This window comes from Pan paniscus, chromosome 1 (genome assembly GCF_029289425.2).
Source record: "Pan paniscus chromosome 1, NHGRI_mPanPan1-v2.0_pri, whole genome shotgun sequence".
Lineage (NCBI taxonomy): Eukaryota > Metazoa > Chordata > Mammalia > Primates > Hominidae > Pan > Pan paniscus.
The window spans coordinates 194,372,680-194,487,064 of NC_073249.2; the positions used below are offsets into that span (position 1 = coordinate 194,372,680).

The 114,385-nt window shown below is 48.6% G+C and overlaps 3 protein-coding genes and 1 long non-coding RNA gene across 10 annotated transcripts; 3 read left to right on the top strand and 1 right to left on the bottom strand.

Annotated features, from left to right (window-relative positions):
* The first annotated feature begins 13,735 nt into the window (after positions 1–13,735).
* On the top strand, positions 13,736–54,556 carry LOC129394678 (uncharacterized). Its single transcript, XR_008622009.2, has 3 exons — positions 13,736–13,868; positions 42,670–42,751; positions 49,172–54,556. It is a non-coding gene; the product is annotated as an uncharacterized LOC129394678 (long non-coding RNA).
* Positions 54,557–59,731: 5,175 nt separating this feature from the next.
* On the top strand, positions 59,732–89,065 carry BSDC1 (BSD domain containing 1). 7 transcript variants are annotated; one of them, XM_003828155.4, is made up of 11 exons: positions 59,732–59,809; positions 60,073–60,133; positions 67,302–67,418; positions 70,195–70,362; positions 72,927–72,981; positions 75,348–75,463; positions 75,904–75,972; positions 76,139–76,217; positions 77,444–77,923; positions 85,636–85,739; positions 87,527–89,065. In XM_003828155.4, the coding sequence occupies exons 1-11, from the start codon at positions 59,799–59,801 to the stop codon at positions 87,557–87,559; spliced, it is 1,293 nt and encodes a 430-aa protein (XP_003828203.1). In that variant the 5' UTR covers positions 59,732–59,798; the 3' UTR covers positions 87,560–89,065. The 7 variants fall into 7 exon arrangements, with proteins under 7 accessions (XP_003828203.1, XP_024785433.1, XP_003828205.1 ...); XM_003828157.4 differs by having other exon boundaries at positions 59,762–59,809; positions 70,144–70,362; XM_055103043.1 differs by having other exon boundaries at positions 59,762–59,809; positions 77,444–77,737.
* Positions 88,906–92,709, bottom strand: TSSK3 (testis specific serine kinase 3). Its single transcript, XM_003828159.5, has 2 exons — positions 91,391–92,709; positions 88,906–90,581 (listed from the first exon to the last, which is right to left on the bottom strand). Exons 1-2 carry the CDS (start codon positions 91,533–91,535, stop codon positions 89,920–89,922), a joined length of 807 nt encoding a protein of 268 aa, XP_003828207.4. The 5' UTR covers positions 91,536–92,709; the 3' UTR covers positions 88,906–89,919.
* FAM229A (family with sequence similarity 229 member A) lies at positions 92,043–92,966 on the top strand. The gene is given in 4 exon segments (XM_014344204.4): positions 92,043–92,170; positions 92,173–92,278; positions 92,360–92,506; positions 92,701–92,966. Coding segments are annotated over 4 exon segments (381 nt in total). The 5' UTR covers positions 92,043–92,145; the 3' UTR covers positions 92,804–92,966.
* Positions 92,967–114,385: the final 21,419 nt, after the last annotated feature.

The following is a 114,385-nucleotide window of genomic DNA, read 5'->3' on the forward strand; positions in this document are numbered from 1 at the left end:
AAAAGAAAATTTTATATTTGAGTGCTATATCTTTTGCGGCACCAAAACTTTATTTACAAGAATTTGGGGGCTCATCCGGGATTACATTCCCCTCCAGGGATTGTCTCTGGTTCTCTCTCCTGAGGAGGCGTGCCCCACCCCCTAGTGGTGGCCTCAGGGGTGAGAAATCAAGACCCACTCAGTGCAAGGAATAACCCGAGCTCTCAGCAAGATGGAAAAAAAAAATGGCCAGCAACCTAGCTTAAAGGAGCCTCGCAAACTGCAGCAATGACTCTGTAGGGTCCAGCCCTGGAGGGCCTTTGGGTTTTCTCTTCGTGTGCAGAGACAAGAGATCATAGAAATAAAGACACAAGACAAAAGAGAGAGAAAGACAGCTGGGCCTGGGGGCCACTACCACCAAGATGCAGAGACTGGTAGTGGCCTTGAATGCCTGGCCGCACTGCTATTTATTGTATACAAGGCAAGGGGGCAGGGTTAGGAGTGTGAGTCATCTCCAAAGATAGGTAAGGTCATGCAAGTCACATGTCCACCGGACAGGGGGCCCTTCCCTATTTGGTAGCTGAGGCGGAGAGAGAGAGGGGACAGCTTATGTCATCATTTCTTCTATGCATTTCTCAGAAAGATCAAAGACTTTAATACTTTCACTAATTCTGCTACTGCTATCTAGAAGGCGAGTCAGGTGTACAGAGTGGAACATGAAAGTGGACCAGGAGAGTGACCGCTGAAGCACAGCATCACAGGGAGACGTTTAGGCCTCCGGATGGCTGCAGGTAGGCTTAACTGATGTCAGGCTTTCCACAAGAGGTGGTGGAGAAGAGTGTTCTCTAACTCCCCCAGAGAAAGGGAGACTCCCTTTCCCAGTCTGCTAAGTAACGGGTGCCTTCCCAGGCTTTGGTGCTACCGCTAGACCAAGGTCTGCTAAGTAACGGGTGCCTTCTCAGGCACTGGCGTTACCACTAGACCAAGGAGCCCTCTAGTGGCCCTGTCCAGGCATGACAGAGGGCTCACACTCCTGCCTTCCGGTCACTTCTCACGGTGTCCCTTCAGCTCCTAACTCTGTATGGCCTGGTTTTCCTAAATTATAATTGTAGAACAGAAGTTATTAATAAAAGAGTAATGCTACAAACTAATGATTAATAATATTCATATATAATCATGTCTATATTCTATTTCTAATATAACTATTCTTATTCTGATTATTTATTATACTGGAACAGTTCGTGCCTTCGGTCTCTTGCCTTGGCACCTGGGTGACTTGCCGCCCACACAGACCGAGGAAGGAGAAGCCGCAGGAGCCAGTAAAGTATTTCCTTGGTGGTCGGGACTAAGGAAAAAGCCGCGGGGCGGTAAAGCATTCCTTGGTTAGGACATACCAAGGAGAGAGAAAGTGCAGGGGCGGTAAAGCATTCCTTAGTCAGGACTAGGGAAAGAAAGCCGTGGGGGGCGGTGAAGTATTCCTTAGTCGGGATGTCTTGGAGGTTAAAAAGAGGTTAGAAATCCCCATGAGTGGACTGCACTCCAGCCTGAGCGACAGAGTGAGACTCTGTCTCAAAAAAAAAAAAAAAAAAAAAAAGCTCCCCCTCTCCCCCTCCCCCCCGGTTTCCCCCTCTCTCCCTCTCCCTCTCCCCACGGTCTCCCTCTCCCTCTCTTTCCACGGTCTCCCTCTGATGCCGAGCTGAAGCTGGACTGTACTGCTGCCATCTCAGCTCACTGCAACCTCCCCGCCTGACTCTCCTGCCTCAGCCTGCCGAGTGCCTGCGATTGCAGGCACGCGCCACCACGCCTGACTGGTTTTCGTATTTTTTTGGTGGAGACGGGGTTTCGCTGTGTTGGCCGGGCTGGTCTCCAGCTCCTAACCGCGAGTGATCCGCCAGCCTCGGCCTCCGGAGGTGCCGGGATTGCAGACGGTGTCTGGTTCACTCAGTGCTCAATGGTGCCCAGGCTGGAGTGCAGTGGCGTGATCTCAGCTCGCTACAACCTCCACCTCCCAGCCGCCTGCCTTGGCCTCCCAAAGTGCCCAGAGTGCAGCCTCTGCCCGGCCGCCACCCCGTCTGGGAAGTGAGGGGCGTCTCTGCCTGGCCGCCCATCGTCTGGGATGTGAGGAGCCCCTCTGCCTGGCTGCCCAGTCTGGAAAGTGAGGAGCGTCTCTGCCTGGCCGCCATCCCATCTAGGAAGTGAGGAGCGTCTCTGCCCGGCCGCTCATCGTCTGAGATGTGGGGAGCGCCTTTGCCCCGCCGCCCCATCTGGGATGTGAGGAGCGCCTCTGCCCGGCCGCGACCCTGTCTGGGAGGTGAGGAGCGTCTCTGCCCAGCCGCCCCGTCTGAGAAGGGAGGAGACCCTCCGCCCGGCAGCCGCCCCATCTGAGAAGTGAGGAGCCCCTCTGCCCGGCAGCCACCCCGTCTGGGAAGTGAGGAGCGTCTACGCCCGGCAGCCGCCCCGTCCGGGAGGGAGGTTGGGGGGTCAGCCCCCCGCCCGGCCAGCCACCCCGTCCGGGAGGTGAGGGGCGCCTCTGCCCAGCCGCCCCTACTGGGAAGTGAGGAGCCCCTCTGCCCGGCCAGCCGCCCTGCCCGGGAGGGAGGTGGGGGGGTCAGCCCCACACCCGGCCAGCTGCCGCATCCGGGAGGGAGGTGGGGGGTCAGCCCCCTGCCCGGCCAGCCACCCCGTCCGGGAGGTGAGGGGCGCCTCTGCCCGGCCGCCCCTACTGGGAAGTGAGGAGCCCCTCTGCCCGGCCAGCCGCCCCGTCTGGGAGGGAGGTGGGGGGGTCAGCCCCCCACCCGGCCAGCCGCCCCGTCCGGGAGGGAGGTGGGGGGGTCAGCCCCCCGCCCGGCCAGCCGCCTCGTCCGGGAGGTGAGGGGCGCCTCTGCCCGGCCGCCCCTACTGGGAAGTGAGGAGCCCCTCTGCCCGGCCACCACCCCATCTGGGAGGTGTGCCCAACAGCTCATTGAGAACAGGCCATGATGACAATGGTGGTTTTGTGGAATAGAAAGCGGGGAAAGGTGGGGAAAAGTTTGAGAAATCGGATGGTTGCCGTGTCTGTGTGGAAAGGAGTAGACATGGGAGACTTTTCATTTTGTTCTGTACTAAGAAAAATTCTTCTGCCTTGGGATCCTGTTGATCTGTGACCTTACCCCCCAACCCTGTGCTCTCTGAAACATGTGCTGTGTCCACTCAGGGTTAAATGGATTAAGGACAGTGCAAGATGTGCTTTGTTAAACAGATGCTTGAAGGCAGCATGCTCATTAAGAGTCATCACCAGTCCCTAATCTCAAGTACCCAGGGACACAAACACTGCGGAAGGCCTCAGGGTCCTCTGCCTAGGAAAACCAGAGACCTTTGCTCACTTGTTTATCTGCTGACCTTCCCTCCACTATTGTCCTATGACCCTGCCAAATCCCCCTCTGTGAGAAACACCCAAGAATGATCAATTAAAAAAAAAAAAAGTAAAAAAAAAAAACAAAAAATTTTTAAATAAAAAAGTTTATAGAATAAGGAAAAAAAAATGTCTTCAGCACTGATCTTTTTTTTTTTTTTTTTTTTTTTTTTTTTTTAAGGTGGAGTCTCGCTCTGTCACCCAGGCTGGAGTGCGGTGGCGCCATCTCGGCTCACTGCAAGCTCTACCTCCCGGGTTCACGCCATTCTCCTACCTCAGCCTCCCGAGTAGCTGGGACTACAGGCGCCCTCCACCACGCCCAGCTAATTTTTTTGTTTGTTTGTATTTTTAGTAGAGATGGGGTTTCACCATGTTAGCCAGGATGGTCTTGATCTCCTGACCTCATGATCTGCCCGCCTCATCCTCCCAAAGTGCCGGGATTACAGGTGTGAGCCACCGCACCCAGCCAGCACTGATCTTGAGAGCAGTTTAGGGAGAGTCAAAATCTTGTAGGCTCCAGCTGTGTGACTTCTAGGCCATGGTTTTTAATCTTGTGGCTAGTTTCCTGGTCTGGTACTCAGGCAAGAAGGAAGTAAATCTTAAGAAGGGGCTGTCATCATCTTTATTTTAGACTATAAACTCTAAACCAGGCTCCTCCTAAAGTTGGTTTAGTCTACACCCAGGGATAAGCAAGGAAAGCTTGGGGGCTGGAAACAAAATGGAGTTGGTTGGGTTGGATCTCTTTCACTATCTTGGTCACAATTTTGAAATGACAGTTTCAAAAACCGCCTATCACCCCTTTAAAAATACCTTGTACACATGCACTCATGGTTAAGTCATAACCTAATTAAGGCTTGTCGATTTCACCTGTGAGGTTACTTTTTGTAAATTTCAAAAGCCAAAAATCTTAAATGCTTGAGGTGGCTAATGTCAAGTTACAAGGGATTTAAAAGGATTTTCTTAAAGAGTACTCAGGTTAATTAAAAGTGGATATTCAAGTTATAGGTATATTTTAATGGCCTTTATGTTTTTCTCTTTTTGGATCTTGTTTTTCTGGAAAAAGGTTTTTTCCTTCTCAGTTGACTGAATTATTAGTCTACATTTTTTATCTTGCCACTCGTAATGCACAATGAGAGGCTCTAAGATAACTTCTGGTAGCATGGGATTCCTTGGGAAAACCAGAGGAGGCACCACAGACCCTGTTTTGGGAGAAAAACCTCTGTTTTCCCCATGAAACCCCAGGAACTAGAAGCAGATATTTCTCTCTCAAAATCAAAGGCTCTGGTCTGTTTTGCATTATGTTATCTGACAGTTTTGAATTTTGGGGGTATCAAATTACATTAGGAGAGAGGTTTGGTGTGTAATAACTAGGTAAGAAATACACTTTAAGGGATGGCTAATAGTAGTTATAAATCAGAGAAGCATGCTCTTGGTCACCTGAAAGATATAGAAACATTCCCCCTATCCCCACAATGAGATGAGACTCCCATGGGAGATGGGCTAATTACAAAATAAGTTGATTGGCCTTGGGTTGCCTTGCAATGAAATGCACAGTAGAAGCACTGCACTGTCTTCTCCCATAGTATCTCTCCTATTTGGGGGATCCAATATCAAATGGCACCCTTAATTTTGAGGATCTGTCTTTGCCTTCAGCCGTGCCTGCTTATTATGCCCTAGAAATGCATGCCTTCCTGGCCCTGTTCCTCCAAGGGCTCCACCCTGAAGCCAATAATTTAATTAAGAAACCGGCAAATAAAAAATCTTACAAGTGCTGAATCTTCTGTGTGTGTTGCTATATATGTTTTGTGTGTAATGTCTATAAAAAGAGCTCTAATTGATTGGCTGAAAGAAAAATAAGGGCTTAAATCAAATATTTTTTAGTTCACGTGACTTTAGTCTTTAAGAAATTAGTCATAAGGATTATTGGTAAAATGCAAATAGGTGGTCTAATACATACAACTTAGATACTAGGTTTGCTAAATGTTCCAAGGTTGTATACTGCCTGCTTTGCAGATGGGTGAGGCCTGGGACATGTGGAGTTAGATGCTGGAAAGAGTCAGCCCTTATCTGCACTTCTGTCTGGGTCCTAGGCTCCACACTTGGTACATAATTAAAATTGCTTACTTACCAGGTTTTTCACCAAAAGTAAAAGTTGCTAAGAGTTAACAGAGCAGCATGTATTTGAGATCACTAAACAGTTTTACATGCAAGGTGTATAAAAACAGTAAAATGTGTTTTTTAGTAAAGATTATAAGAAAGCATGGAAATGTAAATTTTGCCCTGGTATGAGGGATTATGTTAAATTTGATAAGAGAGCTAGAGGTTTAAGCAAATTATAGAAAGATTGTAAAAAGTAATCTTGCAAAAAATGTGTAAAAATTAACTGAATTCAAAAGGATATTATATGGTTTTTTCATAAATTGAACATTGAAATAAAAGCACAGCAAGGTTGTCTTAAGACACTAATCTACCCTTTAGCAAAAGGGGTTATAAAGGGTTTGTAAAGATTTCACCTCATGGTCAAATTGACCACCTCATGGTCAATAGATAGAATTGTCTATAAGGTTTCATTCAAACACATTGGGGTTAACATTAACAAACTAATGCAAGGTTAAAATTTGTCTTTAAGCAGAATTTTTATATAATAGTAAAGGCTAATGAATGGTTTTTGCCTTCTGAGTCATCATTTTGGCAAAATAAATAATTTATGGCATTCTAGAATTCTATTTCATAACATCAAGTGTTTTAAACCTCTAACATTTAACAGGCATCCCAAAATCAAACTTCAAGTTTCAAAATTGTCTTTCCTGATACCTGGCTTTCTGGATGGTTCACAGGGCCCCTGAATAATCCAGAGAAGAGGTAAACAGGATTATTTGACATGTTTAGTCACATGAGATTGCCAAAATGATGTCTAAGCTTTTTTTTTTTTTTTTTTTTTTTTTGAGATGGTGTCTCACTCTGTCACCCAGGCTGGAGTGCAGTGGTGCAATCTCTGCTCACTGCAAGCTCTGCCTCCCGGGTTCACACCATTCTGCTGCCTCAGCCTCCCAAGTAGCTGGGACTACAGGTGCCCGCCACCATACCTGGCTAATTTTTTGTATTTTTAGTAGAGACAGGGTTTCACCGTGTTAGCCAGGATGGTCTCAATCTCCTGACCTCATGATCCACCCACCTCGGCCTCCCAAAGTGCTGGGATTACAGGCGTGATCCCCTGCACCTGGCATTTTTTTTTTTTTTGAGATGGAGTTTTGCTTTTGTTGCCCAGGCTGGAGTGCAATGGCATGATCTCGGCTCACTGCAACCTCCGCCTCCCGGGTTCAAGCCTTTCTCCTACCTCAGCCTCCCGAGTAGCTGAGATTACAGGCATGTGCCACTGCACCTGGCTAATTTTTTGTATTTTTAATAGAGATGAGGTTTCTCCATGTTGGTCAGGCTGGTCTCAAACTCCCAACCTCAGGTTATCTGCCCACCTTGGCCTCCCAAAATGCTGGGGTTACAGGCCTGAGCCACCATGCCCAGCTGATGTCCAATCTTCTTTAAGTTATATTTTGGTGAATTATACTAATACATGTTCCAAAATCATATGGGATTTCTAAAATTCTAATGTGTGAGTATATGCTATCAATCATAATTAAGGTTGTTATGTTAAGTTATTGTAAACCACAAATATAACTAAACTTCTTTGTCAGTCATGTTTTTAACTGTAACTACCCTGGAAATTTTGTCATTCACAGATAATTGTTGTCTTGCTTTGTTCCTTCTCAAAAGATGGGTTATAATCAAGCTATAAGACTTTAACAGGTGTTCTCAAAGGCAGGTTTTTAATAGCTTTGAAGATTGTAACATTGGAATAGAGAAAGAATGTATGGGACACATGAATAACTGAAATGTTCACGAATATCAAGCAAAACAAGAGCTAACTAAATGGACTGCACTCAGAAAGTTAAAGCAACCTTTTTTCTTTTGCTTGAAATATTGCTGATCCTTGTTTGGTTTTTCAGAGTCAAGGAAATGTATTTTGAATGACTTATGGCCTTATATAATTGAGTAAGGCATACTCTTGTGAACAAAATTTGGACGATGTTTCTCTCTGCCTGGTTCCTCTAGAATTTGGAAACTATCTGCGAGTATTCTTAACTTATGACAATATAGTTGTTTGCATCGGTGCAATAAGAATCCATTTTTCTTTTGCAACAGGACACAATTGGAAAAACTGGTTATTTTACCAAGGCTTTGACTGGAAAGGTATGCTTTCCTTTAAGGAGTCAATCTTGACTTGCTGAGCTGATAAAAGTCCCATGGGGAGAACAAGGCTTCATACCTTGTCTGCACAGTTCCCACACAGGGTTCTTAACCTGTGGTCAGTAAAGAATGTCACTTTCTAACAGGTCCAGGAGCTCCAAGTTTATCTTGGGACCTTATGAGAAGAGGATCACCCAACTCACAGGTATTTGAGGATACAAACCCATGGCTGGGCTCAGCTTTAAAAGGTCTTATCTGAGATTCCTTGTGGAACAAAGTTCCATCAAAACCAGTCCAAAAGGCTTATGTTGAAATAACTATTCTTGCTGCACTTTATGCAAATAACCAGGCCAAGTATAAAACTAAAGTTTATTCTATGAATAACACAGTCCTATCATAATTTGTTTTTACCAAAAATGAGGACTAGAGAGAGAAATTATGCGCCCAAGCTTATCACATATTTGTCATTAAATCCTAGTCTAATTGTTTTTAAGCTTTTTGCCTACATTTTAGACTAACCCTGCTTATTCCTGTGGATCAAGTGGTGATCTTCTGCAGCTTGGAAGAAGCAAAAAGGGATGGGTAATGTGAATATCTGGATCAATATGCTGGTTCTGGGCAATTATCCTGCAAATTCTGTCAGGTAATGAAATTGAGTAGGGTGCCCATAACCCAGAGGTTTCTTTGTTTGGGAAAATAAAACCAAGGAACTTCATAGACCCCCAAAGTAAAATTCTGTATCTTGGTAAGTAAAATTTTAGATGGAAATAATCTAGTACATCACCTTTGCAGAAATTGCTATAGTCATTCTACTAATTGCGGTAGAGCTATACACAGTAGCACCTTCTAACTGAAATATTGGACAGAGAGTTTCCATCGTTATAGTATTTTGTTTAATTATTATCCTTATAACAGGGATAATAGTTACCAACAAAAAGGAAGCATGAAAGTTTTACTATCACCAAGTCTGCTAGGACTTTGTATTGGGTTTAGTGATACATCACACCCTTTAGCTCCTACAATATCAGCCATGGCCCATTTGTACAAAAAGACTAATTCTTGGATCTGTCCTGAGCAATTTGCTCAGTTCAATAACGCTAAAGAAACTGCACTATAGTAGCAATGGTCCCCAACCTACTATTTTTAAATTGCACTGACATGGAATTGCACTGACATGAGAATATCCTCATGATGACTCTTGAATTGGAAAAACTGGCTATCAGCTTCCCAGTTTGCACAACTAATCAAGAAATAATGTGGGGTCACTGGCACAAATGATGAGGCATCTCCGGGAAGTTTAACTTCCCATATGTCCAATCTCTTGCCCCACATCATCTGGGTACATCCCTGACCTAGGTCCTTTTTAGAAAGTGCACTATCTTGGAAGCCAGAGCTGCAGCCAGGTCAAGCTGGACTGGTGACATGGAGCCCCCGTACCAGTAAACCCACAAGCAGGTCCATGAGATCCAGTCTCGCATGGGATGCCTGGAGATGGCAGACAAGCAGTTTGCACACTTAGTAGAAAATGAAATCCAAGCAAGCACAGACCAGATATGCAGGGGTCTAGAACATCTGGAGATTTTGTCTAGCAAGGAGCCCCCTAACAAAAGGCAGAATGCCAAACTTCAGGTTGACCGGTTAAAGTATGATGTTCAGCACCTGCAGACTGCTCTCAGAAACTTCCAGCATTGACACTATACAAGGGAGCAGCAGGAGAGACAGCAAGAAGAGCTTTTCGAAACTTCACCACTAACAATTCTCAATCGCAATCCTCTGACAATGTTGAAGATTCGTATCTGTTTAAATTGCCGGCATTGACGGGTGCGGTGGCTCACGCTTGTAATCCCAGCACTTTGGGAGGCCGAGGCAGGCAGATCACCTGAGGTCAGGAGTTCGAGACCAGCCTGACCAACATGGAGAAACCCCATCTCTACTAAAAATACAAAATTAGCTGGGCATGGTGATGCATGCCTGTAATCCCAGCTACTCGGGAGGCTGAGGCAGGAGAATTGCTTGAACCTGGGAGGCAGAGGTTGCGGTGAGCTGAGATCACGCCATTGCACTCCAGCCTGGGCAACAAGAGCATAACTCCATCTCAGAAAAAAAAAAAAATTGCCAGGATTAAAATATCTAGACATTGGAACAACACAAATCCCATTACAACAATTGAAAATATCCTCATGATGACTCTTAAATTGGAAAAACTAGCTATCAGCTTCCCAGTTTGCACAATTAATCAAGAAATAATGTGGGGTCACTGGCACAAATGATGAGGCATCTCCAGGAAGTTTAACTTCCTATCTGTCCAATCTCTTGAACAGATAATGCCAGTTAGTTACTTTGTTTTGTTTGTTTGTTTTTTGAGACAGAGTCTCATTCTGCTGCCCAGGCTGGAGTGCAGTGGCGCGATCTCGGCTCACGGCAACCTCTGCCTCCCAGGTTCCAGCAATTCACCTGCCTCAGCCTCCCGAGTAGCTGGGATTACAGGTGCCCACGTCTACACCCGGCTAATTTTTGTAGTATTAGTAGAGACGGGGTTTCACCATGTTGGCCAGGCTAGTCTTGAACTCCTGACCTCAGGTGATCTACCTGCCTTGGCCTCCCAACATACTGGGATTACTGTCATGAGCCAGTGTGCCCAGCCAGTTAATTACTTTGAATGTGTCTCTAAAACCTGAGTTGGGGCCTTCTGTAGGACTGGAGATGGTTCAACCTTCTCAGGTGGCTCTGATGGCTGAGCTGGTATCTCCCGTTGCAGTAGAGGACTGACCTCTTCAGTGGACTTTGGAGGACCACCTGAGGCTTCCTGCTGGGTTGTAGATGGTTCAACCTCCTTAGGGGGCTCTGGTGGCTCAGCTGGGAACTCTTGCGGGACTGGAGAAGGTTCTACTTCCTTAGGGGGATCTGGGGTCTGAGCTGTGGCCTCTTGCTGGGCTGGAGATTCAATCCGTTCAAGAGAATCCAGAGGTGGGGAAGGGGTATAAGGCTGGGTTAGAGAAAAGTCACCCTGCTCAGTGGGAATTGGAGGGTTGTCCTGCTGGAATGGAGAAAGTTCAACCTCGATAGTGACTGATGTAGGTATGGTAAGCTCCATACCCACATTTTTAACTGTGGTATTAGTTGTGAGGTCAGCCGAGGAAAAGGACAAGGAGACCCAAAGTCAGGCAGGCAAGTTTTTATTGTCCTGCTGGGCTGCTCCTTGACTAGCAGAGGAGACAGCTCTGCTTACAGGCTGCAACAGGGCTTTACAGGGCAAGGAACTGGGTCGGGGTATGTGAACTGAGTTGGGAGCAGGTGTTCTGCCTGCTTCCTGGAGATGTTTTTGCCAGCTTTGTTAAGCAAGGTTAGCAGACATGTTAACCGCGTCCTGTAACTGTTTGCCAGTTTAGCTGAAATCTTCTGGACAAACAGTTACTGGAGGGATCAGTGAAAGGGGGTTTGTCTTTTGCCCTGAGGTGGCTGTGTGGAGAGCGCAAGGGACTGTATTGTAAGGCCTGTGGGAAGGAAAGAGAACAGTCTGGTCGGGGTGACCCTAGCATTAGTCAAAGTTGAATTACTTCTGAATATTGAAGACAGATCTAGAGTTGAAGATACCATCTCATCATTCAATTAACTTAAAGTCTGAGGAGAGCTGAGCTGGAGGCTGAGTTGTGGGCTTTTGACGGACTGGAGGAAGTTCATCATTTTCAGGGGTATTTAGCTGCTGAATTATAATCTCTTGCTGGTCTTTCAAATGTTGAAACTGCTCAGGGGACATTAAGGACTGAGCTGGGACCCCCTATTGTGTTAAAATTTCAACCTGATTAGTGAACTCTGGAGTCATGGAAACCATGTGATCCGCAGGTTTAACAGTGACATTTGCAATGTTGGAGGCTGAACTTGATCATGACTTAGAGGAGAAACTATCACCTCATGATGCTCTGGACATTGAGCTACAACTTCATTAGGGGGCTCTGAAGGCTGGGTTGGGGCTTCTTGATGGGTTAGAGAAGACTCAACCTCCTCAGGGATCTGTGGATGCTCAGCTGCAGCCTCCTGCTGGGTTGGAAAGGGGTTCTCATCCTTAATAGTTTCTGGAGATTGAAGTCTACTGTTTAACTGGTAAAGGTCCAGCCTCTTCTGATGACTCTGGAGGCAGAGATGGGCCCCCATGCTGGGTGGCGGAAGGTTCTGCATCATTAACTGGCCCTGAGAGCTGAGCTGTAGCCTCCTGGTGGATTAGAGAAGTTTCCCCCTCTTCAGTAGGCTATGTTGCTATGGTAAGCTGCATATCTGGAGACTTAACAGTGACATTGGGCAAATCTGAATGCTCAGCTTGAGGTAAAACTGTTAATTCATGATGTCTGGAGGCTGAGCTGGGATCTCCTCCTGGGCGGGAGAAGGTTCAACCTCTCCAGAAGACTCAGAAGGCTGAGCTGGCTGCTCCTGCTCTCTGGAGAAGGTTCAGGCTCCACAGGAGGACCTGGAGGCTCAGCTGGGGCCTCCTTTTGGGTTGCAGAAGGTTCTACCTCCTCTGGAGACTGGGTTGGGGCCTGCTGCTGGGCTGGAGAAGATTCAGTCTCCTTGGTAGGCTCTGAGGTTATAATAAGCTCTGCATCCACAGGTTTAACTGTAACAGTGGGCAAGTTATAATGAGCTTGATCCTCACCAAGAGGGTGAAGTGTCACCCATGATTCGGTGGAGTTTGAGCTGCACTCTCCACAGAGGACTCTGGAGGCTGAGCTGGGGCCTCCTGCTGGGTCTGAGAAGGTTCACCTCCCCAGGAAATTCAGAATGCTGAGCTGGCTTCTCCTGCTCACTGGGGGAAAGTTCAGCCTCCACAGAAGGACCTGGAGGCTCAGCTGGGGTCCTGTGGTGGGTTGCAGAAGGTTTCGTCTCCTCAGGGTGCTCTGGTGTCTGAGCTGGGTCCTCTAATTGGGTTGAGGAAGAGTCCACCTCCTCAGGGTGCTCTGGAGGCTGAGCTGCAGCTGTTCCTGGCTTGACGTAAGTTCCTTACCTGGCTCTGGAGTTACTGTAAGCTCCACATCCACAGGTTTGACTGTGACACTGGGCAAGTGTGAGTGCTGAGCTTCACTCCAACTTTTTTTTTTTTTTCTTTTTGAGACGGAGTCTTGCTCTGTTGCCCAGGCTGGAGTGCAGTGGCGTGATCTCAGCTCACTGCAACCTCTGCCTCCCGTGTTCAAGCAATTCTCCTGCCTCAGACTCCCAAGTAGCTGGGATTACAGGCACCGGCCGCCACACCTGGCTAATTTTGTATTTTTAGTAGAGATGGGGTTTCACCATATTGGCCAGGCTGGTCTCTTGGCCAGGCTGGTTTCAAACTCCTGACCTTGTGATCTGCCCACCTCAGCCTCCCATGCTGGGATTACGGGCAGGAGCCATCGCGCCTGGCTGCTTCACTCCAACTTTTAAATAGAACATTTACCTCATGATGTATTGATGGCTGAGCTACAATCTCTTCAGAGGCAGGTAGCTGCTATGCTGGGGCCTCCTGCTCTGTTGAAGTAGAATGGACCCTCTCAAGGGACTGTGAAGGCAGAGCTGGGGCCTCCTGCTGGGTTGAAGAAGGTTCTACCTCCCCAGGGAGCTGTGGAAGCTGCTCTGGGGCTTCTTGCTGGAGTGAAGAGGACTGGATCTCTTCAAGGTCTCTGGATTTTGAGTTTCGGGCTCTAGATGAAATTGAAAGAGTCCAACTTGCTCAGGGGGCCCTGGAGGCTCGTCTGAGTTCACCTGGAGTTCTGGGGACAGGGTGCCTGGATACAGTATATCCATACTTCCATCTAAATATCCTGCAAAGTTTGTTTCTGACGCTGAGGTTTTTATACAAATCGGTGTGGAGTTCCAGCCACAACCTTAGCAAGCCTCCGATGCTGAGCTAGACCTTTCTTCAGGTTCTTGGGCCAAACAATAAGCTTCGTTGCTTTTGAATTCTATCTAGAGGTAGAACAAGTATTTCATATGCCTGATGATCTGCAGCCTGATCTAGATTTGCAGTTTTAACCTTACTTTTGAGGCAAAGAGGCCGAGCTAGGGCCTGGTTCTGATCCCAGTCCAGCATTGGGACCACCTCTGGGAGCCTTTCTTGCCGAGTCAGCTTGTCATTCAGATCCCGGTGTGCAACAACGAACTGCTCTGGCCACGGGGGCAGCTCTCCAGCTGTATCCGTGTCCAGGAATGGAACCAAAGTCTTGGTGAAAGTCTCAGTCGATTCCTGAGGCAGAGCTGACATCTGGGAGGAAGCAGAGGACCCCAGGTATTCAAAGCCCCCGGGTCTGCGTGGTGGGGGGAGGGTAAGCGCATGGGGCGATTCGGGTGGGAGATCGGAGGAGCGGGAAAACAAGGGCTCATCGGCCACAGGGCGTCGGAGATCAGCTGCAGCGGGTCCTGGACCCACTCCAGAGGATGAGCCGCCTGGACGAGTAGCCACAATAGTTGCTACGTGAGGAGGGGGCCGTGGGAGCCAGAGACACAGCCGGGACGTGACATGCGCTGGCGCCGCGCACAGAGCTGGAGCCATTCTGGCAGCCCCAAGACGCTAGCGCCCCTAGCAACCGTGGGCACCGCCCCCTCCTTTATAAGCAACCTTTATTAGGTGAGGTCTAGATCCGCTCCGCGTCACCAGGGCGATCTCATCCCACAATCCTGCCCAAGCCTCCCTTCTCGCCCCGCCCCGCAGGAACACTCCTCCCCTCCCCTAAGCGAGGAAGGATTTGGGCAGCAGACCTTGGTGGTCCCAAGACTCCAGCAGCCTGTGGTGGTGGTGGTGGTGGTGGCGGTGGCGGTGGCGGTGGCGGTGGCGGTGGCGGTGGCGGCGGCGGCGGCGGCGGCGGCGGAGGGGTAGGGTGGGGTGGGGTGCAGGCGCCGCAGAGCTTCCCAAGGAAGTCACGGGACCTCACCTCGGGATATTCAGAAGTGCTAGTCCACTTCTGGCAGCCTGAATTCTTTCTCTTCCAAGCTGAAATCCGAGAGATAATCTTCCTCCTCTTGGCCAATACGGCTTCCAGGGAAAACAACTGACCTGCAAAATCTGCGCCAGTTAGGGTGGCAGGCAGAACACACATTATGGTCATTTATTCCAAAATGTTGCCATTTTCGCTAAACTTTCGATATCCTTTGTTGCATGTTTGATAATTAACTCACCGCCCTATTAGGTACGGGCTGCCAGGCAACAAGCGAGGACTACAAATTTTCTGTAGGACAGGTTTTGGGGGGTGGGCAATTCAGCCTGAGAGAGAAGGCCTTAATGCGAGTGAACAGCCCTTTGCACTAGCCTGGGAGGAGGCCAAACTGTCATCCTGCCTTGACTTAACACAGCCTCTACCCTAGAAGCTACAGCGCCACTCTCAGAGGTCTACTCTATGTGCACAAATGGAGAAGACGCTTAGGTTGTTAAAGTCAGCATGTTAAATAATTTCCTGAAATGCGACTATAACTAGAACCCAGCTGGCTTCACCCACAGCCATTCTTACCTGTTTTATTACTCATTGTCTGGCACAATCACAAAGTGAGGGTGATACTGATACCTACTTTTTAGGGTTTTTTGATGATTTAATTTGATAATGAATGTACACTGCTTTGCAAACAGTGAGCTTTCAATAAAAGGTACCTATTGTAATTCTCAAAAAAAAAAGTGCACTATCTTGAATACGCTGAGCAAAGAAACCTATCATTTCCATGCCCTCATGTGGAGGTTTAACTGAAAGAGAAGATTGGGAGGGCACGCACATGACAATCTCATCTTAGAAAGACCACGGATGGGGAATTCCATAACCAGAGGCCTCTTCCGGTTTGCTGGTATTCCTCTCCTTGAAAGGTCAGCATTTAATATTTCCATTATGATGCAACGAAGATGGAAGGCAACATTAGGAGCTGTGGAAGCACAACAATCCATAGACTCTTTAGCCATCGACTGGCCCTCGATGTCCTTACAGCAAAGGTGGGGTACCTGTGCAGTCTTAAATGAAACATGCTGCTTCTGGATAAACACCTCTAGTCAAGTAGAAGAAAACTTACAGATGCTTAAAGATCAAGTAAAAATCATTGACAGGTTAAGAGAAAATGCAGGCTCCAGCTCTGGATGGCTACAATCCCTCTTTAATGAATTCCAGTCTTCTTTGTGGAACTGGTTAGCTCCATTATTAAGCCCTCTCTTGCTCATGTGACCTTGTCTGCTCAATATTATAACTCAAATTGTTTCCTCTTGCCTAGAAGCAATCAAACTCCAAATGCTGCTGCAGACTGAACTATGCATGAGCACTCCTTTCTTCCAAGGACCCTTAGATAGACCTCAGGAGGAGTCCTAGCTACTGTTCCCCACACGACGCCCCTTTTCAGAAGGAAGTAGCCAGAAAGAGTCATTGCCCAACACTCCCTAACAGCAGTTAGGGTTACCACTCCAGAGCGGGGAATGATACAGGAGTTAAGAAGAAATTACTTAGGCAGATAGTAAGGGTATGGGAGTCCTCGGTAAGGCTTTTCTTTTTAATGAAAAGCAGCCCCAAATCATTAAATCACTTTCTTTCTTTCTTTCTTTTTTTTGATACAGAGTCTTGCTCTGTGGCCCAGGTAGAGTGCAGTGGTGCAATCTCAGCTCACTGCAACCTCCGCCTCCCAGGTTCAAGTGATTCTCATGCCTCAGCCTCCTGAGTAGCTGGGACTACAGGTGTGTGCCACCATGCCCGGCTAATTTTTGTAATTTTAGTAGAGTCGGGGTTTCACCATGTTGGCCAGGCTGGTCTCGAACTCCTGACCTCAAGTGATCTGCTGGCCTCAGCCTCCCAAAGTGCTGGGATTACAGGTGTAAGCCACTGTGCCCGGCCCTCCAAATCATTTTCTAACAAAGAGCAGCCTGCAAGCTGGGAGCTTGCATGGGTGAATGCTGGCAGGAAGGAACCAAGGACTAGACATGTTTAAGATGGCAGCTCCATCTTCCCTTCTCTGCCAGCCACGTGTATTGTAAAGGAGCAGACATGATGGTGCCAATCAACTGGAAAGCCCATTTGCATAATAAGACTAAGATGAGGCAACCAGTCTTCCCTGTACACTATGTAAATGTCATACCTGATTGAACCAATTAAGCACTACATAAATCAGACACCACCTCCTCAAACTGGACTATAAAACTCAGTGCATTCACTGACAGCCAGTCCTTTTCCACTCGGTCCTTTCCGCTTGGAGACCCCTTCCTCCATGGAGGAAGCTGTTTCTCTTTCTCTTCTCTTCTACCTATTAAACCTCCACTCCTAAACTTGTGTGTGTCCGTGTCCTAAATTTTCCTGGCACACAACAATGAACCCCAGCATATATACACCAGATGATGTAGCTGCTTCACTGTCACCACATGGCCTCTAACAACCCAGAATCCTCCCATCCTCCTTGAGGTCAGAGCCATTTCAATGGTGAACCCATCCACAACTATTCTGGGCTTAGAGAGGATGGTCAGGAAAGTGCTTTTTAATGATTTTGGCACTTCCTTCATCAATTGTCCTCTAGCTTTGGTAATGAAGGTGAATTCTGGGCCTTTTCAAGGAATATAATTATTGGGTTGCTCAGCAAGATACATATATAGATTCAGTAAATCATTCTTGCCTCCTGAGGTCTTTAAATTTCTTCCTCTAATTTATGTCAAGAGACTTCCACTGTTGTACAAATTAATGATGGGCCAGAATCATATCCAGGTTTGCATAAACTAACACTTCGAATTTCTGCAATAATGGTTGGCAGCTGTCAGTGGGAGAGCATCAGATGCAGAATCGGCCAGTAAGTACACTCGAATCGATAAATTCATTTTGATCTAAAATTATATTCAGATTTGCCTTAGTTGAGAACCTTCCAAATCCACCTCCATAAACAGTCCCCTGCCCTCTCATTAAATAAAGTAGTAAATTCCTGTAATTTTTTTATTTGGGAAGACCTATTCTGCCCTATATTTGTCTACTTTTCAACCCCTAGGACATGCTAGGTGTGGACTTTAGTTCTGGCTAAGGGGCAAAAAGAGACCTGTTTTCTCCAGCAATTAGGATAATTTTCCCAATTAAAGGAGGATCAAATTCTTCAGCAAATTCTTCAGGCAAAGGAGAAGGGAACACTTTCTTTCTTTCTTTCTTCTATTTTTTATTTTTGAGATGGAGTCTTTCTCTGTTGCCCAGGCTGGAGTGCAGTGGCACCATCTCAGCTCACTGCAAGCTCTGCCTCCCAGGTTCATGCCATTCTCCTGCCTCAGCCTCCCAAGTAGCTGGGACTATAGGTGCCTGCCACCACACCCTACTAATTTTTTGTATTTTTAGTAGAGACGGGGTTTCACTGTGTTAGCCAGGATGGTCTCGATCTCATGACCTCAGGTGATCCACCCACCTCGGCCTCCCAAAGTGCTGGGATTACAGGCATGAACCACCACACCCGGCTGGGAACACTTTCTTAGGGCTCAGTAGACAACTCTCAGTAGACAACTCTCTCGTTGCATCTCTACTCTCAGTAGAAAATTCTCACTAAGAAATCTAACCTAGTCTTGGCTGGGCACAGTGGCTCACATCTGTAATCCCAGGACTTTGAGAGGCTGAGGTGGGTAGATTGCTTGAGCTCAGGAGTACAAGACAAGCCTGGGCAACATGGCAAAACCTTGTCTCTACAAGAAATATAAAAATTAGCCAGATGTGGTGGTACACACCTGAAGCCCCAGCTACTGGGGAGGCTGAAGTAGGAGAATCGCTTGAGCCCAGGAGGTCCAGGCTGCACCGAGCCATGATTGGGCCACTGCACTCCAGCCTGGGCAACAGAGTAAGACCCTGTCTAAATAAATAAAAATAAAATAAAATAAATAAATAAACAAATTCCATGTGCCAGAACATTGTGGCTGAGGGCAATCTTCAGAGCCTCTTGTAAAGCAATATTGATGTCCACAACTCCTGCAGCAATGCCTTCCTCGGCCGTGGTGGTGGGTTACAGGTGAAGCCAAATCTTGAATGCACGCAAGCCTCTGCCTCTGCGTCACTACACAGCAGCAGAGAAAGAGTTTTCTATGCTTTTTTAAAAAATTGAAGTAAAAGTCATGCAACATACAATTAACTATTTTAAAGTGTATAATTCAGTGGCATTTAGTGTATTCACAATGTTGTACACCAGCAACTCTCCTTAGTTTCAACTTTTTTTTTTTTTTTTTTTTTTTGAGACAGAGTCTTGCTCTGTCACCCAGGCTGGAGTGCAGTGGTGAAATCTCAGCTTACTCCAACATCCACTTCCCAGGTTCAAGCAATTCTCCTGCCTTGGCCTCCCAGGTAATGGGGATTACAGGTGCCTGCCACCATGCCCAGCTAATTTTTTGTATTTTTAGTAGAGATGGGGTTTTACCATGTTATTCAGGCTGATCTCAAACTCTTGACCTCAGGTGATCTGCCCTCCTCAGTCCCCCTAAGGGCTGGCATTACAGGCGTCAGCCACTGTGCCTGGCCCATTTCAACATTTTTTACTACTCTAGAAAAACATCCCATCCCCATTAAGTAATTATTGCTCATTTCCCCATCCCCCATGCCTTGTTAACTGCTAATTTGCCTGTTCGGGATATATCATGTGTGACGTTAATTTTATGTGTCAACTTGACTGGATCAGGGGATTCCCAGACATCTGGTTAGACATTATTTCTGGGTGTGTCTTTAAGGGTATTTCCATATGAGATTAGCATTTGAATCTCTGGACTCAGTCAAGCAGCTTGCCTTCCCCAGTGTGGGTAGGCATAATCTAATTTGTTGAGGGCCTAAATAGAACAAAACTCAGAGCATGGAAGAAGTCAGTGTCAGGCCTCTGAGCCCAAGCTAAGCCATCATATCCCCTGTGACCTGCACGTACATATCCAGATGGCTGGTTCCTTGCCTTAACTGGTGATATTCCACCACAAAAGAAGTGAAAATGGCCAGTCCTTGCCTTAAGTGATGACATTACCTTGTGAAAGTCCTTTTCCTGGCTCATCCTGGCTCAAAAAGCTCCCCCACTGAGCACCTTGCGACCCCCACTCCTGCCTGCCAGAGAACAAACCCCCTTTGACTGTAATTTTCCTTTATCTACCCAAATCCTATAAAATGGCCCCACCCTTGTCTCCCTTCACTGACTCTCTTTTCGGACTCAGCCCACCTGCACCCAGGTGAAATAAACAGCCATGTTGCTCACACAAAGCCTGTTTGGTTGTCTCTTCACACGGACGCACATGAAATTTGGTGCCATGACTCGGATCGGGGGACCTCCCTTGGGAGATCAATCCCCTGTCCTCCTGCTCTTTGCTCCATGAGAAAGGTCCACTTACGACCTCAAGTCCTCAGACCAACCAGCCCAAGAAACATCTCACCAATTTCAAATCCGGTAAGCAGCCTCTTTTTACTCTCTTCTCCAACCTCCCTCACTATCCCTCAACCTCTTTCTCCTTTCAAACTTGGCGCCACACTTCAATCTCTCCCTTCTCTTAATTTCAATTCCTTTCATTTTCTGGTAGAGACAAAGGACACATGTTTTATCCGTGGACCTAAAACTCTGGTGCCAGTCACAGACTAGGTAAGGCAGCCTTCCCTTGGTGTATAATCATTGCAGGGATGCTCTCTGATTATTCACCCAGGTTTCAGAGGTGTCAGACCACAGAGGGATGCCTGCCTTGGTCCTTCACCCTTAGCTGCAAGTCCCGCTTTTCTGGGGGAGGGGCAAGTACCCCAACCCCTTCTCTCCGTGTCTCTACCCCTTCTCTGCCTTTCTGGGGGGCAAGAAACCCCCAACACCTTCTCCTTCACCCTTAGCAGCAAATCCCACTTTTCTAGGGGAGGGGCAAGTACCCCAACCTCGTATCTCTGCGCCCTGATCCCTTATTTCCGCACTCCAACCTCTTACATCTCTGTGCCCTGATCCCTTATTTCCATGCCCCGACCTCCTATCTCTGCACCCCAACCCCTTTCCCACTTTTCTGGAAGGTAAGAACCCCCAAACCGCTTCCCTCCATGTCTCTACTCTCCCTTTTCTTTAAACTTGCCTCCTTCACTATAGGCAACCTTCCACCCTCCATTCCTCCTTCTCCCTTAGAGCCTGTGTTCTTAAGAACATAAAACCTCTTCAACTCTCACCTGACCTAAAACCTAAATGCCTTATTTTCTTCTACAATGCTGCTTGACCCCAATACAAATTCGACAGTGGTTCCAAATAGCCAGAAAATGGCACTTTCAATTTTTCCATACTGCAAGATCTAAATAATTCTTGTTGTAAAATGGGCAAACGGTCTGAGGTGCCTGATGTCCAGGCATTCTTTTACACATCCGTTCCTCCCTAGTCTCTGTGTCCAGTGCAACTCGTCCCAAATCTTCCTTCTTTCCCTCCCACCTGTCCCCTCAGTCCCAACCCCAAGCGTCGCTAAGTCTTTCTAATCTTCCTTTTCTACAGACCCATCTGACCTCTCCCCGCCTCCCCAGGCTGCTTCTCGCCAGGCCGAGCTAGGTCCCAATTCTTCCTCAGCCTCTGCTCCTCCACCCTATAATCTTTTTATCACCTCCCCTCTTCACACCTGGTCCAGTTTACAGTTTCATTCCATGAGTAGCCCTCCCCCACCTGCCCAGCAATTTCCTCTTAAAAAGGTGCCTGAAGCTAAAGGCATAGTCAAGGTTAATGCTCCCTTTTCTTTATCAGACCTCTCCCAAATCAGTGAGCATTTAGGCTCTTTCATCAAATATGAAAAACCCAGCCCAGCTCATGGCTCGTTCAGCAGCAACCCTGAGACGCTTTACAGCCCTAGACCCTAAAAGGTCAAAAGGCCGTCTTGTTCTCAATATACATTTTATTACCCAATCCACTCCTGACATTAAATAAAACTCCAAAAATTAAATTTCAGCCCTCAAACCCCACAACAGGACTTAATTAACCTCGCCTTCAAGGTGTACAATAATAGAGTAGAGGCAGCCAAGTAGCAATGTATTTCTGAGTTGCAATTACTTGCCTCCACTGTGAGACAAACCCCAGCCACATCTCCAGCACACAAGAACTTCCAAACACCTGAACTGCAGCAGCCAGGCATTCCTCCAGAACCTCCTCCCCCAGGAGCTTGCTACATGTGCTGGAAATCTGGCCTCTGGGCCAAGGAATGCCCGCAACCTGGGATTCCTCCTAAGCCATGTCCCATCTCTGTGGGACCCCACTGAAAATCGGACTGTTCAACTCACCTGGCAGCCACTCTCAGAGCCCCTGGAACTCTGGCCCAAGGCTCTCTGACTCCTTCCCAGATCTTCTTGGCTTAGCAGCTGAAGACTGACACTGCCCGATCGCCTCAGAAGCCTACAGGACCATCACAGATGCTCTAGGTAACTCTCACAGTGGAAGGTAAGTCCATCCCCTTCTTAATACGGAGGCTACTCACTCCACATTACCTTCTTTTCAAGGGCCTGTTTCCCTTGCTTCCATAACTGTTGTGCATATTGACAGCCAGGCTTCTAAACCTCTTAAAACTCCCCAACTCTGGTGCCAACTTAGACAATACTCTTTTAAGCACTCCTTTTTAGTTATCCCCACCTGCCCAGTTCCCTTATTAGGCCGAGACACTTTAACTAAATTATCTGCTTCCCTGACTGTTCCTAGGCTACAGCCACACCTCACTGCTACCTTTTCCCCCAGTTCAAAGCCTCCTTCACATCCTCCCCTTGTATCTCCCCACCTTAACCCACAAGTATAAGACACCTCTGCTCCCTCCTTAGCGACCGCTCATGCACCCCTTACCATCCCATTAAAACCTAATCACTCTTACCCCTCTCAATGCCAATATCTCATCCCACAGCATGCTTTGAAAGGATTAAAGCCTGTTATCACTTGCCTGTTACAGCATGGCCTTTTAAACCCTATAAACTCTTCTTACCATCCCCCCATTTTACCTGTCCTAAAACCAGACAAGGCTTACAGGTTAGTTCAGAATCTGCCCCTTATCAACCAAATTGTTTTGCCTATCCACCCCGTGGTGCCAAACCCATATACTCTCCTATCCTCAATACCTCCCTCTACAACCCACTATTCTGTTCTGGATCTCAAACATGCCTTCTTTACTATTCCTTTGCACCTTCATCCCAGCCTCTCTTCCCTTTCAGTTAGACTAACCCTGACACCCATTAGGCTCAGCAAATTACCTGGGCTGTACTGCTGCAAGCCTTCACAGATAGCCCCCATTACTTCAGTCAAGCCCAAATTTCATCCTCATCTGTTACCTATCTCGGCATAATTCTCATAAAAACACACGTGCTCTCCCTGCTGATTGTGCCTGATTCATCTCCCAAATCTCAATCCCTTACAAAACAACAACTCCTTTCCTTCCTAGGCGTGGTTAGTGGGGTCAGAATTCTTACACAAGAGCCATGACCTCACCCTGTAGCCTTTCTGTCCAAACAACTTGACCTTACTATTTTAGCCTAGCCCTCATGTCTGTGCGCAGCGGCTGCCGCTGCTTTAATACTTTTAGAGGCCCTAAAAATCACAAACTATGCTCAACTCACTCTCTACATTTCTCATAACTTCCAAAATCTATTTCCTTCCTCATACCTGACGCATATACTTTCTGCTCCCCGGCTCCTTCAGCTGTACTCACTCTTTGTTAAGTCCCACAATTACCATTGTTCCTGGCCCGGACTTCAATTCGGCCTCCCACATTATTCTGGATACCACACCTGACCTTCATGACTGTATCTCTCTGATCCACCTGACATTCACCCCATTTCCCCATATTTCCTTCTTTCCTGTTCCTCACCCTGATCATGCTTGATTTATTGATGGCGGTTCCACCAGGCCTAATCGCCACACACCAGCAAAGGCAGGCTATGCTATAGTATAAGCCACTAGCCCGCCTCTTAGAACCTCTCATTTTCTTTCCATCGTGGAAATCTATCCTCAAGAAAATAACTTCTCAGTGTTCCATCTGCTGTTCTACTACTCCTCAGGGATTATTCAGGCCCCCTCCCTTCCCTACACATCAAGCGTGAGGATTTGCCCCCAGCCAGGACTGGCAAATTAGCTTTACTCAACATGCCCCGAGTCAGATAACTAAAATACCTCTTAGTCTAGGTAGACACTTTCACTGGATAGGTACAGGCCTTTCCTACAGGGTTTGAGAAGGCCATGCAGTCATTTCTTCCCTTCTGTCAGACATAATTCCTCAGTTTAGCCTTCCCACCTCTATACAGTCTGACAACAGACCAGCCTTTATTAGTCAAATCAGCCAAGCAGTTTTTCATGCTCTTAGTATTCAGTGAAACCTTTATATCCCTTACGGTCCTCCATCTTCAGAAAAAGTAGAACAGACTAAAGGTCTTTTAAAAACACACCTCACCAAGCTCAGCCACCAACTTAAAAAGGACTGGACAATACTTTTACCACTTTCCCTTCTCAGAAGTCAGACCTGTCCTCAGAATGCTACAGGGTACAGCCCATTTGAGCTCCTGTATAGACGCTCCTTTTTATTAGGCCCCAGTCTCATTCCAGACACCACACCTACTTAGACTGTGCCCCCCAAAAAAACTTGTCATCCCTACTATCTTCTGTCTAGTCATACTCCTATTCTCCATTCTCAACTACTTATAAATGCCCTACTCTTGTTTACATTGCTGGTTTACACTGTTTCATCAAGCCATCACAGCTGATATCTCCTGGTGCTATCCTCAAACTGCCACTCTTAACTCTTGAAGTAAATAAATAATCTTTGCTGGCAGGACTATGCTGAATCTCCTTAGGCACTCTAATTAGATGTCCTGGGTCCTCCCAATTCTTAGACCTTTAATACCTGTTTTTCTTCTTCTCTTATTCCGTTTAGTTTTTCAATTCATACAAAACCGTATCCAAGCCATCACCAATAATTCTAAATGACAAATGTTTCTTCTAACAGTCTCACAATATCACCCTTTACCACAAAATCTTCCTTCAGCTTAATCTCTCCCACTCTAGGTTCCCACGCCGCCCCTAATCCCGCTCGAAGCAGCCCTGAGAAACATCGCCCATTATCTCTCCATACCACCCCCAAAAATTTTCACCGTCCCAACACTTTACCACTATTTCATTTTATTTTTCTTATTAATATAAGAAGACAGGAATGTCAGGCCTTTGAGCCCAAGCTAAGCCATCATATCCCCTGTGACCTGCACGTACACATCCAGATGGCTGGTTCGTGATATTCCACCACAAAAGAAGTAAAAATGACCAGTCCTTGCCTTAAGTGATGACATTACCTTGTGAAAGTCCTTTTCCTGGCTCATCCTGGCTCAAAAAGCTCCCCCACTGAGCACCTTGCGACCCCCACTCCTGCCTGCCAGAGAACAAACCCCCTTTGACTGTAATTTTCCTTTATCTACCCAAATCCTATAAAACGGCCCCACCCTTATCTCCCTTCACTGACTCTCTTTTCGGACTCAGCCCACCTGCACCCAGGTGAAATAAACAGCCATGTTGCTCACAGAAAGCTTGGTTGGCGGTCTCTTCACACAGACATGCATGAAAGTCAGGGCTTCTTTTCTTTCTTTTTTTCTTTTCTTTTGTTTTTTTTGAGACAGACAGGGTCTTGCTCTGTTACCCATGCTGGAGTGCAGCAGCACAATGATAGTGTAAACCAAAAATAAAATTCTAAACCCACAACCAACAGGTGAGCCCTCTTCTCGGCCAGGGGCATTCCAAAGTTAACCTGAAAAACTAGTTCAGGCCATGATGAGAAGTGGGGGTCCGATATGCTTCAGTATATCCTCCTCCCTTTTGGAATTCAGGCACAGCTGGCCAGATTAACATCAATGCAGAGACCTTAAGACTGGCAGAACAGGCTAGTTAAATCTGATGAGAAACATTCACAATCTATTCTCTCTGAAGCCTGCTACCTGGAGGCTTCATCTGCATGATAAATCTCTGGTCTTCACAACCGCTTATCTTAACCCAGACATTCCTTTCCATTGATTCCAGGTCTTTAGGTAAACTCTTTCAACCAATTGCTAATTCGAATATTTTTGGAGCCTCAGGACCAACAGAATAGGATTAAAAAAAAAAGAAAATTTTTGAATCCACCTATGACCTAGAAGTCCTTTTACCACCCCACCTCCAGTTGTCCCATCTTTCTGGACCAAACCGGAAAGTTTACATCTTACATGTATTGATTGGTGTCTTACGTCTTCCTAAGATGTATAAAACCAAGCTGTAGCCCAACCACCTTGGGCACATGTTTTCAGGATCTCCTGGGGGTGTCTCATGGGCACGGGCCATTAGTCACTCATATTTGGCTCAGAATAAATCTCTTCAAATATTTTACAGAGTTCAACTCTTTTCATTGACAAGAGTTCACTGCAACCTTGAACTCACTGCCTGAGCCTTCCAAGTAGCTGGGACTACAGGTGTGCACCACCTTGCTGAGCTAATTTTTAAATTTTTTGTAGAGAAGGGGTCTTGCTATATTGCCCAGGCTAGTCTCCAACTCTTGGCCTCAAACAATCCTTCCACCTTGGCCCCCTGAAGTCCTGGTACTACAGGCATGAACCACTGTTCGCAGCCCACAGCTTCTTTTCTGTCTTACTGCTTGAGCTGGGACATCTTTTTTTTCTTTTTTTGAGACAGAGTTTCACTCTTGTTGCCCAGGCTGGAGTGCAATGGCGCTATCTCGGCTCAACACAACCCTCGCCTCCTAGGTTCAAGCAATTCTCCTGCCTCAGCCTCCCAAGTAGCTGGGATTACAGGCATGCACCACCACTCCTGGCTAATTTTGTATTTTTAGGAGAGATGGGATTTCTCCATGTTGATCAGGCTAGTCTCGAACTCCCGACCTCAGGTGATCTGCCTGCCTCAGCCTCCCAAAGTGCTGGGATTACAGGCGTGTGCCACCATGCCCGGTGAGCTGGGACATCTTATTTTATGCTACACTTAAATTGGGATTTATACCTTCATCTCCTCTGGTTCTACTGCCTTTGACTTGAATTACACCACTGATTTTCTGTGTCTCCAGCTTACAGATGGCAGATCATGGATTTCTAAGCCTTTATGATTCCATTATAACAACCTGACGGGTTCTTCCTGCCTGCTGCACAAATGAAGACTACACCATTGCAGTAGAGAAAGAGTTTAATTAATGCCCGGCTGGTCATGTTGTGCAAGAGATGGAGTTATTACTCAAATCAATATCATCTAAAACTCATAGGTTAGGGATTTTTCAAAGGCAGTTTGGGGGAAGGGGTAGGGGTGGCTAGGAAATGGGTGCTTGCTGCTGATTGCTTGGTGGTGTAATTATAGGGGTATGGGAAATCATCCTCCTGCATGCCAAATTGCTTCTGGGTAGGGCTACAGGAGCCATCAGCAGATGGGTCCAGGTGGAACTAGGTGTCAGACATGCAAAAAACCTGAAAAGATATATCACAATGCCAATCTTGGGTTCTATAATAGTGATGTTATTTATAGGAGTAACTGGGAAAGTTGTATATCTTGTGACTCCTGAAATAATGGCTAGCAATCATTTATGTCTACACCTTAGCAGAATTCAGGCTCCTCTCTTCCCCCTAACCTGGTGGTCTCTCATTATATTTACAAAGGTGGCTGAGTTTTGGGGAAAGGCTATTATCATTTACATTATAACCTAAATGTCTCCCAAAGCAAGGCTAAAGTTAAGAGGGGGATTGGCTAGGCTAAATCAGGTCTTCCCCACTATCATCATTTTCTCACTGACATAATTTTTGCAAAGGTGGTTTCACCATGAGGAATTTCTCATAATAAATCAATTTCTCTCTCTCCTTTAGTTCTGTTTTTTGGAGAATCTCAACTAATAAATTACATAAAAGAAATCATACAAAATGTGACCTTTTGGCTGGGCATGGTGGCTTACACCTATAATACCAGCACTTTCAGAGGCTGAGGCAGGAGGCTCACTTGAGCTCAAGAGTTTGAGACAAGCCTGGGCAATACAGTGAGACCTCAACACTAATTAATTAATTAATTAATTATTTTTGAGACAAGGTCTCACTCTGTCACCCAGGCTTGAGTGCAGTGGTGTGATCATGGCTCACTGCAGTCTTGACCTCCCAGGCTCAAATGATCTTTCCACCTCTGTCTCCCAAGTAACTGGGACTACAGGTGCATGCTACTGCACCTGGCTACTTTTTGTATTTCTTATAGAGACAGGGTTTTACCATGTTGCCCATGCTGGTCTTGAACTCCTGAGCTCAAGCAATCCAACCACCTTGGCCTCCTAAAGTGGTGGGATTACAGGCATGAGCCACTGTACCCAGCCTATTTTAATTTTTTCTTTGAAGACAAAAAATACGGGCTGGGCATGGTAGCTCACGCCTGTAATCCCAGCACTTTGGGAGGCTGAGATGGGTGGATCACCTGAGGTCAAGAGTTCGAGACCAGCCTGGCCAACATGGTGAAACCCCGTCTCTACTAAAAATACAAAAATTAGCTGGACATGGTGGTAGGTGCCTGTAATCTCGGTTACTCGGGAGGCTGAGACAGGAGAATCGCTTGAACCCGGGAGGCAGAGGTTGCAGTGAGTCGAGATGGCACCACTGCACTCCAGCTGGGGCAACAGAATGAAACTCCATCTCAAAAAAAAAAAAAAAAAGACATTTAATAGGGACTTACGAACAGAAGCCACGTCTGTGTCTTGGGCAGCAGTGAGATGAGATAATGGTTACCTGTGCCATTACCCCCCAAACCCAGGGCTTATTTACCATAGGGAAAGGGCATATGTGATTCAGAAGGGATGTGTAGGACAATTGCTTACAGGCAGGTCTCATGGAAAGTACAAGAACATGAAGGTTATTTTGACCTAAGGGCAGGATTTATGGGAAGAATGTAATCTTACACAAGGAATGAGAAACTAAAAATCTTAGAGGCTTTCCTGGAACTGAGGTTAATCAGAAGTCAACATGGTAGACTAACATCCAGAATAGAATTGCTTTGTCCTCTTCCCTTGTCAATACTTGTTATTATCTGTTTGTTTTTGTTTTTGTTTTTGTTTGAGACAGACTCTCACTGTCACCCAGGATGGAGTGTACTGGAGCGATCTCGGTTCTCTGCAACCTCCGCCTCCTAGGCTCAAGTGATCCTCCCACCTCAGCCTCTTGAGTAGCTGGGATCACAGGCACGTGCCACCACACTCGGCTAATTTTTGTATTTTTTGTAGAGACAGGGTTTCACCATGTTGCCCAGGCTGGTCTTGAACTGCGCTCAAGCAATCCGCCTGCCTCGGCCTCCCAAAGTGTTGGGATTACAGGCGTGAATCATCACGCCCGATCTGTTTTTCTGATGAAGGTCATCCTGTTGGGTGTGAAGGTGTGAAGTGGTATCTCATTATGGTTTTGATTTACATTTTCTTTCTTTCTTTTTTTTTTTTTTTGAGACGGAGTCTTGCTCTGTCACCAGGCTGAAGTGCAGTGGCACAATCTCGGCTCACTGCAACCTCTGCCTCCTGGATTCAAGCGATTCTCCTGCCTCAGCTTCCTGAGTAGCTGGGACCACAGGCATGCGCCACCATGCCCAGCTAATGTTTGTATTTTTAGTGGAGGCAGGGTTTTACTATGTTGGTCAGTATGGTCTCGATCTCTTGACCTCATGATCTGCCCACCTTGTCCTCCCAAAGTGCTGGGATTACAGACATGAGCCACCATGCCCAGCCTACATTTTCTCAGTTACCAATGATGTTGAGCATCGTTTCATGTGTGTATTGGACGTTTATGCTTCTTCTTTTGAGAAATGTCTATCAAGTCTTTTGCCCATTTTAAAACGAGATTTTTCATCTTTTTGTTTGTTATAAATAAAGTTTCAGTGCCACAAAATAAAGTGTCACTTGAGTATAAAATGTTCTTTTTAATTCTCAGCAAGGCAAGTTACTTCTGTAGAAGGGTGCACCCTTACAGATAAAGCAATGGTGAGCACACTCTTGGACAAGGGAGGGGAAGTTTTTATCCCTGACGCACATGGCCCCTGCTGCTGTGTCGTTCCCCTATTGGCTAGGGTTAGACTGCACAGGCTAAATTAATTCCGATTGGCTAATTTAAAGTGAGTGACCAGTGAGTGGCTTGGTGGGAAAATGGTTTTGCAGGGTGGCTAATGAGTCAGGGTGGAGCAGGTAGCAGGTAATCGGAATGAGTCAGGGTGGAGCAGGTAATCGAAAAAGGTTGCTCTATGAGGAAATTAAGTTTAAAAGTAGAAGGTGGCTGGGCGCGGTGGCTCGCACCTGTAATCCCAGCCTTTTGGGAGGCCCAGGCGGGCAGATCACGAGGTCAGGAGATCGAGACCATCCTGGCTAACACGGTGAAACCCTGTCTCTACTAAAAATACAAAAAAGTTAGTTAGGCATGGTGGCGGGCACCTGCAGTCCTAGCTACTTGGGAGGCTCAGGCAGGAGAATCGCTTGATCCCGGGAGGCGGAGGTTGCAATGAGCCGAGATCCGCCACTGCACTCCAGCCTGGGTGACAGAGCGAGACTCTGTCTCAAAAAAAAAAAAAAAAAAAAAAAAAAGTAGAAGGCAAAGAATTGAACATACTGACATATTGATTCTTTGAAAAGAAATTTAGAACTCATATCTAACAACCCCTTCTTTTGCATTTCCTTACAGCTCTTTCTTTTAGAACTCTTTTTACCATGTCTTGGTTTAGTTGTTTTGCTTGATTTTCCAAAAGAAGAAGCTTCTCTGGATAAGGTGGAGGATAGTTAAGGGAGGTTTTAGTAAGTGCCATTTTTATGAACTCTGCACCAACCCACGGATGCATGGTGTGACACAGCACCCGACAAGAATAAGTACACCCATTACGGCTGTGAGGGAAGTAAGAATTGAGGCTATTATTCTTTTCCATTTACTGAGCCACTTTTCTAGCCATCCTGTAAAGGGGTCATTTACCCCTGAGTTGTTGGCTAACTCATTGGATAGAGCAGTCAGATCTTGCAATGCCTTTGTTATGCTTCCGTCAGGGGTGGTGGTGTTTGGGATGAAGGTACAACACTGAGTTTTAATCATGACACAAACTCCTCCTCTTTCTGTTAATATCATGTCTAAGGCTATCCTATTTTCCCAAGCCATCTGGCTAGTAGCCCCTAATTGCTCAGCTATTCCTTTAACAGCATCTCCACTGTAGTTAATAAATTGCTATTGGTTGTAGTAGATGTAGTTTCTCCAATCTACATTTTTATTCATTGCCGCCCACCAAAATATTGACTCAAATCCTGCAGCTATTTGATTTCAGGCTTTAAACTGATTTGGTATTCCCTGTTGGACTCCAGTTGCGTTTAAATAGATGTGAGAGTCGAAAGACCCATAAGGGGCTTCTCTCGCTTTATGATGTCTTATTTTTCCTTCCTCTGGTTGATGAAATGTCAGGGTGAAAGAGATAGCCAATTGGACTAAAGCACTCCAGTTATGTGGCAGAGTGTCCAGTAAAGGTCCCCCACAATACCACCACACATCTGCTTGGGGATGAACAAGGGCTGACTGATAAGCTCTTGAAAATTCTTAACTTCACTGCATCCCTTCAGGTCTCCAAGGAATGCTAAGTTTCCTTCCTGTTGTGAGAGACACGAAGTGAACTTAGTGTTGGGAGATGAAAGCTGGATGGCACTCGGGGGCTGACCTGCAAGGTGCTGGACTTTGGGATATAGCAGAGAGAGAGTGTGGCACAACTTATTACTCCAAGCTGTAGAATCCTGGAAAAGAGCCACCATGAAGCCCACGCCCAGTCGACTGGAGGACCTAGTGGAAAGGGGACAATCTGGGCCTCTGGCCTGCTGTGCACACAAGCATAACAATTGCTTTTCTTTAACATATGGATGGAATATTTGATCCATTCCAACCAGGCATTTGCATCTTGGTATCCTGTCTTAATTGCCAAAGTTTAAGTCTTTAACTTCTACAATAGTTATCTTGGTCTTGTCATTAGATGGAGGAGGAGCAATTGTTCCATTTGTGAGAGGTTTTGGAAGAAGGCTTAGAGGAAGGTGCAGGTGATGGAGGATCAAAGAAATGCATTTCAAAGAATCCAATAGGGTCTGTCCCTGAAACCTTAGCTCCCATATACCATAAAACCGGCTTAAAGAAGAGTACTGGCTTATAAAAGGGGAAGAACTTTGAGGGTTTGAGATAATAACCTGTATAGGATTGCACTGGTTTAGCTGACATTTGGGGGTGGGGGGTGGGTGCTATCCCTCTAGTAAAATGAAGGTATGGTTTTAGGAAATTACAAAAACCAGTTGGAGCAGTCCATCCTTGCTCTTTAGTGGTCCACAGAATGTTTGACCAATTATGGCATAAAAGCTCTACATCGAGGAGCAAGACTCATGATTGACACTGGGGTCTTTATTGAAATCTCCCCAGATTAAATGGTCCCAATTCACTAATGCCCAGTCTGAGCAGAGTCAGGAGGGACAGAGGTACTTTTCTGAAGTAGAGAGCTGTCTTTGACTTGGCAAGTCCCCAAAGGGTATGACAAGGCAAGCATTAAATGCAATAGTTTGAGGTGAAATTGACTTGGTTATGTTAATAACTAGACGGTCAGCAATAGAGCGAGGAAAGAAGAAAGAGTAATAGAATAGATGAAAAGAGTTAAATTTTTCTTAGCTTTAGTTTGGTAGGGTTTTCCCTTGGGACTATGGCCCATGACTCTGGAGGGGGCAGCGCTTTCTTGACTTGGGTGTGATGAGTCCATCCCCTTTTCACTGAAGGAACAGCAGTCTGGGTGGTTAGCAGCATAAGGTAGAGTCCTTCCCAGGCTGGCTTGAGTTTTCCTTCTTTTCACCCTTTGATGAGAACATGATTCTCAGGCTGGTGCTGGTTTACCAGAAATTTTAGGGGCGGTACGTGTGCTAAAAGACTTTTAGTTTTGAGGGAAAGGAAAATGGAAGATAAACCAAGTATATAATTTCTAAGAAATTGATCTTTTGTTTTAAATGTGGGGACATAAGCAGTGGACTTTATCGTCCTTGGTGCCTTCTTACTGAGAAATTTCTTTTAGCACCTATTTTTATTAGTTTTTAGACCAAAGAAAGCCAAACACCATTTTATATTTGACAGTGCTTCCTGTATGATTTTTATACTAGATAAGCTAAATTTCACCTTTATATTAGTGTGTTATTTATGTTAAACTCAATGTTAATAAAACCTTATAGACATATTTATTCAATTTTAATGTCTGACCATAAGGTAAGATTTTTATAGGCTCTTTTAAACCTTTTATAATTTTTGTTAAAGAACAGGTTAGTGCTTTAAGAAAAACCTGTTGTGCTTTTATTTTAATGTCCAGTTCACAGAAAAACTGGATGACACTCCCTTAACTTTAGCCAATATATTTACACACAGAATTTCCTTTACAATTAACATTTTAAAACTTGCTTAAACCTGTAAAACAATTTTTTAACCTTTTAAAGTAGGTAAAAATTCACATTTTTGTGCCTCCTTATAATCCTTTTACCAAAAGTATATTTTAGTTTACTTGTACACCTTGCACATAAGCTGTTTCTTCGATAGTTTTACATTCAGGAGGCCTGATTACTTCTAAATTATACAACATTTCTTGCATAAATTCCCTTTTATAACTTTTTTCTTTTACAACTTTCACAATCTTCGACATGCCTCAACCTTCTGACTTGTTGCAAACATTCCTTCTTTTAAAACAACCAATTAATTTATTTTAGGATAAGAATTTACCATATAACATTCTTTTTATATAAATTCTTCCCCTCCTTTTTTTTTTTTTTTTTAATTTTCTCCAAAGCAAACTTCCTTCATGTCTGTGGACTAGACTGCCTAAGGCCACAAGATTAGAAGTTAGGATAATAAATGTTATACTGTTAACTTTTAGCAAATTTTACTTTTGTTGAAAACCTTGTAAGTTTGGGATTTCAATTATCCTTTGCTATTAATAAGAACTTATTTAGTCTAAATTAACTTAGAATTGGTATAGACGGTTCCTTCCTTGGTTCTGTAAGTACTTTAAGGCTTGGCTGAGTGCAAACAGCTCCCAGGTTTGAGCAGACCAACTATTAGGCAATTTTCCCAACTCTGCTTCTACAAGAGTTTCCCTATCAATTACTGAATACCCATTGTGGTTTTTTTCCCTCAATCACCTGGGAGGAACCATCTATCATCCTGTCCTGACGGGAGTTCCTCCTAGGTCTGGTAGGGCCTTTGTATGGTAATTAATTAAGATTTAGATCCCCGGTTAGGAAACCTGCTGGGTTAAGGGAATTATCAGTGGTTAATGTTAAATCATCTTTTTCTAACAGAATAGCCCCATACTTTAAGATTTTTGAGTTAGTAAGCTACCTTTTTGCTATATATATATATTTTTTTACTTAGGTTAGTTCTGAACTGGTGAGGTGTGCTCACAATGAGGTTTCCTCTAAAAGTTATTTTTGTACTTTCTTCTGCTAGCAAAGCAGTTGCCTCTACAGATTGAATGCACTGGGTTAAGGATTTTTATTTTTATTTATTTATTATTAGTTTTTGAGACAGAGTCTTGCTCTGTTGCCCAGGCTGGAGTGCAGTGGCGTGATCTTGGCTCACTGCAAACTCTGCCTCCCGGGTTCATGCCATTCTCCTGCCTCAGCCTCCCAAGTAGCTGGGACTACAGGCGCCCGTCACCATGCCCAGCTAATTTTTTGTATATATTTTTTGAGACAGAGTCTCGCTCTGTTGCCAGGCTGTGGTGCAGTGGCACGACCTTGGCTCACTGCAACTTCCGCCTCCTGGGTTCAAGCGATTCTCCTGCCTCAGCCTCCCAAGCAGCTGGGACTACAGGCGCCCGCCACCATGCCCAGATAATTTTAGTAGATATGGGGTTTCACCGTGTTAGCCAGGATCTAATGATCTCTTGACCTGGTGATCCGCCCGCCTCAGCCTCCCAAAGTGCTGGGATTACAGGCTTGAGCCACCAAGCCCAGCCAAGGATTTTTGATAGGAAGGCTAAAGGTTGTCAGTGGCCTTAGTGCTTTCCCGCTACACCTTTGTTATCACTGAAAACAAGGTTATATTGGAGTGTTATAGGGTCATGGAGAAGACCTTTGATTATCAATTATAGGTTTTAAACTTAGCCTGGCTTTTAAAGGAATAGGGTACACTGTTTTCTCTTTACTACTTTTATGTCTTTTTTTCTCTCTTTCTCTCTTTGGCCTTCTGTCTCTTTCTCTCTCTTTGACTCCCTCTTTGTCTCTTTATCTCTCCCTCTCTCTGCCCCTCTCTTTTTCTCTCTTTCCTCTCTGCTGGTCTTTCCCTGCCTCTGCCAGCCACTTATGCTGCTGTTCTCCCCCCTCCTTCCCCTTCCCCTAGGGGAGGGACCAGTGGGAGTGGAGCTACTTTTTCTTCCCCCAGAAGAAAGAAAAGGGGGGGGGGTTGTGTGAGGTTCAACCCCACCCCCCCACCATAGGGATTTCTCACCTCTTTTTTGAGGTTCAACCCCCCCCCATGGGGATTTCTCACCTCTTTCTGGGGTTCAATCCCCACTCATGGGGATTTCTTTTTTTTTTTTTTTTTAATAATTCTTGGGTGTTTCTCACAGAGGGGGATTTGGCAGGGTCATAGGACAATAGTGGAGGGAAGGTCAGCAGATAAACAAGTGAACCAAGGTCTCTGGTTTTCCTAGGCAGAGGATCCTGCGGCCTTCCGCAGTGTTTGTGTCCCTGGGTACTTGAGATTAGGGACTGGTGATGACTCTTAACGAGCATGCTGCCTTCAAGCATCTGTTTAACAAAGCACATCTTGCACCGCCCTTAATCCATTTAACCCTGAGTGGACACAGCACATGTTTCAAAGAGCACAGGGTTGGGGGTAAGGTCACAGATCAACAGGATCCCAAGGCAGAAGAATTTTTCTTAGTACAGAACAAAATGAAAAGTCTCCCATGTCTACCTCTTTCCACATCCGATTTCTCAATCTTTTCCCCACCTTTTCCCGCTTTCTATTCCACAAAACCACCATTGTCATCATGGCCCGTTCTCAATGAGCTGTTGGGCACACCTCCCAGACGGGGTGGTGGCCGGGCAGAGGGGCTCCTCACTTCCCAGTAGGGGCGGCTGGGCAGAGGCGCCCCTCACCTCCCGGACGGGGTGGCTGGCCAGGCAGGGGGCTGACCACCCCACCTCCCTCCCGGATGGGGCGGCTGGCCGGGGTGGGGGCTGACCCCCCCACCTCCCTCCCGGACGGGGCCACTGGCCGGGCAGAGGGGCTCCTCGCTTCCCAGTAGGGGTGGCCGGGCAGAGGCGCCCCTCACCTCCCAGACGGGGTGGCTGGCCGGGCGGGGGGCTGACCCCCCCACCTCCCTCCCGGACGGGGCGGCTGGCCGGGGGGGGGGCTGACCCCCCCCACCTCCCTCCCGGACGGGGTGGCTGGCCGGGGGGGGCTGACCCCCCACCTCCCTCCCAGATGGGGCAGCTGGCCGGGCGGGGGGCTGACCCCCCCACCTCCCTCCCGGACGGGGCGGCTGGCCGGGCAGAGGGGCTCCTCACTTCCCAGTAGGGGCGGCCGGGCAGAGGTGCCCCTCACCTCCTGGACGAGGCGGCTGGCCGGGCGGGGGGCTGACCCCCCCACCTCCCTCCCAGACGGGGCGGCTGGCCGGGCGGGGGACTGACCCCCCACCTCCCTCCCGGACGGGGCGGCTGGCCGGGCGGGGGGCTGAGCCCCCCACCTCCCTCCCAGATGGGGCGGCTGGCCGGGCAGAGGGGCTCCTCACTTCCCAGTAGGGGCGGCCGGGCAGAGGCGCCCCTCACCTCCCGGACGGGGCGGCTGGCCGGGCGGGGGGCTGACCCCCCACCTCCCTCCCGGACGGGGCGGCTGGCCAGGTGTGGGGCTGACCCCCCCACCTCCCTCCCGGACGGGGTGGCTGGCCGGGCGGGGGGCTGACCCCCCACCTCCCTCCCGGACGGGGCGGCTGGCTGGGTGGGGTCTGACCCCCCCACCTCCCTCCCGGATGGGGCGGATGGCTGGGCAGAGGGGCTCCTCACTTCCCAGTAGGGGCGTCTGGGCAGAGGCGCCCCTCACCTCCCGGACGGGGTGGCTGGCCGGGCGGGGGGCTGACCCCCCCACCTCCCTCCCGGACGGGGCGGCTGCCGGGCGTAGACGCTCCTCACTTCCCAGACGGGGTGGCTGCCGGGCGGAGGGGCTCCTCACTTCTCAGACAGGGCGGCTGCCGGGCGGAGGGTCTCCTCCCTTCTCAGACGGGGTGGCTGGGCAGAGACGCTCCTTACCTCCCAGACAGGGTCGCGGCCGGGCAAAGGCGCTCCCCACATCTCAGACGATGAGTGGCTGGGCAGAGACGCTCCTCACTTCCTAGATGGGATGGCGGCCGGGCAGAGGGGCTCCTCACTTCCCAGTAGGGGCGGCCGGGCAGAGGCGCCCCTCACCTCCCGGACAGGGCGGCTGGCCGGGCGGGGGGCTGATCCCCACCTCCCTCCTGGACGGGGTGGCTGGCCTGGCGGGGGCTGACCCCCACCTCCCTCCTGGACAGGGCGGCTGCCGGACGGAGACGCTCCTCACTTCCCAGACGGGGTGGCTGCCAGGTGGAGGGGCTCCTCACTTCTCAGACGGGGCAGCTGCCGGGCGGAGGGGCTCCTCACTTCTCAGATGGGGCGGCTGCCAGGCGGAGGGGCTCCTCACTTCCCAGATGGGGCGGTTGCCAGGCGGAGGGTCTCCTCCCTTCTCAGACGGGGCAGCTGGGCAGAGACGCTCCTCACCTCCCAGACGGGGTCATGGCCGGGCAGAGGCGCTCCTCACATCCCAGACAGGGCGGTGGGGCAAAGGCGCTCCCCACATCTCAGACGATGGGTGGCCGGGCAGAGACGCTTCTCACTTCCTAGATGGGATGGCGGCCAGGAAGAGGCGCTCCTCACTTCCTAGACGGGGTGGCGGCCGGGCAGAGGCTGCACTCTGGGCACTTTGGGAGGCCAAGGCAGGCGGCTGGGAGGTGGAGGTTGTAGTGAGCCGAGATCATGCCACTGCACTCCAGCCTGGGCACCATTGAGCACTGAGTGAACCAGACACCGTCTGCAATCCCGGCACCTCCGGAGGCTGAGGCTGGCGGATCACTCGCGGTTAGGAGCTGGAGACCAGCCTGGCCAACACAGTGAAACCCCGTCTCCACCAAAAAAATACGAAAACCAGTCAGGCGTGGCGGCACGCGCCTGCAATCGCAGGCACTCGGCAGGCTGAGGCAGGAGAATCAGGCAGGGAGGTTGCAGTGAGCCGAGATGGCAGCAGTACAGTCCAGCTTCGGCTCGGCATCAGAGGGAGACCGTGGAAAGAGAGGGAGAGGGAGACCATAGGGAGAGGGGAGAGGGGAGAGGGGAGAGGGAGAGCCTGAAGACATTTTTAAACCCTCCCCTGGATGGATCAGCTGGCACCATCCAGGTTGACAAACTGGCTTATCTGATTTTGTGGCCCTCACTCAGGAACTGATTTAGCATAAGAAGACAGCCATCATGTAAAATGGTGGCAACTAAAACAAAGTATTGTCATGTGGTTACGGGTCATGATCCCAAGGACATGAAACAAGATAAGAGACCTGTAGCCAAGTTTATTACTGACCATTCTGTTGGGCTGCCTTGAACAGCAGGCTTATGAGGTCCACGGTCTGCATCCGAACCTAAGGTACCCTTTCTCTTAACAGAACCATATGGAAAGACACACAAAGCACATCAGAATGGCTACAGCTTAAGACCAACCTCACGATTTTTTTTCATTAATTAAAACTTTACAGAGAATATAAACAATGATCCTTATTATCCCTTTCGCTGGTTTGCATAGGGAGAGAAAAGCCAAAAGCTTGACTGTTAGAAAAAACTTCTACCCTTTTGCCAGCGTGTCAGGCTTCTGGGTTCCCTTCCCCTAGCTCAACTCTAAGCCAAGCATTTTAAGGTTTGGAGAAATTAACTTTTCCCAGTTTGGAAGAACATTATGAAAGAGCCATTTTAAACTGTGAAAGTAGGCCAGGTACAGTGGCTCATGCCTGTAATCCCAGTACTTTGGCGGGTCGAAGTGGGCGGATCACCTGAGGTCAGGAGTTTGAGACCAGCCTGGCCAACATGGTGAAACCCCATCTCTACTAAAAATACAAAATATCAGCTGGACGTGGTGGTGCATGCCTGTAATCCTAGCCACTCAGGAGGTTGAGACAGAAGAATCGCTTGAACCCAGGAGGCAGAGGTTGCAGTGAGCTGAGATCACGCCACTTCACTCCAGCCTGGGCAACAAGAGTGAAACTCAATCTCAAAAAAAAAAATAACAAATAATAAAAATAAATAAACTGTGAAAGAAGGAAAAACACTGTAGAAAAGTCTGGGTGTTCCAGTTAGGGTTGTCAAGAGGTATTTCCTCTCTTCCTATTGGGAATGGTGTTTCCCCTGTTTTTTTTTTTTTTTTTTTTTTTTTGCCTTTCCTATTTTCTCTTTTCCTTTTAGGCCTACTATGGGAGGCATATTCCTCATCTCCAAATTTCTCTGCTGCCTACAGAGCTGGCTGGCTCTCAGCTGTGGTTAGGGTTTGGCTTAGGAGCAGCATAACACCCCTCCATGAGAGGTCAAATACCTAAGTTACATTTTGGAAAGCTTCTATATACCTATTGGGGTTGTCAGAAAATTGGCCTAAGTCTCTCTTTATTTGCCTAAGGTCCTGTAATGAGAAGGGAACTTGAAAGGTCCCCAAATAAGGGAGATCCTCAGATGGATCCCCCGGAAGTTGCTTCTCTAATTTGGGGGCATTATTCTCTTTGGTCATGCCAGATGTGATTGCTAAAAGGGCTGGGTTAATTTTGTAACACTTGCAAAGGTCTAATAAAAAGGCCACGCCCTTGTGCAAAAGAAAATGAGCCACTTTTTCTTTAAAGTTTCAGGGTGAAAAGAGTCCCAGTGCTTCAGAATGCATTCCAGGGGAGTGCAGGCTGAAGATGGTACCCATCTAGAAAGAGAAGTGAGAAAAAGGCATCCTTTTAGTCTCCTTCCTTTTGGTGTGACCTAGGGTGGAGACGAAGACAGTGGGGGTGTCCCCCTGATGTTTTCCCTCCGTGGTTCCTTGGTCCCAGCACCTTGTTGAACATGCCGCCCATGGTTGCAGGTGTGACCTCCAGGCATGGAACCAGAGGAACTAAGCGATTGGGGCTAGTCACGCTCACCCAAGTGACTCTAGTCCTCTGCCTGTGATTTCCCTTTGACTTCCTGGATTTGTGTGATCTACCTGGCTCCCCAAAAATTGGATCCCAAGAAAAGCTATGTAATAGTTGGGCAAGGACCCTTTAATGGAGTGGGAGTGCTAAATTGAACTCTATATCCTGCTATTATGGCCCATACTGAAGCGTTTACCCTTAGAGAATGGTTCTCGTTAACTTCTGAACTTAAAATCCCCTTACCAATTAAGTACCACTCTAATTGGAGGCAGAATAGGTGCCTTAAAAGAATGTAGGGATTGAATGGCCCTTTTACTGTTGATGGGACAGTATTGACACTAAAATTTAGTTTTGGAGGATATTTTACCCCTAATTGTTGAAGGCAGAGTTTTCCCATTTACAGAAGTAGCGTGAAGCCTGGTTTTTAGTAGAGAGGCACAAAAAGGGGAGAGAATTGGGAGGCTAGGGTGTTTCAGTGAAGGACAAACAATGTGCCTCATGGAGAGGATCCCTATTCCACTAGGTGGCGCTGTTTACCTTGAAACGCCATGTGTTCTCTAGACCAAGGGCAGAGTGACATTGACATGCCATGTGTTCTCCAGACCAAGGACAGAGAGAGACCTGGAAATGCTGTGCTCGCCAGACCAAGCGCAGAGACACATGCTCACTGTTGGGGGGGAACCTTCTGTTCCTAGAAAATCACAAAGACACCTTCCCCTGAGCTATATCCCCAGTTACTATGACATTCCCTGATCTTGCCAAACGAGATTACTTCCCTGAAGTGTAAAACTTCCTGCACACTGCATACACAGAGAGGATAAGAGATATGACAAATGTGGTCAAGGAAGGAGGAAATTATGAAGGAAAGTTGGAGATCCTGGTGCCGACACCCCACTGGGGCAGTTGGAAGCAGGGGTCAGTCCAGAAGCCTTTGGATAACACCAGGGGGTAGCCCCAGCCAGAAGCCCTCAGTTGCCTCAGGACTTCTTCCAGCCCCACACCATGGCTGTCCTTCATGAAAGGTCTAAAATGGAGACTGAGAGCCTCAGAATGAAAAGACAGAGTTGGAGTCCACTCCTTTACTCACTGTTTCGATGAATGTTGTACTTTGGTATCCCAGACAGGCCCCCATTATGAAGCAGCTTCATTTTCTGGGGTATATACCCTTGGGTTCTTTGTTGTGGGCCAAAAAATTTAGGACACAGACAAACACAAGGAGTTTAGGAGCAGAAGTTTAATAGGTAGAAGAAAAGAGAAAGAGAAACAGCTTCCTGCACAGAGGAAGGGGTCTCCAAGCAGAAAGAACCTAGCAGAAAATGACCAAGTGGAAAAGGACTGGCTGGTGGCAAATAAGCCGAGTTTTATATACAGTTTGAGGTCGTGGTGTCTGATTTATGTAGGGCTCACAGATTGGTTCGATCAGGTATGGGTTTACATAGGGCACAGGGAAGACTGGTCACCTCACCTTAATCTTCTTATGCAAATGGACTTTCCAGTTGATCAGTGCTATCTTATCCACTCCTTTACAGTACCCATGGCTGGCAGAAAAGGGAGGATGGAGCCATCATCTTGAACATGTCTAGTCCTTAGTTCCTGCCTGCATTCACCTGTGCAAGCGCCCAGCTTTCAGGCTGCTCTTTGTTAGAAAATGATTTGGGGCTGCTTTTCATTAAAAAGAGAAGACTTACCAAGGACTCCCATGCCCTTACTATCTGCCTAAGTAATTTCTTCTTAACTCCTGTATCAACAGTTACCCATCAAATACAAAGGAGGAAGGGTTACCAGTAAGCAACAGGGTTGACATGAAAACAGAGTGGTGAGACCTACAGAAATCTTTGGAAACAACTGCTTATGAACGGCCTACCAAGTTCCCACTTTTTTATTTTTTTTGAGACAGGGTCTCACTCTGTCACCTAGGCGGGAATGCAGTGGTGCAATCACGGCTCACTCATTACAGCCTCAACCTCCCGAGCTCAAGTGATCCTCCCATATCAGCCTCCCAAGTAGTTGGGACTACAGGCATGCACCATCATCCCTGGCAAATTTTTGTACTTTTTGTAGAGATGGGATTTCACTGTGTTGCCCAGGCTGGTCTCGAGCTCCTGGGCTCAAGCAATCCACTCAACTCAGCCTCCCAAAGTGCTGAGATTACAGGCATAAGCCACTGTGCCCAACTCCCACTTAATGTTTTCTTTTGTTTTTTGAGTCAGAGTCTTGCTCTGTCACCCAGGCTTGAGTGCAGTGGTGCAATCTTGGCTCACTGCAACCTCCATCTCCTGGGATCAGGCAATTCTCCTGCCTCAGCCTCCCGAGTAACTGGCATTACAGTCATGTGCCAACACACCTGGCTAATTTTTTGTATTTTTGGTAGAGATGGGGTTTCACCTTGTTGGCCAGGCTGGTCTTGAACTCCTGACCTCAAGCGATCCACCTGCCTTGGCTTCCCAAAGTGCTAGGATTACAGGCATGAGCCACCACACATGGCCTCCCACTTAGTTTTTATATCAAGACAAACAACAAAAATACCTCCTTGTCCAGTAAACAGAGGTCTATTTTGATACAATAGACAGTTTTCATCTTTCACGCAATTCCCATACATGAATCAATTCACAGGTGCACAGACCATTGATTAAAGGAAGAGTATAGGATGCTTAAGGAAAGATCCAGCAACAGCAACACAAGTTCATACTATGAACATTTTTTCCTGTTCTTTCCCAATGGATAAATACACAAACCTCTTGGGGACAATCAGACAACTAACCACACTGATTCCTGGAGACCCACAATGCCTCTGGGCTTCAGCAGTCAGAGTATGGGCTTATGGAAATGTATGATTAAGTGTCGATAAGAAAAACAGAGAACATTCAACATATTTCAAGCAGAAATGTATATAATGCAGGGACTTGCTTACAAAGATGTTGGAAATGCCAAAGGAGCTAAGAGTAAAATGTGACATTTTCCAGAGCCCAGGAAACCACGCTGGGGGTGAAGCCAACAACCCCACTCTCACTACTGACAGTGCTGGAAGAGCCACCACTGCTAAAGGTAAGTCACCTCCTAAAGCCTTACCTCCTAAAGCCTAAGAATTTCTCCCTTCTTCTCACCTTCAAATATAACCAAGCACCTCCCATTGGCACAACGTAACTGGGACCCAGCTAGCAGTGGAGTCTGGGAAGTGTTGTTGGCTGGTGTCTAGCTCTGGCAGTACAGGGCAGATGGCAGATGGTCAACTGACAGGCTAAGTACCAAGAGACAACAGGAGGCATGGGGATTTAGGTGACAAATGGAGTTTTGACCAAAGTCCACTTTAGGGTGGATCTAGTCCCCAAAACTGATAGTTTTGTCCTTGTTTGTATAACTGTAAGGAATTTCCTAAAATACTGGCAGAAACCTGCATTAGCCTACTGACCATAGGTTAATAGCTTTTATTATAAGAATAGGTTATTATATAACTTAACATAGGTTAAATAGAATAGGTTTATTATAAGAATAGGTTAATAGCTTTTATTATAAGAAGAACAGGCTGGGCGTGGTGGCTCATGCCTGTAATCTTAGCACTTTGGGAGGCTGAAGCAGGCAGATCACCTGAGGTCAGGAGTTCGAGACCAGCCTGGCCAACATGGGGCAACCCCATCTCTACTAAAAATACAAATATTAGCCAAGTGGCAGGTGCCCATAATCCAAGCTGCTCGGGAGGCTGAGGCAGGAGAATTGCTTGAACCCAGGGGCAGAGATTGCAGTGAGCTGAGATCACACCACTGTACTTCAGCCTGAGTGAGAGAGTGAAACTCTGCCTCTAAATAAATAAATAAATAAATAAATAAATAAATAAATAAAACAAGCTGGATGTAGTGGCTCATGCCTGTAAACTCTCAACACTTTAAGAGGCTGAGGCTGGCAGATCACTTGAGGCCAGGAATTTGAAACCAGCATGGGCAGCATGGTAAAACCCTGTCTCTACTAAAAATACAAAAATTAGCTGGGCATGGTGGTACACGCCTGTAATCCCAGCTACTCAGGAGGCCGAAGCAGGAGAATCGCTTGAACCTGGGAGGCAGAGGTTGCAGTTAAGCTGAGATCATGCCACTGCACTCCAGCCTGGGCGACAGAGTGAGACTCTATCTCAAAAAAGAAAAACAAAGTAGAACTCATCAAAGTTTTTCATTCCCACCAAAATGTAAATTAAAATAAAAAATTCTGGTATGCTGAGAGCAACTAAAAGAATTTTTTAAATAAAAATAAAATAAAAAATCCTGAAAGCATTGCAAAGTTTAATGCCACCATCAAAGACCTCAGATATGCAGAGGCGGTGACTTCTGTCACATCCATATCCATGTCTTCAGTTTAGATAAAGAGACAGATGGTCTTCAAGAAGGTGGAGGAATATTGAAAACTGAATCAAATGGCAGCCTCAGTTGCCACTGCTATTTCAGATGTGGCTTTTGGGGGAGTATATCAGTACGACTCCCAGAATTTGATCAAGCAAATGCATTTTTCTCCAATATAACAGAGGATATAAGAAGCAATTTGTGGCCAGGCATGGTGCCTCATGCTTGTAATCCCAGCACTTTGGGAGGCTAAGGCAGGTGGATCATTTCAGGCCAGTAGTTCGAGACCAGCCTGGCCAACATGGTGAAATCTTGTTTCTACTAAAAATACAAAAAATTAGCCAGGCATGGTGGCGGGTGCCTGTAATCCCATCTACTTGGGAGGCTGAGGCAGGGGAATTGCTTGAACCCTGGAGGTGGAGGTTGCAGTGATCCAAGATCGCGCCATTGCACTCCAGCCTGAATGACAGACCGAAACTCCATCTCAATGGAAAAAAAAAAAAAAAGAAGCAGCAGCAATTTGCTTTATGGCCAGGCATGGTGGCTCACACCTGTAATCCTAGCACTTTGGGAGGCTGAGGCTGGCAGAAGTTGCAGTGAGCCAAGATCATGCGTGCCACTCCACTCCAGCTTGGGTGACAGAGTGAGACTCCCTCTCAAAAAAAAAAAAAAAAAAGCAGTTTGCTTTATAATCTTTACTAGAAGAAAATCCAACCCTTCTGCTCTGTGCCCCAATTTGGTCTGTAGAAATTTTGGCTCTGCCATTATCTGTATCAGTCAGTTCAGTGCAGAAAACAAACAACTCAATGTATTCAAAACAGGCATTTCCTGCCAGCAGCCACTTCTGCAGAAAGGTGACTTCTGCCTCATGTCTGCTTTCCTGAATCTCACATGGATGTGCCTACTTGAAGGAACCTAGTTCACAAGCAGAACCTTAGCTGCAAGGGACTCTGGGAAATGTATTTCACTTTACAATGCATCCAATAGAAGGAAGGTGGCATAGAGGTCAAGAGTCAATCCAAGTATTTGTCATTCCATCCTACAGGCTGTCATGCTGTTCCACTATTTTGGTGGCATTGTGCTGACAGAACCCCAAAAGTAGAAAACATTGGGTATAAAAGGGTGGGAGATAAATCCAACAAAAATATAGCAGCCTGCCATTTCATTAAAATTTTGGAAGTCACACAGTCTGAGACACACCAGGACATTCCCTCCAGAGCAAAGGACAGGTTGCTGCACTTTAGTCTTCCTTCCTCTAAGAAGGAACCCCAGTGCTTGATAGGTCTCTTTGGATTTTGCGGGCAACATACAAACATTACTAGGTACACTACTTCTTTTTTTTTTTTAATAATTTTTTTACTTTTATTTTTAGCAAAGACATGGTTTTGCCATGTTGGCCAGGCTGGTCTTGAACTCTTGGCCTCAAGCAATCAGCCCGCCGTGGCTTCCCAAAGTGCTGGAATTATAGGCATGAGCCACCGCACCCAGCCAACTCCTTCTAACTATTTGCCAGTCTCCAGGTTTGAGTAAGGCACAGAGTTAGAGAGGATGCCTCTCCAACTGGTCCAGGCTCAGCAATTTGGCCCTGACAGCTGAACAGATCCACAGTCAAAGTGTCTGAGGGAAGGCCAGGTGCGGTGGCTTACACCTGTAATCCCAGCACTTTAGGAGGCCAAGGCAGATGGATCACCTGAGGTCAGGAATTCAAGACCAGCCTGACCAAGATGGAGAAACCCCGTCTCTATTAAAAATACAAAATTAGCTGGGCATTGTGGCGGGTGCCTGTAATCCCAGCTACTCAGGAGGCTGAGGCAGGAGAATTGCTTGAACCTGGGAGGCGGAAGGTGCAGTGAGCCGAGATCGTGCCATTGCACTCCAGCCTGGGCAACTAAGAGTGAAACTCTGCCTCAAAAAAAAAAAAAAAAAAAAAAGCGTCTGAGGGAAATGATGCCATACTGAGCCTATTGCAAACATTGGTAGAGGGATCACCATAGAGGCCCTCAAAGTTTGGAGGCAAAGCTGTTAGCCGTTCCTCATTCATACTGAGTATTTTTCTTTTGAGAAATAGCTCCTGAGTTTTAGTAGTAGTAGCTACTCGTAGCTAGTAGCTACTTTTTTTTTTTAAAAGAACATGAACCAAAGTTTTATTTGTTCATTATCGCATTTGAAGTACTCTTCGATGACATCCTTGCCCTAGTAGTAGCTACTAGGATTTTCCTAATAGTTCTAGTAGGCTGAATGCTTGACCATAGAGCACCAGGTGACGTTGCAACCTGAGCTGCCCATCATGAACTGGGTGTTTTCTGATCGCCAATACTCAGTAATTCTCAAGTGAAAGTGGCCCATAGAGAATGTGGCCTAAACAGCCCTGAAGGTGCAATGAGCAGGCTGTTCTTACTCCCAGTACCCATTCCTGCACACTGCTCCAGAGACTCCAACCCAGGCGACACGGGAGGAAACGAGTGTGAACTGTTATGCATGGCTCTATACAATGTGCTGGTATGAGCCAGAAATGGACTGTCATGGCCTGAGCAAGGTCACTCTGAAGGATAGCAGAGAAAGGAACTCTTCTTGGTGGCAGTTGGAGCAAGGCATGTGGTTTTCCACTGTCTCGAGGCAGAGATGTCTTGAAATCAGAATCAACATTGAATCACAGGCCATGGTTACTGAAGGAAGCAAGATGAGAGAATAAAAAGTTTAGGAGAGGATGGGCACGGTGGCTCATGCCTGTAATCCCAGCATTTTGGGAGGCCGAGGCAGGCAGATCACTTGAGGTCAGGAATTCTAGACCAGCCTGGCCAACATGGCGAAACCTTTGTGTCTACCAAAAAACACAAAAATTAGCCAGGCTTGGTGGCCACACCTGTAATTCCAGCTACTCAGGATGTGGGAGCACAAAAATCACTTGAACCTGGGAGGTGGAGGTTGCAGTGAGCAGAGATGACACCTCTGCACTCCAGCCTGGGCAACAGAGTGAGACCCTGTCTCAACAACAACAAAAAAAGTTTGGGAGAGAGAAACAAGGATAGACCCGCTGAAATAGACCCAGCCATTAGAATATTCATGACTATGTAAATGATTGTGACAAGGCTCCACTGTAAAGAAAAAAAAATATGAGAGCCTGGTTTTCAGATGGCAGATTCTGAAAGAGCAAGAAACAGTTTTATGGAAATGGTTATATGGCCCCAAAGGATACTGGAGAAGGAAATTCCTCAATAGGCAGAACTGTAAGCAGTGCATTTCATTGTCCAGTTTGCCTGGTAGGAAAAATGGCCTGAGGTCAGGATCTATACCAGTTCACGAGCCAATGACAAATAGTGTGAGCAGCTCAGCATCTTAAAAGATTGCAAGTTAATGACAAAGAGGTTTGGGAAAGGTGGATTTCCTGGAATGGTCACAGATCATGAGACAGCAGGTGTGCCAAATGATTGCTCACCATGGGCCCCCGCTGTGCAGGAAGCTTTCACTAATCAGCAGATCTGTTCTGTGGATATTAACTAGATGGCCTTTTCCACCAGCCAGTCCAGTTCTTGTTCAATGGGTTCATGGACAAAGGACGATAGTGACAGGAGTGGAAATTATGCATAGGCCCAAGAACAGGGACATCCCTGTCCAAGGCCATCCTGGCAACCACCACTACTGACCTACTGATGCCCAGTTTGCCTACAGGAGCAAACAGTCCTGGACTCTTGATGTGACGTCATACCTTGAGGGAACAAACCAACTATCTGGTGGCAGATCAATTACATAGGACCATGTCCCTTGTGAAGAAGGAAAAATTTGTCTCACCGGCGACAGTGCTTACTCTGGGTTTGAATTTCCTTTCCCTGCTTCTCATTCTTCTCTCAGAACCTCCATCTATGGACTTAATACACAGTCTTAGTGTCCCACACAATATTGTTTCTGACCATGAAATTCACTTCACAAGAAAAGAAGTGAGAGTGAGCAGACACCAGAGGATTCACTGACCTGCGCTCCATCAGCCAGCCTTCTAGAGTGGTGGCAAAACCCACTGAAGGTCCAGGTAATCTACCAGCTGTTAGATAGCACCCTGTGAGATACAGCACTGTTAAAAGGATGCAGTATATGCTCTGAACCAGTGTACCATTTCTTCCTTAGCCAGATACATAGTTCAGAAACCAAGGGCTGTGTGTAGGAGTAGTTTCTTTCACACTTAGACTTTTTTTTTTTTGGAGACAGGGTCTCCCTCTGTCACCCAGGGTAGAGTGCAGTGGTGCAATCTTGGCTCACTGCAACCTTCACTTCCCGGGCTCAACTGATTCTCCTGCCTCAGCTAGCACCACAGGTGTGAGCCACTATGCCTGGCTAACTTTTTTTTAGTATTTTTTAGAGACAAGGTTTTGCCATGTTGCCCAGGCTAGTCTCGAACTCCTGGCCTCAAGCGATCCATCTGCTTCAGCCTCCCAAAGTGCTGCGATTACAGGTGTAAGCCACTGAGCCCAGCCCACAGTGAAACTTTTTGACTCACTCATAAGTTATTTGCTTCTTGACTCTATGACTGTAGGGAGGGGAGGTATGTTAAAAGCTTTTAGTGTCTAAGAGAGAAATGCCTCCATCACGTGACACAAATTTTCAACAAATTGGAAGTTGAAATTGCCACTCAACCTTTTTGAGTATCTCCTGCCACTGAACAGACAGGCCAAAAAAAAAAAAAAAAAAAAAAACAAGATATTTTCTAGAATTTTAAACTCTAGTTACCAAGTGGAAATAGGTTGTTACCACTGAGTGGAGGCAGGGAGGTTTAGTGATAGACTTTGCTATATTTCCTAAGGATCCTACAACTACTGCAATATTCTGTGATCAAAGTCACTGCAAAACTACTGCAATTCTATACAAAAGGATCTTCTAGGCCACAGATAGCTCAGGAATGAAGGGGTGGGTCTCTCCTGTGGCTAAATAACTTGAACATCTGTTGCTGACTGAAGGCAGATGGAACCTAGAATAGATAGTAAAGAAGGAAAGTCATAAATACAAGATCAGCCTTAGACTGCTTTATATGGGGGGGGGGGGGCGGATTATAGTCTCTACTTGAATTTCTTTCCTTGATGTAGATATTTACATATTTCAAATACTTTTGCTTCTCTTTCTTCTCCCTTTCTGCCACTATCATCTCTAGGTGGTTTTATAGGGAGATTAACTTCACCATTCAGTGATGGATTGCAGATTCCTAAGCAGGAATTCTGAGAGCCGGAGGACTGTCGTCAAGGCTTTGGATGCCTTCTTTGGAGAGTAATTAAAACAGTGTTTTTAATTACAGAAGTGGTAGCTACTTTATGCTAATTGGGAAGCAAGTCTAAGTTCAAAACACAGAGTATATGTGTTTGGCAGCAAATGGGGAACAGGACAGTTGATGTTCGGGCTATCTGCATCCAAGCCCAGTCTCCCTTTTGGGAAAAAACCCTCACTGTTGTAGTAAGAATATTCCACTTCCTGCCTCCCACCTCCCTTATACAGAAGCCAGAGGGAGCTAGATCTTTCCCCACTCCCAGAAACAGCCAAGAAGGAGGCTTATGGTGTGTGAGTCCCAAAAACAATGCTGGAGGTGCCCAAAAGAATATTATTATTGACTGAATGCGGTGGCTCACGCCTGTAAGTTTAGCACTTTGGGAGGCTGAGGCGGGTGGACTGCTTAAGCCCAGGAGTTCAAGATCAGCCTAGGCAACATGGCAAAACCCTGTATCTATAAAAATACAAAAATTAGCCAGATGGTGGCATGTGCCTGTGGTCCCAGCTACTTGGGAGGCTGAAGTGGGAGGGTGGCTTGAGCCCAGGAGGCAGAGGTTGCATTGAGCCGAGATCGTGCCACTACACTTCAGCCTGGGAGACAGAGTGAGACCCTGTCTTAAAATATATATATATTGCCGGGTGTGATGGCATATGCCATGTGATGCATGTGATGAGTAATCCCAGCCACTCAGGAGGCTGAGGCAGGAGAATCGCTTGAACCCAGGAGGCAGAGTTTGCAGTGAGCCTAGATCGCGCCATTGCACTCCAGCCTGGGCAACAAGGGCAAAACTCCATCTCAAAATATATATATATATAATCTATATAATATATATTACATATTTTGCTATATTTCCTCTGAGCCAGTCCACAGTGCCATCTTTTGGGAACTCTGGTAACAGAGCCACCCTGGAGACAAAGTTCTTCTTTGCTCTTTGGGCTACAATATTCCACCCCTTTGGTGGTTCTAAGAATTCTATGAGACAACAGTGGCTAGCACACAAAGGATGCTCCCCTTTTGTCAATTATAAAGTGATACATAAATATATGGGAGTCTGGGGAGAACAGGGCTTTGCTCAAAATCACATAGGACATTAGGAGTACAATCAGGACCCGTGTATTCTGGTAAAAGTTTAACAATTGGCTTGGCGGAAGAAGGGGCATGATTTGTATTGTTTGTGGATTTTAATGATTAAACACTCCCACCTTCATCAATTTTAAGGTGCCAATGTGACATCAATCACTGAATGCAGAGTTGAGGAGAGATATCTCCTATTAGGCCGGGCATGCTGGCTCATGCCTGTAATCCCAGCACTTTGGGAGGCCGAGGCAGGTGGATCACCTGAGGTCAGGAGTTCAAGACCAGCCTGATCAACATGGTGAAACTCTGTCTCTACTAAAAATACAAAAAAATTAGCCAGGCATGGTGGCACGCACCTGTAAGCCCAGCTACTCGGGAGGGGGAGGCAAAAGAATCGCTTGAACCCGGGAGGCAGAGGTTGCAGTGAACCGAGATAGTGCCACTGCCCTCCAGCCTGGGCAACAAAAGTGAAACTCCGTCTCAAAAAAAAAAAAAAAAAGTACACTATTATATAGTATTTCCACCATATAGATACAATAAATGTAAGTTACTTCAAGAACACAGATGAGCTCTCTGCTCTTGCCATACAACATACAGACACATCTCGTGTAGCACCAGCAGCAGCCTTGAGACATCATGGTGTGAGTGAAGGCCAGAGTAAATAGATGGGACCATATTGGAAGCCTGTTTACCAGGGCTGCTTTTAACTCTAGCAAAGTGGATAGTGTTACCATCTATGACCACTTCATTCAGGTCAACTCCATGGTCTACATGTTCTAGTATGACTCCACCCATGACAAGTTCCAAGGCACCATCAAGGCTAAGAACAAGAAGTTTGTCACCAATGGAAATCCCATCACCATCTTCCAGGAACAAAATCCCATCAAAATCAAATGGGCTGGTCCTGACGCTGATTATGTTATGAAGTCCACTGGCATCTTCACTGCCTTGGAGAAGGCTGGGGCTCACTTAGAGGGTGCAACCAAAAGGGTCATATCTGCTCTCTCTGTTGATGCCCCCATGTTTGTGATGGCCGTGAACTTTGAGAAGTATGAAAACAACCTTGTGATTGTCAGCAATGCTTCCTGTACTGCCAATTGTTTAGCTGCCCTGCCCAAGGTCATCCATGACAACTTTGGCATCATGGAGGGACTCATGGCCACAGTTGGTGCCAATATTGCCACCCAGAAGACTGTGGATGGCCTCTCTGGGAAACTGTGGCGTGATGGCCACATGACTCTCCAGGACATCATCCCTGCATTTACCCACTCTACCAAGGCTGTGGGCAAGGCCATCCCTGAGCTTAACAGAAAGCCCACTGGCATGGCCTTCCATGTCTCCACTGCCAACATGTGGGTTGTAGACCTGATCTGCCATCTGGAGAGAGCTGCCCAAATATGATGACATCAAGAAGGTGGTGAAACTGGCATCGGAGGCCACCCTCAAGGGCCTCCTGAGCTACACAGAGCACCAGGTTGCCTCCTCCAACTTTAACAGAGACACCCACCTTTTCCACCTTCAATGCTGGGAATGGCATTGCCCTCAAAGACCACTTTGTCAAGCTCATTTCCTGATATGACAATGAATTTGGCTACAGCAACAGAACGATATACCTTATGGTCTACATGGCCTCCTAGGAGTAAGAGCCCTCTGAACCACCAGCCCCAGTGACAGCACGAGAGGAAGAGAGGCCCTCAGCTGCTGGGGAGTCCCTGCCAAACTCAGTCCCCCACCACACTGAGAATCTCCCCCTCCTGAACACTGTTTCCATGCCAGGCTCCCTGAAGAACGGGAGGGGACTATGAGACCGCACTTTGTCATGTACCATCAATAAAGTCCCCTGTACCCAGCCAAAAAAAGTAAAGTGAGCATAAATGATAGTGAAATATATAAAAGTAATTACATAGTGATGAGTTTGGATTATTTATTACCTTTGTTTTTATTTTATTTATTTATTTTTTAGAAATGAGCTCTTGCTCTGTCACCCAGGCTGGAGTACAATAGAGTAATCATACCTCGCTGTAACCTTGAACTCCTGGGCTCAAGCGATCATCCTGCTTCAGCTGCCTGAAAAGTTGCGATTATAGGTGTGAGCCACCACACCCAGCTCTATAACTTATTTAATGGTAAGTTTATAAAATTTAATTAAATAATGTCCGTGTTCAACAACCAGCTTTTAAAATTCCTTTTTTTCTTTTTCTTTTTTTTTTTTTTTTTTGAGACAGGGTCTCCCTCTGTCACCCAGGGTGGAGTGCAGTGGCTCGATCCCTGCTCACTGCAACCTCTGCCTCTCAGGCTGAAGTGATTCTGCTGCCTCAGCCTCCCAGGTAGCTGAGACTACAGGCGTGAGCCACCACACCCAGCCAAAATTCCTGAAATGTTAACAATCAGCTCTAGAGGGCTGAACTAGAACCATTCCATGGGCTTTTAGGCATTCCCTGTGCTGCCTGCATCAGCAACTTAGGCATTTTGGTCTTACACTGGGTTCTACAAATTACGCAGCCAGTCCTCCCTGCCAACTCTATGCTGGAATCTCCACAGCCAAACTGAGGGCGGCCTTGGGCCTTGGAAATTTCTGAAAGGCTTGAGTCACCTCCCAGGATTATCCCAGGCCTAGCAGCCTTCCACGGAGGAACCCCACCCTAGTCCAGAGGAGCCAGAAGGCCTCTCCTAGGAGCCGGGGAGATAGGGAGCCGGGGAGCCCGGGAGCCAGCTTCCCGTGAAGAATGAGTCCACAGCACCATCTGGTGGCACCTGGGTGTCAGGGCTCCCTGGGAGCAAAAGCCAGGATCCTGGGATAAGAATCACCTGCCAATTCTAATGGGGTGGGTAGGGGGAGTAGGAAAAAAATCATCTGCCAAAAGGGGTCCAGCAGTGTCAGAGGGGGGATTTTAGTCAAAGGAGGGTCTGAGGGTGCGGGATTTACCTGCATTCATACTTTGCCTAAGAGCTGCAGGAGACTGTAGAGGCCCCAAGGACAGTGAAAAAACTGAATTTCAGAGAGAAAAAGTGACAACTGCCCATAAACCAGTATTAAAATCTAGCTCTGCTGACTCCCAAACCAGTGTTCTTTCAACATACTGTTTAACTCAACAGATGTCCATTAGCCCTCTACCAGCGCCTAGCATTGTATTAGGCTCTGAGGACAGGGGTAAGGAGGTAAGACAATCATAATCCCTACATGAGGACTTTATGCCTTGCAATGTGCTAGGTGTTTTATTTATTTTCTTTAGTCATTACAACAACTGGAATTAGTATCCCAATGTTAAGGATGAAGACATTGGCTGGGCACAGTGGTTTATGCCTGTAATCCCAATACTTTGGAAGGCCAAAGCAGGTGGATCGCTAGATCCCAGGGGTTCGTAGACCAGCCTAGGCAACATAGCAAGACTCCATCGCTACAAAAAAAAAAAAAATTAAATTAGGCATGGTGGCACATGCCTGTGGTCCCAGCTACTCAGGAGGCTGAGGCAGGAGGATCACTTGAGCCTAGAAGGTTGGGCTGCAGTGAGCCATGATCATGCCAGTGCCGTCCAGCTGGGGTGACAGAGTGAGACCTGCCTCAAAAAAAGAAAAGAAAAAAAAAAAAGGATGAATATGTTTGATGCCAGAGGTTATGGCAGTGAAAGGAGCCAACGGTCAAGGTACTGGGGTGAACAGATAAGGAAGACCAAAGAAACCCAAGCAAAGGGTCCCACTGAATCCACAGTCACTAGGGACATCATGGGCGAGCACTCTGCTGGGCCTGGGGGTGAGGAATGAGACAAGGTGAAGATAACGAAGGACAGGATGCCTGCAGCTATCATCTGGGTGGGGAGGCAGGACATAAAGTTGGAAGAAGTTAAGACTAGCATGAAATGCACAGAAGCTTGATTTTATTAGACAGCCTTGGGTTCAAATCCGAGTTCTGCCATTTCCTAGCTGTGTTACCTTGAGAAAGTCACCCCATATCTCAGAATCTTAGCTTTTTCACTTTTATTTAAAAAAAAAATAATAGAGGCCAGGCACAGTGGCTCATGCCTGTAATCCCAGCACTTTGGGAGGCTGAGGCAGGCGGATCACCTGAGGTCAGCAGTTCAAGACCAGCCAGGCCAACATGGCGAAACCCTGTCTCTACTAAAAATACAAAAATTAGCTGGGTGTGGTGGTGCACACCTGTAATCCCAGCTACTCAGGAGGTTGAGGCAGGAGAATCACTTGAACCTGGGAGGCTGAGGTCGCAGTAAGCCAAGATTGCACCACCGCACTCCAGCCTGGGCGACACAGTGAAACTGTCTCAAAATAATAATAATAATAACAATAGAGATAGGGTGCCATTATGTTGCCCATACTGGTCTCAAACTTCTGGGCTCAAGCAATCCTTCCATCTCAGCCGCCCAAAATGCTGGGATTACATGAGTCACCGTGCCTGGTCACCTTCTTCATTTATAAAATGTAGATTAAAAATAGTTCCCACCTCATTGAGCTTTTGGGAAGGTACACTGTATAAAGTGCTCACCCCAATGGCACCGTTAGATCTGTTAACAGTAGCATTTAATCATTTGATCACATCATCTTCACAACACAAATCATTTCCTTATTCCAAACCTCTGGTGACTCTCCTCTGTCCATGAATTTTAAGTCCTGCATTCAAGGCTCTCAAGAATCGAGATGTTAATGACCTTTACAGCCTCACGTCCATCCTCTCTTTTCCTTTTTCTTTTTAGCTACTCCAGATTGCTCTAAATTAGTCCTGTCTTTGTCCTCACTCTCCTTGCATTTATTCTTTCATTCACTGAACAAATATCGAGTGTCTATTATGTACCAAACACTGTTGTAGGTGCTAGCCGTAGACAGGTGAACAAGACAGACAAAAATCCTGCCTTCATTGAGGTTGCATTTCTAGTCTGAAGGAGGCAAACAATTTTTTAAACAAAGTATAATATACAATATGTCAGAGAAGAGAAATGGGGGTGCTTGTTATGCAACTTGTGATTTTAAATAATGTGGTCATGGTGAGTAAGAAGATTATATTCAAGTAAAGATCTGAATGAGGTGAAAGTTAGAAGCACATAAATATCCGGAGGTAAGTGCAGTCTAAACAAAAGGAACAGCAAGTTGAAAGGCCCCAAGTCAGGAGAGTCCCAGGAATTTTCAGGGAATATCAAAGTAGCCAATGTGTCTGGAGCAGAGTGACTAAGGGGGCCAGTAATGTGAGGTCAGATCAACTATACGGGGCCTTAAAGGAGACTGTGAGGACTTATTGGCTTTTTCTCTGAGTGAAATAAGAGGACATTGCAGAACTTTGGGCAGAGGAAGGCTGTAATCTGGCATGTATATACATATATATATATACACATATATACATATATACATATATACACATATATACATATATACATATATATACACATATATATACACATATATATATACATATATATACACATATATATACACATATATATATACATATATATATATACACACACGTTTTTCTTTGTTTTAAAGACAAGGTCTCTCCATTGCACAGGCAGTAATGTAGTGGCATGGTCACAGCTCACTGCAGCCTCAACCTCAAAAAATTAGCCAGGGCTGGGTATGGTGGCTCATACCTGTAATCCTGGCACTTTGGGAGGACGAGGTGGGTGGATCGCCCAAGGTCAGGAGTTCAAGACCAGCCTGACTAACATGGTGAAAACCTGTCTCCACTAAAAATACAAAAATTAGCAGAGCGTGGTGGTGGGCACCTGTAATCCCAGCTACTTGGGAGGTTGAGGCAGGAGAATCGCTTGAACCTGGGAGGTAGAGGTTGCAGTGAGCCAAGATTGCTTGTCACTCCAGCTTGGGTGATGAGAAAGAAACTCCGTCTCAAAAAAAAAAAATTAGATGGGCGTGGTGGCATGCGCCTGTAGTTTCAGCTACTAGGAAGGCTAAGGCGGGAGAACTGCTTGAACCCGGGAGGCGGAGGTTGCAGCGAGCTGGGATCGTGCCATTGAACTCCAGCCTGGGTGGCAAGAGCAAAACTCCATCTCAAAACAAGCAAACAAACAAAAAAACACCAAATATCTGTTTGAGTACTTGCCTTCTATTCTTTTGGGTATATACTCAGAAGTGGAGTGCTGGATCATATGGTAATTTCTGTTTAATTTTTTTGAGGAAATGGCATATTGTATTCCATACCAATTGCATTCCCAGTGACGTATGTCTTTTAAAAGATTACTTTCAGGCAAATGAAGACTAGACTTAAGGAAGGCAAGAGTGGATGCAGAAATATTTGTTAAGAGGCTCTTGTAATTAACCATGAGATTGATTATGGTAGCTTGTATCTACATAATAACAGTGGAGGTGGTGAGAAGTCACTAGATTCTGGTTTTGTTTGAAAGGCAGAGCCAACTGGATTTGCTGATGGGATTAGTTTGGGAGTATGAAAGAAAGTGAGAAAGCAAGGATGACTCCTAGGTTTTTGGCTTGAGCAACTGGAATAATGAGGTTCCATTTACAAATGTGGGAAAGTTTGCAGGAAGATGAGGTGGATAAATCAAGAGTTTGTTTTGGGACATGTTAAAAATAATACACCTATTACACATGCAAATAGACAAAATGAACCTGATGTTCAGAGAAAATGTATGGGTTGGAGAGGAAATTTGAGAGCCATCAGCATATACATGGCATTTAAAAGTATGAGATTTGTAAGATGGCTCACACCTGTAATCTCAGCACTTTGGGAAGCCAAGGTGGGTGGATCACTAGAGGTCAGGAGTTTGAGACCAGCCTGGGCAACATAGTGAAGCATTGCTAAAGAAAAATTAAAAGTAAGGCAACACAGGGAGACCTCATCTCTATTTAAAAAAATAATAATAGCTGGGCTTCATGGTGCATGCCTGTAGTCCCAGCTACTCAGGAGACTGAGGCAGGAGGATTGCTTGAGTTCAGGAAGTCAAGGCTGCAGTGAGCCATGATCGTGCCACTGCACTCCAGCCTGGGCAACTGATACAGTTTGGCTCTGTGTTCCCACCCAAATCTCATCTTGTAGCTCCATAATTCCCACGTGTTGTAGAAGGGACCTGGTGAGAGATGACTGAATCATGGTGGGGGCGGGTTTTTCCCGTGCTTTTCTCATAATAGTGAATGGTTCTCATGAGATCTGATGGTTTTAAAATCGGGAGTTTCCCTGCACAAGCTCTCTTGTCTGCCACCACGTGAGATGTGCCTTTCACCTTCCTCCATCATTGTGAGGTCTCCCTGGCCATGTGGAACCGTGAGTCCAGTAAAACTCCTTCTTTTGTAAATTGCCCAGTCTCAGGTATGTCTTTATTAGCAGTGTGAAAATGGACTAATATGGCGACAGAATAAGATCCTGTCTTAAAAATAAAATAAAATGGGCCAGGAGCAGTGGCTCACGCCTGTACTCCCAGCACTTTCAGAGGCCGAGGTGGGTGGATCACCTGAGGCCAGGAGTTCAAGACCAGCCTGGCCAACATGGTGAAACCCCATCTCTACTAAAAATACAAAATTAGCTGGGTGTGGTGGTGGGCACCTGTAATCCCAGCTATTCTGGAGGCTGAGGCAGGAGAGTCATTTGAACCCAGGAGGCAGAGGTTGCAGTGAGCCAAGATCATGCCACTGCACTCCAGCCTGGGCAATAGAGTGAGACTCCATCTTAAAAAATAATAATAAATAAAATCATGAGACTTTATGAGAATATCTGGGGAATGACTATAAACATCAAAAAGGAGGAGGACACCAAGGGCTGAGCCTTCTCCCAGGGAATATCCCATTCCAGCAACAAGAAGGCAGTGAGAAGACAGCAAAGAATACTGAGATGCCAATGAACGGGGAAGAAAGTCAAGAGGGCATGATGTCCTGGAAGCCAAATGAAGAAAGTGGTCAACTGTGTCAAATAAGATGCGGATGTAAAACAAGAACTGAAAAGTGGCCATTCCTCTTGGCGACCTTAAGAAAGTTATGTCAGGCTGGGTGCAGTGGTTCATGCCTGTAATCCCAGCACTTTGGGAGGCCAAGGCGGGCAGATCACCTGAAGTCAGGAGTTCGAGACAAGCCTGGCCAACATAGTGAAACCCCATCTCTACTAAACATACAAAAATTAGTCGGGCGTGGTGGTGCACAACTGTAATCCCAGATACTCGGGAGGCTGAGGCAGGAGAATCGCTTGAACCCGGGAGGCAGAGGTTGCAGCGAGCCGAGATTGCACCACTACACTCCAGCCCGGGCGACAGAGCAAGACTCTGACTCAAAATAAATAAATAAATAAAATAGATGTTTCCGTCTTCCACAGGGAGGACCAAAAATAAATAAATAAATAAAATAGATGTGTCCGTCTTCCACAGGGAGGACGTGGGATGGTGGCGGAGCTGCCTGCAGCAGAGCTACAAATAAATATAAAATAAATAAAATAAATAAATAAAGTTATTTCAAAGGATTGTCTGAGAGGCAAAAACCTAACTGCAGTGAGTTCAAGAGAGAATGGGAGGAGAGGGGAGTTGCAGACTGTGAGTAGGCAACGCTTTTGCTGTAAAGGGGAGTAGGGAAACGGTGAGGGATATAGAGAGGGCTGGTTTTTGTTTGCCTTTGAGATGGGAGAAACAGCAGTACGGATGATGACAAGGATAATGCAGTCATCAGAGGGAAAAGAGATGAAGGGGGGATTACAAGATCTATGTCCTTAAGCAAACAAGAGGCGATGGGATCTACCGCACACGTGGAGGGGCTGACCTTAATTAAAGTCCAAAGTATGTGGGCTGTGGAATCTCCCTTCCAATCGCAGTAGAACTCAATCCAGGCGGTCTCCGGATTTCTCCAGACCACCTCCACCTGGCGTTGTTCTGAGCTGGGCCACCGAAAGTTGAGATTACTGAATGTGTGTGTCTCCCATTAACCCGTAAGCCCTCCAAAGGCTGCATCTAAGTCGCCTCTGAATTCTTCACATTCCTCCAAACTCTGGGCCACAGCCCCGCAATATGGGCTTATTGAATTAGCCCAAAGAGACCCAAAGCAGCCTCTACGCAGCTGGTTTCACAAAGGGGGGCGGTCCTAACCCTGCGCTCTGGGATCCTGACGTTGGAGCTATCTCTCCTCCTCCCCTCTGCTCCCAGCTCTCCGCAGTCCAGCTTGTCGGCTGATCATCGTCCATAGAGGCCACCGTACCCGACGTTTGCGGACAGTGACAAAGAGTCAAGCTTGGTGAAGGTGGAGCCTGAGGGCAGGACTGAATGACGATTGAACTGAGAGTTCAGGGGCGGAGTTTGAGGGCGAACTCGGGACAGAGACTGGATAGAGCTCAGGGAGGCGGGGCCTAATGATGGCGCAGGGAGGGGATTGGGCTGAGGGCGGTGCCGGCGCGAGGATTGGGCCGAGCGCCTCGGGGGCGGTCCTTGAGGGGGCGGTGCCGTGTCGGAAGTCAAAGGTCAGTAAATAGTGGTGATGTCATGCAGGCAAGATGGCGGAAGGGTGAGCTTGTCGTTTTGCTCCTAGGCGTTGGGGCCTGAATTCTCCCAGGGTTGGGGTGCTGGGCGAGAGTCCCGGTGGGGAACATGAGATCAGCGGGGGCGTGGACTGATCTGAAAGGGCAGAGTGGAGTCGCATTGTGAGGGGGTGGGCAAGCGGTCTGCAAAGCCTCGGCCCGCAGGGTACATCTGAGGGGGGAACAAACCGGATCCTTGGGCGGGCAGGAATCGCACCGCGGTGCTGCCAGATGTGTCTGTCTTCCACAGGGAGGACGTGGGATGGTGGCGGAGCTGGCTGCAGCAGAGCTACCAAGCAGTCAAAGAGAAGGTAAGCCGGGCCCGTGCCCTTCTTCCCTCAGCAGGGCCCTGCGCCGCCTCAATGCAACCTGGTCCAACCAGCCCCGCCCAACTTTTGCGGGCGCTAAGTCTTAAGGATGAGGCTGACCTGGGCCTTTCTTTTAGCCTCTACCGGTCCACGGGAAGACAGACCTCGACGCAAACCAGTGTGATACTAGCCACAGTGAAATAAAGATGGTTTTAAAGGCTGGAGTTAACGAACGTTTTGTAGGAATCCATAGGAAGGAGCAATTTATTCCAGCTCAGGAAATTCAGTTTCTTCGTGAAAGAGCATTTGATACAGGTCTTGAAGGAAAAGATTCTAGCAATAAAAAAACTTACTCGTATAGTCATTCAAATATTAGAGTATATGCGACAACCAGCACTCTGATAGGTCTTGAGGATACAGACTTCAGCCAAACAGATGTAATCCTGGGCCTTACAAAGCTCACAGTCTAGTGGGGAGACAGCCATTAACCGAGTAGCCAAACAAATAGTTGTTTAGTTACCGTTGTGGTAAGTTCTGTGAAAGGAAAGTACAGGGGCACCTTGTCTATTCTGGTTAGTCAGTAACTCACCAGGGAAGGCCCCTGTGGAGAAGGAACCTCATCAAGGCCAACCCTGCCTAGACAGGATGAAAAGCAAGAACCCAAGCCAGAGATGAGCATGAGCCATACACACTGGTGCCTGATGAGTTCTAAGTAGGGGCTATGCAACGGGCAGTAGAGAGAGAGAGATTAATCACCAGAGAGTGGAAGGCCTTCTTGCTGAACAGTCTCTGTGGGATGAGTGATATTTGGCTGTGCCAGTGGGTAATTTGCCAATGTGTATTCCTGTTTCATTTCATGCTTATTTGTCAAAATCAGCCCAACTGAATTGTGGGAAAAGTTGATTACTATTTACCTCAAGCAATTGGGATGAGTCCTGCTTCAGGGCCGACTCCAGGAAGCTTCTGACCTCACCTAAATAAGTCCTCTACTCTGGGAGTATTTTTGTTTTGTTTTGAGACAGAGTCTCACTCTGTCACCTAGGCTGGAGTGCACAGGTGCGGTCTCAGCTCACTGCAACCTCTGCCTCCCAGATTGAAGTGATTCTTGTGCCGCAGCCTCCCAAGTAGCTGGGATTACAGGCATGTGCCACTACTCCTGGCTAATTTTTGTATTTTTAGTAGAGACAGGGTTTCACCATGTTGGCCAGACTGGTCTCAAACTCCTCACCTCAGGTGAGCCACCTGCCTCAGCTTCCCAAAGTGCTGGGATTATAGGCGTGAGCCACCACACCCAGACATCTGGGAGCGTTTTTATTCCTCCCTTATCCTGGGTACTCCTGGACAGCCTCTCAGCAATAGCCCAGCAAATCTGAGAATGCCCTGAGCTGTTTATGTTGTTGATGAGGACTGAGAGGCTTGCACCCTAACATTTGATAGAAGAGACCCGAAAGTAGCATGTTTCCTGTTGGGTAATTTCCTGGCAGGAAAGTCTGACATTCATTCAGCAGATGTTGCATGAGGGCCTCCTGTGTTTGTCTCAAGGTTGGTCTTATCATAACTTATGAAAAATAGATAGTTGGCCAACCTTCCGTCTTCATTCTTGGAATTCCCAGTTAAAAGCTGGGGTGGGGGTGGAGGTGGGAGTTGTTTATGCCTTTTTGGAAAGAAAAGACGTAATTTCCCTTTTTTTACTTTCTTACTCTGATATGTACTTGGGCAAGTGTTTTTTGTTTTTTGTTTGTTTGTTTTTGAGACCAAGTCTGGCTCTGTTACCCGGCTGGAGTGCAGTGGCTCAGTCTCGGCTCTGCAACTTCCGCCTCCTGAGTTCAAGTGATTCTCCTGCCTCGGCCTCCTGAGTAGCTGGGATTACAGGCATGTGCCACCACGCCCAGCTAATTTTTGTATTTTCAATAGAGACAGGGTTTCACCATGTTGGCCAGGCTGGTCTCAAACTCCTGACCTCAGGTGATCCGCCTGCCTCGGCCTCCCAAAGTGCTAGGATTACAGGCGTGAGCCACCACGCCTGGCCTCTTGGGCAAGTTTTTAACCTCTCTAGGCCTCAGTTCCTCATCTATAAAATGGGAATACTAAGAATACCTACTTGATGAGATTGTGGTGATGGTTAAATGTTAATATATGTAAAACACTAAGAACAGTACCTAGCATACGTAAGTGCTATATAAGCATTAGCTGTTATTAAGTGCTGAGGCTGATGGGAAAACCTCTTAGATACCACCCCCAGTTCGTTTTTCTTTCCATTTTTTTTCTTGGTCTTTTGGTGCTTTCCTATCTTTATGTCTCATTCTGGCTCCATCTGGACCACTCACTTCTCAGCACTCCTTAGAACACATTGTCCTGAAGACCACAGCTATGAGATGGTGCTATCATCTGCTTTCCTCTGCTCCTTACCTCCTCCTGTCCTGTCTTCCTGTGTGTTGTCAAGGGCAATATGACTGACACAAATACGTGTGCATACACGTTGATAGAGAAAGGCATATCATTGCTCTACATACTTACCAGAAAGAAGAAATTAAAAAGAGAAAGGCACCAAATGCTTTTTGGTTCCATCACAGATTCCCCAACCTCATCTGGGCCCACATACTCTTCAGTCTCCAATTTGCTTCTCCTCCCCTTAACTTCAGAAACTTTCCCAAAACCTAACTCTTCCCTCGGGTCCCCTATTCAGCCACTTTATCCCTTTCACTTCCAGGAGACAACCTCATCTACTTTTTGAAACTTCAGGTGAACAAACAGGATCTTTAACTCTCTCCCCACCCTCAAAGCCACCACCTATAAACTTATCTTTACTCACAGTCAGCTTTACCTACCGCTTGCCAAATCCAGTGGGTGGTTTTCAGCCCTTATCTTCCTGGACCATTCTGCTGCATTTGACACTAGTGATCACTCCCTCTCTTGAAACGCTACTCTCTTGGCTTTTGTGACATGATTCTTAAGTCTCCACATACTTCTCCAGACGTTGCTTTTGTAACTGTCTCATGAGTTCCTCTTCCTCTGCTTGCCCCCTACAGGTAGTGTCTGAGGACACTTGTCCTCAGCCCATTGCTCTGTCCACTTTCCAAACTCTTCCTGGGTCACCTTCTCCACTTTCCTGTTAGGGCGACTCTTAGACCTTTTGCCTGAACTTTAGTGTTGTGTTTTGCTTTGTTTTGAGATGGGCTCTCGCTTTGTCACCCAAGCTGAAGTGCAGTGATGCAAACATGGTTCTCTGCAACCTCCACTTCCTGGATTCAAGCAATCCTCCCACCTCAGGCCCCCAAGTAGCTGGGACTTATAGGCGTGTACCATCACGCCCAACTAATTTTTGTATTTTTTGTAGAGATGAGATCTCGCCATGTTTCCCAGGCTGGTCTCAAACCCCTGGGCTCAAGCAATCTGCCCACCTTGGTCTCCCAAAGTGCTGGGACTACAGGCATGAGCCACCATGCCCGGCCAGCTTTAGCGTTTGAGGATAGCTATTGCTGGACAGCTATCCTAGACAGCCCACAGTCATCTCAAGTTCTGCGTGCCCAAAGTCATTGTTACCACCTTGTCTCTAGGACTGCTCCTCCTCCAGGATTTTCTCACTTAGCTGGCAGTACTGCATCTACCCAGTCACCTATTTTAGCAGCCTGTGGTGCTTCCATGATTCTTTTCTAGCCCTCAGTCAACATACCTGTTCAGTCACCAAATCCACCTTCTTCCATCTCCTATATCTTGAACCAGTCTCATCCTCTCCATCTTTACTAACATTGTCCTTACTCACATTTTTCTATTTTCTTTCCTGGATTATTGCAGCAGCCTCCTGACTGGTCTTCCTTCTTCCTCTTCTAATCTTCTCGCCTCTGGACCTTTCCTCCATTCCAGTCACTAGAGTAATTTAGTGAAAAGGCAAATCTCATGTCCCACCCACTTCAAACCTTTGGTGGCTCCCCATCATCCATAGGGCTGACCAGGCTCTCCCTGGTTGCCCTTGGCAACCTCTCCAGCTTTATCCCTCACCACTCTTGCTTCACATTTTATGTCCATCAGGACTGTAATGCTTGTAGACATCACTAAACCCATGTCAACACTTCTTAGCTGACTCCTGTTCTTTTTTTTTTTTTTTTTTATGAGACAGGGTCTCACTCTGTTACCCAGACTGGAGTGCAGTGGCATGATCACAGCCCACTGCAGCCTCAACCACCCGGGCTCAGGTGATTCTCCCACCTCAGCCTCCTGGGTAGCTGGGACTATAGGCGTGTGCCACCACTTCTGGCTAATTTTTTGTATTTGTGTGTGTGTGTGTGTGTGTGTGTGTGTGGAGACGGTTTTGCCATAGTGTCCAAACTGGTCTCAAATTCCTGGGCTCAAGCAATCCTCCTGCCTCGGCTTCCCAAAGTGCTGGGATTACAGGCATCAGCCACCGCACCTGGCCCACATCAATACTTCTTAACCAACTCCTGTTCATTCTTTAAGGGCCCATTCTAGGCTTCTGGTCACCACATCTTCCCAACCTCCCCATAGTACAGCAGCTACTGCTCTGCCCTTGCACATCAGCACTATCATGGGACCATTTTCCCCAGTAGACTGTGACCTGCTTGAGGGCAACATATGTTCATGTTTGTCTGCTCAGAGCTCACAGTCTAGCGGGAAGACAACTGTTTAGTCACACAAGTGGTTACATAATTGAAATTTCAATGGTCCATGTAAATTTAACAAGCAAACATTTTTTGAGTACCTACTGTATGCTCTGTGTCAGATACTGGGGAACCATCAGGGAACAAAACACATAGGACCTGTGTTCACGCAACTCACAGTTTATCCAGGAAGACAGACATTGAACAGGTCATCTGAAGTCTAAACTATGTTCAGTGTTAAAAAAGAGATAAATTGGGAGGCCGAAGTGGGCGAATCATGAGGTCAGGAGATCGAGACCATCCTGGCTAACACAGTGAAACCCCGTCTCTACTAAAAATACAAAAAATTAGCTGGGCGTGGTGGCGGGCACCTGTAGTCCCCGCTACTCAGGAGGCTGAGGCAGGAGAATGGCATGAACCCGGGAGGCAGAGGTTGCAGCGAGCAGAGATCGCGCCACTGCACTCCAGCCTGGGTAACAGAGCGAAACTCCATCTCAAAAAAAAAGAAGAAGAGATAAAGCAGGGAGAGCCAGCTGAGCCTGAAGAGGCAGCAGGAAGCCCCTCTAGGGAAATGAAGCATAGACGTTGAGGATGAACAGGAGTTTTCCAGATAAGAGGGTTCCTTCATTGTGTTTACAGACTTGGTTTTTTTGAAGAGTTAGAACTCTGTATCAGGGAGAGGAAACAATGTGTTCAGATACCCTGAGGCAGGACAGATGCTAGGCATTTTAGAAACTTGAGGAAGGTCAGCTGGAGCTCAGTGAACGGCACAGTGGTAGGGGATACCAGTCTGCCAGAGGCCAAGTTATATAGGCTTTGTAAGTAAAGGTGGATTTTCAATTTGCTTTTAGGATAGTGTGTAAACTTAAAGAGTGTAAAGCAGCACGGTCTGCCCTGACAGACAAAGCACCCACTGGGTGTCATAAGGAGAATGAAGTAAAGGTGGCTGAGACAACCTGGGAGGAATCCAGGTGAAAGAATAAGTTGGCCTGGACTAAGGTGGTGGCAGTGTGGATAGAAAGAGTGAATCGGTAAATGACCCGGGGCACAATTTCATGGTGCTGTGAAATATTTTTTAAAATTTTAATAAAAGTAAGTAAGTAAATGACCTCCTCCACCCCCAATTAAGGAGTCCTCAGTTGATGTGGAGGCATGATTACCACCCCTAGAGAAGCCTGTAGCTGATAGACTGTGCCATTCAGAAACTTCCCAAGCTAATGAAAAGTGGGCAGGCCCTTCCCAGAAGAACAAACCACAGGAGCGCTCAAAAACATGCTTTAAAAAATGCAGGTGATTATCCCCGTGTAAGATGAAAGGGCTTGCAGGGGGAGTGGCCACTGAGATACTCCAGGAAGCATCCTAGAGTTGGTGAGTCTGAAGCAAGACAGGGCAAGACCTAGAAGTGAGCTGAGGGTCTGCTTTCTCAAGTGAGGTCTGGGTGCAGGCTAAGAAACAGATTGGTTTAGCAGGAGCAAATATGCATTCTGCCCGAAGGAGCTTTGTATATGAATAGAACCTCGGGATGGTAGAACCAAGAAGGCCTCCAAGAGAATCTGATCTAGTCTTTCTCTTGACCGCTTCCTCCTTTGTTGAATGTAAAAATCACGTGCCTTTTTACTGATATTAAATTGTTAAGAATTACTCATAAAATAGCTTTCCAAGCTATTGCTGTTACTAATACAATTAGTAATTACTAATTCTTAAACCCAAAGGCAAATAACTTCACATACTGCCTCATATTTCAACTCAATTTCTCTGTAACAAAAAAAGTAAAAATAGAAACACTTTCCTTTGATAAAAAAATCACATGCCTTAGGCTGGGTGGCTCACGCCTATAATCCCAACACTTTGGGAGGCCAAGGTGGGCGGATCACCTGAGGTTGGGAGTTCGAGACCAGCCTGACCAACATGGAGAAACCCCATCTCTACTAAAAATACAAAATTAGCTGGGCGTGGTGGTGCATGCCTGTAATCCCAGCTACTCGGGAGGCTGAGGCACGAAAATCGCTTGAACCCGGGAGGCGGAGGTTGCGGTGAGCCGAGATCGTGCCATTGCACTCCAGCCTGGGCAACAAGAGCGAGACTCTGTCTCAAGAAAAAAAAAAAAATCACATACCTTTTTTTCATGTTATTTGAAACTTGGTATGAATATCGTGATTTAAAGCATATCAAAGCAATTCATCAAAGTCAGTATTGTTTTCAGACTATACCCCCTCTTTTCCTGTTTGCTCTTGAGAATCTCTGATCTAGATCACCTCATTTTACAGGAGAAAACTGAGAACTAGATGAGACTTACTCATGGCCACATAGCTTGCGAGTGCCTAGGCTGAGACTCAGTCCTCATGCTCAGAGTAGCAGGAAATTCCCCTGCACTTTCTGCTGTGTCAGGTAATCCCAGATCATGGAATTGGGACAAATGAGCATTGTTTCTGAGCCCAAGCTCCCCTGCCACTGGAGATTTCCATTTGTCTGTCTGGTACTGAAGAAACACAGGGAACAGCAACAAGGGGTGGTGGGGCCAGCTGGCCCTGGCATCCCTCTCTGTCTTCCCACAGTCCTCTGAAGCCTTGGAGTTTATGAAGCGGGACCTGACGGAGTTTACCCAGGTGGTGCAGCATGACACGGCCTGTACCATCGCAGCCACGGCCAGCGTGGTCAAGGAGAAGCTGGCTGTGAGTACACCCAAACCCTCCCAAGTAACTGCCCCTCGCAACCTGTCCTGGGCTCCCAACCTTTCTACCATTAAGTGATTATTTTTCCATATGGGGAAAAATATGTGGATTACTTTTCCTCCCATTTTGAAAGAATTGTGTCTGGCAACCAAACAAGCTGCATATTTTAAGTAATAATTAGTTTTCCCACTTCTGTATTGTTTTAGCAAATGTTTTCCATTAGCAAAGTCATTCATGTTGACAATTTAGAAAACACAGACAAGTGAAAGAAAAGAGAAAGAATGAGAAAAGGAAGAGAGAGAGAGAGAAAGACCTAGAGACATCCATAATTCCATCTTCCAAAGATAGCTACTGTTAATATTTTGGGGGTGTATCGCTTATGTACACTTCTTTTTCAAAACTGGGGTCAATTGAACACCATGTTTTGTAACCTATTTTTTTTTTTTTTTTTTTTGAGTTGGAGTCTCCATTTGTCGCCCAGGCTGGAGTGCAGTGGCGCCATCTTGGCTCACTGCAAGCTCCGCCTCCCGGGTTCATGCTATTCTCCTGCCTCAGCCTCCCAAGTAGCTGGGACTACAGGCGCCCGCCACCACGCCTGGCTAGTTTTTTGTATTTTTTAGTAGAGACGGGGTTTCACCGTGTTAGCCAGGATGGTCTCGATCTCCTGACCTTGTGATCTGCCCACCTCAATCTCCCAAAGTGCTGGGATTACAGGCGTGAGCCACCGCGCCCAGTCCTTATTTTTTTACTTAAACTGCAAACCTTGTTCTAGAGTGTAGTAAGTGGCATGGTATTCCACTATGTGGATTTAACCAGTTGCTGCTTTCCTATTTCAGTTTTTTCCAGTATTGTACACTGAGCTACAGTAAACATTCTACTAAACCTTTACCCAGTGCCATAATATTTGCTTTATAATAAAATTGTGGAAGGTATCACAGAGTGGTTAGGTTAAGCCTTTTACTATCTACTCAAAACTGCCCTCCAGAAATGTTGTACCAACTTATTTTCTTACTGGTCCTGTTCTTTGGTGGTGGTGGTTATTGTTTTGAGACGGGGTCTCTCTCTGTCACCCAGGCTGGAGTGCAGTGGCATGATCTCAGCTCATTGCAACCTTTGCCTCCTGGGCTCAAGTGATTCCCCCACCTCAGCCTCCCAAATAGCTGGGACCACAGGTGCATGCCACCACACCCAGCTAATTTTTGTATTTTTTGTAGAGATAGGGTTTCACTCTGTTGCCCAGGCTGGTCTCAAACTCCTGAGCTTAAGGGATCCACCTGCTTCGGCCTCCCGAAGTGCTGGGATTACAGGCGTGAGCCACCGTGCCTGGCTTGTTTGTTGTTTTCTAATTTTAGATTCAGGGGATACATGCACAGGTTTGTTACATGGGTATATTGTGTATATGCTGAGGTTTGGGCTTTTAATGAACCCATCACCGACTAGTACCCCATAGGTAGTTTTTCAATCCTTGTCCCCCTCCCCCAATACTGTTTTTATTAATCAGAAATGTACAGTGGAAACCTCTTATAAGATGGAAGTTAGATTCTAAACTCAGTGTGAGAAGGAAAAATTGTGGTCAAAGATATCCCCGCAAAGTTCTGAAGTTTCCAGTGAGGTAAAGCATACTGTTTTTTATATTACAATTTTTCCTTTAGCATTGGAACAGATTGCAGCTTCTTAATTTGATCACCAGCTGAATCAATTATCTTGTAATTAATTACTCATGTTACAAAAAATGAGTTTTGGAATTTTTTTAGTCAAGCTTATTTTGCTGAATCCTCTTGTAAAATACCGTCCACTTGCTAACCACAGCTACTGATGAGCATGAATGACAAGTTGTAACCCTGCTAAACTGCTATAAGTCTAGTCAATAGCAGAGATATCACTTGTTTATTTCATTCATTTATTCTTTTTTTTTTCATTCAACAAATATTGTTACCTGTAACAATATGTGCCAGGCACTATGATAGGTTCTAGGTTTAAAATGCTTCAGCAGCTTAATCTAGAGTAAATAAAATTTTCCATGAGGTTTTTAGACCCTTTTCTCAGCACCCTATCCCTGTCTGCTGGAAGGCATTCTGACCAGTGTGGTCTGTATAGTGACCCTCAGTTGGTCCCAGGCAAGGCAAGGCTATCTGTTCTAATCCTGCCCATATGTTTCCAACCTTTTGTACAAAGTATTCTACTTACTGAGCAATGATGATGATGAAATTGCAGTATTACAATGCTGCAGTTTATTAAGCGTATGCTGTGTGCCAGGCATTGTCCATACCCTATCTTTTAATCTTCATGGTAACCCTATGAAGGATGTATACTTAACCCCATTTTATAATAAGGAAACTGAGGTTCAGAAAGGGTTTCGGTCTCATGACCAACAAGTGGTAGAGCAAGGATTCAAACTAGCTTTGTCTAACTCCGAAGCTAGTACCCTTTCCACCACTCTACCCATAGGCCCTCTTCCCTGTTGATATGTCTATGGCATAGACCTTCTCTGGCCAAGTTTTGACCAGCCTGACTGACCTTGAAATTTTGATGAAACAGCCAATCAAAGATCTCTGATCTACACAGGCCTACCATGGCCGTGTTCTGCAGCCCCACTTGGGGGATGGAGGACCCTTGCCTCCTCCCTCTCCTGCAGCCCCAGAGACGGGTGAAGGGTCGTGAGCGCTTCCCTGGTCCCCCAACACACGGTACACCTTTGCCCCAATGTTTTACCCCCATACCCCAGATTGCAGCCTGTTCCCGGGGCGCTTGCTTCCTCTGCCCATTCTCTATACAGACGGAAGGCTCCTCAGGAGCAACAGAGAAGATGAAGAAAGGGTTATCTGACTTCCTAGGGGTGATCTCAGACACCTTTGCCCCTTCGCCAGACAAAACCATCGACTGCGATGTCATCACCCTGATGGGCACACCGTCTGGCACAGCTGAGCCCTATGATGGCACCAAGGTATTCACTGACAGTCTCCCCTGCAGATGCCTAACATCTGTAACCTGGGCTTTAACTTCCATCCTGTACTCACAAAAGCAGCCCATGTTCAGGCCAAAAAATAAATATGGGTATATTATTAATAGTAAATCAGAAAATACCAGTAAGCAAGGACAGGATAATTATTTTTAAACTCACAATTGCATCACCCAAAGAGAACCCCTGATTTCTTATTGGTATATAACCTTACATTTGTTTTTGTTTATAAACATAGGTAAAGATAGTTTGGTTTTTTCTTCTGAACAAAAAAGACATTTTATACATGCAGTTTTGTAACCTACTTTTAAAAAATCAACAAACATAGCATCTTTCCTAATCATCTTTTTTTTTTTTTTTTTTTTTAAATGAGACAGGGTCTCACTCTGTCACCCAAGCTCTCTCTGGGGCTCATTGGCACAATCACGGCTCATTGCAGCCCCGACTTTCCAGGCTCAAGGGTCCTTCCACCTCAGTCTCCTGAGTAGCTGGGACCACCGGCATGAACCATCACACTCAACTAATTTTAAAAAATTATTCTGGTAGAAACGGAGTCTCACTGTGTTGCCCAGGCTGGTCTCAAATGCCTAGGCTCAAGTGACTCCCAGCTTGGTCTCCCAAAGTGCTAGGATTACAGGAGTGAGCCACTGTGCCCAGCCAGCCATAATTTTTAATGTCTTTAAATTCTTACAAGTGAATATAGCATTATTTATTCCATTATTTCCTTCATGTTGCATATTTGGATTCCTTTCAGCTTTCAAGCATGATAAGGAACGCTGTGGAGAGCATTTTTAGAGGCATAATCTCCACATTTGGGTTATTTAGACTAATTTCTAGTAATACACGTATAGGTAAGGGGAGAGAGGTGTCTTCAGAGCACTTAAAGCAGCAGCCACAGTAGCGTATTTTTGCTGCATTTTCTTTTCTTCTTCTTTTTTTTTTTTTTTTTTTTGAGACAGGGTCTCACTCTGTCACCCAGGCTGGAGTGCGGTGGCATGATCCCAGCTCACTGCAGCTTCAACTTCCTGGGTTCAAGTGTTCCTCCCACCTCAACCTCCCTAGTATCCCTAGTAGCGGGGACCACAGGCGTGCACCACCACACCTGGCCTTTTTTTTTTTTTTTGTAGCGATGAGGTCTCCCTATTCTGCCTAGGCTGGTCTCAAACCCCTGGGCTCAAGTGATTCTCCTACCTCAGCCCCCTAAAGTGCTGAGATTACAGGCGTAAGCCACCGCGCCTGGCCACGTTGTATTTTCTATTTCATGGAGTGTTTTCTTCTAAATTCACAATATAATGTCATGGCAGTTGGGCCCTCTTCGTAGTTTTTTTGTTTGTTTGTTTTTTGTTTTTTTTTTTGAAATAGGGTCTCCCTCTGTCCCCCAGGCTGGAGTGCAGTGGTGCGATCACAGCTCACGGCAGCCTCGATCTCCTAAGGTGCTCCTCCCACCTCAGCCTCCTGAGCAGCTGGGACTATAGGCACACATCACCACGCCCAGCTAATTTTTATGCTTGTAGAAATAGGGTTTCCCCATGTTGCCTAGGCTGGCTTTGTAGCATTTTATCACATTGACTTCTGTTTTTTTTTTTTTTTGAGATGGAGTCTCTCTCTGTCGCCCAGACTGGAGTGCAGTGGAGCAATCTCGGCTCACTGCAACCTCCACCTCCTGGGTTCAAGCGATTCTCCTGCCTCAGCATCCTGAGTAGCTGGGATTACAGGCGCGCATCACCATGCCCGGCTAATTTTTGTATTTTTAGTAGAGATGGGGTTTCACCATGTTGGCCAGGCTGGTTTTGAACTCCAGACCTCCAGAGATCCACCTACCTCGGCCTCCCAGAGTGCTGGGATTACAGGCGTGAGCCACCGCACCCGGCCCACATTGAACTTCTGTTCCAAAAGTACTGATTTTTCAAGTATGTGTTTTAGCACTAGCATTAGCGCCACCACTTAGTGAACATGTGAGTGGAACTGTGAAAATGTTTGATAAGATTTTGAGCTATAACGACAGTGAATTATCACCAGACCGCTTACAGACAGCCCATGCTTCCTGCAATACTGAGGAAGAAAGGTGGACTTTGTCTTTGCCAGCTAAGTTTGCCACCCTGTGATCCTAGTGGGAACGTAACTTGGTAGAGACTGGCTGTACAATTAATAAATTCTTGAATGGTTTTAATTTGAGGGAAATTGTGTTATTTTAAAATTTGTCCCTAAATTTTGACTTTATTAACATATTGGCACTAACATTTTTCAAATTTTACTTACTACAAAGCATTTTATAAAAATAATTTTGTAGCCTGCTTATGCTGTATTTTCTTAGTTCCTGGGGTAGAATACTGGGTGAAAGGCCATTTTTCTGGGAACCCCAGTTTTGGATGCCTAGCCTAGTGCCCCACTCTCTTGTGCCACAGTGCTAATTAACAAATGCCCTGGGGGTATCCCAGCCAACAAGGGAGAAGCTGGATTGTGGTTGACTGAGTATCCTGGCAGAGAAAGGGTGCTTTCTATGCCCAGTATCTCAGAATTTCTGTTTTCCTCTTCTCCGTTTCTTACAGGCTCGCCTCTATAGCCTGCAGTCGGACCCAGCAACCTACTGCAATGAACCAGATGGTGAGAGGGTAGCATTGAGCGGATGGGCTTGTAGGGCAAGTAGACTAAGGGGGCTGGGTTGTAGACCCTGTTTGTCTCAGGTAGCAGAGGCCGGGCACCCTCTATGTAGGGGGACCAGAGTGAGACTAGTGTGTACCTTATACTTTGTGGGGTGGGTGGATGTTCTCTTTTCTTTCCTGAACTTGAGCTGTCCTGCCCACCCTGCAGGGACTTGGCCCCTCTCATCCCTCATCCTCAGCTCAGCCTCCCTCCCAGCCCTGCTGCCCCCCTTGCCTTCTCTTCAGCTCCTGTTAGCTAAGCCCCTGCCATGCAGCAAACCCCATTATGGGAACTGGAGATCAGAAATGAGCCAAACCCTCCACCTAGTCCAACCCTCCAGGAACTGGCAGTTAAGAGGGGGAAAGCAGAAACAGTCAATAAAGTAGAAATACTAGAGAGCAGCATGACTGCTTCTGCAGAGCAGCGGGGCAGCAGGAGTCAGAGGAATGGCACCCTTCCTGGCCTGGGAACCAAGCAAGTGATGCTGGAGTTGGGTTTTGTTTGTTTGTTTGTTTGTTTTTGAGATGGAGTCTCACCCTGTCTCCCAGGATGGAGTGCAATGGCACGATCTCGGCTCACTGCAACCTCCGCCTCCCGGGTTCTAGCAATTCTCTTGCCTCAGCCTCCCGAGTAGCTGGGCTTACAGGCGCCCGCCACCACATCTGGCTAATTTTTGTATTTTTAGTAGAGACAGGGTTTCACCATGTTGGTCAGGCTGGTCTCAAACTCCTGACCTCAGGTGATCCACCCGTCTCAGCCTCCCAAAAATGCAGGGATTACAGGCATGAGCCACCGTGCCTGGACGGAGTTGGGGTTTTAAGGTTAAATTAGAAGTCAGCTAGTTTCACTATGAGAAGTCGGGAAGAGCATTCAGGCAAAGAGAGTGGGCAGAGAGAGCAGGGAGCACCCGCCTTTTAGTAACGCCGGGTTAAAGGGTGCGTATGAGGAAGTGAAGGCAGTGAGAGCAGCTCGTGGGAGCCAGATTGGGAAGAGCTTTGTGTGCCAGACCAGGCAGTTGGAATTTTGGCCTAAAAGGCTCACAGTAGTAGCTCTAGACCTCTCTTTAGTCACAAAGGCCTTTAAAAATCTATTGAAAATGACAAGCCCGCTCTCCACCAAACTTTTTGTGCAATATGAGAATTCTTTGACCCTTTGAAGCCCATCTTGGGCTCCAGCTTAAAAAGCCCTCCCATAGAGAGCCAATGAAAGGTTTTGAGGCCTGGGGTGATCAGAGTTTGCATTTTGTAAAGCAGCCCTTGGGGCAGCATTGTGAAGAATGAAATAGAGAGAAAGACAGAAGACAGGAAGACCAGTTAGGAGGCTAGGTAGGAATCCCGTGTCAGAGGTAAGGCCAGAACCTAGGAAGAGTCAGTTGGCATGAAGAGGACAGTGCACATATAAAAGACACAAGTTAGCCAGGCATGATGGCGTGCCCGTAGCCTCAGCTATTCAGAAGGTTGAGGCAGGAGGATCACTTGGGCCCAGAAGTTCAAGGTTGCAGTGAGCCACGGTTGTGCCACTGCACTCCAGCCTGGTGACAGAGCAAGCCTCTATCTCTCAAAAATAAAAAGGAGGCACTGAGGAAGTGTGATCCAGAGTGATTGGATAAGGGAGGAGATAGGATGGCCCCCAGGTTGGATAACCCTGTCAGATAACCAGATGGGAAGGAAAATGAGCACACGGTGTGTTTGCAGGTGGAAGTATCGGGGGTACCTGGACCTCTGGATGTGGGGCCAAGAGAGTAGCCTGGGCTGCAAAGAGACACAGGAATTATCAGTGGGAGGATGAGGTTGAAACTTGTGGTTTAGTGGCAGTTATTTTGGGAAAAAAAATAAAAAGCCAGAGAGATATGGAAAGGAAAGGAAAACGAGAAGCCCACAGAGACTCAGATGGACCAACCAGAGAAGTGGAGGAAAATAACAAAGGAGTGAGAAACCAGGAGAGACGAGGGCTTCAGGAGAAAGGCAATGGCCACCAGAGTCAGAGATGGTCACACGAGGGAAGACAGAGAAATAGATGTTGGCTTTGGCAGCTGGGGTCATGTGACCTGAGAACAGCTGTTTCAGAGATGAGGAGATTCAGCAGCCAGGTGCCATGGGCTAAAAAGCCAGCAGGGATATGAGAAAATGGAGACTGCAGCCCCTTCTGGAGATCACTCAGGTGCAGCACCCGCCCCTTCACCCTGCCTGACCCCCTACCCTTGGCTAAGTGGCTTTGAATACACAAGCTTTCTTCATTTTCCATGTCCAGCCTTAGATATGTTCTGTAAGCCCAGTGTTCTTTTCCCAGACCAAGGCAACTGACCGTCAGCATCTGTCCCTCTGCAGGGCCCCCAGAATTGTTTGACGCCTGGCTTTCCCAGTTCTGCTTGGAGGAGAAGAAGGGGGAGATCTCAGAGCTCCTTGTAGGCAGCCCCTCCATCCGGGCCCTCTACACCAAGATGGTGAGGGCCCAGCCTGCAGGGCCTCAGCCAGCTCCAGGCTTGAGGTGTTGGGAGGTGGGAGGGACATGTTCAGAGTCACTGCAGAGTCATCTGGCCCGGAGAGCACTGGGAGGCTCCATAGAGCCAGACGAGCCGTGTCCTGAGCCAAGACCCCACATGGGAGAAGCTGGTTTGCCAGGCTTCTGGCAATCAGAGAATGGTGAGAAATGGAAGGGCCAGCAAAGCCTGATGGGAGTTCTTTTCTCCCTCCTTGGCCAACCCGGACTAGGAAGGTGGGTCTGGCTGAAACTTTGGTGGGGGTGGAAGTGCTCTGACTATCACTGCTAAGCCACTTACTGGGTCTGAAATCCAGACTGGCTGGGAATAGACTGATAAGGCTGGGGACACAGACCCCACACAAACACTCCCAAAGTCTCACCTCCATTTTCCCCTCCCTCCAGGTTCCAGCAGCTGTTTCCCATTCAGAATTCTGGCATCGGTATTTCTATAAAGTCCATCAGTTAGAGCAGGTATGCTGGTCTAGCATGGGGAGGTCCCCACTCAACCCTGGGGGAAGCAGGCTGGATTTATTGAGAGAAGAAAGGGATACAGGGTGCCAAGAGTTGTGGGATCAGGAACAGGGTCTAGGAAGAGGGTGCCCTGACTGCCTGTGGCCATCTGCTCCCCCACATTCAGGAGCAGGCCCGGAGGGACGCCCTGAAGCAGCGGGCGGAACAGAGCATCTCTGAAGAGCCCGGCTGGGAGGAGGAGGAAGGTAAGAGGCGTTGAGAGGTGAGGGGCAAGTGACACATCTGTGCGGGACACTCTGGGCTGGGCCATGCTCTCTGAAGCCTGGAGAGACTTGGTGCCCATCAGGGAAGAGTAGGGAACAAGCACATTGTATGTGTGAGGATAGGCGGAGCTAACAAGGGGATATTGAACAAGGCTAGTGGAATTCCGATTTAGCTACAGAAATCACATGTGTCAGTTGGTGTAGATTCCCCTGCCAGCCCATAAACCAGCTGCCGCTTAGTCACTGGGGAGCTTCTTGAAAATCCAGATTCCTTTCCCCACCTTCTAAAGAAGACTGTAAAGATGCGGCCAGACATGTATTTTAAACAAGCTCCCTGGTAATATTAATGCCCAGGCTGGTTTGGGAACCACCGAGTTAGGGAGGGAGCTGAGCATCTTCTACCTGTAGCTCAGCTTAGAACAGCATGTTGAAGCCTTCTGGATGATATAATATTAACGCATTTCTTGTTTACACCATATGTCCAGGCTGCCCTAAGAGCTCTACACAGAGTCCTTACCACAACCCCATTACCCCTCTTAAGGATAAAAGTAAGTTAAGAGTAAGTTAAAAGTTAGGTGGCTTGCCCAATCATACACCTAGGATGTAGCAGAGCCCAACCTGAACCCAAAACTGACTCACTTCTGAGCCTTGGCTTTCTAATCCATAACAGCCCCTTGGACTGCATTGCTGGAAGCCCACCAGGCATTAGGCCCCAGGGCTAAACAGGACTTTGACTAGCAGGGACTGTCTGCAGAAGCGTTGTGATGGCGAAGGGGTGAGCTGAATGACACTATTGAGTCTTTTTTTTTTCGTTTTGAGGCAGTCTCACTCTATCATCCAGGCTGGAGTGCAGTGGCGCAATCTCCGCCCACTGCAACCACTGCCTCCCGGGTTCAAGCGATTCTCCTGCCTCAGCCTCCCAAGTAGCTGGGATTACAGGCACGTGCCACCACACCCAGCTAATATTTTTTGTATTTTTAGTAGAGATGGGGTTTCACTGTGTTGGCCAGGCTGGTCTCAAAAACTCCTGACCTCAGGTGATCCACCCGCCTCATCCTCCCAAAGTGCTGGGATTACAGGTGTGAGCCACCATGCCCGGCTTGAGTCTTGATCAGAGTACACTTTGGCAGGAACTTGAGAGCTCCAAGGTTGTCTTATGGCTGGCCAGGTTACATTTCCCTCTTGCCCCTCCCTTTCTCTCTCTACAGAGGAGCTCATGGGCATTTCACCCATATCTCCAAAAGAGGCAAAGGTTCCTGTGGCCAAAATTTCTACATTCCCTGAAGGAGAACCTGGCCCCCAGAGCCCCTGTGAAGAGTATCTGGTGACTTCAGTTGAGCCCCCAGCAGAGGTGACTCCATCAGAGAGCAGTGAGAGCGTCTCCCTCGTGACACAGATCGCCAACCCGGCCACTGCACCTGAGGCACGAGTGCTACCCAAGGACCTGTCCCAAAAGCTGCTAGAGGCATCTTTGGAGGAACAGAGCTTGGCTGTGGATGTGGGTGAGACTGGACCCCCACCCCCTATTCACTCCAAGCCCCTAACGCCTGCTGGCCACACCGGCGGCCCAGAGCCCAGGCCTCCAGCCAGAGTAGAGACTCTGAGGGAGGAGGCGCCCACAGACTTACGGGTGTTTGAGCTGAACTCGGACAGTGGGAAGTCTACACCCTCCAACAATGGAAAGAAAGGTAGGTCTGGAGGTCCAAGCCCAGAGGGTTGTGTGGGGTCAGGGCCACCTCCTGAGGCAGATTTGTCTCCTTGTCCCTTGTTAGGATACTATGAGCAGATTTTTTTTCGTTTCTGATAATGATGACAGCTGCTATATATTGACTATTTGCTAACATATTTCATTCTAAGTTGCACATCATCTCTGAAATAAGAATGCATCTTCAATTGTTGGCATCTTAAGAGTCAACAAAACAAGTTTGATGCCAGATCCCATGCTAAATGTGTTATATGGCACCTAATTTCTCAGTATTATTGTCCTCATTTTACAAATGAAAAAAAGTGAGGCCCAAAAATATTAGGTAACTTGCCCAAGTTCACATGGCCAGGAGGCCCAGATTCAGACCCAGGGCTGTCTGACTCCAAGCCCATGCCCTTAACTAGCACACTGTGCCAATTTCTATCTTTTTGGACAATTTAACCTTACCCTGGCTTGGGAATCCCAGTGACATTGATGTTACGGGTCTTCTTCCTGTGTAACCTTAGGAAAGTCATTTAGCTTCCCCAAGCCTTCGTTATTATGAAATATATAAACAAAACTCATACCTACAGTTTAAAGAAGAAATAATGAACACCCATGAATTTACAGCGACCCAGCTTGAGTAATGGAGCTTCAGTTTCTTATCTGTATAATGGAATTTTAGACTGGAGACTCTGAGTTTATGTCAAAGAGCAACCTCTGTAACTGCAGGAATTAAAGGACAAGGAGAGCCTTGGTGTCAGTCAGCCTTTTTGCCACATCCAAAATACCACTTCAGGGACGGCTGATTATCACTAAGAACCCCCCCTCCAGTCCCCCCACCACCTGTACACTTCACACACACATCCTCCTGTCTTTGCTAACACTCAGCACCAGCACAGCCACAAAGCTTGCCCAGCAGGTTAAGGCCTGGCCTGCTGGTGTAGTAAGGGACTGGTTTGCCACAGTGGATGGGAAATGGACCCCACCCCACCCCTAACCTATTCCCTGATGGAAACCATAGAGTTTCCAGTCTCCAACCCAGTGTCTCCCTTCTGACTCTGATCAATGAGGTCATCCATTGGGCTCCTACCTGGTTTTTATTGTTTTTTTTTGAGGCGGAGTCTCACTGTCGCCTAGGCTGGAGTGCAGTGGCGCGATCTCGGCTCACTGCAACCTCCGCTTCCCAGGTTCGCGCCATTCTTCTGCCTCAGCCTCCCGAGTAGCTGGGACTACAGGCGCATGCTATCACGCCCGGCTAATTTTTTGTATTTTTAGTAGAGATGGGGTTTCACTGTGTTAGCCAGAATGGTCTCGATCTCCTGACCTTGTGATCTGCCTGCCTCGGCCTCCCAAAGAGCTGTGATTACAGGCATGAGCCACTGTGCCCGGCCTGAGCTCCTACCTGTTCTTTATGAGACACTGAGTGGGAGAGGGGCAGAAGCCGCAGCCTTTGTGAGGAAGCATAAAGCAGGGTGGGCCAGTCTGGTACTGGAGGAGTTCAGAGAAAGAAGGAATCTCTGGACATCTGTGGTGCTTCACTGAGGAGACAAGCCTCGTATAGGAGAGTTGGCGAGTTTGGGGCAGGTGCAGGGGAGTGGTAGTCTAAGCTGAGGAGGCCTACAAAGACCAGCTAGCAAAGGGCATGGGGCATGTTTAAGGGGCGGTGACCTAAACCCACTCTTCTGTATTCTCTCCCAGGAGAAGGAGGTACAAGAAGGGTGAGTGGGTTGACTCAGAAATAGAACTTCAGAATTTAAAACCTTAAGCTGGATTCAGAAGGTTGGCCTTGGGGCCATAAAGCAGCAGAGCATGGATGCTAAGGCTGTGGGTTCTGGAGTTCAGACAGTTCTGGGTTCAAATCCCAACTTTGTTCATAAGTCATGTGACTTCAGAAAGATTACTAATCTTCTCTAAGCCTTTGTTTGCTCCTCCATAAACGGGATAATTGTTTCATGATAGATCCTCAGTCAGAGCAGAATTAAGTAGACCCCTGCTTTGGGGAAATGATAATAGAGGTAACATTCTCTGAGCACTTTCTGTGTGTCTAGATCTGTGCTAAGTACAGATGCATATGCACAGTAATATGCATATTACTCAATCCTTACAAAAGCCCTGTGAGATCTGTGTACTTTTTCTCATATTTCTGGTGGTAGGAACCTGAGATCAGTGACCCACCCAGTAAATATTTCAGTGTGAAATAGTCCTGTAGAAGAGGGAGGAGTAGGTGGTGGGCCTGACAGGTGTAATAGGGTTGCTGGGTGGATGGTCCCAGGGCCCACTGAGGTTGTGATTGTAGGTTTTAAGTGAGACCATCAACATGTTGTATTTTTGTTCAGCCACATTCAGTTGCTCAGGTGCAGGAACAGAGCAGATGGGGAGTTGGATCTAATTAGGTTCAAGTTTAGCCAGGTAAAATCAGTTGATGAAAAGAAGAAAGTCTGCTGGGCACAGTGGCTCACACCTATAATTGCAGTACTTAAGGAAGGCTGAGGCAGGTGGATCGCTTGAGCCCAGGAGTTTAAGACCAGCCCTGGCATTGTGATGAAACCCCATCTCTACAGAAAATACAAAAAATTAGCCAGATGTGGTGGCACGTGCCTGTAGTCCCAGCTACTCGGGAGGCTGAGGTGGGAGGATCACCTGAGTGGGGAGGTTGAGGCTGCAGTAAGTTGAGATTGCTGCACTGCCCTCCAGCCTGGGTAACAGAGCTGAGACCCTGTCTCAAAAAAATAAAAAGGAAAGAAAAGAAAGTATATGCAAGAAGTGATAAGAATGATGCCTCATGGAATCTGAGCTGAGTACGGGAGAGAATGAGGGATAGTGAAACAGTTGGAGGGTTACAAATTATAGGTTTCATTTGGAATTGGGCTACAAAGGGTGATCAGAAAAAATCAGTAGTGGTTGGAGACTGGATGGAATTGAAATTACAGGAGAGGTAAACATAAGCTCTTAACCACTCTGCTATGCTGCCTCTGCTGCCCTCGGGGCCTGTGAAAGGAGAGGCTGAGGATGTGCTATAGAAGACTCACAAGAAACAACTGTAGTCAGGTGGGAGGAAGCCAGAGTCTTGGACTAGGCTGGAACAGTGGGAACAGAGTAGAAGAAATAAAAGGAAGAATGGGGGCTTGGAGACAAAGTGACTCCTTTTTCCTGTTGGGCCCACGTCCTAGGGTGACATAAGGCTTGGTCTCTGGGTATAGCAGAGTCTCTTGGGGTACCCTAGCCAAAGGGTTTTACTGGTTCCCAGGGTGATCCCTGTCATAGCAGAGCTGCTTTCCACCTATGTTTTGTCACAGCATTCGTCTGTTCTGAGAGACTGGACTTCTTTCTGCAGAGGAGGGGAGGAGAGACTGGGGCAGGCCTGTGGCCTGGAAGGAGCCTGGAGGTTAAGACCTCACTTCATGACTGTGTGACCTAAGAGCAGTTTTACCTCTATTTCTTAACTGGGGAAGCAGAGAGCCGATTAAACAGGATAAAATGAGCTGTGAGTGACAGCACTACAAAGTTAGCAATCACCTGAAAACTTCCATTTTCAAAACCAAACCAGTAGAACTCCATTCTGAAGTCTTAAATTGTAGCATAGGCCACCTCTCTGCCACATGCACATTGTAATGGAGATCTTAGTGCTCTCCTTGTGTGACAGGGTAGGATGGTGGAAGGAGGCAGATGGCAGAGAGAGCCCAGCTTCACAGCTCCCTGCGCCACCTGAAGCCTTCATTTCCTCATCCGTATACTGGGACTGTTAATACCCACCCAAGAGCTAGATGTGGAATATTCCAGAAATGTTAGTGGATACTCTGTTCTCTACCCCTGAAAGGGTCTGCCATAGCATTTAAGCCTGAAGAGACGGTTTCAAGTCCCTAGAGGGCAACCTGAGGTTAGGGAAAGCTGTCATGGCCACAACCAAAGCCCTGAAGTGAGGAAGCAGCGAAGAGTCTGGCTAACCCACAGGAAGCCTGTGGTGACAGCCAGATGAATGTCACCTAAGTGTCCTGAAGGCACAGAGGGATGTAGGTGCAGAGTCAGAAGAACTGGGTCTTGGCTGCCCTGACTTCCTGAGGTACCGTGTACAGAATGACATAACTCTGAGACAAGGCCCTTAGAAGAAAGGCAGCACCATTCATTACATAGCCATGTGTATATATGTAATAGGCACTTTACATTCATACCTCTAATTCTAACACCATTGTTTCTCAATCGGCAGGGCCAGGTCTACATAGAACACACAGGTACCTGCTTATAATGCAGCCTTCCCAGCCACCAGCTAAACCTGCTGAGTCTTAGTTGGGACTGGGGGTGGGCAGGGTAGGAGTCTGTATTTTAATACGCTTCTCCAGTGGTTCTTTGCAGAGGTTGCTTTTATCCATATTTTATAAATAGACTGAAGCCAACAATAATTTGCCCAAGACTACACAGTAAAGGAGTAGGTATTCAACCCAGGTCTGCCTGGCCCCAGAGACCATGCTCTGGCTAGAAGAGAGGATGATGCAGGATACCATAGAAGGAATGTGGGAGCGGGGCTGAGGGGTAGGTCTCAGTGCGGAGGCATCTGGTGAGGAGTAGGTCGGAGAAGAAGAAACGGAGATGTTTATTGGTCATGCCGTTGGAGGATCAGGGACCCACTCTTTTTAAAGGTACTGAAAAAAAAAGACTACAGGCTGGGTGCGGTGGCTCACGCTTGTAATCTCAGCACTTTGGGAAGCCGAGGCGGGCAGATCACGAGGTCAGGAGATGGAGACCATCCTGGCTAACATGGTGAAACCCCATCTCTACTAAAAATATAAAAAATTAGCCGGGCGTGGTGGCGGGCGCCTGTAGTCCCAGCTACTCGGGAGGCTGAGGCGGGAGAATGGTGTGAACCCAGGAGGCAGAGCTTGCAGTGAGCCGAGATTGTGCCACTGCACTCCAGCCTGGGCGAGAGTGAGACTCCATCTCAAATTTAAAAAAAAAAAAAAAAAAAAAAAAGATTACAAAGTAGTATGTGTTCATTTTAGGAAAAAAATTAAGGAAAATCACCTCATGAACTCATCACCTAGAGATAACTTTGCTAGTGTATTTGGATATCTTGCTCATCTCTTCTGCATGTGTGCATGCATCTATGGGCACATTTTAAAGCTGGAATCATACTGTACATGCTTTATTGAAAGGAACTATTTGTGTAGTTTACTTCTTAGTAATAACTTTTATATATATCTTTTTAATATTACCTGTAAGAAGTCATAGCCAAATATGAATGTTTAGAGCAATGATCATCAAATAGTACAGACAGGCATCAGAATCATCTAGAGCAGAGGGTGGTAAGCTTTTTCTGTATAGGACCAGACCATAAATATTTTAGGCTTTTTGGGCCATGCAGTCGAAATTACTCATCTCCGCTCTTGCAGCATGAAAGCAGCCATAGACAGTATGTAAACAAATGATGTGACATGGCTAGAATTTTTTTTTTTTTTTTTTTTTTTTGAGACGGAGTCTCGCTCTATCACCCAGGCTGGAGTGCAATGGCGGGATCTTGGCTCACTGCAAGCTCTGCCTCCCGGGTTCAAGCGATTCTTCTGCCTCAGCCTCCCGAGTAGCTGGGACTAACAGGCGCTCGCCACCACCCCCAGCTAATTTTTTGTATTTTTAGTAGAGACGGGGTTTCACCACATTAGCCAGGATGGTCTCGATCTTCTGACCTCATGATCTGCCTGTCTCGGCCTCCCAAAGTGCTGGGATTACAAGCGTGAGCCACCACGCCCGGCGACATGGCTACATTTGATCCCTGGGCCATAGTTTGCCAACCCCTGGTTTACAGAAAGGGTCTGTGACTATTGAGTGCCAACTATGTGTTCTAAAAACTTGAAATACATAAGAGAACAAAACAAAAGATCCCGGCACTCACAGGGCTTATATTCTAACTCCTCTATTAATATACAATAAACATATTAAGTCTGATTATGTAATATGTTAGAAAGTGATCACTACAATGGGAAAAAGAACAATCCAGAGCCAGGCGCGGTGGCTCACACCTATAATCCCAGTACCTTGGGAGGTCAAAGCAGGCGGATCACCTAAGGTCAGGAGTTTGAGACCAGCCTGGCCAACATAGTGAAACCCCATTTCTACTAAAAATACAAAAATTAGCCAGGCATGGTGGCATGCCCCTGTAATCTCAGCTACTCAGGAGGCTGAGGCAGGAGAATCACTTGAACCTGCGAGGCAGAGGTTGCAGTGAGCTAGGATCGCGCCACTGCACTCCAGCCTGGGCAACAGAGCAAGACTCTGTCTCAAAAAATATATAAGTAAAAATACAAAAATTAGCTGGATGTGGTGGCAGGTGCCTGTAATCCCAGCTACTCAGGAGGCTGAGGCAAGAGAATCTCTTGAACCCAGGAGGCGGAGGTTGCAGGGAGCTGAGATTGTGCCACTGCACTCCAGCCTGGGTGACAGAGCGAGACTCTGTCTCAGAAAAAAAAGAACAACTAGAGCAGAGTGAGGGTGATGATGGGTTGCTCTTTAAACTAGGATGGTCAGTGTAGGCCACATCTAGAAGGTACGATTTGGGCAATGGCATGAAGGAGGTGAAAAGTTGGTCTTGTAGATATCTGAGGATACGAGTTCCAGGTGCAGGGAACAGCCCATGCAAAAGCCCTAAGTTGGGAATGCGCCTGGTATGTTTCTGGAGGAACAAGATTAGTGTGGGCAGAATGGAGTGAGGAAGAAGAGGTCTACTGTTTGGGGGTTCGAGGGGAGGTTTTTGTTTTCTTTAGAGACAGGGTTTTGCACTGTCTACAGGCTGGACTGCAGTGGCATGATCATAGCTCACTGCAGCCTTGAACTCCTGGGCTCAAGTGATCACCACACCTCAGCCTCCTGAGTAGCTGGGACTCCTTAGGTGTGTACTACCATGCCTGGCTAATTTTTAAATTTTTTTCTAGAGACAAGGTCTCAGTTCACTGTTGATTTCCTCTGGAAGATTTCTGTGACTCTCTTGGAGCCTCTGGGCCAAAGTGCTTCTCCACTCTTTAGTAACCTGCCTTTTCCGAGGTAATAGTTTAAGGCTGTTTGGCATGGATGTGAAGTTCTTCTCCAGCCTAACCTCTAACAGCCTACAGTGTTCCACCATGTAACTCACTGTTTACTTGTCTAATTCCCTGTCAGTGGGCTTTCAGATTGTTTCTAGGTTTCCATCACTATGACAGCACTGCAGTGAACACTCCTTGCTAAATTTCTGACTGAATCCAAGATTTTTCCTTAGAATAGATTCTTAAAAGTGGGGGCCAGGTGCGGTGGCTCACACCTATAATTCCAGCACCTTGGGAGGCCGAGGTGGCCAGATCATTGAGGTCAGGAGTTTGAAACCAGCTTGGCCAACGTGGTGAAACCCCGTCTCTACTAAAAATATAAAAATTAGCCAGGTGTGTGGGGCGTGCGCCTGTAGTCCCAGCTACTTGGGAGGCTGAGGCAGGAGAATCGCTTGAACCTGGGAAGCAGAGGTTGCAGTGGGCCAGGATCACACCACTGCACTCCAGCCTGGGTGACAGCAAGACTCCATCTAAGAAAACAAACAAACAAAAAAACAAAGTAGGATTGGTGCACCAGAGTGAACACAAAATGTAAAGACTTGTGTATTTGTGAGACCCTTTTGAAGCATGCTATCTCCCCAGCTACACCCTCTTCAGGTGCCCCTTCCCTGCCTCCTCCTGCTTTTCACACTGTGGCTCGTGGTTCCAGGCTCAAGCACGGACATCAGTGAGGACTGGGAGAAAGACTTTGACTTGGACATGACTGAAGAGGAGGTGCAGATGGCACTTTCCAAAGTGGATGCCTCCGGGGAGGTGAGTGGGCCTGGTGGGTCAGAGGGAAGCGAGCCTAATGGTCCTGGGTGTGAGAGCTCTCCCCAGCCAGCCCAGCTGTCCCCTCAGGAGGGTCCCTGCTCCTGTCCGAGGTGACAGGTGGTGGGAAAGGAGCTGGAGCTTCCTGCTCAGACCCACAACAGTGGTCATCAGCAGGCTGCACTTTCCCTCAGTTCCAGGGTGGATAGAGGGTCGAGTTCTTGACCTTAGCTCTGTATCAAAATTGCCTGAGAAACTGCTTAAGAAAACAGATGTCATGCTGAGCGCGGTGGCTCACACCTGTAATCCCAACACTTTGGGAGGCCAAGGTGGGAGGATTGCTTGAGGCAAGGAGTTCAAGACCAGCCTGGCCAATATAGTGAGACCCCATTTCTATTTTTGAAAAAAAAAAAAGAAAAGAAAAAGAAAACAGACATCAAACCCTGCCTGACCTTCTGAGTTGTGGTCCTCAGGTATGAGGCCTGAGTATATACTTGGCCTTGGAGACAAAAGACCAGTGTGATCAAGGGCAAGTTACTTAACCTGAGCCCCTGGTTCCTCATCTAAAACATGGAATTGATCATTATAAGACCTGGCTTATAAGCTGTAATGAGGTGATCCATGTAGACACCTTAGGGCTATTGCCTGAGACATGGTGACCAGCACTCAGGAGACATCAGTGATAAACCCCACAAAACCCATTCCAGTTATTAAGCTCAAAGAGGCCTTAGTACTGTTACTCTTCACTACCTCTCAGAATCAAAAGTGGCTCATTTAGATTGAGAGGCTGGAACAGTCCAAAGCTCTCCCAGCTAATAAGTGACAGGACTGAGGCTGCAACCCAGACATCTGATTCATGTCAGCGTTAGTTCCACTGTCACATAAGAACCACATGAGTCCTTCCATCATGTAACTCATGAGCCAGTTAGAAAGAGGTGGACAGATTAGAGAGACATGTGAAGGGCCTCCTTTTTCATGATGGGAAACTGAAGCTTTGGGGGAGTATTTTACCTACTCAGGAGTATTTTGCACTTGTGACTACCTCACTATACCCAGGACAGAGAAAGCCCATAGTGCCCTGTCAGGCCACAGGGGCTTGCTGGCTTTTTGTGTCTTTGCAGCCCCCTTTAAAACCTGACGTGCAGTACACGTGAGCATTCTAGAACCTGCTATACCAGGGCTTAGCCGACAGCAGGCCAAGAGTAGGAATAAAGCAAGAAAAGGTTCCGTGGGGAGACTTGAGCTGGGAATTAGGGTGTTGGTGCCCCTAGTGAAGACCTAGTGGGCATCTGTAGGCCACTGCCACCTCTGCTTTTGGCCACAGTGCCACTCAGGCAGTGGCCTCCATTCACCCAAAGACTAAGTAACTTGCCCTTGATTACACTGGTCTTTTGTGTCCAGGGCCAAGTATCTGCTCAGGCCTCCTGAGTTCTCTGCTTCTCAGAGCCATGGCATTATCTGCTCAGCAGGAGGCAAGTTCTTCTTAAAGGACTGAGGCTGACTTGGTTCATGTAGGCAGCCATCACCTTGTGGTGTCTGGTGTTGGTTGGGGGAAGTGTTTCCTTTAGGTCTGAGGTAATCAGAGCAGCAGGCCCACCCCTCAGGCAGAGGGCAGCTCTGCCCCTCAGACACATTCCTTAAGACTAGGTGTTCACTCTCAGTGGGACCTCAGAGTATGGCCTAGGGTAGGGGATGGGAGGTGGCTCTGCTCAGCAAGGGGAGGTTAGGTCTGGGCCTGACTCAGGAGTAACTATGTGTTTGTGATTTCCATTACCCCCTCCCATTTGCAGCTGGAAGATGTAGAGTGGGAGGACTGGGAGTGAGGGAGCCAGAGGGAGCAGCTCCCCCACCCATGGCATCTCTCGCCTCCCTCGCTCGTCTCAGCCCAGCCCTGGAAGACTGAGAATGTTCCCCCAAATCTCCTCTGCCAACCAGAGCTCTGGGCACAGATTCTGGTGGCTCCCTGCTGGCCCTCTTGGGCCTCTGCTCACGCCTGGGAAGGGGCTCTCTAAATCCCGGCCAGAAACTCTGACTTGTGCCAACAATAGGATGACCCAAGGGAGAGGAAACCTATCCTCCTCACCAGAAGAGCCTGTGTTTTTCTGCTGAACACCCACTGTTCCTGAGGACTCCTGCTGGGAAGTCCCAAGGGATAGTTCTAGCCCTTCTGCCTGTGTAGACAGAAGCTAAACCACCAGTTTCTCGGAGGAAGCTGAGACAACATTGTCCATACATAAGCAGGCAGGGAGGGCCATGCCACCTACCCTTGGCTAAACAGGGACAGCGAACACATTTTGGTTCCTATCCCAGTGGGTAAGAGGCACTTATCGCTGGGAAATTTGCCTCTCTTGGGAATCTCCCCCTCCCAGGCATTTTCCATTCCTGGAAAGGCTCCTTTGGGGTTCAGAATCCAGAGACCAAACCCTGACCCACCTCCTTCCTTTCCTCCAGCCCACGCTGGTCTGTCCCCATGCCTTCCCAGGGCTGCTTCATGTCAGATGCACCCAAGTCCTTAGCCCAACTGTGCCACCTGCAGGAGTTCGCTCTTGCGTTTCTTCCCCTCCCCAAGAAGGGAGGGGGCCACTTCAGGCCCTTCTGTGTGTTGCCTGGCAGGATACCTTGTCCAACCAGCTACCCACCTCAACTCCCCTGTAGCTTAGGACACAAAACAGCTACCAGCGGTACAGAGCGGTGATCAAAGCCGAGTACTTACAACTCTGGTAAGCCTAGCTTCTCCGCCTCAGCCCTTCTGCTTCTAGAAGGGCTATCCTGGGGGTGAACTTGAAACTCTCATCAGGCTTCTGCAAAAGCTCTTCTTCCTGAAGACAGACCCAGCCTTTGTGCTCTCACCCTCCACTCTGGTAAAGCTGCACCTCTGGGGGAATGAGGGGCTGCAGGAATCTCTGGAGAGCCTGGTGCTTCACGATGCTGCTCTGGTGATTCTTGTACCTAATCTGGTGTGCTCACCAATGAGTGAAAGGGATCGTGGGTCAGGGACACCAAGAGAGTGAGGTCACTTCCACTTCAAACCTTCAGTGAGGGGGTGGGATGGAGAGAATGCTGAATCTTTTTTTTGACGGGATGGGGTTTTTCTCTTTGTAATTATTTCTTTAGTTTAATTAACCTTTTGGTTGTTTGTGCAATATTATATATTTTAAATTATAATGCATCTCCCCAGAGTATTTTGTAGCTGGGAAAAGAAAAAAGGAAAAAAAGAAAAAAAGATTCTAACAGCTGTTAGTTTTATAATTAAAAAAGAAAGAAAAAAGAACTTTGTCCTGAACCTTTTACAGACTTGCCGTTAACAGCATTAAAGTGATTCACCCGAAGCTGAAAGGTGTCTGGGGGTCTGTTTTTGTCCCCTTGGCAGCCGCACTGGGCCAGGGCAGGACTGGCTTCCCACTTGGAGCCAGAGACAGGGTAGGGGGATAGCCTAGGTCCAGAGGACGTACCTTGTCCTCATCCCAGATTCAGCTTTGCCTTTGGGATGAGAAAGGGTCAGGGCTCCCAACAGGCCTCTCACTGGGACAAGGAGTCGGGAGGCCATCTCTGCACTCCCAATGCCTCTGCTTTCCTTTGGAAAGGAAGTTGCAACAAGAATGGCTTCAGTTGCTCTTGGTCATTTTTCTCCTCTCTTCCCCCTGTTTGTATATGATTCTTGGGTCTATTTTAATTAACTTTAGTATGAAAATCACTTGTCAGGCCAGGCGCAGTGGCTCATGCCTGTAATCCCAACATTTTGGGAGGCCAAGGTGGGTGGATCACTTAAGGTCAGGAGTTCCAGACCAGCCTGGCCAACATGGTGAAACCCCATCTCTACTAAAAATAGCAGAAATAGCCAGGCGTGGTGGGAGGTGCCTGTAATCCCAGCTACTGGGGAGGCTGAGGCAGGAGAATCGCTTGAACCTGGGAAGCAGAGTTGCAGTGAGCTGGAATCGTGCCACTGCATTCCAGCCTGGGCGACAGAGCAAGACTCTTAAAAAAAAAAAGGAAATCTGAATGAGGCCCTTTGATTCCATGAAGATCTCTAAAAGGAAAGAGTAGTAGTAAGGCTGGGGTAGATGTAGGTAAGTTTTAGGATAAGTAAACTTAAAGCATAAAATATATATCACCATTTTAGAAGCGGGTTTTTGGGTTTGCTTTCTCCCCCTACTTTATTGGAGAGCACTTGCCATTGCTTTTATCAAGTGCTTGCTAGCCATGGATGCCAACTAACTTCTTCAATTGAAGGCCGGAGGATCATATCGGGTTCCAGGAGCCTCTTGAGCAGGTCCTGGCAATCGGCCGAGATGCTCAGATGAGTGGGGAAGGACACCCCCTTCTGCTGCTGCCACAGCATCTTGGGGATGTCTGTGTCGTCAAAAGGTAGGCTGGCACAGAGCATGACATACAGGACCACACCCATGCTCCAGACATCACCTTTTTTGCTATCGTGGGGAATGCCCTGCAGCACCTCGGGGGCAGCATAGGCTGTACTGCCGCAGAAGGTCTGGCTCAGCTCCCGGTGTGACTTGGGCAACACCTTGGCAAAGCCAAAGTCAGTCAGCTTCAGGTTGAGGCCCTGCAACAAGGCGTTCTCACATTTGAGGTCCCGGTGGGCCACACCAAAGCCATGGCAGTAGCGGATGGCCTCAACCATCTGACGGAAGAGGGCCTTGGCCCGGCTTTCAGGCAGTGGCCCCCCATTCAGCACGCAGTCAAAGACATCCCCTCCCTCAGCCAGCTCCATTACCAGGCAGATTTTCCCGTCGGCAGACTCCAGCATCTCATACACCTGGATGATGTTCTTGTGGTCCAGGGTACGGACGATTTGGAGCTCCCGAGGGAGGAATCTCTGGATAAACTCTGAGGAAGTAAGGGGAGGAGAGATGGGCTGGCAGATCAGAAAGGCCCACCTCCTCACACCTGTCTCCTGCCTTCCAACTTCTGCCCACCTTGTCTGGGTCTTATTTCTTGGCTTTCTTAATGGTCTTAAATGTGTCTAGCTGCTTGGACATTGCAAAGAATGTTCACTTCTGTTATTTTTGTCATTAGTATATCATTCAAAAGAAGCACTCCCCACCAGCCTTGTGGACTGTTGTGAGCAGTCTGTGAGACTGGATATCAAGGTGCTTTAGGGACTTTTAGAGAAAGCCACAGAATCGCAAATTATAAGGCCTGATTTGTCCACAGGGTGAGGGACTTTTAGAGAAAGCCACAGAATCACAAATTATAAGGCCTGATTTGTCCACAGGGTGGTGAGCCAGCTCCTCCCGCCGCTGTCCCCTGACCCCACAATTCTTTCCATGAGCCCTGTCTTCCTTTTTCCCATCTCCACGGGCCTTGGCACCAGCCCCTGTTCTCTACTAGCCCTGGTTGTGGCCTCTGCCAGTCTCTGTTCCCCTGCCGGAAAGGAGAGCCTGGCTCAGGTTTTGCCTCTGAGGATCCTTCACCTCATACCACTTTCATCTTGCATTCTGTGGGGGTGTAATGTTCCTGGACTCCCAGAACCCCTATGTTCCCCACTGACCCACTCCAGAGCTGCCATCGGGCTTGCTTGGTTCCAGGCCAGCGGGAGCAGGGAATGATCGAATGATCTTTCTAACAAACAGGAGGAAGCACCCACCCACCTCAGCCAGCCCTCCCTCCTTCCCTCCAAAGGGGCCCCGGCTCACCTTCTGGCCCTCCCATCTTGTCTATAATTTTAATTGCCACTTTTCTTTGGTGTTTTTTGGAAAATGCTTCTTTGACTTTTGAGTAGGTCCCTTCCCCAATGGTCTTGCCCAGCTGGTACCCATTGGAGAGCAGAAAGTCCTCCATGCTGTCTAGCGCCGCCTTCCTATCACCCTCTCAGCTCATGCTGCCTCTGAGAGGCAGCTCTACTCCACCATCGCCCTTGGCCTGCTCCTTTTCTCCCCAAGGACTTCATCCGCAGCCGCCCCCAGCGTTAGAACATTCTCTGTCTGGACACAGCGGCGGGTGGTGGGGAGGGACAGGGTCAGACATTTTTAAGCTCCGGTGCAATTGTGATGTAGATGCTGTGTGACCCTTGGCCAAAATGGGCAGTGCCCCTACCTGCCCTCACTACCACCACCAAACCCAGCCCGGATTAAGTCACCGCCGAGCCCGCGCCCGCGCCAGGCACTGAGTCGTAGTCCCGCCTGGGAGGGCGCTCCGCCGCGTCTGTGTGGGCCGGGAATGCGCGGCTCCTCGGCGTGGACGCCGCCTCGCGGCGGGTTGCCCTGGCCTGCTGCGCCCCCCTCGGGTGTCCGGGGTCTGCGCGACCCCGTCTCCAGGCGCCATGGCCAGAGCCCTCCAGTCCCCGATTCTGGCCCTCGCTGAGTGCCAGGGGCGGCAGGGGGCACCGTTGGGGGTTCTCCAGTGGGAGGAACGTGCTCTGTGAGGTCAGCGCGCCGCGGCCCGGGTCACAATGCTGCCCTCCTCGACGCCCGGGCCGGGCACGCCACAGAGACCTGCCCGGCTCCGCCTGGACCGGAGCGTTCTCCCGCGGCCAGGGCTCGGGCAGCTGCTTCTAGCCTGGGACCGGTCTCAGCCGCCGGGAGGTGAGCGACGGCCCAGGGGGCGGGCGCGAGGCGGCAGCGCCCGGCGACCCGGGAGAGGCCTGACCGCCACTCCCCGCGCAGAGCGCCCCGGGGCTTGGACATGAGCGCCCAGGAGCCCCCGCAGGGTCGGAGATTCCCCATTGAGGCCGGAGACTCCCGTGGCCTTGCCGCCGCCCCCGAGTCCCAGGACAGCCCGGAGGCGGTAGCGACGGAGCACAACCCGGTCAGGTAAGGCCCGCGCCCCACCCCCGCCTCCGCCCGTCCCGCGGCCCCGCCCTCCGTCCCACTTGGCGCCCCCAGCAGTCAGGACCCCGCATCCACGTCCGGACCCCCGGGGACCCCAGGTGCACTCCCTGGGTTCGCCCCACAGGATGGGCCAAGCCCCTGCCTCAGCGGCCCCTGTCGCGCGCCGCTTTCCCCAGGCCGCTTCGTCGCTGCCCTGGATGCCACTGCCTGACGCTGCTGCACGTACCCATCGACGTCTACCTCGCCATGGGCGGGAGCCCCCGGGCCCGCGCCACGTGAGTGCGCCTGCTCCCTGCGGCTCCGCGGGAGCTGGGCGGGAACGAGGCCCCCCGCGGGCCACCACGCTGAGGTCGCATGCGCCGAGCACGAGACAATGATGCACATTTTAAAATAAAAGAATGATGCACATTTTAATAAAGCACAGCATAAACTGTTCTTTCCACTCCGGGCTGGCAGTGTATGTCTATCCGTCGGGCCCACCAGCTGCTCTGCCCAGTCCAATAACACTTTCCCTTCCGCGGCCTCCTCGTTTGGACCCAGCCTTAGGGGCCCGCCCTTCCGCCTTTCAACCTACGCCACTTCACTCCTCTCATATCTTGCTGGTCCTGACCCCTCCTGGGCAGCCTTTCCCTTGGGCCCTGCCCTGGTCCATCTCTCTAACCCTCTCGTGATTCTCCGGTGAAATTCACATCACTGTGCTGGACCCTGGCAACCCACAGAAGCGGGGAACAGGAGGAAGAGGTGGACCGACAAGTAACATAGAATACAGCCATTGGCCACCCACACCAGGCTATCTATCTATCTATCTTATCTTATCTATCATCTATCTATCTATCTATCTATGAGATGGAGTCTCCGCTCTGTTTCCCAGGCTGGACTGCAGTGGCATGATCTCTGTTCACTGCAACCTCTGCCTCCCAGGTTCAAACAATTCTCCTGCCTCAGCCTCCCAAGTAGCTGGGACTACAGGCACCCGACCAGACCCATTTTAATCCTCTTGAGCGAGAAGTTCTGCGACAAAGTTCTGCGACTTGCTCTTTGTGGCCCTAGGTGCCTGGGACCTTCCTTATTGGAAGGGTTTGGAGCTGCCCCAGTCCATTCTGAGCCTTGGTTTCTCCCAGGACTGAAGTGATCATAAAAAGATTGGGGAAGAGGCCATTTGAAAAATGGTGGCTTGCCAGGCGGTGGCTCACGCCTGTAATCCTAGCACTTTGGGAGACCGAGGCAGGTGGATCACAAGGTCAGGAGTTCGAGACCAGCCTGGCCAACATGGCGAAACCCCGTCTCTACTAAAAATACAAAAATTAGCTGGGTGTGGTGGTACGCACCTGTAATCCCAGCCACTCGGGAGGCTGAGGCAGGAGAATTCCTTGAACCTAGGAGGCAGAGGTTGCAGTGAGCTGAGATCATGCCACTGCACTCCAGCCTGGGCAACAGAGCAAGACTCTATCCAAAAAAAAACAAAAGAGAAAGAAAGACATTGGTTTAACTTCCTATTTTACAGATGAGTGAACTGAGCCTTTGAGACTTACCCAAGGTCCCCCAATGAGAGTCTAGCACACTCCTCAGCATCCTGAGACCACATGCCCTAAGATCTGCCCTTGGAGGGGCCCATGACAGGAAGCCTGCCTGGAAGTGCTAGTATTTAAGCTAAACAACTATTTCCTACTTTCCAATTTGGCTTTAATGAGCCCGTATATTCTACTTTCCAATTTTGTTACGGGGGGAGTGTAACCTAAAGGTCAGGTTCAGTCTCCTGTCCCCTGAGATCTAAGGACAATTGATTCAACACCCTCCTCTAATCCTCATAGGGTAGAGAAGTCCAAGCTTTCCCTAGAGCACCTTAAAATTCCATGTCACCCAAAAGGGATACCCTTCTCAGTTTCCACATAAAATGCTCTCCCAGGCAGTCCCCATGTAGGAGGCTTACTAAAAGGGCCTATTTCCTCACTGGTTAAAAAAAAAAAAAAAGGCATCAGCTGGTCTCTTTGGACTCTGCCAGCCCCCAAATAGTGAATCCTTCTCATTCTTCCTTTTTTTCCATCTCTCCCACTTCCTTCTCCTCTCTTCTCAACCCTCCTTTCCTTAAAAAAAAAAAAAAAAAAAAAATAGGCCAGGCATGGTGGCTCAGGCCTGTAATCCCAGCGCTTTGGGAGGCTGAGGCAGGAGGATCACTTGAGCCCAGGAGTTCAAGACCAGCATGGAAAACAGCAAGATCCCATCTCTAAAAACAAAACAAAACAAAAAAACCAGGTATGGTGGCGTGTGCCTGTAGTCCTAGCTACTGGGGAGCCTGAGGCAGGAGGATTGCTTGAGCCCAGGAGTTTGAGGCTGCAATGAGCCAAGGTCACACCACTGCACTCCAGCCTGAGCAACAGAGTGAGATCCTGTCTCTAAAAAAAATTAGGCTGGGCACGATGGATCACGCCTATAATCCCAGCACTTTGGGAGGCCGAGGCAGGTGGATCATGAGGTCAGGAGATGAAGACCATCCTGGCTAACACGGTGAAACCCCGTCTCTACTAAAAATACAAAAAAATTAGCCAGGCGTGGTGGCAGGAACCTGTAGTCCCAGCTACTCGGGAGGCTGAGGCAGGAGAATGGTGTGAACCCAGGAGGTGGAGCTTGCAGTGAGCTGAGATCGCACCACCACACTCCAGCCTGGGTGACAGAGTGAGATTCCATCTCAAAAAAAAAAAAAAAAAAAAAAAATTTAGAAACCAGTTACTGCCACGTCCCACGTACCTGATTTGTGAGGGATACAAAGATTCTAGACGCAGTCCTTGCCAATGGGGCTAGTTAGCTCTAGAATGTCCATGAGCAAGAGAAAGGGCATTCCCTTTGGGGAGGAAGCATTGTGGGTAAAGGCCTGGAGGCAGGAAAGTGAAGGACAATTTCAAGAAACTCAGTTCATCAATTTTCATCAACACCTTCCTGGGCCATGCCTGGTACTAAGAACCCAGGCCTGAATCTGACATCATTTTCCCTTTCAGAGCATAGAATGCAGGGGATCCAGGAATGGGTTAACAGAAGAGAAGCTGGATCAAGGAGACCTTTGCGTACCAGGTGAAGGAGTTTGAACTTTGTTCTGCAGGCAGGCAGAGCACGACAGGCTCCTACCTGGGTCACTTCATTCTCCTATTTCTCTTCTCTTCCATCCTGTTCTCTGTTTCTTCTTACTCCTTTCCACTGGAAGAGCCACTGGCCGAAACTAGTGCTGAGTTCAAGTCCTGACTCTGCTGTTTTTCTAACTGTGCAGTCTTGAGCTAGTTACTTAGCCCCTCTGAGCCTCCATCTTCAAATCTGTTAAGTAGGGCTAACTGACACCTGGTAGAAAGTTTCAGTAAGGACCTGTATGTATAGCACCATGCAGGAATCACTGCCACAGCTACCACTTGATAAGCAAGAGAGACTGCTACGGCTGCTGCTCCTACCTTTGGCTTCAAGGGACAGCAGAGAGCCAGACAGCCAAAGACACTGTCCCCAGGGGTTGGGTGATGTCCAGCCCTGAAGAGGGCTGAGGAAACCCTCTTGCCTCTCTCTGCCAACTTCCTAGCAGTTCTGTTCAGGAGCCTAAGAACTTGGTGGGGGGATTGGGGGCAGGGGAATTTCCAGGGGAATCCCCAGGTGGAAAAGACAGAGCTGCCTCCCTCACCCTAAAGGGTACATCTGTCCCCGGACCCCAGTGCAGGACCCAATGCAGATCCCAGCCTTACTCTCTGGGCCTGAGGAATGGGGAGGGGCCAGGCAAAGGGGGATGCTCAAATCACTGCCTTCCCTGACTTATTTCCCAGACACCTTATTAGCCAGCCCCTCCCTAAGGGACCCCCTTTTAGAAGGAGGGGGCGAAGTACAGATGGACCCCCCAGGTTACCATGGAGACAGCAGGGAAAGGGTTGCTGTATCACCATGGCAATAATTGACGTCAGCGCTACCCTTTCCCATCGCTTGATATGAGAGGGGGACAGCCACCCCAACCACAAGCAAATCCCCCACAAATCCTCCTCCTCTTACTGAGCCAATCAACCAGGGGGGTCGCCAGACTTAATTTAGCACAAGAGTTAAAAGCACAGACTCTGATGTCAGTCAAACCTTGGTTCAAATCCTCACTCTGCCTCATCCTAGCCGTGTGAATTTGAGCAAGTTCTTTAACCCTTTGAAGTCTCATAGGTGCCATGGGAATAAATAAGCTATGTGCCTCCAAGGATTACATGAGGATGACATGGGATCATGCAGGTAACAGGCGTGGGGTGTGCCTCACCCGAACTGTACATTGGCATTAGGGACGGTCAAGAATCCTACTCACCACCTTGAAACTTGTCAGGGGATTGTGGACCTCCAGATACAGACTCACACCCCCTAGAGGGCCCCCAGGACTTACAAGGACTGGGCCTCAGGGTTTGAGCATCTCAGGATTTGGGGATCTCAGAGTGGTCCCGGAAACAGTGGAATTTCCAGGCTCTGAGGAAACCCCAGATGCCACTTTCCCTGAAACCTCATCACATCCGGACTCGGACCCAACTTTCCCTTCTCCTCCCCTCTGCCTTGTCCTAGGCCTTATTAGCAGCCTTCTACCTCTTAGGGGCCTCCATCTGCTCCTCTAAGAAAAAGGATGGGTGCCCAGGCATGGTGGCTTATGCCTGTAATCCCAGCACTTTGGGAGGCTGAGGTGGGCAGACCTCTTGAGGCCAGGAGTTTGAGACCAGCCTGGGCAACATGGCAAAACCCTGTCTCTACAAAAAAAAAAAAAAAAAAAAAAAATAGCCAGGCGTGGTGGCACATGCCTGTAGTCCCAACTATTTGGGAGGCTGAGGCGGGAGGATCACCTGAGTTCAGGAGGTTGAGGTTGCCATGAGCCAAGATCATGCCACTGCACTCCTGGCTGGGCAACAGAGTGAGACTCTGTCTCAAAAATAAAAAAGAAAGGGAAAGAGAGAGAGAAAGAAAGAAAAGAGAGATAGAGAAAGAAAGAAAGGAAGGAAGAAAGAAAAAAAGAAAGAAAGAAGAAAAGGAAGGAAGCAAGTAAAGAGAGAGAAAGAAAAAGGAAAGTAAGGAAGGGAGGAAGGGAGGAAAGGAGGGAAGGAAAAAGGAAAGGGAAAGGAAGGAAAGAAAGAAAAGAAAAAGGATGAGGCCAGTGCAGTGGCTCACACCTGCAATCCCAGCGCTCTGGGAGGCTGAGGCAGGTGTATCTTTTGAACACAGGAGTTCAAGACCAGCCTGGACAACATGGCGTCTCTACAAATTAAAAAATATTAGCCGGGTGTGGTAGCGTGTGCTTGTAGTCCCAGCTACTCAGGAGGCTGAGCTAGGAGGCTCGCTTGAGCCTGGAAGGTCAAGGCTACAGTGAGCTGAGATCATGTCACTGCATGAATAAAAGAAAAAAAGATGGCCAGGCGCAGTGGTTCACACCTGTAATCCCAGCACTTTGGGAGGCCGAGGCAGGCAGATCACAAGGTCAGGAGTTCAAGACCAGCCTGACCAAAATGGTGAAACCCCGTCTCTACTAAAAATACAAAAATGAGCCAGACATGGTGGCGTGTGCTTGTAATCCCAGCTACTCAGGAGGCTGAGGCAGGAGAATCGCTTGTACCCGGGAGGTGGACGTTGCAGTGAGCTGAGATCGTGCCACTGCACTCCAGCCTGGGTGACAAAGCGAGACTCTGTCTCAAAAAAAAAAAAAAGAAAAAAGACAAAGGATGGATGAGGGACTGTAGGTACGGTCACCACGGGGATATGGGTGGTCCAGCTCCCACTGCCCTCTCCCACCCACCGTTAGGGTAGGAAGACCAGAATCATTCTCATTCCCTCCCTCTTCCCTGACTCCAGTACAGGCAACCACAGTTCAGTCTGCCCCAAATCCACTGCCACTGCCCTGAGTCAGGCCCCCCTTACTACTCACCCAATTATTCCGGCAGCTCCCTGCCAGGTTTCCCTCCTTCCTTCCTCGCTTGATTCCTCCAATCCAGAATTATTTTATAAAGACCACAAACGCAGCTGGGTCAGTCTCCTATTTAAACCTCATCAATGGCTTCTTCACATCACTTGTGCAGCCACACTGGACACCTTTCAAATCATCACAAAACATTCCTCCCACCTTAAGTACACCATCCCTTCTGCCTAGAATAGCTTCCCCTGACCCCACAGATCACCCTCAAAGACGGTTCCCCTGACCACCATCCTTAGGGCCTGCATGGCCACTGTGTTGCCTTCAGTGTCCATATCTATTCCTGATCTCAGCTTAATGCCTGTCTTCCCCATTACATGACAGGGGCCAGGGGCTGGACTGTCCTCCTCCTGACATCCCCAGGATCTAGAACAGGAGGGCTCAGGAATCTGCAGATTAGACTAGTTTGTGAATGACTGCTTGCGATGTCCACAGAGGAGAGGCCTTGGTGCTGTGAGGAGAAGAAATAGCAGAGCCACCTGCCTGGCTGGGAGTTTGGAAATGGCTCTCATGAGGAACGGACGCTTGAACTGAAGGATGAGAAGCTGTTACCCAGGCAAAGACTGAGGAATGCCCCAACACTGGGGTTGGCAGGGGCATGGGTTGGGTGAACTTGATGCTAAAGACATGGTGCAGGGAGACATATTCCTATTTTGGAAAGACACACCCAGCTGCCCTATAGGAACAGACCACATAGGGGATTGAGAGTGGCAGCAGGGAGACAGGTCAGGAGGCTGCTGCAGGAGGTGAAAGGTGATGGGCCCTTGGCTCAAGTGTTGGTGGCGGAAATGGAGAGAAGCTATGGGATTTTAGGTACGTCCTGAAAGGACAGGTTTTCATAGCTGCTTGAGGATGAAAAGGGTGAGAGAAGCTGGGCACGGTGGCTCACACCTGTAATCCCAGCACTGGGAGGCCGAGGAGGGTGGATCATGAGGTCAGGAGTTCAAGACCAGCATGGCCAACATGGTGAAACCCCATCTCTACTAAAAATATAAAAATTAGCCGGGCATGGTGGTGCACACCTATAGTCCCAGCTACTCAGGAAGCTGAGGCAGGAGAATTGCTTGAACCCGGGAGGCAGAGGTTGCAGAGAGCCGAGATTGCACCACTGCACTCCAGCCTGGGCGACACAGCAAGACTCTGTCTCAAAAAAAAAAAAAAAAAAAAAAGGCGAGAGAGGGCAGAATCTAGAACCAAGTCCAGATTTCAGGTTCAGACAACTGGGAGATGGCTAAGCTGGGGAACATGGAGGGAGGGCAGGTATGCAGCCTGTTTCCTGAGAGGTGGGACATCCAGCAGGAGGGGTCCAGGAGGCAGGTGTGGGGTTGGGGAGAGGGCTGGACTGAGAAAGAGACATGAGTTTCTGACATGGGCTGGACACTGAAGGCATGGGAGCTGATGAGACTCCCTGGGGACAGACTGTAGCAGGCCTGGGAACAACCATGATTAGGCAGTGAGCAAAGGATAAGAAATTTGCCATGTGGCAGCAACCCATAAGATAGCAAGAAAATCAAAAGTGCACAGTGTCCAGAAATACAAGGGCCTAAAAGTATCTGAAAGAGGAAGGAGTATTTGTGTCAAAGCTGGCCACTGCTAAGGGGTCAAGGCAGATAAAGGCTTTTAAGCATCCCTTGGATTTAGCAACAAGGAGGTCAGCAGTGACCTTGGCAGGCTGTTCCTGTGGAATGGTGGGGGAGGAAGCCAGATTGCAGGGGCTGAGTGAGGAAGTAGAAACAACGTGTGTATACAACTCCTTCAAGAATGTTGGCTGCAGAGGGGAGCTGGCGAAGGATGTGGAGTTGAGGGAGGGCTTTCTTTTTTTCAAAGATATGAAAGACTAGAGCCTGTTTGTCTGCCTATGGGAAGAAGCCATCAGGGAGGGTGAGGCTGAAGATAAGGAAAAATGGTTGAAGACAGGGAAAAAAGGAAGGGATTAAGGGAAGGAGAGTCCCCAAGGAGGAAAAACAGATTAAATTCCCAAATATGGCTGCAGAACTTGGGGGGCAAGTCAGGGCCTGTACTGGGCTCTGGGGGCTCAGAACAGCTGCCCACTCTCCCCGGCAGCCAGTGTGAGTCACTGGGGGGGAAATAGCCCAAACTGGCAGTGTGGGAAGGGGAGCTGGGCCAGCATGTTCCTTAGGATCCCCAGGGGTCAGGGAGGAGCAGGGCCCAGCCTGGGCTCTGAGCCCTGAACCCCATGCCGAGCTGGACAAGGACACACAGAAGGGTTGTCTCACCTTTTGTTGGAGCAGGCAGAGTTGTAGAAAGCCTAGGTTTTACTTTTGGCTTTTCACTGCCCGATTGTGAACCTCAGTTTCCTCTTCTGCAAAAAGAGAGGGTTAAACAGATCAAGGGCTTTTCAGTTTTGGGGAAGGAAAGTGTCAGGACTTTGCTGACAGTTTAGGGAGTCCTGGAGCCCCAGCAGCCTCCTGAACTAGAGTTGGCTGAGGAGCTGCCATTTAAGCATGCATAGAATTAGGGAAAAGGCTCCCATGAAAGCCATGGGGAGCAGGTCAGGGTGCGCCTAAGCCTGGGAGAAGAGGAGGCCCTTTGAGGCGTGATTTATGGGAGTGTGGGAGGCCATCAGGAGTGTGGGAGGCCAGCCAGGAGTGGTGGCTCATGCCTGTAATCCCAGCACTTTTGGGAAGCTGACTGGGAGGGGGGCAGATTGCTTGATCCCAGGAGTTTGAGACCAGCCTAGACAACATGGCAAAAGTCTCTAGAAAACAAAGCAAACACACACACACACACACACACACACACAAATTAGCTGTACTTGGTGGTGCAGGCCTGTGGTTCCAGCTGCTGCAATCCCAGCAATCCTCCAGCTAATGCAGGAGGACTGCTAGGGCCCTAGGAGGTCGAGGATGCAGTGAGCAGTGATTGTGCCACTGCACTCCAGCCTGGGTGCCAGAGTTGAGACCCTGTCTCAAAAAAAAAGAAAAAAGAAAATAAAAAAAGGTTGGGCATGGTGGCTCACCTGTAATCCTAGACTTGAGAGGCCAAGGCCGGTGATTCACTTGAGCTCACGAATTCAAGACTAGCCTTGGCTACATAGTGAAACCCTGTATCTACAAAAAAATACAAAAAATTAGCCAGGTGTGGTGGTGAGTGCCTATAGTCCCAGTTACTTGGGGGGCTGAGACAGGAGGATCGTTAGAGCCTAGGAGGTTGAGGCTGCAGTGAGCTATGATCGCCCCACTGCACTCCAGCCTGGATGACAAAGTGAGATCCTGTCTCAAAAAAAAAGTGTGTGAGCAGGGGCTGGAAGCCCTGGGTGGGAATGAGGGCGGGTTTCTCCAATGGGCAGCTGACCTTCCTGTCCCTGGCCCCCTCCTGCTGCCTCTGTTTGTCCTTGCACTTCTGTCCTTGACCCTGGGGAGGAGTGTCTCTGGGGAACCTGGAGATCTGGTGACCAGCCCCCTCCCACTGAAGCGGCTAGTGGGGGCAGACTAGACTAGGCCTCACGAGAGAGACCAGCTCTGCCCCCAACCCCTCTGCCAGCTGACGCCTCCTGGCCTTCTGCTAAAAACAGCCGGGCCCGGGGGGAATATGGGTTTTCAGGCCTCCCCCTCCTCGCCCAGGCAGGTATTAAAGAGGCCGAAGTCGGGCCAGACCGGCTGGACACCATGCTATTCACCGAGACTGCTCACTTCGTGGTGAATTTTCTTCTGTCCCGGTGAGGGGGCCCGAGGGAGGGCGCCAGCTGGATAAAGCGCCCTGGTCTGGCAGCTGGGGGAGGAGGCACTCAGGTCCTTGGGAAGGCGCCAGTGGGGGCCTCCAGTCCCTTTCCACGTCCCTCTAAATCGACCAGGAGTGACCCCGGCCCGTGCCCTGCCTCGTCCGATCGGAGGCAACTTCCTCCTCCCCGCCTGTCGTGTTCTCCTGGGGTGACCGCTGTCCCATCTCCCCCGCAGGCGGCCCCAGGCCACGGCCCCGCACCGCCTGGACCAGGAGTTGTGTTTCTGGGGCAGCCGGGGCCCGGTCTTGCCGGCGCCCGCCGCCCGCCGCAGCCTGGGCGACTACTGGCTGAGCCCGCAGCGCCGCCACCCTCCGGGTGCCGCCTGGCGCTGGCCCGCACGCAACCTGTTACTGCTGCCCCCGGCCACCGGCCTGGCCGACGTACCCTCGGCGCGCTGGCCCAGCTGCTACGGCGCGCGCCCGAGACTCACGTGAGTGCGCCGGGAGGGGCGGGGCGAGGGCCCGGGGAGTAGACGGGATGACGGGGGCCTATGCGAAGGGGCGAGGTCTAAGGAAGGGGCGGATCCAGAGCCGAGGATCCGGGCCTGGGGGCGAGGGGAGGGGGCGGAACTGGGTGGGAAGGGCGGGGTCTGAGGGCGACCGGGAGCGGAAGGAAGGGGCGGGGCTAGGCGGAGTGGGCGCAGACCCGGAGGGAAGGGAGACTTGCCCCAATCCCGTCTTCCCGATTTCCCTTCCCTCCAGGTGGAGGCACCGGTGGCAGAATATTAACTACTATTTTCTGGGCAAAAGGAAGCGACATCTAGTTCCCTTGCTCCCGTGAGAGCCGGTGAGGGGCGTGGCCACAGGGGGCGCTGTAGGTGGGCGGGGGCTCGCGGAGGGGCGGGTCTTAGCTAGAGGCGTGGGGGAGGGGCGAGGCCCGAGCACGAGGTTGGCCTGCTGCGAGGCTCCAGGACCCTGTGCAGATGAGCCGCAGTCAGAGGGGCCCCGAGTGCAGGGCGTGGTCTTTGCAGGGTTATTTTTCCCCGCTCTTCTTGGGCTGACACAAACATACTTTTAAAAAGATTGACAAATTTGACTATGTTGAAATTTCTGTTTGCCAGAAGACACCCCCAAAAAAGTAGAGGAGCCCCAAACAGGACTCCTCAAACATAATACCAGCTCTGTGCCCGGTGCAGGGAGTCGGGGACCAGGAAAGCGGTGCACTTGGGTGGGCACCAACTGGGTCAGCCCCAGAGCAAAGGTGACTCCAGCCCTGGGCCCAGAGGCGAAGCTGAATGACCAAGGGAAGGGAAGCTCGGGGTCAGTTTGAAGGGCCCTGTCGTGGTGATCATCCTGTGTGTCTGTGTTCACATTTCGGTGCATCTCTGAAAGTCTGTACCACCTCTGAGTGTGGTTCTGTTTCTGTGTGTTCTATCTCTGATCTATGTGTCTATTTAGTCAACGAATATTTATCAAGGGCTTGGCCAGGTGTGGTGGCTCACGCCTGTAATCCCAGCACTTTGGGAGGCTTAGGGGGGCAGATTGCTTGAGGCCAGGAGTTCTAGACCAGCCTGGGCAACGTGGCGAAACCCCGTCTCTACTAAAAATACGAAAAATTAGCTAGGCGTGGTGGCGTGCACCTGTAGTCCCAGCTACTCAGGAGGCTTAGGTGGGAGAATCACTTGAGCCCAGGAGGCAGAGGTTGCAGTGAGCCAAGATCGCACCACTGCACTCCAGCCTGGGCAATACAGCAGACCTTGTCTCAAAAAAAACAAAAACAAAACAATTATTTATCAAGGGCATATTTTAGTGATTTGTGACAGGTTTATACACTGACTTAATCACTGGGTTTACACTGGTGAAGCAAACAGTTGAGGTCCCTGCCCTCATGGAACATACATTCTGGTGGGGAGACAGGCCATAAACTGGAGAGAGAAACAGTGTGTTATGTTTGAGAAGAACAGGGCTGGGTCAGGTGCTACTTGATATGGGATGGGCAGGGACTTGGTCTTTTTTTGAGGGGGCAGGGGGACGGAGTCTCGCTCTGTCGCCCAGGCTGGAGTGCAGTGGCGCAATCTCGGCTTACTGCAAGCTCCGCCTCCCAGGTTCACGCCATTCTCCTTCCTCAGTCTGCCACCACGCCCGGCTAATTTTTTGTATTTTTAGTAGAGATGGGGTTTCACCATGTTAGCCAGGATGGTCTCGATCTCCTGACCTCGTGATCCGCCCGCCTTGGCCTCCCAAAGTGCTGGGATTACAGGCGTGAGCCACCGCGCCAGGCTGGGACTTGCTCTTGTTCACAGGTCTAGAACAGTGCCTAACACATAGCTGGGGCACAGTAAATGCTGAGAGAATGCATGTGTTGTCGGGAGGTCACTTCTGAGGAGGCAAGTCTTAAACGAGGCTAGCAAGGATGGTCAGCCGCTTCCAGAGCTTGGGAAGAGTGTTCTTGGTGGACGGAACAATGTAGTCTTGTTGGTAACCACTTGCCTCTGGCTCTCTGTGCCTGGAGAATAGTGTTTCTGTGTCTTTTTTGTCTGTAGTCTCTGTGATCCTGGGAGCCCTGGGGCCAGTTTAAACAGGGCCCCATCAGGGTCTTTGGAAGTGAGGTCACTGCCCAGCAGATTCACCCCACTGGCTAACTCTGGCTTAACTGGCTGGGCCTGGCCATTCCCCTGGAAGCAACTCCTCCCCACAACAGCATCAGTCCCACGACCTCTGGCTCCTTCCCAGGGCAGCATCCTGCAGTCCGGAAGGAAGTTCTTCGTCCTGTCTAACCACAGACCCCGCTGAGGCAACCCCAGCCTTTTCCTCTCATTCTGCCTTGTGGGCAGAAGGGAGGAGATGGGCTGACCCTTCAGCAACGGGTCCTGGCCTAGACGGAGAACCCAGTAAAGACCTGACAGAGTGGGGGTGAAAACACCCTGCAGCCTTGGGGAAGTGAACTTCAAAGGGCAGAAATAATCACTCATCTCAGAAGCTTCTTTGGCATCCATTATCTCATTTAATCAATTAACACCTACTTTATAGACGGAAACTCAAGCAGGCCCAGGGAGGGAAAACAGTGGTAGAACTGGGACCAGAATCCAGGCCTCTTGATAAAATAGTAATAATTAATATTATTGCACATTTACTCACTGCCAGGTACTGTGCTAAAACTTTGCATGCATTTTCTTCTTTAAGCCTCATCACATCCCCATGAGGTGGGTACCCTCATTATTCCTGTTGTCCTCAGATGAGAAGGCAGAGGCTCAGAGCTGTCAAATGACTTGTCCAAAGACACCCAGGCAGTTCATGGCAGGACAGAATTTGAGCCCAGGCAGTCTGGCGTGCTGAGCCATGCTCCCTGTGCCCTGGGATTCGGGAGGATTGTCACAGATGTCTACTTTCCAGGGACTTGGGGAGACAGGCTTCAGGCTCTATCACATGATGATCCTGGGGCCGACTTGTGCCAAGGCTGGGCTGAGAGGGAAGATGGCCTGGACGCACAGCATAATCCTGAGTCCCCTCTCTGTGGATGACGATGAGTTACCTTTGCCCTCCCTCCTGAGATCTCTGTGGTTCTGCCTTTCATTCTCCAAATAAAATCGCTGTGGCCTCACTCTGGCTATCTCTACTTTGAGGGCATGATCTCGGTTTTTCCCATTGACACACACTGAGTTGACCAAACCTACAGGGCTGGAAGAGCTTCTGCCATCACCTCTTGACCTTCCCACCATGCCCACCCCACCCATGAGCTCCTTGGGGGGATACTGGATGAAAAAGGCCTGGTTCCTCCTCTCCTGACTCTCAAAGTGCCACAGAAGGAGGAGACATGCACCAGCTGAGTACAGTGTCACAGGAGGGTGACATTAGTTTGGAGCACAGTGGGTCATCTGGTGGGTCAGGAAAGTCTTCTGGAGGGGTCCCTGGAGCTGGATCTTGACAGGTGGGCGGGCACTGGGGTGCACATGCCCGGGGAGCTATATTCCAGGCAGAGGGCACAGTGTGGAGAAAGGTTTGGGGATTTGTAAGACTGGCAGCCAAGCGGGCTCTCCCTAAAATGAGGCCAGCCAGGGCATAGCTTCAAAGACCTTGAAAGCCAGTACAAGGGGTTATCCAGGCAGAAACAGGGAGTCATGAACAGGTTTAAAGCAGGGGAGGGGCTGGGTGCGGTGGCTCACGCCTGTAATCCCAGCACTTTGAGAGGCCGAGGTGGGTGGATCTCTTGAGTTAAGGAGTTTGAGACCAGCCTGGCCAACACAGTGAAACCCCGTCTCTACTAAAAATTCAAAATAGCTGGGCGTGGTGGCGTGCACCTGTAATTCCAGCTACTCGGGAAGCTGAGGCAGGAGAATCACTTGAACCCAGGAGGTGGACCTTGCAGTGAGCCAAGATCACGCCACTGCATTCCAGCCTGGGGGACAGAGCGAGACTCTGTCTCAAAAAATAATGATAATAAATAAATAAATAAATAATGCAGGGGAGGGGTGCGGTCTGGCGATTGGTCTCTGGCCATCAGCTAGGCCTGAGGCCTCAGGCACCTGTCCTTGCACCCTCTCTTACCCACTCTCCCAGGTCCTGTCCAGGACTGTGGCCTGGAGGGGTTTCCCCCAAGCCTCTGTGCAAAGGTCTGGCAGAGGTTGCTGATGGCTAGAGGAAAGAGCTGCCCTGACTCATCCACTCACTGCTCAACAGGAGTCCCCCTCCCTCACCCACGTAAGACCCCCCTATGGGCCAGGCACGGTGGCTGACGCCTATAATCCCAGCACTTTGCGAGACTGAGGCAGGCAGATCGCCTGAGGTCAGGAGTTTGAGACCAGACTGGCCAATATGGCAAAACCCTGTCTTTACTAAAAATACAAAAATTAGTGGTGTTGGGCACCTGTAATCCCAGCTACTTGGGAGGCTGAGGCAGAATCACTTGAACCCAGGAGGCGGAGGTTGCAGTGAGCCGAGATCACACTACTGCAATCCAGCCTGGGCAACAAGAGCAAAACTCTGTCAAAACAAAACAAAAGAAACAAAAAAACCCTATGATCCATCCCCTGCCCTTTACGGGGCTCTCAGTCAAAGAAACAGGTGAGACTGGCAGCCAGGTAGGCTCCACCTCAAATGAGGCCAGCTCAGGGCAGCCCCATACCCAGCTCTCCGGAGCAGCAGCCATGTCCCTCCCTCCTCCAGCCCCTCTCCCTTCGCGCAGAACCTAGTCCCCATCTCTGGGGCTCTCTGCTCCTGGAATGTCTCTAGACTTCATCCTCTCCTCCTCTACCCTGTTCCCTCGCCTAGTTCAGGCCATTGCCTTTGTCTGGACGAGTCCAATTGACTTTTCCCTGGGTTTCCTGCCTCCAACTCTGTCCTCTCTGATCTGTGTCCACTGGGGCCTGTTTGTCTGTTTTACAGGTCCCTATGGGACATCCAGGGTGACCTCCAAGGTCACCGGGAGTTCTGGACAGAGATCTAGGCTGGAGATAGAGACTTCAGAGTAGCATATAGATAAGCTCATAGATATAGGAGAGAGAAAAGAGAGAGAGAGGGGTGGTCGATGGTCTCATTTTTTCTCTCTCCAACACAGATTTCTCTCCAGGCCATAGATCTAATGACATCCCAAAGCCACCTTGGTTTAGCCTGGCCCAAACCGACCCCTCTTTTTCTAGGCACACACCGCTGCTCTTCCCCAGGCTTCCTCCGTGGTGCTTGACACGCCCTTCTGCCCATTTTCCCAAGCCAGACCTTCGGTCCCTCTCAGCCCTCCGACCTCCCCACTCCCACGTTGAGTCCTTCCCTGAGTCCTGTGGCTGCTGCTCCTGAATGTCCCCTGTGCTCCTTCCCTCTCCTTTCCTCTGCCTTTCAGTGGCATTTAACATGGTGGATCACTCACTCCTTCTGGAAGCTGTTTCTTCCCCCAGCCTTGAGGACACCCCTGCTCCTGGCTCACTGGCCATCAGCTGATCCCCTGATGGGAGTCTAAATGTCTTCTGCCTTCTTTTTTTTTTTTTTCTTTTAGAGATGGGGGTCTCACTACATTGCCCAGGCTGGTCTCGAACTCCTGGGCTCAAGCAATCCTCCCGCCTCAGCCTCCCAAAGTGCTGGGATTACAGGCATGAGCCACCGCACCAGGCCTGGCTCTGCCTTCCCTTCTTGAGCCACTCTTTCTCTCTAGTGGATCCCGTTGAGCCCTTTGGCTTTAAATTTGGGATCACCCCTGAAGTATTACCTGTACATGGGGCTTCTCCTCTGTAGTCCAGACTCATATATCCATTAACTGCCAGCCTGATGGCTCCATGGGGATTCTAACAGGCACCTGGAACTTCAACTCCAAGGCTACCCTCTTAAGCCCCGGCACTGAGAGCAGGGCGAACCATGAGCTCAAGACACGTGGGTGCTGGCCAACTCTCCCTTCCACTTGAGTTCAGGCCCCATCATCTCTGACCTCGATTACTGCAATAGCAGGGAAAGACAGCCAGGCAGAGGGGCCTGCCTGTGCAAAGGCAGGAAGGAGAGCAAGGTTATGGCTTGGCCAGAAGCCCAGAGTGTGTTGTGGGGCTCCGATAGCAAATACCTTAAATGTAAGGCTCGGGCTTGGTCCTGAGAGCAATAGGGAGCCACTGAAAGGTTAAAATCCAAGGGGAGCACATTTGTTTTTACACTTCTGTCACGCCTTCGTTCATTCCTCCCCTCGTTTACTTTGTCTGTCAACAAATAGCTGCTGAGCACCCTCTATTAGAAAGTGACCCTGAGACAGTGGAGAATGTCTGGAGGGGCAGAACTGGTTGGCAGAGAGGTCAGTGAGAAGCTGATGACGTAGCCCAGCCCAGGTGACTGAAGGGTCTTCCACAGGGCGATGGGCATGGAGAGGAGCAATGAGCTGAGATCAGTCCAGGTTCCTGGCTTGGGCAGTGGAGGAGGTAAGTAAGGTGTGAGAGGTGCCGAGCCCAAAGCTCAGAGCGATGGAGTCTATGGTGGGAAGAGCCAGTCCTTCCTCCTGGGGACTCTGGAAAGCTCCTCGGGAGTGGCTTGATCTGGGTTTTAAAAGAAGAGTAGGCCGGGCGCAGTGGTTCACCCCTGTAATCCCAGCACTTTGGGAGGCCGAGGCGGGCAGATCATCTGAGTTCAGCAGTTTGAGACCAGCCTGGCCAACATGGTGAAACCCCATCTCTACTAAAAATACAAAAATTAGCTGAGCATAGTGGTGGGCACCTGTAATCCCAGCTACTCGGGAGGTTGAGGCAGGAGAATTGCTTAAACTCGGGAGGTGGAGGTTGCAGTGAGCCGAGATGGTGCCACTGCACTCTAGCCTGGGCGACAGAGTGAGACTCCGTCTCAAAAGAAAAAGAAAAAAAAAAAGAGAAGAGTAGAAATTTAGCAAGTAGAGAGGAATGCTGGGCAGAGGAAACAGCATGTTCAAAGGCCCTGAGGCAGGACGGAGCTCAGCACTCAGAGGAACTGAGAAGCCAGTCGAGTTGAAGCTCAGCAGGCCAACTGGAGTGCTATGGCTTGAATGTGTCCCCCCAAAAGTATATGTATTCCCCAATGCAGCAGTGGTGAGAGGTGAGGCACTAGGGAAGGGTCGCTAGGGATATGAGACCTCCCTGAACAAGCAGAAGAGAAGGGGAATTTAGGCCTGGTGCAGTGGCTCATGCCTGTAATCCCAACACTTTGGGAGGCTGAGGCAGGCAGATAGCCTGAGGTCAGGAGTTCGAGACCAGCCAGGCCAGCATGGTGAAACCCTGTCTCTACTAAAAATACAACAATTAGCTGAGCGTGGTGGCAGGCACCTGTAATCACAGCTACTTGGGAAGCTGAGGCTGGAGAATCACTTGAACCTGGGAGGCAGAGGTTGCAGTGAGCTGAGATCACGCCATTGCACTCCAGCCTGGGCGACAGAGCGAGACTCTGTCTCAAAAAAAAAAAAAAAAAAAAAAAAGAGAAGGAGAATTTAAGGAGGGGCTGGGAGGGGACAGAAAGATGAAGTATGTGTTTGGGTGCGGGTGGGGGGCCACTCCAGAGTATATTTTTCTGGAAAAAGGCACTAAAAGGTCCCAGGAGGACACTTATGGGTTGCAAGAGGAAAGGGAGAGAATCTTCAGGATTCTGAGGAAGAGGCACATTCCTTTCTCATATAAGAAATTAATTGAGGCCAGTGGCTCATGCCTGTAATCCCAACACTTTGGGAGGCCGAAGTGGGAGGATCACTTAAGTCCAGGAGTTCTAAGGCCAGCTTGGGCAACATGGCGAGACATTGTCTCTGTGGAAAAAAAAAAAAGCTGGCCATGATGGTGTGCACCTGTAGTCCCAGCTACTTGGGAGGCTGAGGTGAGAGGATCACCTGAGCCCAGGGAGGTCGAGGCTGCAATGAGCTGTGATTGCACCATTGCACTCCAGCCTGGGTGACAGAGCAAGACCCTGTTAAAAAAAAAAAAAAAAAAAAAAAAAAAAAGAAAGAAAAGAAAAAGAAAGAAAAAGAGAAGAGAAGGAAGGAAATAAGGAAATTTATTGAAGCCAAATAAATTCCCCCCTGAACAATTCCCATCCTTGGAACAGCCCAGTCAGTGCCTTCACTACCTGCCCCAGATGAAAGATGATGAAGGGGCCACAGGGCTGACTCAGGGCAATCCTAGGCTCCCAGCTCCCCTCCCCAGGTCAGAAAGAGAGGAGAGAGAGAGAGAGGACAAGAATGGGAAACTGTTGAGCACCAAGTTTGTGTCTGGCGCCTGCCCCGGAATTTTATGTAACAGCCCTGAGGAACATTATTGAAATCCTCCAGTGTGGTCTGCACCTTAAATGCACGGGTTTTTTGGTGTGTGTGTGTGTGTGTGTGTGTGTGTGTGTGTGTGTGTGTGTTTTGTTTTGTTTTTTGAGACAGAATCTCCCTCTGTCACCAGGCTGGAGTACAGTGGCGTGATCTCAGCTGACTGCAACCTCTGCCTTCCGGGTTCAAGGGATTCTCCTGCCTCAGCCTCCGAAGTAGCTGAGATTACAGGTATACGCCACCACGCCCAGCTAATTTTTGTATTTTTAGTAGAGATGGTGTTTCACCATGTTGGACAGGATGGTCTCGGTCTCTTGACTTCAGGTGATCCGTCTGCCTCGGCCTCCCAAAGTGCTGGGATTACAGGCGTGAGCGACCGCGCCCAGCCAGGATGCTCTGTTTTAAGGGCTTTCCTTGATGCTTCCAACTCATTTATTTCACAATAACCCCACAGAATGAGTACTATTATCATTCCCATTTTATAGATGAGGATACTGAGGCTCACTCAGAGAGGCCCTAAAGTCACACAGTGGTGATGGAGCCACCTCTTCACCACGAACACCACCTCAACACAACAACACCTCACCCAATCCTCACAACCACCTGAAGGGGTTCCCAGTGTCTTCATTTTAGAGTGGGCGAGTGGGGCTAGCAAGGGGAAGGGACCTGTCTAGGGCTGCAAAGCTGGAAGGCAGTAGTAGCGTGGGCTCGGATCATCTGGGGGAAGAGGCGGAATAGGAGAGGTGGTGGGGTGGGGTTGGAGTGATGTAGAAAGGGGTGGGATTGGGGACTAGCTAGGAGGGAGTTTCAGTTTCTCTTTGTGTTGTTGTTGTTTTGAGACAGAGTTTTGCTTTTGTCACCCAGGCTGGAGTGCAATGGAGCGATCTTGGCTCACTGCAACCTCCGCCTCCCGGGTTCAAGCAATTCTCCTGCCTTAGCCTCCCGAGTAGCTGGGATTACAGGAACACGCCACCATGCCCAGCTAATTTTGTATTTTTAGCAGAGACGAGGTTTCGCCATGTTGGCCAGGCTGGTCTCAAGCTCCTGACCTCAGGTGATCCGCCTGCCTCAGCCTCCCAAAATGCTGGGATTACAAGCATGAGCCACCATGCCTGGCCCAGTTTCTCTTTTGAAGGGACTTCCCCTAAGTGGGGATTTTGGTTGGAAAGTTGTAAGCAACCCACATTCCACTGGTTTGGCCACTCCTTTCCCAAAGGTACCCAGGATCTGTAAAGAAACTGAAAGTCAGGAAGAGGTGAGAAGTGGGAGAGGGTAGGCTCCGGGCAGCCCAGATAAACTGGGTTGAATTTCTGGTGACCTCATCAAGCCTGGGGGAGGTCAGCAGGCGAGCTGGAATTACAGGCTTCTTTGCTATTGGGGAAACTGAGCCCCAGAGAGACAGCTCTATCAGATAGTGGCTGGGCCTCATCCAGTCTATTCAACCACCACACATACACATGCGTGTGCACCTGTGCACAAGTGCATACACACACACAACCGGGGAAGGGGGAGGGGAAGGGAGAAATGAAAGGTCTGGGTGGCCTAGAATTCTGAAAGGGAACTTTCGAACCCCTGTCCTTATGATTTGGTCACTGTCTGGATGGCAGGTCCCAGTGAAGGGCCCCTGAGGTGCCCCCGTATCCAGAGCAGGGTTCAAGGCCTGTCACTGGCAGGGACGCAGCACACCTGGGTCTTGCTGACAACCAAGCCGGGAGCCAGGGAGCCCAGGTGCATGAGAAGCAGTGCTGGTTCTGCAGCATCCAGCCCCTGGGGCAGGCGCTGCAGCTGCCTCAGCTCTCCTTGCCAGCACCTCTGGCAGCTCCTCTCAGCCTGGAGCTCAGAACCCTCTCTGGATGCCTCCAGCTGACCCTAGCACCACACACGCCTCAGAGCTCTTGAAAACCACCTTCCCCCAGTCCTGGCCTTGTTTCCTTCTCTGGAAATGGGGACAATGGTGGTACACATCTCACAGGGCCAGAGGGAACATATGGAAAGCAGGCGGCACAAGGCTTGCCATACAACAGGCACGCAACCAACACCGGCAGCAATGACGGTGATTACTCTCTGTTCTTCCTGCCTTTAAAAACATTTATTTATTTATTTATTTACTTACTTATTTTTGAGACAGTCTCACTCTGTTGCCCACACTGGAGTGCAGTGGTGCAACCTCGGCTCACTGCAACCCCCACCACCCCGCCATCCCCCAGCCTCCCAAGTAGCTGGGACTACAGGCACACACCACCACACCCAGCTAATTTTTGTATTTTTAGTAGAGATGGGGATTTACCATGTTGGCCATGGCTGGTCTTGAACTCCTGGCCTCAAGTGATCAGCCTGCCTCGGCCTCCCAAAGTGCTGGGATTACAGACATGAGCCACTGTACCCGGCCTATCTTATTTTTTGTAGAGATGGGGCCTTGCTATGTTACAACCCAGGCTAGTCTTAAGACTTCTGGGCTCAAGCAATCCTTCTGCCTCAGCCTCCCAAAGTGCTGGAATTACAGGTGTGAGCCACCGCACCCTGCCCCTATTCCTGCCTTTTGCCTATTTTTCTTTTTTAAGACAGATTCTCATTCTGTCACCCAGGCTAGAGTGCAATGGCGCAATCTCTGCTCACTGCAACCTCTGCCTCCCGGTTTCAAGCGATTCTCCAGCCTCAGCCTCCCGAGTAGCTAGGACTACAGGCATGCGCCACCACACTCAGCTAATTTTTGTATTTTTTGATAGAGGTGGGATTTCACCATGTTGGGCAGGCTGGTCTCGAACTCCTGGCCTCAAGCAACCTGCCCACCTCGGCCTCCCAAAGTGCTGGGATGCGCCCTGCTCCCTTTCTGCCTTTTAAAGATTCTTCCCATTGGTCTGCACTCTGCGCTTTCTCCTGCCCCTAGTCAGCTGCTGGCTTCTTCCCAGAGCCCTCTCCTGCTGCTGCCCACCAATGCAGTGCTCCTGCCACCCAGGCACCTCCTGGGCGTCCGATGCACGACTTGGCTGCCGTTACCCTCTTATTGGCAACAATCAGAGGCCTAGATTTCCAGGGGTCAGTCCTGACTTAAAACCTTCTGTCCGTTGTCCCTGTAAAGTCACTAGCCAGCCTTTAGGAACAGCCTTTGGCTCAGGAAATGTGATCGCATGTCTATGTGAAGTATACAGACTTCAGGCTGCCTTCTGCGCATTCCCCTGAATCTTCCTTGGACATCGCAAACGCAACAGGGCTAGATTCAGCAACTCCCTCCCATGTTCTTTTTCCCTTTGATGGCCTATCTCAGTTGACAGGTCCACTTCACCCACTGTCACCCCAAACAGAAAGGTGGGCAGCATCAGTATCTGGTCCCTGCACGCAGCCAGTTACGAAATCCTAGAGATCCCACCTCCCAAACCTTGCTCCAGAAAAGGCCTCTGCCTCCCTCTGCACCCTCGCACCTACCATTCCTGTTCCCACTTTGTCCTGCTCTGAGCTCTTCTCCATGTTCTTCTTCCTCCAGGCAGCCCACAGGTCCTTCATCTAA

Bases quoted from the DNA above. Each gene is read 5' to 3' on its own strand.
- BSDC1 (XM_024929664.5), top strand. The intron at 60,134-67,301 runs GTAAGCCGGGCC...GTCTTCCCACAG, and splicing joins ACCAAGCAGTCAAAGAGAAG to TCCTCTGAAGCCTTGGAGTT. The intron at 72,982-75,347 runs GTGAGAGGGTAG...GTCCCTCTGCAG, and splicing joins CTACTGCAATGAACCAGATG to GGCCCCCAGAATTGTTTGAC.
- TSSK3 (XM_003828159.5), bottom strand. From the start codon at position 91,535: ATGGAGGACTTTCTGCTCTCCAATGGGTACCAGCTGGGCAAGACCATT. The intron at 90,582-91,390 runs GTGAGCCGGGGC...TTACTTCCTCAG, and splicing joins CAAGATGGGAGGGCCAGAAG to AGTTTATCCAGAGATTCCTC.